At 42.0% G+C, this 144,179-nt stretch overlaps 1 protein-coding gene across 2 annotated transcripts; it reads left to right on the plus strand.

The window, feature by feature from the left end:
• Positions 1-4,021: 4,021 nt before the first annotated feature.
• BPGM (bisphosphoglycerate mutase) lies at positions 4,022-67,990 on the plus strand. 2 transcript variants are annotated; one of them, XM_080665474.1, is made up of 3 exons: positions 4,022-4,142; positions 25,080-25,741; positions 67,885-67,990. In XM_080665474.1, the coding sequence occupies exons 2-3, from the start codon at positions 25,141-25,143 to the stop codon at positions 67,974-67,976; spliced, it is 693 nt and encodes a 230-aa protein (XP_080521600.1). In that variant the 5' UTR covers positions 4,022-4,142; positions 25,080-25,140; the 3' UTR covers positions 67,977-67,990. The 2 variants fall into 2 exon arrangements, with proteins under 2 accessions (XP_080521600.1, XP_080521599.1); XM_080665473.1 differs by lacking the exon at positions 67,885-67,990 and adding an exon at positions 43,144-45,189.
• Positions 67,991-144,179: the final 76,189 nt, after the last annotated feature.

Below are 144,179 nucleotides of genomic sequence, written 5' to 3' on the forward strand. Positions count from 1 at the left end.
CCGTCCCCCAGTTTTCTCTCACCTAACAACCTTTTCTTCAGGTTAAAGAACAGGAAACCCTGAGAAAAGCAAGGCAACCCTCCAGGTGTTTTCAGGCTTTAACTGGGTTTACCTTTCTTAGCTCTGTAATACCAGGGCCCAGAGAAAGGAATTCCTAGTGCTTTATCACCTTCAGCAAAGAAAGGCTGGGGCTCCCCCAGTAGTAGTATCTGTGGTTCAACAGACATTCCCAGAGCACCCTGTCATTCAAGGAAACAAGTAGCCTATTTAAATACCTGAATCTTTTCAAGAAAATGAAACAAACTCAATGCTCAAGAATAGATTGGTTGAACTGTGAGATATAATATCCAAAGGCACACTCACACAATGGAATTATATATATTGAAGAATATTAAATGGCATAGGGAGATGTTCATGAGAAATTAAGTAAATATTGCTGTAAAACAATATATATATATATATGTATTTGTCTTTTATTTTTATTTTTTAAAATATATTTTATTGATTTTAGAGAGGAAGGGAGAGGGAGAGAGAGATAGAAACATCAATGATGAGAATCATTGATTGGCTGCCTCCTGCATGTCCTACACTGGGGATCCAGCCCACAACCCAGGCATGTGCCCTGACCAAGAATTGAACCGTGACCTCCTGATTCATAGGTTTGATGCTCAACCACTGAACCATGCTGGCTGGGCTGAATTCCAGTCTTTTAAAAATAATGTATTTACAGGGACAAAATAGAAAAAAATAAAAATTGTTAATAAATTTTGAGTGGTAAGATTATGGATGTTTTAAATTCTTTTCTAAACTTAATACAATAAATGTAATATTTGTTAATAGAAAGTTATAATAAATATAATATAGCATTTGAAAACTCCACAGGACAGAAATTGTGACTACTTTGTTTACCGTCACAGAAAAAAACAGCATTTAAAGAAATTAGTGTTTTTCCTAAGCAGAATTTGTAAAAGGGGAAAGTGTCTCTTTTGGTTTTCTGCAAGTTTCCTCCTTTTTCAGTCTTGTCCCACACACCGGTTATTTTTTCCCCAGAATTAAGAGTGGAAAAAAGGAAATCAACCTGGCTCCTTTTTTGCCCCCGAATGCTCGCTGTTGAGATTTAGAGTAGGGAAATTTCACATAATGCAGACTTCCCAATACCGGAGGCTCCTGGATCTGCCACTGGTCTGCACCCTCTTGGCCATTCACTTCCTGACAGACGCCTCTGTGGGTAGCAGTGAGGTAACTGAGGAAATTCCTGTCTTATAACCTCTACAGATATCCTGAAAATGGGAGGAAAGCCCAAGGCCCAGAGTTTCTTGAGTTTTTAAAATAAGAGTACTTGTAAGTATTTAAAACACTCTACATTTATTATTACTGTAATGGTTAAGAATCAATACCATTTACTGAATGCTTTCCAAAAGCCAGATATACACTGCATTATCTCATTTGATTTTCACACTGGTCACTTAGGTATTATCCCTATTTCACAGATAAAGACAGGCTGAGGTCAAGCAATGTACCTTCAGAGATTGCAAAATTATTTCAAAATTGCCTCCATTATTCTCCTCTGTGAGATGAGGATTCTGTTTTAACATGTGAAAAGAAAGGACAGGTGGCTTTCAAATCCCTGGTGTGGGTCTCTATGGCTGATCCGTTACAGCAATTCCAGTTTTTTGGTTTCAATAGATGAGTCCTGTACTTAGTAGGGCAATGGAAGCCAAACATGGGCTTATTATACTAGATTATGAGTGGCAGATTTTAACCTGACACCGAAGAAGATAGGGTGTAGTAGGAGACTAGATACTACTGCAAACAACCAGGTCATGATGTGTCTTGACAACTCTTAAGACAAGGAGACAGTCCTGTACATGGGATATAGGGCCAACGAATTCTGGAGTTTACTGGAGGGAGGAAGGGAGAAAAGGAGCCCACGGCTCTGCCGGGGGGAGAACGAGGCAGAATAGCTTAGGTGAGTGGATGGTGTTCTGATGCTTGGTGGACCAGTTCAACCATACCTACAAAGGAATCCTGTGTAAATTTTGGCCAGGTATGTATGCTATCACAAAATAGTATTTTATTGAGTAAGAAAATCTGCTATCTAATCCTTAAAGTACAATACTTGTTAATATTGATTTTCTGATATACACATATAATAGAAAGAAAAAGAGACAACATGGCTATAATAAATTATGGTGTTTTCATTTCTTTTTGGATGAAACTGAAACTTTTTCAAGAGTTGTTTTAAGTAAAATAGGGACTTGAGACACTGAGTTATTTTCATAGTTGCTACACTGCTTGCTATATCAAAATGAAATTCCTCAGGATTGGTCTTAATGCAAGGTAATTTTAAAATTTATAATCTTGATTTTTAAAAATTTATTGTCTTTTTGGTGTGTGTATGTGTGTGTGTGGGGGGGGGGGGGGGGAAGAAGCTCCAGAAAAGGAAGCATTTTCCTAGAATTATGAGTTAGCAACCTTGCAAGGGTCCTTGTCCAAGCTCTGCCCCCAACCAGCTAAATAATTCTGAACAAATCTCTTAAACTTCAGAGTCCTCACCTGTACAACGAGATTCTAAAAGGCAGGTGATGTTTGACATTGTTGATGTTCTATGTGACAAGCTAGCATTCCATGGGTATCCATAACAACAGTAAAACTAAATCCAATGCGCAGGTGCCCTGAAGTGCAGAGTTAAGTCTCCCCACATGTCAAATGCTTAAAGACACTTGTGAATGGCCGTCTGTCCTCCAGAATATGGACAGTGGGCATTCTGAGGTAGAGAGCTTTCTAGAAAAACTTTCCCTTCACTTAGTCCCCCATCCACCCCGGAGAAAAGGAAGAGCAAGTTAGGTAAGAATACACGATTTGGAAGTTGTATTTCTGGGAGTCAGGACTGGAAGCTGCCTCCTCCACTTGCAAGTTAAACTCTGATCTCTGAGATCCGGGGTGGAATTGTTATGCTCTAACAAGGGTACGTGAGATATGGAACTAATTACAAACACTTAGGTCTCAATGAATTCAACACATAGCTTGTCATGGAGTTTTAAAAAACGTGGAAAGGTTATTTTTTCGAATTTTTGTTTAATTATTCTGAGGACCTGCTTGGTAGTCACCAAGCTACTGGACTTGTTATGAGGATGAATTAGGAAATCCTCCAAAGAGGACACTCAGCACCAGGCAGGGCAGCTTCTAGAAATCGAGAAGGGGGATTTCCCATGCGGCCAGGCACACATACTATTCCTTATCTTTCTCGCCTACTCGAAAGTTCTGACATTTATGCTTCAAAGCCTGGTGTGGTGCCTCTTAGAAGCTTCGGGTATTTTTATAGGTTTCTCTTGTTCAGTAATTGTGGCCTCCAAATTTATAATTCTCCTCATTCCACTCCATCCTCCCTTCATCTGTTGTAGAAGCTTTCATGCCTTCCATTGATCACTGTTCTCTCCCAACCAAAACAGTGCCAGGGAACAGCCTAAGGGGAATCCCTATAAAAGCACTAAGAGAAAGCGCGGATCAGCTGCTGCCCATAAATCCGGCACTTTAAAGGCTTTTGTTTTAATCACGATTTAAGACTTAAAACCACGAGGAAAGCAGGCGCTTTCCTCCGCAAGAACTACCCACTTTCATCCCGGGTTGAAGTCTCCCACCTTAAAAAAGGCACCCCCTCATCACCTCCAAGATTCCGCTGACACTTCCGTACATGGGCAGGTACTTGCTTTCTTTACGACGCGAAACTCTTTCTAGCACCTCAGCCGGTTAAGACCGCCCCAGGCCTGAGGCTTTTCTATCGCGGGGTCGACGCTCCGGCTTTACTACTCTTTTTTTCCAGACCCAAGCCCGCCCACTGGAGTCGAAGTCAGCTCTTTATTGGTCCGGACGTGTGCTCGTCTCTGCAGTGAGCCAATCAGAACCTCAGTTTCTACCCCAGGGATTTGGGAAACGGAAAAGACCTCGACCTGTTCCTGGGGAGTAAGGCGGGGCCGTAAATGAGTGACATTTCAACCCCCCAATGGGCAGAGCGCTAGGACCTGCCCCTCTGGCGCCCGGGCTAGAAAAGAGCGTTGATGCCGGCCACAGGGATGAGTCCTAGGCGGCGCTGCCTGCCCAGCGGCTCTGAGGAGCGGGTGCTGCTGGTGGCCTCTTTGCAGGTGAGTAGTTTTGTCTTAGAATGTTGCTGTTGAGAACGTTCCCGTTTTTAAATGATGTGGCGTTTTATCTTGGAGTGCGGGAAGCCAGTTCCTTGACTCTCCCGGTTCTGCCTTTGAATCTGGCGCTCGCTCGTCTGCACTCACGGGCCAACCCTCATGCATGCCCCAGGTCCCTCTCTGCTGTCCCTTTTTCTGAATGAGCCTGTCTGGTAGGCACAGGTCTGTCAGCTGGCGGGAGGACTCGCCTTGGTAGTGGTGTCTTGACGGCAGGAATAAACAGGAATTGAAGGGAGGGAGGATCACCTCTCCTGGGCGCCTGGCAGAGCCCCTTCAATGGTAGGGCTCCAGGAAGGAGGCTCGGTGCCTTCAGGGCCATGCCACTATATTTAGGGCCAAGGCAGACCTGCCCCTGAAAGTCGAAGTAGACAGAAAAAAACCTGAATGCCATGAAAGGAGAAGGGGGTGAATGTCTGGAATGGTTTCATGTGGCGCTCAAATCTGGAGCCAAATCACAGGTTCTTAGAGCCACTCAAAATAAAAAAGTAAGTGTATTTCCCCTCCTTTCAAAGGTGTGGAGGGCTGCATTACTAGAGAAGGGCAATAGAAATGCATAAGGGAAGGGAAGTTCACGGTTAAGTTTTGAAGGGTAATTGGTTGTTAGAGAACTTAACTCCCATTCACCAACCGTCTATCTCCCTTCCAAATTGTGGAGCATTTATAGCTTGTGAGTGGGACCAGAAAGTTAACTGACTGAATGCAGCGTCCGGGTGGGGTGGGGTGGGGTGGGGTGGGGTGGGGGGAGAATCAAATACTATCTTTCAGCAGAAGCTACTAAGATTTTCCATAGTGAAAGCAGAACACATGTCAATTTGCCTTTTATTTTAAAACTGACTCCCCTGAGTCCAGGGACCAGGTTTTATCCATCTCTGTTTTCTTGTAGCACCATAGATGCTCTTCAGTTAGTGTGGACTTTAGAGAAGAAGCATCATTCAAAACAAATGGTGTAGTGGAAGGAGCTCTGAGTTGCAAGTCGAGACACCTGGGTTTTAGTCTTGAAGCTGTTGCTATTTGTGTGATCGTAAACAAATCATTTCAACTCTCTGACTCTTAATTTTTGCATCTTTAAAGAGCAGATGTTGCCTTGGATTATTTCTGAGGTCCACGCCTGTGTTAAAGGTCTGTTTTAAAGTGAAAATGATTAGACATTTTCCACCACAAGTATATAAACACAATCTCATTGCAGTAAGTTCCGTACCAATCTGTTAGCAAATAAAAGTTCCCAACTGCGAGGTTAGTGTTTGTTCTTTTGTGTCTACATTTAAATCATAGGAGAGACTTTGGACATTTTACAGACTGACCATTTTATAGGGGTAAAACGTGGTAGAAAATTTCATTTTTTATTCCATCATCCAGCAGCAACTCACTGTTAATGTTTGGGTAGATCTTTTGGTGTCTCTTCCTCTTTTGCTTCCTACAGTTGGTTGAAATTAAGTGGCACCTTTCATTTTAAGTAATGACTGATACATCTAAATTCAGCCCTGCTTTCATCTTTGTGTGTCTGGTGCCCACAAATGTTTGAATTGATAGATCTATTGAATATTCTTGGAATGAAATCTGGTGTGAGGGAATGTTTATATGGGGAAATACGACTAAAAGAATCACTTAACAAAAAAATCTTTCACTGAAACTTGGCCACAAATATGGAAAAAACATCCTTTATAAAATGTAAATTAAATGTTAGCCACCTCATTAAAGCATTTGGACTGTAGTATTTGGTATACTTCTAGGACTGTATCTTACCATCAACTTTACCACCCCCTCCAACATACACGCACACACACACAATTTGATTTCATTTCTCCTTCCACTACCTAATTTAACTTTTTCTCTTTACCCAGCCTCGTTTTATTTCCAGCTTTTGCTTCTGCTCATGCCATCAGCAAGGTATGATCACCTTCAGGGGCCTGAGGTCTGTGCCAGTCTTCATTTGTTAGCTAAAGTCTGCTCCATTCAACCCAGAATACCTCTCACTTTTTGGTAGAGTGCTTCACCATCATTTCATTTAGTCTTCCTAATAGCCCCCTGAGAACAGTAATTTCATTATCCTCCTCTTTTTGGATAAAAAACCTGAATAGCCTGAAGTTCAGAAAATTTAAATAACTTGGTCAAGGTCACACTGTCAGTAAGTAGCAAAGCTGGGACTGATAATCCAGGTTTCTTGACAAACTTTTGGGGTTTGGTGGAATAGTTTATGTTGACAAAAGCTACTACTCTGGGGAAATAAGGAACCAGAGATAGGAAGGAGGTGTCATGAGTGAGTGCTGTGTATATTGGTGATGCCATGCGGGCTGAAACTAGCAACATGAAGACCAACATACATCTCATCACAAAAATATATCTCTTAGCTGTGAATAGGGGTTCACCTGCTATGGTTTGTTTCCCTTATAACAAGTGATCGGTCACAGCTGTTTGTTAGTAGATGTAAAAGTTGGAGAATGACAGGGTAATAATAGTGCCTAGAAAAATAGTGTAAGTGATAGCATTTGCTCCTGGTAAAGAGGTGCTCTTATAATGCAACTACAAATGGAAAAGTTACTATAAAGCTTTAGGAAAAGTAATAGATGGTGGAACACTAGGTACTTTCAGGTACAGTCATGTTTGGACTTTTAATATTGAGCTTGATTTGGGGGAAGGCATTATTTTGTTAAAACTCCAAGGAACTGAGCTCCAGATTTCATTTCCCTTAAGAACTGTTCCTTTTTCCTTTATCAGAAATATGGTTAATCTCTCTTATTTTTCTATATCCTCAAATATATAGCCAGCCTATCTTCTGTAAGTTAGGGTCTTAATGCAATGGGGGTTGAGTTTCACATTGAAGATTTGTATCAGGGAAAACATCTGAGTGGTCTATGGTGGCATTTGAATAGTTAATAATTAAGGATAAACTTTGGATCATAGCAACTCTTGCTCTTTATCCCTTATTTTCCATTACTTCAATATTATATCATTGATCATATTTCTTACTCAATTTTTGGAAACAAAAAGCAGAAAGTAAACTAAGTTTTCAGGCTGGTCTTTATCTTGTAATTTTATCTACCTGTTTTTTGTCATACTTGAATATTAGACATTACTACTTTTGAACACCTGAGGAAGGGAAGAAGCAATATCCTAGGAGCATTACTTTGGAAGACAGGACAAGCCTCAGTTATGGTGGAGATGGAGGAGGTATGAGAAATTATCTGGTTTAATTATCAGGAGTAGGAGGCAGCAGTAGGGTTTTTATGCTGCATTTGCTGAAACTACCTAGAGCAGGGGTGGGCAAACTTTTTGACTCGAGGGCCACAATGGGTTCTTAAACTGGACCGGAGGGCCGGAACAAAAGCATGGATGGAGTGTTTGTGTGAACTAATATAAATTCAAAGTAAAGGAGCGGAGGGGAGAGCAAGAGAACCGGATAGAACAGCCAGATCCGGCCTGCGGGCCGTAGTTTGCCCAAGGCTGACCTAGAGATTCTGGAGATAGTGTAGAAGTAACTTCAGTAAATGCAATGCCTTGTGTGTGCACCAGTTCCGTGTGAGTGTGTGTGTGTGTGTGTGTGTGTAATAGATTCGTGCAATAGGCCTTCCTTCCCCTGGCTGACAGCACCGGTTTTCCTCTGGCACCTGGGACCCAGGCCTTCGCTCCAGCCGCCGAGGAAAAGCCAAGCCTCGAGGCTAGGCTTCTCCGCTCTGGCCACAGTGAGGCTTGGCTTCTCCACTCCGGCCGCAGCAGAGAAGCCAAGGCTCTTCAGTCTTCAGTCGTTTCATTCGTCTTCAGCCTTCAGTCTTCGCTCGGGCCAGAGCCTTCAGTCTTCGCTCCGCGCCTGCATATGCAAATTAACCCGCCATCTTTGTTGGTGGGCGTCATTGGCTGGTGGGCATCATGGAGGTACAGTCAATTTGCATATTTCTCTTTTATTAGTGTAGATATATATATGTATATATATGTATATATTACCCTCTTCATCCCTGCCTTGTCAAAAGGATACTAATCTTGAAACGTAATTTCAATTTTATGGTGGCATTTATGGAAAAAATATTTTTTACTCTATAGCAAATTTAGATTATATATATATGGTGAAGGGTATTTGAAAATACAAGTCACTTGCAAAGTGTGTTTCCTTTGAATCACCTATTTGTTTCTTTATTGCCAAGGCAATTGCATAGCACCTATTCTTGAGCAAGCATACATTCATTTGAAGTGTGAGTCACTGTGGCAATTTATGAAGATGTCTAATAGAAATAAAGTATGTCAAAATGACAGATTATTTTTTGAAGTTGACTAACAAGGTGAATAATTTTTCCTTCTAGTGTTTTCTTTAACCCATTATTAAATAATTAAATTAAGCAAAAGTAAACTACTCAGACTGATTTAAATGTTCTCAGTATTGTATTCTGTGAAGAATAAATACAATTATGAATGGGATTCCATTACTCAAGGTACTTGATGTTCTGGCCAAGAATAAAATCAGGTGATATAATAATGTTGGGATTATTGTGACCAGATGCTTAAAGTTTCAAAACAGTGATGCAGTTAGTAGATGAGAGAATGGTACCCTGCCAGGCCAGGTATTGGCAAATTAAGGCCTTCTGGCCCACTACCTGCTTTTGTACCTCCCACAAGCAATGAGTGTTTTTTACATTTTTTAACGGTTGAAATAAATAAAAGAATAACAATATTACATGTGCATGAAAATTATATGAAATTCTAATTTCAGTGTTTATACATAAAGTTTTATTGGAACACAGTCTCATATATTCTTCTATGTATTGTCTCGGCTGCTTTCAGCTACAGTGGCAGATTGTAATACCATATAGCACAACAAGCCTAAAAAAATTACTATTTGTCCTTTTACAGAAAAAGTTGCCAACACCTGAGCTAACCTGTAGTGTCTTTCACATTCATCTTCATCACATTTCAACAGCCATTTTCTTGGTGCAGGTCTTCATTGTATGTTACCAGAATGATTGCAAAGTCCTCAAAAGTATTCACATCTTTGGTTTTTCTTATCTCAATTTGTAAATGCTGCCTGATTCTCCTAAAATACACATTCACATTATTAAACTTTTAATGATGTCCCAGTATTTATAGAAGAACCTATATTCTTTGGCACAAGTACCTGCAGGTACTATTCAGTCTTATCTTTCTAGGCTAGTCTCCTCCTACTTCCTCATTGTACCCTATACTTAGGGTGATCATATAATTTTCCAAGTGGGACATTCAAGTGTGAAAATGTCCCTATAATAATTATGTTGGAGAAACAGGCCTAAAGCAAGATTGCTCTAGGCAAACCAGGACATATCATCACCCTGCCTATTTCCAGTAATTTTGAATGAGTCACCATTTTCTATATGCATCTGTTCCCTTGCCTCAACTCACTATCCCCTTAGGCTAGAATGCCTTTTCCTTTTTCTATAAATCTTAATCTTGAACATCATTCCTAAACCAGTTTAAAGAATGCCATGTCCATGAAGTCTTACTTAGAAATAATTTCTTTTTCACCTCCCTTATGAATGGAGTGTTTCTCATGATGTGAATTACTTTCTGCTTTAGCAGTACATACACACGCACACATGTCACCCTTCCCTAACCAGTTCCTTGAAGACATATCCTTGTTGGTTTCTATATTCCTCACAGGCTCAAATGGGGTTTGCAACACATGTTTGAAAAACGAATTAATTAACCAGATTAGGGAGACTGAATATTTGTGATTCATAAATCATCCATTTTAATGTGCTTAAGTATTGAGGAAAGTTGGGTTTCCAAGGACTGAGGACAGAGCCTTGGGTGCCAGTGTGGCAGTGTTGCAGAGTGCTTAAAGGCATAAATGTAAGCTTGATCTGTGTCACCTTGGGCAAGGTAACCTCTCCTCAAAGTTTCTGCATCTGTAAAATGGGACTAATCACAGTACCTCTCCATAGAACAGTGGTTGAAGATTCAAATAGTCTAAGCACATGGTGAACACTCTTTGAATGTTAGCTGCTATGACATCATATGGTTTCTTCATCATCATAATACTATTCTGGTGGGTAGGAAAATACAGAGACCTAAGACCAGGGCATAACAATAGAAGAGCCTGGGAAGTACAGCACTGAAATCCTAAAGAATTTTTTTCCTTGGTGGAAGTAGTCAGCTGCAGAATGTGAGTTCCAAGAGAAGATGGTCTCCACTTACCAAGAAATAACTAATCTGCAGTTTTTTGAGAGACCATTTCAGTAGAGTGGTCAAGGCACAAGTTAGGTGTCAGGGGACTAAAAAAATAATGGCTAGAAGAAAGGAAAAATAGCAAAGAAGGGGCGGGAAGATGAGACACAGTCATATAAAAGTACGTGTTTTTTTTTTTTTTGAGCCATACCAGAAAGGAAGCCTGGGGTATGAATTCACTGACCTGTATGATCCTTTTTTTGTATAAAGTAAATCATCAACTAAAATTAGTTGCTTAATTCAAGTGTCAAGGGATAAATGAGGAACCCTAAGAACCAACTCCAAGGTGGTGAGCTCTACCAAAAATAAAACTTGATTTTGAAAAAGAAGTTTTAAAATTTGAGGGTGGGGAGTATATATTGGGGACTATATATTCTTAGTATGATATCTATAAGTTGGGGTGACTATTGCCCAACTTGACTTTGTGCATTGAGTTTTTTCTCAAGAACAGTCATAAGCTGAGCCCTCCTTTATAGTCACCTTGCTTGTATTCATTTCATAAAATGCTTCCTGGGCTTGGAAAGACAAGTCGTGACTGGATATGTTCCTGTGAAATGAAGCCAAATGAGCCTAGATCCTCAAACCAAGACTCTAAAGTCTTCAGTGGTGAGGTAGGGAAAGCTCAGGGATCAGGAGAAGACCTAAAATTTGCCAGTTAGTACTGTATGTTTTTGAACAAGTTAATCGGCGTCTCTCTCTATGTGGAGATTATGGCCATTCATGAACATACTAAACTGTAAAGGCTACAAAAATATTATGGATGGTTATTCTTGGCACTAGCTTTGCCACTAAATACACTGGGATTCTTGAGTTAAAGCTTTCTAACATCTCAGGCCTGCCAACTGACTGTTTTTACTTTGGCAGTTACCACCAAAACTGTCAAGCCTCCGCCTCATTAGCACAACATAATCATTTTTGTCTAATTTTGAGTCATTCAACACACATACTAAGTTTTGTACCTAGGTATCTGTCAAGTGGCACACTAGCTTCTAGAGTTATGACAGTAAGTCTGACCAGCTGTGAAACGGCTTGCAGTCTATCAGGGCACACAGATGTTGAACAAGTAATAGGTCATAAGTGACCTATCATAATTGCACCCAGTGTTGTAAAGCAGGGTACTATACAAGTATATACCAGGCAGGCCTGACCATTTCCCAGTGGGTGAGAAGGAAGGGCAGAGAAGCCTGCCTAGAGCAGAGGTCCTCAAAACATGGTCCTCAACCCAGCAGTATCATTATCACCTGGGAGCAAATTTCAGGCCTACCCCCAAGACCTACTCAATCAGTTTCTGGAAGTGGGATGTCCAGAAATCTGTTTTAACCAGTTCTGCTGGTGATTCTGATGCACATTAAAGTTTGAGAACCAATGGCCTACAGAAAATAACATTTACTCTAAGCTCTGAAGCTGCATCGTGCAATACAGTAGCCACTGGTCACATGTGGCTATAGAACCCTTGAAATGTGGCTAGTCCAAATTGAGATGTGCTTCAGTATAAAATACACACCAGGTTTCAAATACTTACTGTGAAAAAAAAGAATGTAAAACAGTTCATTAAGAATCTACACTAATAAAAGAGAAATAGGCAAATTGACCGTCACTTTGCGACACCCACCAGCCAATCAGGGGTGAGTATACAAATTAACCCGACAAAGATGGTGGCAGCCCTGCCCCCCAGCTGCTTTGGGCCTCTGGGCAGCACTCATGCAGGCGTGTTGCAGCTGGGCGGGGTGAGATGCCTGCTATGAGGGGTAGGGCGGGGGGCGGAGGGAGCTACAGGAATGGAGCTCCGGCTGGAGCGAATACTAAAGGCTCTGGCCAGAGGGAAGGCCTGGTTCCCAGGTGCCGGAGGAAAATTGGTGCCAGCAGCCAGGGGAAGGCCTATTGTACAAATCTTCGTGCAACCAGCCTGTAGTCTATATATATAAAAAGCCAGCGACCAGAACGCCAGAAGGACTAGTCGCTATGATGCCCACTGCGGCCAGCAAACCAGCTGGATCAGGGGGTGGGACCGGCTGGCCAACCTCCCACAGCCCCTACCCCCAGACAACCTGACCTCTGATTGGCCTATCCCACCTGGATTGAGGGTGGTGCGCCGGCCAACCTCCTGTGGCCCCTCCCCCTGGCCAGCCCTGTCCCCTCATCCCAGTGGTTGGCAAACTGCGGCTCGTGAGCCATATGCAGCTCACGAGGCTGCGGTTTGCCGCTCTGTTGACTAATGAGTTTGCCAACCACTGCCCCATCCCAATAGGGGACAGGGCTGGCCGGCCTCCTGAAGCCCCTCCCCCCTGGCCAGCCCTGCCCCCAATGGGCCCACAGCCTCTCCCCCTGGCTGGCCCCACCCCCAGTGGGCCCCACCACCCTAATCGGCCTGCGGCCCCTCCCCCCAGTCAGCTCTGCCCCCACCCCAGTTGGGGACAGAGCCCATTGGCCAATTGCCCTGGGCCCTTCTCCCCAGCCAGCCCGGCCCTGATTGGCCCTGATCAGAGCAGGCCAGCTGGCCAACCTCCCACCGTCTTCTCCTGACAGGCCCGGCTCCAATCTGCCCCATTTGGGACCCCACCCATGCACAAATTCGTGCCCTGGGTCTCTAGTTTTACATATTTTTATAAGGGTGGCTCAGTTGGAGGATCATCTTGTATACCAAAGGATTGTGGATTCTATTCCCCCTTAGGACATATACCTAGGTTGCAGGTTTGATTCCTGGTCAGGGTGTGTATGGGAGACAACTGATAAATGTTTCTCTCACATTGATGTTTCTCTCAAATCAAACATATTCTCGGGTGAGGATTTAAAAAAATTTTATATAGCTCATATGATGGAATGATAATATTTTGAACCTATAGGGTTAAGTAAAATGTACTATTAAAATTAATTTTACCTATTTTTAACTTTTTTTTTTTTTGGTAGGTTGTTTTTTGTTTGTTTGTTTGTTTCAAATTTTTATTAAGGTATTATATGTGTACATATCTTACCATTGCCCCCCCCACCCCACTCCCATACCTGCCCTCACCCCCCAATGTTTTGCATCCGTTGGTTACTCTTATATGCATGCATACAAGTCCTTCAGTTGATCTCTTATTTCCCCCACCTCTCCCTAACCTTACCGCTGTAATTAGACACTCTGTTTGATGCTTTACTGCCTCTGTAACTATCTTTTGGTTCATCAGTTTATAATGTTTTTCATTATCCCTAAATGAGTGAGATCATGTGGTATTTTTCTTTCATTGACTGGCTTATTTCACTTAGCATAATGTTCTCTAATTCCATCCAGGTGTCTACAAATGGTAGTAATTCCTTCTTTTTTATGGCAGCATAGTATTCCATTGTGTAGATGTACCATAGTTTTCTGATCCAGTCATCTGCTGACGGGCACTTAGGCTGTTTCCAAATCTTAGCTATTGTAAATTGTGCTGCTATGAACATAGGGGTGCATATATCCTTTCTGATTGGTGTTTCTGGTTTCTTAGGATATATTCCTAGGAGTGGGATTACTGGGTCAAATGGGAGTTCCATTTTCAGTTTTTTGAGGAAACTCCATACTGTTCTCCACAGTGGCTGCACCAGTCTGCATTCCCACCAGCAGTGCACGAGGGTTCCTTTTTCTCCGCATCCTCGCCAACACTTGTCGTTTGTTGATTTGTTGATGATAGCCATTCTGACAGGTGTGAGATGGTATCGCATTGTCGTTTTGATTTGCATCTCTCGGATAATAAGTGACTTTGAGCATGTTTTCATGTGTCTCTTGGCCTTCCTTCTGTCTTCTTTCGAAAAGATTCTATTTAAGTCCGTTGCCCATTTTTTTATTGGATCATTTATCTTCCTTTTATTAAGTTGTATAAGCTGCCTGTAGATGTTGGAAATTAAACCTTTGTCAGTGATACCATTTGCAAATATGGTCTCCCATACGGTGGGGTTTCTTGTTGTTTTGTTGATGGTTTCTTTTGCTGTGCAAAAGCTTTTTATTTTGATGTAGTCCCATTTGTTTATTTTCTCTTTGGCTTCCATTGCCCTAGGGGCAGTATCAGTGAAGAAGTTCTTTTGGCATATGTCTGAGATTTTGCTGCCTGTGGATTCCTCTAGTATTTTTATGGTTTCCCGTCTTATATTTAAGTCCTGTATCCATTTTGAGTTTATTTTTGTGTATGGTGTAAGTTGGTGATCTAGTTTCATTTTTTTGCATGTATCTGTCCAATTTTCCCAACACCATTTATTGAAGAGACTGTCTTGACTCCATTGTATGCTCATGCCTCCTTTGTCAAATATTAATTGCGCATATTGGTTTGGGTCGATATCTGGATTCTCTATTCTGTTCCATTGATCTATATGTCTGTTCTTGTGCCAGTACCAGGCTGTTTTGAGGACAGTGGCTTTGTAATACAGCTTGAAATCTGGTATTGAGATCCCTCCTACTTTATTCTTCTTTCTCAGGATTGCTGTGGCTATTTGGGGTCTTTTTTTATTCCAGATGAATTTTTGGAGAGTTCTTTCTAGGTCTGTGAAATACGCCGTTGGTATTTTAATGGGGAGTGCATTGAATCTATAGATTGCTTTGGGTAGTATGGACATTTTGATGATGTTGATTCTACCAATCCATGAACATGGTATGTTCTTCCATCTGTTTACATCTTCCTCTATCTCTTTTTTCAGTGTCCTGTAGTTTTCCGCATATAGGTCTTTTACCTCCTTGGTTAGGTTTATTCCTAAGTATCTTAATTTTTTTGGTGCGATGGAAAATGGGATTGCTTTTTTAGTCTCTCTTTCTGTAAGTTCACTGTTGGTGTATAGAAATGCCATAGATTTCTTGGCGTTAATTTTGTATCCTGCTACCTTGCCGAATTCATTTATTAAGTCTGTTAGTTTTTTGATAGAGTCTTTCGGGTTTTTTATGTACAATATCATGTCATCTGCAAATAAGGACAGCTTTACTTCTTCTTTTCCAATTTGGATGCCTTTTATTTCTTCTTCTTGTCTAATTGCAATGGCTAATACTCCCAGTACTATGTCAAACAGGAGTGGTGAGAGTGGGCATCCTTGTCTTGTTCCTGTTCTTAGGGGAAATGGTTTTAGTTTTTGCCCATTGAGTATGATGTTAGCTGTGGATTTATCATATATAGCTTTTATTATGTTGAGGTATGATCCTTCTATTCCCACCTTGTTGAGAGTTTTTATCAAGAAAGGGTGTTGGATTTTGTCAAATGCTTTTTCTGCATCAATTGATATGACTATGTGATTTTTATCTCTCAATTTGTTTATGTGATGTATCACATTTATTGATTTGCGGATATTGAACCATCCTTGCATTCCTGGGATAAACCCTACTTGGTCATGGTGTATGATCTTTCTGATGTACTGCTGGATCCGATTTGCTAGAATTTTGTTGAGGATTTTGGCATCTACATTCATGAGGGATATTGGCCTGTAATTCTCTTTCATTGTGTTGTCTTTATCTGGTTTTGGTATTAGGGTGATGCTGGCTTCATAGAAGGAGCTTGGAAGTGTTCCTTCCTCTTGAATTTTTTGGAATAGTCTGAGGAGGATAGGTTTTAGTTCTTCCTTGAATGTTTGGTAAAACTCTCCTGTGAAGCCGTCTGGCCCCGGGCTTTTGTTTGCCGGAAGCTCTTTGATGACTGCTTCAATTTCTTCCATAGTTACTGGCATGTTGAGCTGTTTAGATTCTTCCTGATTGAGTTTTGGAAGGTTATATTTTTCTAGGAATATGTCCATTTCCTCCAGGTTGTCCAGTTTGTTGGAATAGAGTTGTTCGTAGTATTTTTTAACAATCCTTTGTATTTTGGCGGGATCTGTTGTTATTTCACCTCTTTCATTTCTGATCTTGTTTATTTGGGTCCTCTCTCTTTGCTTCTTGGTGAGCCTGGCTAGAGGTTCATCAATCTTGTTTATGCTTTCAAAGAACCAGCTCTTGGTTTTGTTGATCTTTTGTATTGTTTCTTTGGTCTCTATGTCGTTTATCTGTGCTCTGATCTTTATTATTTCCTTCCTTCTGCTTACACTGGGCTTTTCTTGTTGCTCTTTTTCTAACTCTTTGAGTTGTTGGGTTAGGTAATTTATTACCCCTGTTTCTTGTTTTTTTGCAGTAGGCTTGTAGAGCTATGAACTTCCCTCTCAAGACTGCTTTCGCTGTGTCCCATAGATTTTGGATTGTAGTGTTTTCATTGTCATTTGTTGTCATGATGTTTTTTATTTCTTCTTTGATCTCTCTGGTAACCCAGTCATGGTTTAATAGCATGCTGTTTAGTCTCCATGTGTTTGATTTCTTTGGGTTGTTTTTATTGTAGTTGATTTCCAGTTTTATGCCACTGTGGTCTGAGAAGATGCTTGATATGATTTCTATCTTCTTGAATTTGAAGAGACTTTGCCTATGTCCCAACATATGGTCTATCTTTGAAAATGACCCATGTGCACTTGAGAAGAATGTATATTCTGTGGCTTTGGGGTGAAATGTTCTGAAGATTTCAATTAATTCCATCTGGTCTAGTGAGTCATTTAGGATTGATGTTTCTTTGCTGATTTTTTGTTTAGAGGATTTGTCCAATGGTGATAGTGGGGTATTGAAGTCTCCTACTATGATTGTATTGCTGTCAATCTCTCCCTTGATATCCTCCAGGAGTTTTTTTATGTATTTGGGTGCTCCTGTATTGGGTGCATATATGTTTACCAGAGTTATTTCTTCTTGTTGGATTACTCCCTTTAGTATTATGAAGTGGCCTTCCTTATCTCTTGTTATGTCCTTCAGTTTGAGATCTAATTTGTCAGATATAAGTATTGCTACCCCAGCTTTTTTTTCAGTTCCATTTGCCTGGAAAACCTTTTTCCATCCCTTCACCCTCAGTCTGTGTGCGTCTTTTTTTCTGAGGTGGGTTTCTTGTAGACAGCAGATATATGGGTCATGTTTTCTTATCCAATCCATTACCCTATGTCTTTTGATTGGGACATTTAATCCATTTACATTTAAAGTTATTATTGATAGGTACTTATTTGTCGCCATTCCTATTCTTTACACCTGTGTTCCTTCTTCGCTTCCTATTTCTTTTTTTTCTTTTACAGCAGACCCTTTAGCATTTCTTGCATTGCTGGTTTGGTGGTAATAAATTCCCTTAGTCCTTTTTTGTCTGTGAAGCTCCTGATTTCACCTTTATTTTGATTGACAGCCTTGCTGGTACATTATTCTTGGATTCAGACCCTTCCTTTGCATGACTTTGTATATTTCATTCCATTCCCTTCTGGCCTGATGAGTTTCTGTTGAGAAATCAGTTGCTAGTCTGATGGGGGTTCCTTTGTATGTAACTTTCTGTCTCTCTCTGGCCGCTTTTAAGATTCTTACTTTGTCGTTGGTGTTTGCCAATTTAATTATAATGTGCCTTGGCGTCGGTCTTTTGGGGTTCATTTTGCTTGGGACTCTGTGAGCTTCTTGGATTTGTGTGGGTTTTTCTTCTCTATATCAGGGAAATTTTCTGTCATTATTTCTTCAAATAGGTTTTCTATTCCTTGCTCAGCTTCCTTTCCTTCTGGAACCCCTATTATGCGGATGTTGTTTTGTTTCGTGTTGTCCCAAAGTTCCCTTAGGCTCTCCTCCTGCCTTTTAATTTTTTTTCTAGAAGTTGTTCTACTTGGGTATTTTTTCCCATCTTGTCTTCTAGCTCACTGATGCGGTCCTCTGCTTCTTCTAGTCTACTCTTGATGCTTTCTATTGAGTTCTTTACAGCAGCGATGTCATTTTTCATTTCTTCTTGGTTCTTCTTCATTTCCTCTTGGTTCTTGCTCATATTGTCGAATTTGTCTTCCATTCTTTTCAGCCACCTTATGACCATTTCTCTGAATTCTTTTTCTGGAAGGTTGCTTGCTTCCATTTCGTTTACTTCCTTTTCTGGTGATGCCTGCTTTTCTTTCATATGCGGGCTGTGTCTTTGTCTCCCCATGGTCTCTCTTCTCTGGGTGTCTGGTTATGTAGTTCTCTCTCTCCTGCGTCGATTTAAAGGCACAAAATACAGCACTACCAGGTACAACACACAAGGCACTGAACAGAAATGTATTCACGATATTAATAACCTCCAATAAAGGTGACCACCAGAGAAAGGCAAATTAGGGGATAGTAGAGAAAGAAGAAGAGGAAAAAGAAAGAAAGAAGAAGAAGAAAAAAAAGGGTGTCAAAATGAAATTGGGAAAAGGGAAAAAAAGAAGAAAAAAAAGTAAGAGAGACAAGAAAGAGACTAAGAGAGAAAGGGAAACAGACTATATATATTGGGGATAAAACTCCAATAGAACAATTACTTATCCCAGCAAATGCCAGCAACAAGTACCTGGGGATTAATACAGACTACAACACCAACTAATATTGAGTGAGGCAAGGGAAAACAGAAGCACTAAACAAACAAAAAAATAAACAAAAGAAGAATAAGCAAAACAATCTCACAAAAAATCATAAAAATTCAATATAATCTACATTCAAACGAACAACAACAAAAGGACAGAGAGAAAAACAATTTTTTGGATAGTTAAGACAGCGAAGAGAGAGGTGTGTATGGACTTGGAGCAGGGGATTGGAGATTAGATATATAAGTAGGGTGAAATTTTAAAAGGGGGTAAACAGAAAGAATAGGGAAAATCTAAAGCAGGAAAGGGGTAAGATAAACAGGACACTGAAAAGGGAAAAGTGAGGAAGAGAGTGATGGCATAAAGGTAGATTTGAGATAGAGTAAAATGATGCTAAAGGAAAGATAAAAATAGAATGTAGAACATTAATCCCAAAACAAAATGAAGAGAAAATAAAATGACACTTAAAAAAAAAAAAGATAAAATTGCAGTAGTAATAATACGGATTGAAAATAAAAATGTAATAATTAAAAAGGTAAAATCAAGTGAGGAAAAAAATTAGTTTCTTGAGTAAAAGATGCAAAAAATGAAAATAAAAAAATAAAAAATAAAAATAAAATGTGGAGTAGTGAAGGTCATTCACTTCCTCTGTTGTTCTGTTTGGCACGCCTGTTTCTCAGTCCGGACAGTATTGCAGTTCCCTGCGTTCCACTGCTCTTCAGTGATGTAAGCCAGTCCTGATTTTAAGCAGGTGGTGTGTCTTAATTCGTATTCCTTTATTTTTGATTACACAAGAGTCAATTTGTGATTCAGCCCCTGGGTGGCAGTGTTTCTGGATTGACTTCCGGGTTTATCTATGGCCTCTCTAGGGAGTGTTAGAGCCTTCTTTCCCTGTGGCACTCACTACCGGTTTGTGGGAGTGGGCTGCCTCAGAGCTGGCTCTCCGATGGTCACTCCCCGCTCCGATCCCCAGGTTCCAGAAAAACAACTTTCCCCTGCAGTCTCCCAGGGTGTCCCCAACTGGGTGAACCTATGAATTGGGCTTAGTAATCAGAAGCAAGAATTTCAAGAGGAAAAAGCCCAAGTGTGCGCACTCCGTGGCTGCGCGTAAGTCTAGCACACCCCTGAAATTCTTAGGGTGTCCCTGCACTTCAGATCAAAATGGGTTGCTTTTTAGAGAGCCCTTCTGTTAGCAGCTTTGAGGACCCCCTTCCACATTCACAGATCACGCCAGCCCCAGTAGCCTCCGATTTTTCTAGGCACAGACTTCCCTGGTCCTCCAGCTCCCGCAAAACGCGCGTTCCTCTCTCGCGCTGGGACCAGAGACCTCACCTTATCCCAGGCGAAATCTGACCTTTCCGTGGTGGAGTGTAGAGCTCCTCTGAACCCGTGTGTTTGCGCCAATTGGGGAGCGTTGTTCTGGGGCTCGCAGCTGTTCCGTGGGTGCTGCAGTTGTGGATTCTCAGGCTTCCGATAAGCTCCACTTTCCGGTTCCAGATGGCGGCGACTCCGCGTCCAAGCCCGCAGCTCCGGGAGGGGACCCAGCCGCAGTGGGAGCTGCCAGGTCAGGGGAACCCCGTCTAGCAGTCTCCCACCTTCTTCTGGAGTTCAGCTGTCCCCCAACTTGCCAACAAACACTCCTAGTGCGACCCTCAGCTGTTCTTTCTTTCTGCTCCGGGACAAGGCTCGGAACACGTCTGTCTATTCTGCCGCCATTTTTCTCCCCCCACCATAAAGCTATTTTTAACTTTTAATATGGCTTTAGAACATATATGGCTTGCATTATATTTTGACTGGACACAGCTGATCTAAAGGATGACTAGACATTACTGAAAGCAGCGTGGGACTGAAGTGAAAGTGAAGGGGAGACAGTGATGGGCTGGGAGAGGGTTCTGTGTAGTATATGCAGAGGTCCTGAGGCAAGAAAGAACATGGCATGTTCAAGGAAATAAAAGAAAACCAAAGCCTTGCGGGTCACAGTAAGGACTTTGAACTTTAGCCTCAGATCAATAGGAAGTAATTGAGGGTTTTAAATGGGGTTCTTAGTTTTCAGGAAGTTTGCAGGTAATAAATGAGGGCAAGAGAGCTACAGCTGAATATAGCAAGATTCTCATAATCATCCCCACCTTCCCCCCCCCCCAAAAAAAGGAAGAAAGATGGGGTGGAGGTATTTGGTTGGGAAATACCATTGAGAGGGAGCAGGACCCTGACCACCCATCACCTGCCCCTGTTTCTGCTCCAGGATATGAGGCACAAACACCCCCAACAAAAGAGAGAAGCAGACAACTGAGAGATAGTTTGCATTCAGTTCACTTTCAGCTTGGTTACAGCTCAGAGCTGGAGGAAGCATTCCAGGAAGAGTACAAAGTTGAGTGGGAGTTTGATTACAGAGTTGGGACTCTGCAGGCTGGTGGCAAAGGGTTTAGTGAAGGAAGGACAGGAACAAGAAACATAGGGGATTAGAAGGTCTGTTCTGAAAGAGTGTGTCGGACAATAACAGGGAAAAGCTTGGATTGGAGCCTGGAGGCTTGGGGTCTGACATCTCCTGCGGTATGATGGCCTCCCCACTCATCTGTGCCAGGAGGACATTTCCATTTAAGTCACAGGTCATACACTAGCAGACCCAATCTAGCATGCAGACATGTTTTGTTTAGCTCACATTTAAAAACTATTCAGATGAGTCGCCAGTATTTGTATCAGGTATCACATGAAAATGTGCATTTCCAGGGTTTTTGACAATTGGAAGATCTAGGAACCCCAGTTCTTCAGTCTCACAGGGAAGTAGGCTGGAGCTAAGTAGTAGCTACTCCTTTTTTTTTTTTTTTCTCTTTAAACTTTTAGGAGCTGAAATTATTATTTTTCTTTTTTTAAAGGCATTTATGCTAAAAATAAAATGGAATCCATAGGCTCTCTGGGGGTAAGTCTTGCATTCTTTCCAGTCTTTGGTTTCAGCAGTCCCATCTTCTTTCAGTTCTTCAGAAAAGTTCTAGGAATGGTACCCTTAGTTCAGTGAGACCAGGTTATACAAAAGCTTCGTCCATTTACACAGAGTGGCATCCATCAGAGAAGCATGTATCTTCCCTGCAGCTCACCACTGTTCCTACCACCCCTGTAACCCAGCATCACTGCTTTTTCACACATTTGTCTGGCCACTGGGACATGTGAGTTTGTAGGCCATGCCTTAAACTTTAATCAAACTGACTAGTGTTTGTTGATGAACACTTGGTATACCAGCTCCACAAGGATTAAAATCTTAAAGATTACTAACTGTAAACCTCAACAGTGCCTCTGTAAATATTTAGCAGTTAATTAAATGGGAAAAGTCAGTTGATAGCATCAAGGAGGAGAAAGGGAAGTGACTTTTAGTTTACCTGAGATAGATACACTAGCTTGGGACCTTACTCTATATTCACTCCCTGTACATGAGTGAGGGAAAGGTATGTATTTGTACAGTCTTTGTGGCTGTAGGACTGTTTCTCTGCTCCAGTGTATATATTTTGAGGGGGGGGGGAGGGCAGAGAAAGTGGTTTATTCCTTAAACAGTAAGCAAATGCAGCAGATTAAAATACTGCAAAGCTTGGTGGTAGGTGTGCCTGAGTGTTCCTGCTATATATATTTTTTTTATTCCTTTGGTAGAGTTCATAACCAAAAGATGAGTGCTTCTGCCTACAAAATTTGCCTATCATATCCCTCTTCATCTGAAGGGAAAATAGCTCATTAGCGTAAGAAGGTTTTTCTTGCTTGACAAGACAAAGTAAGGGCTGAGGCAGAGGGATAGTTTATAGCTTCTTTTCTCTCTCCCCCCCCCGCCTCCCCCACCACCACCAAACAAGACAATATATGTTATGAGAGGTGGATTTAGTTTCTCATGGGCCTAAAGCTTCTACTACTTGGTGGATTAGGGCTCGTAGAAGAAACAATACAAAAATACCTTTCTTTTGTAAATTACATACACACCCATGTGAATTCATTATTTGGTTTCCCAGTGTCTTAGAAGGTGTTTGTTCCAGCTTGAGCTTCATTAGCGTCATAATTATGCTGCTTCTGGACACCAGTAATCACCTAGCTAAATACCGCCCAGATGCCTTCATCCCATTCTCTGTTCTTTTGACACCCTGATGCCCCTCTGGGCTGAGGGTAGAGGCATCACTCTCCCTCTGGAAATTCTCAGTGAGGACCTTCAGCTGAGCGCTGAGCTCAGTATCTTCCAGTGACCTCATGCTTTTCTCCCTGCTCCACATATGCTAAAGCTTCAAACCTGGTGCTTGACAAGAAAGGGAAATCATAAACCTAACTGCTGGAGCCTTTCAACTTGCAAATCACCTCAATCTGCTGCCTTCCTCAGGTGCACCGTTTGCCTTCCACTGAAGCTAATTTTAAAGCCTTTTCCCCACCTTCAGAATCTTTAGGAATCCTATCTAATAAAGAGGGAATATGCTAATTGACCATCACTCCTTCACAAAGTTGGCTGCACCCACAGCTGAGGCCAAGTTCCCATAAGGAGCCTTAACGAGCAATCAGCAGGGACCTGAGGCTACGCCCTCCCCCGACCCTGTGGGGCTTGACAGGGGACCTCAGGCCGCACCCCCGGCCCCAGTACCAGGCCAGGGGACCTGAGGCCACACCCCCTGCCCAGCGGGGCTTGACAGGGGACCTCAAGCCATGCCCCTCACCCAGCGGGGCTTGACAGGGGACCTCAGTCCGTGTCCCCCACCTGACAGGGCTTGATAGAGGAATTCAAGGAATGTCCCCCGCCCTGGTCTGGGCTGGGGGATCTCAGGCCACGCCCCCATCCTGGTGCCAGGCCAGGGGACCTGAGGCTATGCCCCCTGCCCAGCAGGGCTTGACAAGGGTGAGACTGGCCAGGTCTGGATCTAGCCCAATGGGGGGAGCCGGCTGGGTCTGGGTCTCATGTGATTTTGAGGTGCATGTGGGTGAGTGGGGACTTGACCCTGGGTCCTGTGGTGTGCCCCAGACTCTGACAGGAGGAAGGTTTTCATACACATTTTACTAATTTTCTTTCATCTCTGACACTTCTATTATAGAGAAAGGGCAAATAGCAATATTAAATTATTTCCTCTAATTAATCCCCTTTTAATGTGCACGAATTTCATGCACTGCGTCACTAGTTAGTAAAGAAAGGAAGAAACTAGCTTCAGATTTCAATTAACTTTGTCTCTGAGGGTTATATAACTGACTGAATCACAGTTTTAGTGGGACATAAAATCTGCAGTTAATGGAAGTTGCCAAGGGTAGCAGAAGACCATGCCCCAATGTTCATGTAATCTTTGCTCCCCAGTGTGGAAAATGCTGGGGTAGAGGTGGAGAGTACTGGCATGTAAACCAAACAGCATTTGTCAGTGAAGATAGGTCCGCTGCAAGGTGAGTGAAGGCAGGCCGATGCAGCCAGGCAGCAGAGTCCTGGGAGACAGAGTGGCCCAGCAGATCTCTGGGTCAGCAGCTTAACTTAGCAAGTTCAGAACATTTTTTGGTTGCCTGCTCCACTTCACTAGATTCTTCTGCTGAGATGTGGCCGGTGTGTGTAAGATAGTTGAAGGGTTGGGAGGAGGAGGCAGGGCCTCCTTATCACTGAGCTTCTCACTCCTGCAGACCTGCTCCTGTTAATCTGTTTCTACACTCAGCAATTGCTCAGCTGCGTGCATTTGATAACTTGTTTTGCACCCGATTTATTCCTGCCAAAAGCACTATATTCAGGCAGGTGAGAGATTATTTAGGTGAATACCATGTTTGGTGTTAACGTCACTTTAAATCACTTTTAATGTTGTTTGAATGTTGAAACTTAGATTTTCTTATATGTGGTGTAGCCTGTGGCATTAGATGCCACCAATCAGTGATTTATATACCAGATAAATGTGGTGGTTTATTGAATTAACATGTTTAATGACGTCATCAGTGAGGTGAGACTGGTAAATATCCTTTTTTCACCAGAGGAAAAACAAAGTGAGAGGATGCTTTCAATCTAGAGTTAGTTACTAGTCATCTTTGTAGACATCTCCACCTCCTTCTGGTAAATCCTCTCTTCTGTAAATAAACTGCCTTTGATCTGGTGGAAATGCAGCATGCCATTAGAATGAAGTGTTCTCATTATTTTACATCATGCCATTAACATACTATCTAGTCATCAGAAAATTTACGTCAACTAGGTTCCCTGTAATTAATTATCAGTATAATATGCCTTTATGTGCCATAGTATATGAGTTGCCAGATGTCTGATATCAAAACTGTTTAAAGGAATTACCCTATTTATTTTAGAAATTGGCTGTAGTAAGGTTGTGCTTCCTTTCCCAGGTAGTCAGCTGAATGAAGAATATAACTTACGCATTTTGTTTCTTCTCTTTCCAGATGTATTTCTGTCATTGAACATTGGCCCACTTGAACGCACAAGGGAAGCTCAGCCATCAGTATGTCCAAGTACAAACTGATCATGTTAAGACATGGGGAGGGTGCTTGGAACAAAGAGAATCGTTTTTGTAGCTGGGTGGATCAGAAACTTAACGATGAAGGACTGGAGGAAGCTCGAAACTGTGGGAAGCAACTCAAAGCGCTAAACTTTGAGTTTGATCTAGTATTCACATCTGTTCTTAATCGGTCCATCCACACAGCCTGGCTGATCCTGGAAGAGCTAGGGCAGGAGTGGGTTCCTGTGGAAAGCTCCTGGCGTCTGAATGAGCGTCACTATGGAGCCTTGATCGGTCTCAATAGGGAGAAAATGGCTTTGAATCATGGTGAAGAGCAAGTGAGGATCTGGAGGAGAAGCTACAATGTGACCCCGCCACCCATTGAAGAGTCTCATCCTTACTACCAAGAAATCTACAGTGACCGGAGGTATAAAGTGTGCGATGTACCTGTGGATCAACTGCCACGGTGTGAAAGTTTAAAGGATGTTCTGGAGAGACTCCTTCCCTTTTGGAATGAAAGGATTGCTCCTGAAGTGTTAAGTGGCAAAACCATTCTGATATCTGCTCATGGAAATAGCAGTAGGGCACTCCTGAAACATCTGGAAGGTACCATCTTTATGCTATACTTATTCGAGGTTGCTAATGTGATTGTTACACCTTAATCTGGAAGGGACATGCTGTGTTAGTTAATAATGCACAGTTTACATAATAGACTTTCCTTCCCTATTCTCTTCGGTCACTTTAGTCTTTTAAGAATCATTTTGTTCTATAAGTAAAAAAAATTCTCTGCCTTTTCTATTCATATTAGCTGGAGCAGTAGCTATCAAACTTGAGCAAGCATCAGAATCACCAGGAGGGAAAACTTGGTCTACCACAGGTTGCTGGCCTTGCCCTCTGCGTTTCTGAACCTGAAGGCCTGGGATCCCAGCCTAAGAATTTGCATTTCTGAGAAATTTTCAGATGTTGATACTGCTGCTGGGGGTTCTCCATTTTGAGAATCCCGAACTAAAGCGCTATGTAGCTTTGTTATAGAAAGATAAAAGGAGGCTAGGGAGGGAAGAGGTTTCTGTAGAAATGTTATTTAAAGTAAACTTAGGAGTCTTTCAAGATCAGTAAAATTATCTAGACTTCAGTTTTGCTCATGTTCTTCCAACTTAAAACAATTGTTGCTGTGTTTTCAGACCTAGGTGTCTTGAACAATTCTTTTGTTCCAGTCCTCTCCTTCCAGAACAGGCTTAGTCCTTGATCGGGAGAAAGTTGTGGGGGAGAGGAGGATAAAAAGATAGCTTATTGGAGATAATTAATAGCCTCAATAATGCTTGATGTTACATTCTAAATGTATTGTACAATGTACTGTATTGCTACCTGTCTCTTAAGTTAACATGAACTAAGTGAACTCTTTTGAGGACTCAAGCTCACCAGTTTGGGGCATCAGTGATTGCACTGTGAAGTTTTCAGGGCATTTCTCACCCCTCTTTCTCCCTTCACTAAATAACATTATCCGGTTGTGCTTTTTGAGTGATCTGCTCTGTCTGGTGTTTTCTAGTCTATCATCATGTCAGCAGTTAACTTGCTGATGTTAGAGTGCATTTCTCTAACATTTCTTTTCCATTCTGCTTTACTTTTCTAGATGGGGCTGTGAAAAATGAAAGGGTTGACCTCATATGTGAATTAAGTGAAAATAGGTTGTTGGTAACAAAATAAAGTGATCTTTATAAGATTTTACTGTAAACTTTTTAGTGTGTGTGTTTTTTTAGCCCTAATTTTTATAACATGGCCAACAGCCAAATCATTACTCGTATACCTGCATCCATTAGTTTTGCAGAAATTTAAGATCTACAGACTTTATTGGCTGTTAAAAACTTTATTGTCTAGACATGGCGCTCGATCTGTTTGTATGTGTGTGTATATATCTTATTTACTCAACTATATAAAGGGTTCTATTCTTCCTTGTTCAGAACAGATGTTTGGTTAAGTGATAAATAACTTCATCATTATTGGACTATAGTACTTTATTGTTTGAAGAAGAATTGAGGTTCCTCTTAGATGACAACAGACTGAAATTCAGAATTTCAAAGTTTCTTCCAGAAGATGTACTCTTTTTCACATGCCAATTTCTTTTTTCAGAGATGGAACTTAGCTCTCTTTGTGGCCAGGCACCCTTCCCTCAAGAAAATGTTATCATTTAGGGTCCTCTTTGCTTTCTTGTCTTTGCTAGGAAATTCTCCCTTTAAAAACAAAACCCTGCCATTTAGTATCATCTACTCTCTTATCTTCAGGTTTAGATGTCTTTAAGATTATTCTGTAGCTCAACCATAGCTCATTCTAGTGCTCCTCCTATTAGTGCATTGATGATTTAACTATTTGTTACTGTTCTTTTTTTGAAGGAAATAGGATAGTTTAACAAATGGTGCCAAAGAAAACTGTCACCATGGTGGGGAATGAGGGAGAATTACCTGTGGAAGGCAAGGTTACACATAGAAAAGTTTACTTTACATGTTTAAGAAAGGTTTTGAAATCATTAATAATTTATTGAGAAACAATTAAATGGGAAAGCTGTTTTGGAAAACAATCTGGCAGTTCTCTGACAGATTAAATATAGAGTTACCATATGATGCAGCAATTCCACTCCTAGGTATATATCTGTTTTAGTTTCCTAGTGCTAATGTAACAAAACACCAAAAACTGGATTACTTAAAGCAACAGATAGTAATTTTCTCATAGCTTGGGGGGCTAGAAGTCCTAAATAAAGATGTTGGAAGGGTCATGCTCTTTCTAGTGGCTTTAGGAAAGAATCCTTTCATGCCTCTTGTACCTTCTGGGATTGCCAGAAATCTACAAATCTGTTCCTTGGTTTGTAGATCCATCACTGCAAACCCCTGTCTTCACTTGGCTTTCTCTCTGTGTATATCTCTGAGTCTTGTCCACATTTCCCCCTTTTGTCCTTACATCAGTAATATTGGACTAGTGCCTACCCCATTGGCCTCATTTTAACTTGGTTACCTCTATAAAAAACCTATTTGCAAATAAGGTCACTTACTGAGGTACTGGAGGTTGGGACTTCAACATATCTTTTTTTTTGCAGGGTGGAGGGGGGGTAGATACGGTTCAATCCAGAAGAATACCTAAGATAATTAAAAACATATATCCATACCAAAAAATTTAAACAAACCTTTATAGCAGTATTATTCATAGTAGTCAAAATGTGGAAGCAACCTAAATGCCCATTAACTGGTGGTTAGATAAATTAAATGTGGTATGTCTGTACAATAGAAACAACCGAATGGACCACCAAACAAACTGTGTGGGGCAACCAGGCCAGCAGGGGGGTTAGTGAGGGCCGACCAAACAACTGAGCAGCAGGCTGCATGGAGCAACCAGGCCGGCAGGGGGTTAGTGACGAGCGACCAAATGACTGATCAGCAGGCTGCGTGGGACGACCAGGCCAGCAGTGGGGTTAGTGATGAGCGACCAAACAACTGAGCAGCAGGCTGCGTGGGGTAACCAGGCTGGCAGGGGGGTTGGTGTGGGGCAACCAAAACAACCAAACAGCAGGCTGCATAGGGCACCCAGGCCGGCTGGGGGGGGCAGTTGGGGGTGACCAGGCCAGTGGGGGGGAGCAGTGAGAAGCAACCAGGCCGGCGGGGGGGGCAGTTGGTGGCAACCAGGCTGGTGGGGAGGGTCAGTAAGAGGTGATCAGGCCAGTCGGGGAGGCAGTTAGGGGTGACCAGGCCAGCAGGTGGGGCAGTTGGGGGTGACCAGGCCAGCAGGGGCGGCAGTTAGGGGCAATCAGGTGAGCAGTTAGGAGCCAGTGGTCCCGGATTGTGAGAGGGATGTCCGACTGCCGGTTTAGGCCTGATCCTCGGCCGGTAGTTGGACATCCCCCGAGGGGTCCCAGATTGGAGAGGGTGCAGGCTGGGCTGAAGGGACCCCCCTGTGCACCGGGCCTCTAGTCTACATATATAAAAGCCTAAGTGACTGTCTGACCAGTAGCTATGACGCACAATAGCCACCAGGGGCAGTCACTCCAACCGGTAGCAATGACATGCACTGACCACCAGGGGGCAGACACTCAACACAGGAGCTGCCGAGCAACAGCAACTTTGCAGAGTGCCTGCACTCCGGGACCCCTCAGGGGATGTTAGACTGCCAGTTTTGGCCCCATCACCGTAGGCCAGGCTGAGGGACCCCACCTGCCAGAGGGTCCCCACTCACTCCACAGATGCCCTTTGAGCCCCGGAACTGCCCAGGTGCGGCTGGCCAGGGAGGGACCAGGGGAGGTTGGCTCCAGGGCGTGTCTGGCCTGTCTTGCCCAATCCCACCCCGCTGGCCACCTTCTAATTTCCTTTCAATGTGCATGAATTTGTGCACTGGGCCTCTAATTCAGCAATAAAAAAGAATAAAATACTGATACATGCTACAACATGGATGAACCTCAAAATTGCTACAATAGAAGAAACAAGTCACAGAGTATCATCCTATATAATAAAAGGCTAATATGCAAATAGACCGAACGGTGGAACAACCGGAACAACTGAACAACCAGTCGCTATGATATGCACTGACCACCGTTGGCCGTGGTGGGATGGTAGAGTAGGCGAGCGAGGGCACCAGACCGAGGCGGGGCACTGGTTGCTGTCATCAGGGTGAACCTCTGGTGGATACTAAAAATTCTTTGCTGCTGTGTGCCACAGTCCCACCCGGCACTTGCACCTGCTGCCAGTGCCAGCCCTGCTTGCACCTGCTGCCAACACCAGAGCCGCCGCCTGCACCCACTGCCAGTGTCGACCCCGCTCACACCCGTAGCCAGCGCCAGAGCCGCCACTCGCACCCGCTGCCAGTGCTTGGCACTAGTTCTGATCACTCGGTGCCATCAGCAGTTGCGGGTTGCAGCTGCCTGCCCTGTTTGTCCCTGAGGGCTTCTCCACCTCCCCCTGCTCCTGAGGGGTGATCGGGGCAGCAACCACTGCTCGCACCCACTGCTGGCGCCGGCCCCAATCACTCCATGCCATGCCGTCAGTGGGTGTGAGCGGGGCTGGCGCCGTCAGTATGTGGCGTTGTGGCAGTGGGCGTGGGGCTGCCGGCAGACAGGGGACCTGGGGCCGAGGTGGGAGGGGCTGGGCTGGGGCATGGACGATGGGCCGATACCCGCCCCTGTGCCTACTGCAGCCTCGTGGACCACAGTTCCTTTCAAGGTGCACAAATTCGTGCACTGGGCCCCTAGTATATTACAGGATTCTATTTCTATGAAATGTCCAGAATAGGCCAGTCTACAGAGACAGAAAGAAGATTGTTCCTGGGGCTGGGGTAGAGGCGAAGGAGGGCATGGAGTGAAGCGTGACTGCTAAATAGGTGCAGGGTTTCTGGTTGGGGTTGTGGAAATGTTCTGAAATGTATTATGGTGATGGTTACACAAGTCTGAATATATTAAAAGCCATTGAATTGTACACTTTAAATGGGTGAATTGAATGATATGTGAGTTATCATTGAAGCTGCAAAAATAATTACATCAATGGGACTGAAAAATTAAAGGATTTGACATTGGCCTAGAACCGTGGTCGGCAAACTGCGGCTCACGAGCCACATGCGGCTCTTTGGCCCCTTGAGTGTGGCTCTTCCACAAAATACTACGGCCTGGGCGAGTCTATTTTAAAGAAGTGGTGTTAGAAGAAGTTTAAGTTTGAAAAATTTGGCTCTCAAAAGAAATTTCAATCGTTGTACTGTTGATATTTGGCTCTGTTGACTAATGAGTTTGCCAACCACTGGCCTAGAAAAACAGTTTAGGGCAAATATATAAAAGTGATAACAAAGTAGAAATGTGTGGATGTGAAGTATAGAATCAATAAAAAATTAGAACACAGCTTTGACCAATGGGACAGAAATGAATCTACAGGAATTTTTCCTGAGAAATTAGCAGGCTTTAGTACTCAGGCTGCATTTAACCTTTCTTCTGAAGATTTTTTTTTTTTTTTTTTTTTTTAGTTGGAGGTATGGGACTGTATCACATTTCAGAGATTAATTCATTTGAATCAATCTTAAATTGTAATTCCTACCCCTATTACTATAAATAGACTTTATAGAAAATGTTTTATTTGGGAAATAATTGAGTTAAAACATTGGCATTTGTGCTGGAAGAGGTCAATTGTATGAAGATACTTGAGTAGGAAGTATGTGAAAGCAGAAAAAGGTATAGGGCTGGCAGCTGTCTGCAGGGAAGAAAGAAGGTGTATATGAGGGAGACAGGGAATGGAAATGGTAGGGTTGGTGTCCAGGGAGAATGGCAGACATTCAGGGGGAAAAATTCTCAGAAAAGCCAGAATATGCTATTAGGCACAAGCCTGTGGCTGGGGAAACTAATGGAGTCTATGTGAGGATTGAGATTTGTCCATTGGGAGACAGACATAAAGTGGTTTGTAATGATGGCTCCCCATTCTGGGTATAACAACTTTGCTCCTTTTTGGCCTATAGTGCCCCCTGGTGGTACTGTTGGTAATATTCGTGGAGTTCTTCGATGTTGCTATGATTCCCTATATAGGTATTTACTCCCATGCCAAACATGGAAGAAATTATTTCATGTGCATGAAGAAGACTGGAGTATATTTTAGGATCACTTCATAAATTAATTCTCTTATTTTCTACATGCCATTTTCCACTAATAGAATTTCTCTTGTAGAGGATATTGAAGGATAAGATCCAAGCATTCTGCCCTGGCCAGATGGGTCAATTGGGGAAATGATAGAACTATTTTGGACACCAAAAGGGGTGAATTTTACTGTATGTGAATTTACCTCAATTTTATGAGATCCGCCTTTATCTAGTGAAGTGACCATTGCTCTAATTGGGACCTTGCCTTTGTTTCTCAAAATAATAGACTGGATTAGTTTGTCAGTTAGTAGAATTGAATGACAGTTGCCATGTACATCTACTTGTCCCTTTTAACCTGGAGGGCATCATTATGCTTTCTAACAAACACTTCAGGACCTATTGGTGCAGACTTTATTTAACATCTAGCCCATGGTCGGTATATAGAATTCCCTCTTAAAGTCCTTCTTCCTTCTTCTTAAGAAGTCTTGTACACGCTTCTGGACCATGAAATTTTGTACTTGAGGTCTTGAGCTCCGTTAGTAAAGGTTTTCCTGCCCCCAAACTATTTCTTCTCATTTGCCACCAAATTCTAAGTTCTATTTTTAATTGGGCCTTCCATCTATCTTTTTTCCTTTTCACAACCAGCTAGTCTAGGAGTAGGTCACCAAGGACCTCCTGGAGTCAAGGCAGAAGAACAGCACAGTGGAAAGCGAGTGTTACTGATTCAGAGCTGGGTAACACTCTTGTACAGGAACTGCAAACACAGGAACCACATGCCAGTGCCTAGGCCTGATCAGGATGGCCTCTACCCTGTGAAATTACTTTCTTATGTAATATCTCTGCTCTTAAATTATATGTAATTTTGGGGTTTGCTTTACTTTTAACTTGATAGTAGTTCTTAGTACCTTTAGAAGAAAGAAGAGTCAGAGCAGACATGAAATATTATATAGTAAGAAAATTCTTCCTGAAGGGACTGCTTTACTGATTTTTAGCAGCACAATTACCTATGCTATACCGACAAGTTCAGATTGAAGTAGAGCCCACCTCTCACTGGTTCAGACACTCTCCTCCCAAAGCACCACCCTGAAAACTCCTCTACCAGGCTTAGTATCTAAACGCATGCTGTTCTGTAGCATTCCAGACAGGCGTGTGTTTCATTCTCTGTGGTTGGCATAGTCACTTCCTGTTTGTTTCCTGCTGGCCCACAGTGAAGGCAAGGCCAGGTCCTGAACTGAGGCAGTGGATGCAGTCTGCATCTTGCCAGCGGAAGTGGATTGTTTAGTCTGGGTTCAAGCACAGGGCTAGGCAGTTTCAAGTTTGGAATAAGAGTGGCATGCAAGAGACTCATGAAAGACATACTTGATCCCTGAAGAATTGCATGCAGCTGTACACATAACAAGGCACAGAAGTGGTCAGATGAAATTAGAGAATCAGGGAGGAAAGGTCAGCTGGAACTCACTGTGGGACAGGGACAGACAAGTAAGTCACCTTTGGCATTTTAGTGTGATATTTTCAGAAGCAGCAAATTTAGGCCTCTCTTTTATGAAACAAATACTAGCCTAGTGGTATAGTTAAACTTTCTCTTACAAGTATAATTTATTTATAGAAATCTTTAAAAGTTGTAGGCTATTTAACTATAAAATTAAATGTAGAATGGATTCTTCTCTCAGCCTTATTCTAAATTAGAAGCTGTTATCCCATCATCATGTTACAATCTATATGAGTAATAATAAAAGCGTAATTTGCTAATTAGACCAGACATCTTTCCGGCGAAGCTGGGGCTGCGAGGGAAGTTCGGGTCCCGGGTGCCTGCCGGTGGCCAGAGGGAAGCAAGCCTGGGCCCCGGGTGCCAGAGGGAAGTCAGTGCCAGCAGCCGGGGGGAAGGTAGGCCTACTCTTGCACGAATTTCGTGCATCGGGCCTCTAGTATTCAAATAACCCATTCCCAGTTGTTCCCCAGCCATTCTTAAGTTGTACATATATAGCATTCAGATCTTAAAGAATTTTAATTAAAAATAGGTAGATCATCTATAAAATTCAGAATTTCTTTTTTTAGAATTTCTTATGTTAGCTCTTATTTTGGCAATAGAAGAATACAGAACACTTATCATGAATACCCATGTTTGAATTATGACTTGCTTGATTGGGAAAGGGAAGTGAGACATGGGTGGGACCTCATACTTGAATGATTTGGTCAAAACTGTTTTCCTCTTTTTCTAATCCCCCAAAATATGCATGTTAGAAGTAGGGTTTCCTCTTGTCCTGTAACAAATCTGTCTCCCTCAACATCTTTTCTCCTATTTCCTGATACTCAAAGATTTTAAACAAACACTTTGGAGAAAACCAAAGAAAATACATAGAAGACAAATTTAATATGAATTGTTTACTTTATTAGCACTAAATGCGAGCAGTCTTTTGTTCAACTTTTTTTCCTGGTAAGGTAATGAAGAGAATACAATCTCTAATCAAGGCTTCAACAATAAAAGACTAGATTTAATTTGAAAGCCCAAGGAGTTCAGATTCATTCATTTCAGCTATGTGCTGAGGGTCTGTTAAATCAGGCATTGTTCTTGGTGTAAGGGTACGGCACCTATAATTAAACACACAAAGTCCTTACTTTTGAGGAACTATGTCTCCACTTGGATCTCTTTCTAAAACTTAGCCAATATTGTACTCCTGAAAGGCCTCAGAATGCTTTCATGTGTGGGCTTTATGTAATCGAGTTTTTAGTTCATGTTGTTTTTTCATATATTTATATATTAAAGGTAGACATATAATACATACAGTTATATGTATAATTTCTGGATCCTAGCAGCCAACACATAATAGTGGTCCTTACTGTTGAACATTTACTAAATTTTTTCAGTGAGTAAGGTACTGTTCTAAGATCATGGGTGATATAGGGCTGGATAAAACATGGTTCCTCTCCAAGGAGCTTATAATCCTGGTGGGAGAAGTGAGCATATGCACGGCCACTCCCACAAAGCATGAGTGGTGTAGTATATATACAGTGATTGTAACTGTCTGTGGTTCCTGTTTCTGCTGCGGTGACTTGGGGAGGTGGCTTATAGGTATAGACTTGACTTTCTGAAGTCAGTCCTGTATGCAGAAAATGAAGTTTGAATTTATCCTCATATTGGTCTTGAGTTGTTTCCCCTTTGACTTACCTACCACCCGACTTTTATTCTTACTTGAAATATCCCAATCATTTAACTTGATTGCAGTTAACTCCTAAAAACTACTACATGAAGATTTGAGAATTAAAGACAAGGAGACATATGTAATACTTTTAACAATAAAGAATTTTTTTAAAAAAGAATTAAGCTGAAACTGGTTTGGCTCAGTGGATAGAGCATCAGCCTGTGGACTGAAGGGTCCCGGGTTCGATTCCGGTCAAGGGCATGTGCCTTGGTTGCAGGCACATCCCCGGTGGGAGGTGTGCAGGAGGCAGCTGATCAATGTTTCTCTCTCATCGATGTTTCTAACTCTCTATCTCTCTCCCTTCCTCTCTGTAAAAAATCAATAAAATATATTAAAAAAAAAAATAATTAAAGGCAGTTGCGCTGGCCTGTGTTGCTCAGTTGGTTGGACCATTGTCCCATTATACCAGCAGGTGGCAAGTTTGATTCCTGGTTTGATCCCCAGTTGGGACATGTGCGGGAGGCAGGCAATCGATGTTTCTATCCCCTCTCCCCTCTCCTCTCCCCCTCTCTCCTCACTCCTCACCCCTCACCCCTCACCCCTCTCCTTCCCTCTTCCTTTCCTCCCCTCCTTCTCTTTGCCCCCTCCCCGCTCTCCCCTCCCCCTCCCCGTTCTCCCCTCCCCCTCCTCCCTCACCCTTCCTTCTGTAAAATCAATTTAAAAAGAAATCAAGACAATGGTTGGGGGTTCAGAAGGGGTTGGCTACAGAGAGGTGATGGAAAATGGTTGATGCAGGATAAGAACTCTGATGTTTCCTTTTAGAACATGCTTGGATGCTGTATAAAAAAAATTATGCCACTTATCAGATAGAAGATGTGATATGATGTTCCAATTAATGAGTTTGTAGCACGATATTACATAATATAGTATTGATTCAGTTTGGTTTAATCTAGTCCAGATGCATTATTCTAGCCTTAGGAGTTCTGCTTGCTTAACTTTCTTAGGACAAAGAATGTGACTTATGTAAAAATTGAGCAATGAGTAATGGCTTCCCTGTGGTTTTTCCTAATTTGCTATTTAAAATTTGTCTCATTGACTGCTTATTAACTAGTCTAAGTATTTTAAATATTTGCAAGTAATTAGTTTACTTTGTGAATGACTTGAGTAGTTATTAAAGTGGAATGTCAACTTTTTTTTATTGGAAACATTCCTATTTTTGTTGAGCTCTCCTTCCTTTGTAGATGAAAAATTATAGTTCTCATGGCCTTTGTTTAGTTGGTTCTTTGATTTGATCCCACACACCTAAGCCAAAGGCATGAGCTTGAGAGTGGTGCTATTAAAGAGTGGACCTGGAAGCGGAGGATCCAAGATGGCGGCGTAGGTAAACACCTAAACTGCTGCCTCGCACAACAATTTCAAAACTACAACTAAAAGACAAAACGTCTATCACCCAGAACCACGGGAATGCTGGCTGAGTGGAAGTTCTACAACTAGAAGGAAAGAGCAAACAGCACTGAGGGGTGCACAAGCGCTGAAAAGCTGAGGTACGGAGACACGCGAATCGGGCTGGCGACGGGCATCTGGGAGCGCTGCTGTTTTCAACCCGAAGGGAGATAAGCTCCCGATTACTCAGAACTCCAGTTTCTGGGGAGACGCGGGGGACCCAAACTCCTACGGGGAGAAGCTGGACTGTCTGCCGTGGGGTCGGAAAGTGAGGGAGGCTTGCTTGCAGGGCTGCGTGCAGGAATAATAGTTTATTGTGCTGGGGCGCGGGACTCGGGGACACGGTCGGAGACGCAGAGCCGCAGAGCTGGCTTACTGGCAGCCATCGCTGTTTGCCACGCCCTAGCCTAGTCACGCCCTGAGACCCTGCCCTGAGACCCTGCCCTGCACAATCTACAAACGCACCCAAGCTCCAAGCAGCGGCTTTAGCATATGAATGGCCTGCCCTATCGCAGCTTAACCTAGCAAACTTGCAGCCCAGGTCAGACAGCTCCAAAACCTCCAAACCCCAAGCAAAGAGGAGAAAACTGTAGTTCTCGCTGTAGCTCCTGCTGGGTGGCCTCAGACAGTAGCTAACCTGCACCCCATTGGAGATCCAGAAGCCAGTGTACCTAGTGGTCAGTGTGAGACACCAGATTTCAACTCCCCCATCCATAAGTGACACATTCAAGAGGCAGACTCAGTAAGCACCAAAGCCCCACTGAAACAAGTCCTGCACCATAAGCGTGTCTCCAGCACAGCAGCACTTCCATTATAGACACAGCGGGTCCTCACAGCCAATTGGCCTGGAGGTCAATTCCTCCTAGTGTACCAACAGCAATCAAGGCTTAACTACACCAAGACTTTGCACTCAGCCCACAAAGGGGTGTACCAAAGGCATCCACCTCAGGTGATTGGGGAGGCTGAGCTACTGGCCCCTATAGGTCACCTACCACACAAAGCCACTCCATCAACACAAGGAAGCAGCAAAATGCGGAGACAAAGAAACATGTCACGAATGAGAGAAATGGAGGAAAGCAAACTAATGGACGACATAGAGTTCAGAACCACATTTATAAGGTTACTCAAGAATCTTCTAAAAACCGCTGAGGAACTTAGTGAGACCTTTAAGGATCTTAATGAGAATGCCAAAAAAATGGAAAAGGACCAGTCAGAAATTAAGCATACACTGTCTGAAATAAAGAATATACAGAAACTCAACTGTAGATCAAAGGACCCCAAGAATCAAACCAAAAATTTGAAACATGAGGAAACAAAAAACACCCTACCAGAAAAACAAAAAGAAAAAAGAATCCAAAAATATGAAGATAGTATAAGGAGCCTCTGGGACAACTTTAAGCGTACCAACATCTGAATTTTTGGGGTGCCAGAAGAAGAGAGAGAGCAAAATATTGAAAACCTATTAGAAGAAATAATGACAGAAAACTTTCCCTACCTGGTGAAAGAAATAGACTTACAAGTTCAGGAAGCACACAGAACCCCATACAAGAGGAATCCAAAGAGGACCACACCAAGACACATCATAATTAAAATGCCAAGGGCAAAAGACAAAGAGAGAATCTTGAAAGCAGCAAGAGAAAAACGGTTAGTTACCTACAAGGGAGCACCCATACAACTGTCAGCTGATTTCTCGGCAGAAACTATGCAGGCCAGAAGGGAATGGCAAGAAATATTCAAAGTGATGAACAGCAAGAATCTACAACCAAGATTACTCTACCCAGCAAAGCTATCATTCAGAGTTGAAGGTCAGATAAAGAGCTTCACAGACAAGAAAAAGCTAAAGGAGTTCATCACCACCAAACCAGGATTACATGAAATGCTGAAGGATGTTCTTTAAGAAGAGGAAGAAGAAGAAAAAGGTAAAGATAAAAATTATGAACAACAAAATGACATCAAATACATACCTACCAACAAGTGAATCTAAAAATCAAGTGAATAAAAAATCTGAAGAACAGAATGGACTGGTGAATATAATAGAATCAGGGACATAGAAAGGGAGTGGACTGACAATTCTCTAAGGGGTGCGGGAAGAGATTGGACAAAAAGCTTATACCTATGGATGAAGACAGTGGCGGGGGCTAAGGGCATGGGGTGGGGTGGGGAATCAGGTGGAGGGGAGCTAGGGGGAAAAAAGAGGAACACCTGTAATAATCTGAACATTAAAGATTTATTAAAAAAAAAAAAAAAAAAAGAGTGGACCTGCTAGAATGGCTAGATCTGAGGCCACTGTTAAACAAGGACTCTTTTCTAAGGTCACAGACTGTAACCCCCAAACCTCATCATGATGACAGTGTGAGCTATTTCAAGAGGACCAGACAAATGTGTTCACATCCTTTCCTACTATTGAAAATATGAGAACACTGGAGCAAGGGAACATCCCCGGAAGGAGTCCTTCCACGGTGCCAGGTTCATTAGGAGAATAAACCCTGTTACACCCTATTACCTCAGTCTTGCCATAGTACTTGATATAACTGTCATGGCTGTCTGTGACTCCATAGTGGATTGACAAAGATGTCTAAAAAGTCAGCTCTGCTCTGCTCTGTACATTGTTAGTCCTGGGATTTGGGAATTAAAAAAAAAAACACACCACCAGGTCCAGTTGTACTACCATAACAGTTTTGTGACTTGAGCAGTTTTATATAACTTCTCTGTATTTGTTTAGTATTTTTAACAGCCTTATTGAGATATAATTCACATATTATACAGTTCACTCATGTAAAGTATATAGTTCATTGGCTTTCAGTATATTCAGAGAGTTGTCCATCTATCACCACAGTTGATTTTAGAACACTTTATTTGCCCTCCAAAGAAACCCTACACCTAGCTGTCACTTCCCAGTCCCCTCATTCCCTCTAGTCCTAGGCATCCACTAATCTATTTATAAATTTGCCTAATCTGGACATTTCACATTAATAGAATCATACAAAATGTAGTCTTTTGTGACTGGCTTCTTTCACTTAGCATAATATTTTCAAGGTTCCTCAGTATTTAGCACTTATTAGCGCTTTGTTCCTTTTTATTGCCAAATAATTTTCCACTGTATGGATATATTACATTTGATTTATCCATTCATCAGTTGATGGACATTTAAGCTGTTTCCACTTTTTGGCTACCATGAATAATGCTGCTGTGAAGCTTCATATACAAGTTTTTGTGTGGACCTGTTTTCATTTCTCTTGGGTATATACCTAAGAGTGAAATTGCTAGGTCACATGGTAACCCTATGCTTAACTGTTTGAGGAATTGCCAGACTGTTTTCCAAAGTGTCCATACCATTTTATACGCTTAATTTTACAGTGTACTAGGATTCCAGTTTTCTATATCCTCACCAGCACTTATTTGTAATCTGACACTTTTAAAATTATAGTGGATAAGAAGTGGTATCTCATTGTGGTTTTGATTTGCATTTTCCTGATGGCTAATCATATTGAACATGTTTTTATGTGCCTACTAGCCATTTGTATATCTTTTTTAGAGAAATGTCTGTTTAGATCTTTTTTTTTGCCCATTTTTTAATTTGGGCACTTGTCTCTTTATTATTGAAGTGTAATAGTTCTATATATACTCTAGATATGTCTCATCAGATAAATGAGTTGTAAAAATTTTCTTCCATTCTAAATTATCTTTTCACTTTTTTTGATGGTGTGCTTGAAGCACAAACACAATTTTTATATGCCCAGCTTATCTAGTTTTCTTTCATTATGTTTTTAGTGTCATATGTAAGAAACCATTGCCTAATTCAAGGTCATGAAGTTTTGTCAATTTCTGCAAAAAAAAAAAAAAAAAAAGTCAGCTGAAATTTTGATAGGGATTTTGTTGAATCTGTGTGTTTATTTGGGAAAAACAATGTTTTGTAGTGTTCAGAGTATAAGTTTTGTACTTCTTTGGTTACATTTATTCCTATGTATATTATTTGTTTTGTTTCTATTATAAATGGAATTGTTTTTATTTCATTTTTTATTTGCTCATCACTACTACATAGAAATACAATTTTTATATATTCATCTTATCTCTTGCGACATAGCTGAATTCATTTATTGATTCAGTTAGTTTTTAGTGGGATTGTGTCATCTGAAAATAGAGATAGTTTACCTCTTTCTTTTCAATCTGGATGCTTTTTATTTCCTTTTCTTGCGTAGTTGCCCTGGCTAAAACCTCCAGTACAATGTTGAATAAAAGTGGGAGCTTAGTCATCCAATATAATAAAAGGGTAATATGCAAATTGACCGAGCAACAGAACGACCGGTCACTATGACACGCACTGACCACCAGGGGGCAGACGCTCATTGCAGGAGCTGCCCCCTGGTGGTCAGTGTGTGCATTCCCACAGGAGGAGCGCCACTCAGCCACAAGCTGGGCTGACAGCTGGCGAGCTCAGTGGCCCAACTCCACAGCAGCGCTAAGGCTGTCTGACTGCGGGCCTAAGCCATCAGTCGGACATTCCCTGAGGGCTCCCAGACTGCGAAAGGGTGCAGGCCAGGCTGAGGGAGCCTCCCCCACCCCCCCCCCCCCCAGTGCACAAATGTCATGCACCAGGCCTCTAGTTTTAAAATAAAGTCTTAGATCCAAAAATCACTTGTAAAGGTTAATGGTCGGTAATGTTGTCAAGGCCCACAAATTATAAGCAGTGAATCTGAGATGCTGATACAGATGTGTATGCTCATAATTTCTATTTCTCCTGGAAAACATTAGTCAAACATGATCATTTTTACTGAACTGTTGTCTCCTAACAAATTTTTTGCAGTGAAAATTTACATTAATTGAAGAAATCTTTAAAATCCATCTTTCTTCCCAATTCAATGAGCAATATGCTTACATACTCTGGGTACAGATAAAACATGGTCTTGCATGATAGATGAATGTAAACACTAATCAGTGTCCCGATGTTTCTCATGCCTCCCTCTAAAGTGCCTTTGCTTTTCTTAGCCATTAAGAATAAAATAGAAGAACTTTGGTGCTAGAAGAGGCTATCCTCCCTCCTTTTATAAATGAAGAAATAGTTCAGTAGAGGTCAAATCCTGGGCAAGGTCACATGTACTATGCATATATACTGGTATAGTAGGCCTTCAGTTACTGGCTGTTGAGTGAGTTAGGCCTAGGGACCTTCAGAGCTTCCCGTTGATTGGGGTGAGAACTTCTGGGTTCTAAAGCCTCAGTGGTCACCTGGCTCTAAACCTCGTGCTGGTGAATTCTGCTCTGCTGTCTCCAGGCAATGCCTGTAGCAGCTGTTGTGCATCCAGCTGACAGATCTGACCTGACAGAACTAGAGGGCTCTCAGAATCCTCCCACTAAGCAGCTGGCTCTCTGGTCTGAACTGATTTGTTCCTCGCAGCTTTAGTTTGGCATAGTAATCTTTTGTAGGGTTATATACCGTGTGGGGATAGGGACTTGGCAGGGCAAAGGAGTGTCTTAGTAGTCTACGCTTTAAATCTTCCCCCTAGAAGAGAATTCCTAATAGGGATGAAGAAACACTGTGCTATACTTTTTCATGTTCTCCTAAATCCATTTCTACTACCCCACATCCTTGGTAATGGCAAAGGAAGAGTGTGTGTTTCTTTTTTAACTTGACAGAGGGAATGGAGGCCCAGAAAATTCACTTGCCTAGAATTACAGAGTTTAGTATATTGAGGGGGACTGGCAGAAGAGGAGATAGGCAGTATGCTAGTATACTGTCCATGGTTTCATAGCTGTTTGAGTATGTACAGTTTGTGTATTAGAGTTCTTAGGTAGCTCTTCAGGGCCTAGAAATGAAATTCTAATAAAGAACTACCCTAGTAGTTGAGATCCAGTGCTATTTCTCTGACTTTTGGCTGGTGCTATTGTTACCACCATTGGTTAATTAAAATGACAAAATACTTTGAGAACTAACTGATAGTAACTTTTTTCTGCCATCATCACCTCCCAAATAAAGACAACCCTTCACACTCTTCCTCGGAACTTGCTCCACCTCAGTACTTTTCTGTTAATATAGAACAGAAGCATTTGGTTAAAATGTAGACGTCTATGTAACAAAAGTATGTTTTTAAAATAGATAATTTGAATAGTTTGTTTTCTTTTAATTTGCTTAACTCTGTCTCTTTTCTCCTTCCTTCTCTTTGCCCACTTTGAACTCAGAAAAACTTGAAGGCATTCCTTGGTACAGTAATTACAGATGCCTGGGTTTGAATCAGGCTCTACTACTACTGTCTGTATGATCGTCAGTTGTTTGCTTAACCTCTCTTTGCCAAAACTTGTTACATGGAAAAATAATAACTTATAACCTCATAGGATTGCAGCAATGGTTAAATGAGTTAATACATATAAAGTGTTTAGAAGAGTGGGTACTTGGCATGTAGAATGTACATCATACATGTTAGCGTTTTTGTTAAAAGTAGTCATAATAATAAAAATACTATCACTACCACTGCTACTACTGTAGTCTTAATCCAACTCCAACTCTTCTGGTCAAAGTTGAAGTACTTGTAATTTAGCTTATTTAAAAACTAATTGAAGGCAATTTGTCCATCACACATACCTTCCTCTCCTATCAGTTGGGATGATAAGGGACAGTTGGAGAATGAGGCTGATTTACAAGGCATGATTTATAATCCTTTCCTGATTCCTCCTCATTGGGCTTCCCAAGTAGTTAGAAAGTGTTTCTCTTGACTGGATTTAGCTCGAGCATTCCAGGTTCACTCGGTGTTGGAAAACCAACCACTTTCTAATCTGTTGAACTAGATTTAAACAGAACCACCACCAGGGTCGCTTTAATGCCTTGTTCCTTCCTCTCTTAATCTGCAGGTATCTCAGATGAAGACATTATCAACATTACTCTTCCCACTGGCGTCCCCATTCTACTGGAACTGGATGAGAACCTGCATGCTGTTGGGCCTCACCAGTTCCTGGGTGACCAAGAGGCTATCCAAGCAGCCATTAAGAAAGTAGATGATCAAGGAAAAGTGAAAAAAGCTGCAAAATAAAGTTTTTCCCAAGTGTTGGCTAGGAATAGCTACAAAAAGGAGTGGCATGCAGTGTGTTATAGGTGCTGATCTCTCCCTCTCCTCTCTCTTTTCCTGATTTTTCCAGAGCTAGGCTGTGGGGTAAAGTTTGTATCGCTAACTAGGTAACTTATGTTGGCCCAGATAAAGACTTTAGGGTGCCTGAGTGCATATGTCATAAGTCTTATGGGTTAGCTCTCCTGCTAGCCCTGTTTGAGTTAAACTACTCAGCAGTGGGGCTTAATGTCATAAGTTTCTTAGATGGTAGAGTGAGGTAGAGTTTAAGGTATTTCATCATTCAACAAATCATTGTGAAGTTACCACTGACAGGTACTAATTATTGTAATAAGTAGTTCACTTTTATATTTACTAAGACTTTCTGGGATGATAGGAGAGGATATTAGATAATATACTATACTTAAAGTATTTATTATTAGTCTTTTCCTCTAGGAAAAGGGATGTTTTGATAGGTAAGATGAGAGGCCCATTAAATGGGAAAGCCACAGATGGGTTCCTCCACAACAGCCAGCAATAAACAGCAAGGCCCTTTGCCCTGTCTCTAGTCCAGAGACTCCTTTGTTTGACATTTGGTGGAATTCCTCGGTATTTAGAATTAGCAGCGCATAGACAACTATAGCTGTTTGTGTTCTCTTATTTTTGTTTCTTGAGCTTTAATCCTTGGGTACTTAAAATTGGTTTAAGAATAAAGTTCTGTGATCAAAAATGAATTCCCCAAGTATCTCCATGTGATTCATAAATATTAGATAAAGGCCTCTGAACTGAAGTCTTCTGCTTATATCTTCCTGTAACACTCAAAGAGTTGCACCTTTTTTCAACACATAGACACTCTAATTCTCTATAAATTGAAGGTTGGTGTCAGGAAGTATAACACAGTTGATGTAATTTTATTCACATGAGCAAGGGAAATGATATATTGGAGTTTGTCACATACATTTATTGTTTATCTGCTGAGGGCTAAGAGTAGCCAGGGTAGGCCATGGACAGAATTGATTGCTTATCAATCTTAATGATACTGTTTTCCATAGTATATTTTTAAATACTATAGGTATATAAGTCATTTCTTTAAGGAACATATATTTCAATGATAAATTCATGTAAAAATTTATAGCTGTAATAGTTGTTACAGATATTTACCATTTTTTATGGCTTTCCATTGGTGAATTAACTCATTGTATCCATGTTATAATAAAACTGGCATTAGAAGAAAACTAATTCTAAAACCCTTGCCACTGCCTGGTCTCTCTTTAATCCTTAAATCAAGACTCACAGAGCATTGGCTGATGAAGGTGGCTGAAAAAAAGAGATGAACCTGGTTTGTTCACAGCTGGCCACATCTGTGATGCATAAAAATGTAGAATGTGGATGTTTTACATTTCTGACCAACCACTGGCTTCTCTACTGTAATCATTCTTTTTAGTCCAATTGCTTAACCAAATGACACGCTTTAGAATTTAGAGATCAGACTCAACCACCAACTACCAGATATTCCTACAATTACAAAATCTGTGTTTAGGCTGCAGCTCAGACCATTTTGAACAGCTTCATCTCTGGAATTGACCTCTGAATTTTCCAGCCTAAGGGGTGACCATGTCTTAATGCAGCTCATGATCCTAGAGTTGGATTCTTGCCTTGTCCTGAATCTAGGTATCGACTTCCAGGGGCCCCACCCGCAATATGATATGCTTCTGCATACAAAGCTATACTCACGCCCAGTCACTTTGGAATCTTGCAGACTTCCTCAGGTATGGATCATTTTTGGATACTTTCTGATACAATTTGGTTTTATTGTCTTTAAGATGTTGGCTGAAATAAATGAAGAAGCATTCATGAAAACATGTAAAATTATTTTTAACAACTTCAACCTTAGATAACCAGAGAGCCTGTTTTCTTTACATGCTTACAAAGTATAGTTTTTGATGTAGGAATCCTTTTTATAATTAAGTTTTTTATTATCTTTATTGTTTAAAGTATTACAGATGTCCTTTCTCCCTCCTCCATTGACCCCCTCTGATGTAGAAATTTTGAAGGTTGCCTAACCTACATCCTAATTTGGCATCCTTCTGTTCTATGTCAAGCTGGGACCAAAATATGGGGATTTTTTATTTTATTTTAAACTAGAGGTCAGGTGCACAAAATTCATGCATAGGTCGGATTCCTAGGCCTGGCCAGCGATCAGGGGCAATTGGGGCCTTCTGGCTGCCTGCTGGGGCCTTCCTTCGTTCCATGCTGCCCCCTGGTGGTCAGCACACATCATGGCGAGCGATCGAACTCCTGGTTAGTTGACAATTTGTATATTAGCCTTTTATTATCCTATCTAATAAAAGAGAAATATGCAAATTGACCATACCTCTGCTACACCCACAAGCCACACCCACCAGCCAATCAGGAGCGAATATGCAAATAAACCAAACCAAGATGGCTGCAGCAGGAGGAAGGCTTGGGTTTCCCCAGCAATGGAGGAAGCCAAGCTTTCCGCCTGCCCTTGCCGGCCCAGGCCTCCACTCCAGGCTACAAAGTTTCAATTATAGAAGATAAATAAATCCCAACAGAAATGGCGGCAGCCATGGAGCTGGAGAGAGCAGGAGGCTAGGATTGCCCCCGGTGATGGAGGAGGCCGAGCTTCTGCAGCCCTGGCCTGCTTTGGCCTCAGCTTAAGGCTACAAAGTTTCAATTGTAGAAGATAAGTAAATCCCAGATACCAGGGCCTCCGCTTGGGTTGCCGGGGGGCATGGCCGGCCTGCAAACCACCACAGGCTCCTTGCCCAGGCCGCCCCATGCCCCAAGGGAACCCCCACCCTGATCCAGGACACACTTCAGGGCAAACCAGCTGGCCCCCACCCATGCACCAGACCTCTATCCTATCTAATAAGAGAGTAATATGCAGATTGACCATCACTCCAGCACACAAGATGGCTGCCCCCATGTGGACACAAGATGGCCACCACAAGATGGCCATCAGGGGAGGGCAGTTGGGAGGGACCAGGCCTGCAAGGGAGGGCAGTTGTGGGCAATCAGGCCAGCAGGGGAGGGCAGTTGGGAGGGACCAGGCCTGCAAGGGAGGGCAATTGTGGGCGATCAAGCCTGCAGGGGAGGGCAGTTAGGGGTGACCAGACCGGCAGAGGAGGGAAGTTGGGGGTGACCGGGCCTGCAGGGAAGGGCAGTTGCGGGGGACCCAGGCCTGCAGGGGAGAGCAGTTGGGGGGGACCAGGCCTGCAGGGGAGGGCAGTTAGGGGCAAACAGGCTGGCAGGGGAGCAGTTAGGCATCAATCAGGCTGGCAGGGGAGTGGTTAGGGGGTGATCAGGCTGGCAGGCAGAAGCGGTTAGAGGCAATCAGGAAGGCGGGCAGGTGAGCAGTTGGGAGCCAGCGGTCTTGGATTGTGAGGGGGATGTCCGACTGCCCGTTTAGGCCCGATCCTACTGGGATCGGGCCTAAACGGGCAGTCGGACATCCCTCGAGGGGTCCCAGATTGGAGAGGGTGCAGGCTGGGTTGAGGGACACCCCCCTCTCACGAATTTCGTGCACCGGGCCTCTAGTATAGAATAAATGGCAGACGGCTTGCCTAGAAATTTGGTCCTTGGAGAGGGCAGCCCATTCTATCTATACTGTTTTCCACAGGTTGGTCTTGCCCTGTTACCAGGTATAGGTGACTCCTCTGCCCAGGCTGGAATGATTGTCCCAGTATGGTAAGATGAATGCAGTAAGTAGCAAGATGCTACTCCTAGAGTTCTAACTTGTACATATCTCAGCTGAATACCGTATCCCACCCAGTACACTGATAATTTTTCTACAAGAGAAGAAGTGCTGCTTCAGACAGTGGAGGTTCTTGCATCATTTAACTTGAGCATGGAATTAGCAAAGCATCCTTGTCATTATGTCACATATTTTTCCTTGATAAGATGTGCAAGGAAGATTTCTTCATGTGATCTGGCTATTGCCAAACTCAACCAGATTCTCTTTATTTTACTTATTCTTTATTAATTAAAGTATTACAGATGTCTCCTTTTTCCCCCATTGACCTCTCCCTGGCCACTCCCACCACTCAGCACATGCCCTCACCACCCTAGTGTCTGTGTCCATTGGTTATGCTTATATGCATGCATACAAGTCCTTTGGTTGATCTCTTACCCCATTCTCTCCCCTGCCTTCCCTCTGAGGTTTGACAGTCTGTTTGATGCTTCTCTGTCTATGAATCTATTTTAGTTCATCAGTTTATGTTATTCATTATATTCCACAAATGAATGAGATTATGTGATATTTATCTTTCTCCAACTGGCTTATTTTGCTTAACATAATGCTCTCCAGGACCATCCATGCTGTTGCAAATGGTAAGAGTTCCTTCTTTACAGCAGCATAGTATTCCATTGTGTAGATGTACCACAGTTTTTTAATCCACTTATCTGCTGATGGGCACTTAGGCTGTTTCCAAATCTTGGCTATTGTAAATTGTGCTGCTATGAATATAGGGGTGCACATATCCTTTCTGATTGGTGTTTCTGATTTTTTGGGATATATTCCTAGAAGTGGGATTACTGGGTCAAACGGGAGTTCCATTTCTAATTTTTTGAGGAAACTCCATCTGTTTTTCACAGTCCTGCACCAGTCTGCATTTCCACCAGCAGTGCATGAGGGTTTCTTTTTCTCCACACCCTCACCAGCACTTGTCATTTGTTGATTTGTTGATGATAGCCTTCTGACAGCTGTGAGATGGTACCTCACTGTTGTTTTGATTTGCATCTCTCAGATGATTAGTGACTCTGAGCATGTTTTAATAGATCTTTTGGCCTTCTGTATGTCCTCTTTTGAAAGTGTCTATTTAGGTCCTTTGCCCACTTTTTGATTGGATTGTTTACCTTCCTTTTGTTAAGTTGTATGAGTTCCCTGTAAATTTTGTAGATTAAACCCTTATTGGAGATAACATTGGCAAATATGTTCTCCCATGCAGTGGGCTTTCTTGTTTTGTTGATGGTTTCTTTTGCTGTGCAGAAGCTTTTTATTTTTATGTAGTCCCATTTGTTTATTTTCTCCTTAATTTCCATTGTCCTAGGAGCTGTATCGATAAAGATATTGCTATGACATATGTGTGATATTTTGCTGCCTATGGATTCCTCTAAGATTTTTATGGTTTCCATCTTATGTTTAAGTCCTTATCCATTTTGAGTTTATTTTTGTGTATGGTATAAGTTGGTGGTCTAGTTTCATTTTTTTGCATGTATCTGTCTAATTTTCCCAACACAATTTATTGAAGAGACTGTTTTGACTCCATTGTATGCGCTTGCCTCCTTTGTCAAGTATTAATTGAGCATAATGGCTGGGGTCGATTTCTGGGTTCTCTGTTCTGTTTCATTGGTCTATATTATATGTCTGTTCTTGTGCAATACCTGGCAGTTTTGAGTACAGTGGCTTTGTAATATAGGTTGATATCTGTCAACTAGATTCTTTTGCAGATTATTACCTTGGATTATGACAAATTTATGAAAATGCAATTCTTACTCATGCACATCAATGGCAATGTTTGTCTTCTAGACATTTTTAATTTATTCTTATGCTTTAAAAGTGATGTCTGTTTTCAAAGTTCAACTTCCCTCTTACCTAGAAAACCTTTCATATGTTCTTCCCTCAGAAATACACCGAAATTGTTGCAGATCTTGATCATGTTTCCCGTTTTTGTGTTTTGCATAATTGGATTTTGCAAGTTTTTGGCTCCATTTTGTAACACCATTTGTTGTATTAAATCAGGCCTTGCCTCAGCAGATCTGGCTGTGGCAGATGCCACATTATGCTGTGGCCTGAGGGTTTTCACATTGGACTATGATGGGAATTTAAACCACTCATCCCAAGGGGAATGGGAAACATACAAAATATTAGAATATTTTAATTATTCAATCTCCCTGTAATGACAAAGTTATTTGGCAAAATGATAGGCAGGACTAAAGTCACTCTTTTTCCATTCCACAGTTGGTAAAATCTTTTATTTATTGCAGGGTAATCTAGCTATTACAGTTTAGTTTTTAAGACACTAGGACCTTAAATTGTAAGTTCCTTTGACAATATTATAAAGATATGCTGTCTCCTCACTCTTCCTCCCACCCTACTGGATTATTTTGAAACAACTGCCAAACATCAAACAGGATAGATTTTGGAAAGGAAAAATGGGTCACATAATCTTTGACAAGTGAAAATGGAAGCCTTCAGTCATCTGTTCTGAACTCTGTCCTTTTTGATACAGAAACCAAATGGCAACCCTTGCTTAGTTGTCCAGTTTGAGTCTTGACTTTGTGTATAGTTTATTATCTCTGTTTGCTGTTAGTCTATTATGTGTGACTTTGGCAGAATATTGTGGGATGATTTGGTGACTGATGTTAAATTCATCTTTAAAGATGAAAATGTTTCGGAGACTGATTTAAATAAGTAACCCTGAAATAATTTTGTAGGTTTAAAAATGAGCACATTTGTTGATGTTATTGTAAATCGGGTTACTCACTATGGGGGAAAGGAGATACAAAACGAAAGAAGTTAAAGAAGAACGCTTTTTTATTGGTTTTGAACTGGAGATATTTGTATGAATGTGTGTGTAGGTATATGTATTTTCCTCTTCACAATATTACCTCTCCCTTTCCCTCTCCCAGATCTGGCTTCATCTTCTAGTCCTAGAAGCGATAACTTATAATAAAGAGCACACCTAATTCCCTTGGTCTTGCTTTCTAAATTCTATGCCACAGAACCAGAAATGTTGGTTGATTCCAGGTTTAAGGTAAGTAAAGTATAAGGTGCATTTGGAACATCTTGAGTCAGAAAAGAGAATGCACTAACCGGTTTGGCTCAGTGGATAGAGTGTCGGCCTGTGGACTGAAGGGTCCCAGGTTCTATTCCGGTCAAGGGCATGTACCTTGATTGTGGGCACATCCCCAGTAGGGGGTGTGCAGGAGGCAGCTCATCGATGTTTCTCTCTCATCGATGTTTCTAACTCTCTATCCCTCTCCCTTCCTCTCTGTAAAAAAATCAATAAAAAATATATTAAAAAAATAAAATAAAATAAAGGTAAATTCCTTAAAAAAAATAGAGAGAAGAGAATGCCCAAAGACTATTGAGATACAAAAATTGATTTCAAGTGCCAAATTTAGGAGAATTTGAGACTAAAGAAAAAAATTCTGATAATGGATTATAGAATATTTGTCTTCGTCTGCTCAGGCAGCTATAAAAAATACCACAGACTAGGTGGTATTCAACATTTATTTCTCACAGTTCTGGAGACTGGCAAGTTCAAGATCAAGGTGCTGGCATATTTGGTGCCTATGAGGATCCTCTTCATGGTTTTCAGGTCGATTTATTGCTGTATCCTCACATGGTGGAGAAAGAGGGGACTCTGGTCTTTCTCTTATAAGAGCACTATTCTCATCATAAGGGATCCAACCTCACTGGATTCATCTAAACCTAATTACCTCCCAAAGACCCCACCTCCGAATTCCATCACATTGGGGATTTGTGCTTCAACATTTGAACCTTAATTAGGTATTTATTGTACTATTCTTCCAGCTTTTCTGTGGGTTTGAAAGTTTTAAAAACAAAATCAAGGAAAATAATGACAGGAAGAAAAAAAATGACTAAAACAAACTAAGTACAGTCACTAAAACTTGTTTTGTATGCAATGTCTGGATAAAGGTGACTGTTTTCTGTACTTTTTATTCTTTTTTAAATCTCAGGCCTTGTCAGGTTAGGAAAAATATTTATTTTTTGTTAATTCTCACCGGAGGATATTTTTCCATTGATATTTTAGAGAGAATAGAAGGAAGGTAAGGAGTGGGGGAGAGAAGGAGAGAAACATTAATGTGAGAGAGACACATCAATTGGTTGCCTCCCACAAGTACCCCAGAGCCAGGGCCGGGGATCGAACCTGCAACCCAGGTATGTGCCCTTGACCAGGAATTGAACCCACAACCCTTTGGTGTGTGGGCTGACACTCTAACCACTTGGCAACACTGGCCAGGGCCAAAAAACCTTTTAAATCTGTATTGTCAAGAGATAAGTTGTATACTCTTTTTATTTCTACTATGTTTGGGGCTACAGACAACAATAAGCTTATCTGTGGGTACAACAAATCAGGAACAAGATTGTGATTGCCATTGCCTTATGGTTGAACAAACAGTGTTGTAGGGTCATATCCCTTCTTAATGCCACCATTTGGCTCCTAAACTCTATTTAATCTCTGGGCCCCTGTTTCCTTGAATTTCAGGTCCCTGCAGCAACCACCTCAGAAGCATCCCTTGTGTCACTCTGCTCTGTGTCATAGCACAACTTTCTACTGCTCCTCCATGCATCCTTGTACTAAGAATGCTGAGGGTTAATTGCCTGAAAGGAGCGCTTCTCATTGCCCAAAACAAGTCAAATGAATTCTGATGGCATTAAAGATTTGCCTTTTATGTTGTGCTTGGCCACTAAGTCTCTTCTCACTTTAAAAACAAGGTTCATGAAAAAGATGCTGTTTTCATGAAGTAAGCTCTATCCTTTCAAGACAACTTCATTGTTCATCCTGTACTTTACTTCTCTGCAAAGCCACGTTTGTTTGTTTTTTAAACTTTAGCATAGAATGGGACAGAAGCATGTCTCCAAAGAGCCAGCACCTACTTTCCCATCTGCAGAAAATAGATGCCACCTGACAGCAACTGCAGCGACTGTTGGCCAAGATGTGAGATGGTTACTTTCTCACGATGAAGCAACTCCAGTTGAAGGAGTTATTATGCTGCAGAGAATTTACAAGAATTTCTCATGAACTTGCTCTAGGCACACAGCTATTTAAAAGGGAATATCCGCCAACCACACTGCCTGGAATCTACTGGAGAGGAAACTTTATCTAATGTAATGTTGACTTAGGTGGAATCAGACAGAGCTGGAATTTGTATTAGTTAAATTTATTGCAATAAATCTACCCTTACTTCATTTCTTTGGAGCAGTTGAACCTGGAACTTAGAACAGAGAGGGCAAAGGCCATCACATAGCTATGGGCCCATGATTGAGGCCACTTAATCCATTCTGACATGTGTTCTATAGAATATTCATTAAGAGTTGTCCAGGCAGCCATAGGCCAACAGTTAGCCAGACAGTATTTTTATTGCTGAAGCACCCCAGGGTTCTGAATTGAAGTGTAGGGAATGTTATTTGTAATTGGAATTCCAAGTACTCTCCCAGGAGTGTTGGTATTTTATAATCTTTATTTCTGCACCCAAACACTGGAGGTCACTATTTATTCATAAATGTCCCTGGATTTGACTGCAAACTTAAGTCTATATACAAAAGGTCATATCTAAAAGGGCCTGGAATTGATCGTGGGATTTTTTCCTTTAATTATGTAACTACAGAGATCTGCTTATATAAACATAAAATATAAATATAAATTACCATGATCCCCATGGGATTGTAACCTAGGAATAAAGGAGACAATATTAAATCTAAAATATAAAGTATAGAGACTTGTCTGGCAGGGTTGGTCCTACTTAGACACTCAGATGCCCAGCCACCATCCTGGCTGTTAGCTTTGACTTCTGATGGGTCCTGTTGATTTTCTCTCCTCAGACCTTTTTAAATTCATTTTTATCTTCACCACTCAGGCCCTAAGTCACACCCTCATCTTTTCCCTGTTTAAAGATTTCAACAGTCTTCTAGTTGATCTTCCTGCCTCCACTTTTGCTCTCTAAGATTTGTCAGGGGGACCACACAGAACTTCATACAGACTTTCAAAGACACTAGCACCCTGTCAAGGCTCTGCCTTAGCACTCGTCCTCCCCTCCATCACCCGCCCTACCTTGCCCTCTTTTCATTGTCTACCAAATATCTGCTCACCTCTTGAGACTCAGGCTCCCCCAGAGCCCTGTGACTTACCGATGCTGGATCTCACTTGTTCCCTTGTCTCCTCTTCAGTGGCAGGAGAATTGAATTCATGAAGCTGGCAATGTCATGCAGAGCTACTCTACAGAATTTCACAAATTTACCTCTCTGTAGTGCTAAACTCCATTTTTACAGATTTATTTTTTAAAATATTTTATTTGATTTTAATCTGTACTGTGCTCTGTGGCTATCCTCCCACTATGAAGCAGAGAAGGAAACCCTGTTGCTGGTGGACAGGAAGGCCAAGGAGGTTGACTCGCCTGTCAGAGCATTTCTCCATTAGCAGCGACTATAATGGTGTGTAAATAGGTACTTAATGAGTTGTATTCTTGCTTTTTATTCAAATCATAGAGCTAAATGTAGCAGTATAAATATTTTGAAATTTGAAAATGAGTAGAGAAGATTCTTTAATCCTACCATCCTGAGGACTATTTCATTTATTTCTATGTGCATTTTTCACATAGATATATTCTAAATTTTCATTCCATTTTGTATTCTTTTCTTCATCATAAGTATTTCTCCATGTTTCATAGGCTTCAAACAATCTTGGATAAATACTGTTCCATAATTTGTATAGAACATAATGTTCCAAAGAGAAAAAATAGATGCTTTCAATGTTCTGCTATAATAATTCTGTTCTTATAACTTCCCTCCAGGCCCATCTTGAACATCTGTGAGGCCCAGTATAAGATTACAATGGAGACACACATACTGTTTGTCCAAATATTGTAATATATCAATCAGGCTAACCAACTTATATAAGATGTTTTATATTTGTTGACCAATATACTTTCCTAACAAAAAATATTTTAAAGTCTGTAAATCCATTTTATATGATGAAAAGCCACCAAAGATCAGGAAGATTATGGAAATCTTTGAAAATTTTTCATATATACTTAACCTTGATTTATATAGTTTGTGTCTGTGTGTACATGCATGCACATGCATGTGTAAACATGTGTGTGCTGAGGCAGAAAAGGGAGGTTAAGAATCATAACAGCTACAGCCAGGTAGCTTGAGCACAGTAATGAGCTGTGAAGCATTATGAAATAGGATTGGAGGACTGCATAGAAGCCACACTGGGTCATGACAAGAGGTATGGAAGACAGGGAAGCCCTTGTAAGCAGTAGAGTGGTCCAGTGGCCCAAGCCCTCATTGCCACTGAAGATCTTCAGCCATTTGAGCATACAATCTCCCTGAGGCAATATTTACATTCCACTGTTGTGAAACATAACCCCCATGAGAATTGCAAATCCTATCATATTTAAAAAGAGATTAGCTCCCAAATATATGAATTATGAGAACTAAAGAGAGAAATGGACAGCCACACAGATTAGGAGACTTTAGCCCTGGCCCATGTGGCTCAGTTGAGCACCGTCCTTTTCACCAAAAGGTCACTGGTTCAATTCCCGGTTGGGGCACATGCCCGAGTTGCAGGCTTGATGCCCTCTCTCACATGGATGTTTCTCTCTAAAATCAATAAAAACATTTCTTTAAAAGAGTAGGAAACTTTAATAGCTCCCCTTCAATTATGGATAGAAAAGCCAGAAGATCAATAAGAAAACAGGACTTGAACAACACAATTGGACCAACTGGACCTAACAGCATGAATACACATTCTTCTCAACTGCACATGGGACATTCTCCAAAATATGTTAAGCTACAAACCAAATCTTAATGATCTTAAGGTTAAAATCATATAAAATACTTCTTTGACCATGTGAAATAAAACTAGAAATAAAAGAAAACAGGGAAATCCACTAAAATGTGGAAGTAAATAATTCACTCTTAAACAATGATCCAAAGATGAAATCACAAGGGAATGCACAAAATATTTGGAGATAAAATGAAAACACAATGTACCAAAACATATAGGATATAGTGAAAGCAGTACTAAGAAGAACGTTTATAGTATCAAATGCTTATGTTTAAAAATATCTCATATCAACCTAACAACATCTCAAGAAACTAGGAAAGAACAACTAAACGAAAAGGTTGGCAGAGAAGGAAATAATAAAGATTAAGGTAGAGATAAATGAAATAGAAAAATGGAAAATAGACAAAAACAAAATTGTTTTTATTAAAAGAAAAAAAATTGGCAATCACTTAGCTAGACTAAGAAAAAGAAAAGGGATGAGACTCATATCTAGAAAGAGGGAACATTACTACTGATGCCACAGAAATAAACATAATTGTAAGACTACTATTAATAATTATATGCCAACAAATCGGATAACCTAGAAGAAATAGATACGTTTCTAAAAACATACTACTTATCAACACTGAATCATAAGAAGTAAACAAATCCAAACAGGCCTATAACTAGTAAGGAGAATAACACAGTAATCAAAAGCCTCCCAGTAAAAGTATAAGACCAGATGGCTTCGCTGGAGAATTCTACCAAGCATTTAAGGCAGAATTAATACCAATCCTTCTTAAATTCTTCCAAAAATTGAAGATGACGGAATACTTCCAAACTCCTTCTATGAGGCCAGCATTACTCTGATACCAAAAAAGAAATAAAAGTCATCCAAATTAGAAAGGAATTAGTAATATTATTTTTGATCACAAATTGCATGATCTTATATGTAGAAAATCCTAAAGATTCCACAAAAACTCTTAAAATTAAGAGATGATTTCAACAAAGTTTCAGGATACAAAATTAACACACAAAAATCAAATGTGTTTCTATACACTGAAAACAAAAATGAAAAGGAAATTATTCTAATTTACTATAACATAAAAAAGAATAAAATACTGCATTCTTTGCAAATAGAAAAAAAAAAATCCTAAAAGTGAATCTCAAGTGACCCTGAATAGCCAAAACAATCTTGAAAAAGTATAGCAAAGTTGAGGGCCTCACAGGTCTTGAATTCAAAATATACTACAAAGCAACAGTGATCATGATCATGTGTGACTGGCATAAAAACAGATACTAGTATATAGGCAAATGGAACAGAATAGAGAGCTCAGAAATAAACCCTTGCATATATGGCCAAATGAATGACAAGGGTGCCAAGACTATACAATGGGAAAGGGCAGTCTCTTCAACAAATGGTGCTGGGAAAACTGGATATCCACATATAAAAGAAGTTGGACCCTTACTTTATAGCATATATAAAAATTAACTCAAAATGGATTAGAAATCTAACAATAAGATGTAAAAGTACATAAAACTCCTAGAAGAAAACATAGGGGGAAAGCTTCAGGGCATTGGATTTGGCAATGATTTCTTAGATATGACACAGAAGACACAGGTGACAAAAGCAAAAACAGACAAATGGAACTATATCAAACTTCTGTGCATTAGAGGAAACAGCAAAATGAAAAGGCAGCCAACTTATGGAGTGGGAGAAAGTATTTGCAAATAATAAAAAAGGTAAGAAGTTATATCCAAAATATATAAGGAACTTTTACAACTCAACAACAACAAACAACCCAATTAAAAATGGGCAAAGGTCTTGAATAGACAATTCTCCAAAGAAGATACACAAATGTCTAACAAGCACATAAAAAGATACTCAACATCACTGATTATAATACACATGTAAGTCAAAAGTACAATGAGATACCTTGTCAACACACACCCATTAGAATGGCACTATCAAGAGAATGTAAAATAACAAGTGTTGACAAGGATACAGAGAAATTAGAACCCTTGTGACTATTGGTGGGGATGTAAAATGGTGTTGCCATTAATGTAAAGAGTATATAGAGATTCCTCAAAAAATTAAAAATAAAATTACTGTATGATCCAGCCATCCAACTTCTAGGTATATATTCAAAAGGAATTCAAATCAGGGTCTTAACGAGATGATTACTCACCCATCTATTGCAGCATTATTCACAATAGTCACAGATGGAAGCAACTGAAATGTTCACTGACAGATGGAAAAAGAAAATGTGGCATATCCATACAATGGAATATTATTCAGCCTTAAAAATAGAAGGAAATCCTCGCACCTACTACAACATGGATTAACCTCAAGGACATTTCACTAAGTGAAATAAGCCAGTCGCAAAAGGACAAATACTGCATGATTCCACTTATATGAAGTCTCTAAATTAGTCATAATCATAAAAGCAGAAATTAGGAAGATGGTTGTCAAAGGCTGGGGGAAGGGAGAATTATTGTTTAATGGGTATAGAATTTCCGTTTTGCAAGATGAGAAGGTTCCAGAGATCAATTGCACGACAATGTGAATATACTTAACACTACTAAACTGTACACTTAAAAATGGTTAAGATGATAAATTTAATGTATGTTTTCCACCACAATAAAAAAAAAGAGAGAGAGAGATTTAGAGGAAGACTTCTATATTTCTAAATACTCCACTTCTGGAAATAATGTGACTAGCATCACAAAGAAGGAAAATGACGATGGCTATTTTTATTACTGCGGATGTCAGGCAAAAGTACTAAAAATCTTGATTTAAAATTTTATCATCAGGTTTAATAACTTACTCCCACGGGTCATTCTCTAATGGCAAATGAAGCCAGGTCTTCATTTTTGTTAAATCCTCACAGTATGACTATGAGATGAACACTTTTATTATTCTCATCTTACACAGGAGGCTCTGAAAAGCTGAGTAACAACCCCAGAGTCACAGAGGTAGTATATAGCTGAAGCACGATTCAAATTCAGGCCTATCTAACTCCACAGCCCATATTCTTGGTCACTATTCCCTACTGTTTTTAGTTTGAAAATATTTTTTAAATTGAGATATCCATTGAAAATCGGCCAAAGAGTAAGGTTGTACAGTGAAGCTACAGTGAGCAACTTTCATTTTCATTCTCTTACTAGTACAAATAAATATGGTGCCACATAAGTTCAATAGGACACTGAGTGGAGCTAGAGAGCTTAGATTTTTCACACAAAATTTAAGTGCTTGTTTTCCTAAGTGGAAAGAAATGGAGTTTGCTTTCCTTCTTTTCTGAAACCTCCTGCTTTGATAGTTGGAGAGTCCAAAGTTTATGTATTAAAACCTAACTGGATTATATGAATACGTACATAGGAGTAGGTGAACTAAACATTTATTTGCAAAAAAACAAACCCCAAAAATAAAATTAAAAACCACAACAACAAAAAAACAAAACAGCGTGCCTTCTTCAGCATGGGTATTTAAAGCGACAGAGCTCCAACCTTAGAAAACTCTCAGTGTCAGGATTCTGAGGTTGGAAGAGTAGAAGTCATCCTAGCTAGTCTAAACAAACAAACAAAGAATTTATTAAAGGATATGGGATGCCTCACAGACTCTTTGGGAAGGCCAGACAGTGAAGTTTCAAAGACTACTCAGCTGAGAATAACACCCAGAACAGAGTGTGGGATGGTTCCAGCAAGGACTCTACTGCCCTGCCATTGGGCACAGACACTGCAGCTCCCACCTTGATGTTGGCCACTGAATGCTAGAACCCCTGCCACTGCTACCCCGATTGGCTATGATCTGATAGATTGCAAAAATAGCCACACATTCTCCTCCTCCCCTGGATCCATTCTTCTGTGCTTCCTTACCATGAAACTTTGACTGCCCTACCACCTGATTCTGGGCTCAGCCAATGGCATGTCAGGAATTGTGGCACAAGCAGGGACTTGAAAAGCATGTGTACAGTGGAGCTTGTCTTCTCTTGGAACCCTGAGACTACCACATGAAGAAGCCCAAGCTGGCCTCCTGGATGATTAGATACATATGACACAGTCATTCCTGTTATCCAGACCTACTAGTAAGGCTTGATAAGTGGTTGAGGCCATCCTACATCACCCATTCACTACCCAACTTGCCAGTTCATGGATGCATGAGTGAACCAAGCAATGATCAACTAAGCTAGCCCAGACCACATAGTTTGGCCAACTCACAAAGTCATAAGCAAAATAATTGGTTGTTATAATAAGACACTGTATTTTAGGGTATCAGCAGCAACAGCTACCTGCTATTAGTTCACTGAATTCTTTCACATAACTTATCTCACTTTACTCACAACCACCCTGTAAGACAGGAGGAGCAGGTATATTATTCTCACGTTCCAAAAGGGAGGAAATGGAGCCACACAGAAGAATAATGAATTGCCAGATGTCAAACTGCTAATAAATTAAAAAGTTGGGTTTAGAATAGAGGTTACCTTGACCCTCTATCAAAATGTACACATCAACTATATTGTTTGGTTTAGAGCAAAGCTGAGCCATGATTCCTACCTTGTGGAGTCTTGAGAAAGTTAAATAGGATAATATATCTAAATGTCTAGCATAGTGCTTGGCAACAGAAGAAAATTTAAATTAGCATTCAATTCCTAGAAGAAAGAGTTTCCTAACCCCACTTCTTTCTTCTCCCTTGGTGATGGGAGTGCCTAACTTTGGGTGTTTCGGATCATCTTAGACCATCTGAAAGACCTTTCCTGAGTACCTATCACCAAGAATAGTTTGTGAACCTCACTCCAGAGAAGGGCTTGGCCAACTTTTCCTATGAAGAGGTCTAGCTAGTAAATATTGTCATCCTTGTGGGCCATACAAACTGTTAAAATTACTAAATTCTGCTGTAGTGCAAGAGCGGCCATAGGCTATATGAAAAGAATTGGGTGTGGCTGTGTTCCAACAAAACTTTATTTACAAATATAGGCAATGGGCTTGATTTGTTCCATAGGCAGGAATATGCCAGTCCCCACTTTAGAGCGATGTCATTGGTGGCCTTATTAGAATGTGAATGTCCATAGACATTAATACCATTTTAAAAGATGAGAGACTTGCATATCTAAGACACTCTAGTTTGAGGAACCAATCACACTTAGGCCCCATTATTTAATCATTCCATGAGTAGGAAACAACTTATTAGACCAGCCTTTTGAGTGCATAGACTGCCTTGTTGAAGAGGATTATCTCCTCCTACTAGCACTATGCCTAGCACATAACAGGAGTTTCAAAGGCTTCTAGATGCTCACTAAGACCATTCTCTCCTTTTGTAATAAACCATTGTAGATAGGTACATAGAATGCCAGTCTCCTTGGCAGCTAGAGTGGGCATGTGTCTAAGTTCTCACTAATTGAATGTGAGCAAAAGTGAAGAGTTCAACTTCCCACCTCACATCCTTAAAAGGAATTGCTGTCCTGGATTTACTTTCTCATCTTTCATCCTTATAGTTGGCACAAAAACATACCAGAGACCTAGCTTTGATCATATAAATGAAGACAGTGCTTGAGACCAAGGCTTCTCAAGCCTAAGTATGAAGTTGGACCCTTACCTAAGCACCATATAGAAAAATAAACTCAATATGGATCAAAGATCTAATGTGAGACCTAAAAGTCTTAGGGAAAAGCTTCATGACATTGGATTTGAGAATGATTTCTTAATATGACACCAAAGGCATAGGCAACAACAGAAAAATATAGGCAAATTAGACTATAAAAATTAATTTTTTATATGAAAAGACAATATCAACAAATTAAAAGGACTGCACACATAGTGGGAAATATTATTTATAAATCATACATCTGATAAGGGATTAATATCCAAATATTATAGAGAACTCCTAACTCTACAATGTATCAAATATGGACATCGCTTCTCGGCCTTTTGGCTAAGATCAAGTGTAGTATCTGTTCTTATCAGTTTAAAAATGGACAAAGGACTTGAATAAACATTGCTCCAAAGAAGATATACAAATGACCAATAAGCACATGAAAATATGATCAATATCATTGATCATTAGGAAAATGCAAATTAAAGCTACAATAATTCACCACCTCATACCCTTTATGGTGGTTACTATTAGAAACAAACAACAACTACAAAAAAACAGCAACAGAAAACAAGTGTTGGTAAGGATGTGAAGAAATTGGAACTCTTATGAACTTTTGGTAGGAATGTAAAATGACACAGCAGCTGTGGAAATAGTATGATGATTTTTAAAAATTTAAAAGCAGGATTACCATATGATTCAGCAATTCTATTTCTTGGTATGTAGCTAAAATAATTGAAAGTAGGGTCTTGAAATGATACTAGTACAGCCATGTTCATAGCAGCATTATTCAAAACTAGGGGCCCACCGAAACCGGTTTGGCTCAGTGGATAGAGCGTCGGCCTGCGGACTCAAGGGTCCCGGGTTCGATTCCGGTCAAGGGCATGTACTGTGGTTGCGGGCACATCCCCAGTGGGGGGTGTGCAGGAGGCAGCTGATCGATGTTTCTCTCTCATCGATGTTTCTAGCTCTCTATCCCTCTCCCTTCCTCTCTGTAAAATATCAATAAAATATATTTAAAAAAAAAGAAAGAAAAATGGCACCTCATTTAAAAAAAAAAAAAGAAAAAAAAAAAAGAAAACTAGGGGCCCAGTGCACAAATTTGTGCACCTTGAAAGGAACTGTGGGCCGTGAGGCTGCAGTGGGCACAGGGGCAGATCTCAGCCCATTCTTTGCACTCCTGCCTGGCCCCTCCCACTGCAGCCCCCAGTTCTCTGCCAGCAGCCCCACTCCTGCCGCCGCTGCTCCCATGCGCTGATGGCACCAGGCGCCACTCACACCTGCTGACGGCGTGGAGTGATTGGTGCTGGCGCCAGCAGTGGGTGTGAGCAGGGCTGGCACCAGCAGTGAGTATGAGGGGCAGCTACTGCCCTAATTGCCTCTCAGGAGCAGGGGGAGGTGGAGAAGCCCTAAGGGGAGATCAGGGCCGGCAGCCGCCACTCACACCTACTGACTGTGCCTAGCAATCCGGCTGGTGCTGGGCACTGGCAGTGGGTGCAAGCGGGGCTGGTGCTAGCAGCAGGTGTGAGCACCAGGTGGGACCGCGGTGTGCAGCAGCAAAGAATTTTCAGTAATCTCCAGGGGCTTGCCCCGATGACAGTGACTGGTGCCCTGCCTTGGTCTGGCACCCCTGCTCACCTGCTCCACCATCCCGCCGCGGGTGATGCCTGCCATGTTCCGCGTGCACTCCCTAGTAGTGGTAGTCAGTGCATGTCATAGTGACCGGTTATTCAGTTGTTCTGCCGTTTGGTCTATTTGCATATTAGCCTTTTATTATATAGGATAGCTAAAACATAGAAGCACTTTAAGTGTTCACTGACAGATGAATAGATAAGCAAAATGTGTAGTATACATACAATATTATTCATCTTTAAAAGGGAAGGAAATTCTGACAGATGCTACAACATGGTTAAACTTTGAAGATATGCTAAGTGAAATAAGCTAGTCACAAAAAGACAGATACTGTGTGAGGCCACTTAAACAAGATATTTAGAGTAGTGAGAATCAGACAGAAAGTAGAATGGTGGTGGTTTCTAGAGGCTGGGAGAAGAGGGGAGTCGGAGTTAATGTTTAATGGGTACAGAATTTCAGTTTGGCAAAATGAAAAGAGTTCTGGGATGGATGGTGGTGATGGAGCATAACATTATAAATGTATACCTCTGAACTGTACACTTTAAAATGGTTATGATGGTAAATTTATGTTATGTGTATTTTACCATAAGAAAAACTGAAAGAGAAAAAAAAGAACCACCTGAAGAGTTTGGTAAAACACTGATTCTTGGGCCCACCACCAGAGTTACTGGCCTAAGAATTCAAATTTCTAACAAGCTCCCAGGTGCCCCTGGTGCTGCCCATCCCTGGACCATAGTGCTGCCCTATGGGAAAACAGATTAACAATAGGAAAGGAATCTGGGTCACCAAATGATCTTCTGTAACAGGGAAGAGAGATTAAGCCTGTGCCGGTGTAATGTATGCCTTTTGTCAGAGCAGCTTAGCTCCCATCCTAATTCAGTTGGTGCTCAAGGATTGCTTGTTGGGTGACTGAATACATAAACCATTGTGTGTTTATGGGCCAAAAGCACAGATTGGTCTGGACTGCTTGGTTCTCCTGGGTCTACTTCCCTCTCTTCCTACATGCCAGTCCAAGATGGATGATCCTAGTTACTGGAAGGACTGAAATCAATAGCTGGGGTGTGGGCAAGGGCAGTGCAGTTCACGTTTTGCCAACTATCCCCAGATAGAATTCAAGGACAGATGATCTCGCAGGGAACGACGGGTGCATGGGCTTGCTGAGAGAGCTTGAGATGAAGAGACAAATGGGCATTACTAGACCAGGGAGGCGCTGCTGTAGTGGGAAAGAATGCTGGTCGTGACCACTTCCTCCTCTTTATTCTGCATTGGAGTTAAATGCTGGCCTTGCCCGAATATCATGCTGAGACCTGGACCTCAGTAACTCTAAAACACACACCCTTTTCAGAAATTTGTAATTTCATCATTTCTTGACCAAATGACTCCAACCACAGAAAGGCACAAATTTTCCATTGGGATTTGTTCTGCCGCTCCCTTTTGGTGGGTATACTCTTTCTTGCTTGCGTTTGAAACCCCATTCATTATATGAAGTATAGGTTTTTCATAACTGATTTTAAAGTAAGCTTGTTATTAAATATGCATATCTTGTCTTTCTCACTCCACGTTATAGATTTGAGACCTGAGATACAGAGCAGTGTATGACTTAGAAAAGCTAAATTCATTTTTTATTTGGCCTGTAGACCATCATCTGGGCTTTGAAGTCTAAAGATCTAGAATTACCCACCCTCTCCCCGACTCTCAGCATGGCCAGACCCTGATGCAGAAAAGCAATCCAAGACTTCCAGTTTCTGGTTGCAATTGAAGGCTAGTAAATTGGAAGAACAGGATGGAACTGTTTCTTGTCCAGGCAAACAATTTGTAATCATTAAGAAGTCTGAAGCTAATGAAAAGCAATTAATCCAATGGCAAGTGTTGCCATAAATTTTATTCCCAAAGTGAACACATGATACAGGCATGATTCTTGATTTCCGATTACAAAAAGAAAATGTGGAGCTATTATTAAATACAAAGTAAAACAACATGAAAAAAAAAATGCCAGAAGATAGAAGGAATGTAAGTAGGAGCCCTGGGCAGAGGGAGGGAAGAGCTCGGGGAAGGGGGTGGAGTGAGGAAGAAGAGGGGAAGGGGCGCTCTGCTGCGGAGCTGTGCCAAGTTGAGTCCATTTCCAGGATGGCTACACTAAGGGGCAAGGGACAGAGGTGGCTCCTCCCTCAGGAATCCTGAGCCAGGGCCTCAGCAGGCTCCCCACCTCACTACTCCCTTCCACAGGGAGTCACATGGCGCCCTCCCCTTATGAAGCAAGAAATAAAGAATGACTCCTCATTTCCTGGAATACTTGAGACCACAGGGGAGTTGGCAGAGGGAGGGGAAAGTTAAGATTTTCTGTGGACTAGGAGAAGAGAGGCGGGGGGGGGGGGGGGGGGGCGGGGGGCAGAGGGCCCCACAGCTACCTATGTATCGCTCCCTACCAGGCAGAATTCTGGCAAATGCAGGCGAGGGCTTTTGAGATAGCGTGCGTTTGAAAAGTCAACCAGGGATGCTTCAAGTTCTGCTCACAGACCCTGATTATTACATGGAGATTTCTGCCTGTGAGAGATCAAAATACAGTTTGCTCTTTGGCCATCTTCAGGATACTTTGAATGAATACCTAATATGATCATACCATCTTCCCAACCACTAAGAAGAAGTGTTTTCCCCTTCTTCCATCACAGATGCCTGAAATTCCTTTAATAAGGGATATAAATTTTTGTGAAATCATTAGAGATAAAATTTTAAAAGCAAATACCACTAAGGAACAGAGTATACTGAAGACACTCATTGGCAATGAAAAAGTGGTCAGTAAATTGAACCACAGATAAAAATTATTGGTGGCAGATTCCCCCTTGTTTTGACAGAGGAAAGGAGTGCTAAAGCTGAGGAGGGATCTCTGTTGAAAAAGAAACAAGGGCAGTGAATGGGTGATTGTACTAAGGGTTGTTCTGAGGGTTGAAGGAGAGAGAACAGGACATTTTCAAGCTGGGTATGGAGGTATCTTTGCCTCATTGGAGTAGTGGTGATAGATAATCTTGTCTGCATTTTATGGAGATTTGGGTGCTTTCTTTCTTAATTCTTTTTTAAAACATCATTTGAGCATTCTGTAGAGTTATTATTTGAGACATATATGTATATGAGACAAGTAGTAGCACAGCACGGTGAGATATGAAGGACCTGAGCACTGGGAGACCAAGATTTGGGCTCTGGCACCAACGAGCTGAATGACCTGGGGCCAGTCACTTCATCTCTGAGACTTAATTGCTCAGACAGTGCTCTAGCTCATGGTTTTCTTCTTTCTAAATGGGAACATTTTCTTTGAAAGTGGAGTTTCCCCATTGGAACTAGAGGAGGGGATCCCAGAACCCTGCCCATTCGGCTCCCCGCTTCCTCCCCCAGCCCATTTGGTGCTCATCAGAACCTTGGAATGGTTGGAACTGCGCTGGCTCAGATGATGGCTCAAGTCTCCGTGAGTTCATCAAAAAGTGGCTTTGCTGGAGGAGCGTCATAGTCTTTGAGAATCTGGCCATCTTGAAAGTGTCATTCTTATTTTATAGCAGCACACATCAGCTTTATTCTGCTCCAGATTGTGCATGGGAGTGAGGAGGCTGCTGCTAGTGGGCCTGCAGGTTCCTCCAAAAGGTGTGTAATCTCTTAGCTGCATAGGCTTCCAGAAGATATGGAGGTTCTAGGAACTTTCATTAATAATTCTTTCATTAAGGACAGCTTCTACTCCTCACATCTTCTATTCACAATCACATAATCTCCTGACTTCCAATTCAGTTCCTTCTAGTCTTCTTGTCCTTTTCCATCTCTGCCATCCCATTGGTTCTTGATAATAAATTTTGCCTTTGGTGTTTCTACCACATGTCATGGGTGACTTACTTGGTCGGAATAGCATACCTTCTGTAACACCTGAGGGGAGGTGTTATCCATTCATACCCCACTCCCATTAGATATAGACAAAACAAACAAGAGGTCTGTGCTCTTGTCCTAAACCTACTACTAACTCACCATGTAGCCTTGGAGAGATACAGATACAGATACATATACAGATACAGATATAGATGTAGACATAGATGTAGGCATAGACAGATATAGATATAGATATAGATATAGATATAGATATAGATATAGATATAGATATAGATATAGATAAATACAGATATAGATGTAGACATACTTTAACGTAGACATAGACATAAATATAGATATAGATACGGATACAGATATAGCTATAGATATAGATATAGATGTAAACATATACATAGATGTAGACATAGACATAGACATTGACATAGATATAGATATACACATCAAGGAATCTTTTCAGGGCCTCAATGTTCCATTTGTTGACAATAAGCATTTATTGCTTACCTTTTGGGAAAGCAAATTATTAAGCACTGGAGAGAAGAAGTGGCATTAAAAGAAGAGTAGTAATGATACTGATTCTCTTAGTTCCATAAAAATCAGAGGCATGTCCAAAGCCACATCACTTCCAGAAGAGAAGCCCAGCACATCCTTAAACATTGAAGCAGGACAAGAGAAATTTGTATTTAAAGCAAAACTATTCTAGCAAAGAGATGTAAAGGGAATCAGAGCAGGGAGAAGAAACAGGGAGATCAATTCCCCGAGTGTGTGGGAATGTGGGAATGCAGACCTAGGTGCGATGAGGACCTGTGCCAGGAATGACATCTCTCCCCTATGAGATCAGCATCGGGCAATGGGAAGAACTTGGTCTGGGGACGAGAGACTGAGAGACCCAGTTTTGCCCTCAACTTGTCAACAAGAGGCTCTAAGATGAGGGTGGGGCCTGACCGTCTATGTGGCCCTCCTTGATCCATGTCATCTGTGACTCTCCTTCATCCTTTGTGACCAGAGGGGCCACAGTCACTAGGCATGTTTCCGTTCTTTGCAAGCAGTTTAACTTGTCCCCAGATCTTCCTAGACATTTTCCATATTGATGGTTGAAGGTCATTAGAGCAGTCCCCGATGGAAGAAAGCCCTACCTAGGAAAACTGTGTAATAGTAACTAGCACTTGTGTGGACCTTCTGTGCAAGCCATACTTACCTGCCTTATCTATGTTAGTGTATGAAGTAGACACTATTGTCATTCTTATTTTATAGAAAGGAAACTGAGGCACAGATAGGTTAAGCAAGTTGCTCAAGGTCATGCAGCGACAAGTGGTAGAGCTGAGCTTCAAACCTAGGCAGTTTAGTTCTGGACCCCATGTGTTAAACCCCAAATTTCATTACCTCTCTATTATAAAACAAGTAATAATGGCAATGGCACAGTAACATATATGGGAAGCACTTGGCCTTTTGGAACCAGAGGAGTTTTGAGCTCATACAAGGAGGTGTCAGGTTATCTCTGAGTGTGCTCAGGGGCTTTGGAGGATGTCACAGCTACTGTATACATGCGCTGCTGCCACAATATCTATTTCTCTCTAAAAATTAACAGCAACAAAGAGACATGATCATTTGCAACTTTAAAAAGAAGCTAGCAGCTATGGGAATCTGGAAATAATATCCCCTTAACTCAAAGGGCTGATGCATTGGTTTAAAAGGGGCTGACTTTAAAGCTGGTATGTGAGTTTACTGGGGCCACTAGCAGGGATGCTAACAATTTGTGGAATGCATTTTTGGAAAGGATTAGGGGGAAAAACATGTTGTGTCTTACAAACTCAGAGTTAGGAATATAGCTCTAAGGGGTGAGCATTAAATATCAAGCTTTCAATATGCATAGTTTTTCAGGGAATCGGTTTGCCTTCTTTCTTCTCCTTCTTTTCTTTTTCAGATCTTATCCAAAGGATCAAATTCAGGCCATACCGGATGTGCCCAAATCATTTCCATCTGATGCCCAGGTCAGCCCAGGAGGCCTGGCCTTGAGGAGCGGCTCCCAGTGAGTACGAGTTGTGAAGGGATCAAGATGGAACCATGTTGGTTGTCTCTGTTCAGCCCGGTCCAGGGCCCTGCTGGCATCATCTCACTGGGTTTCCTCTGCCAGCTGAGTTTTAGAAATGGGCTGCTGTTGACATGCTGGCCATCGATTAAAATAAGGAAAAAGAAGCTCTTCATTTGTATTCCATTTTCCTCCCATCTCTTCCTCCTCATTGCATAAATGACGTGGTTCCCACAGAGTAAAGTTTATAACAAATGGGTAAATGGAGGCAGAGAGAGGTTGACTGAGGTGTGCTGGCTCTGCTAAATTGTTGAGTAACAAGGAAAGGGGAATACATAGATCTCTCTGTCGAGAACAAAAGCCCTGGTAGCTAAGAGTGTTAAAGCAAAAGGAAAACAACAGGCTTTTTAAAGAATCCCTTTGTTGCTATTTCTGGGAATGCTGCTTGGAGACCACCTGCCTGGCCCCAGATTTTCACAGCTCCCCAAAACACAGAGAGCCTTTTAGTTCTGTGTTTCCCTCCACGTTGACTGAGCGTGATCAGACAAAATATACCTGGCAGAAAGGAGCCCAGCTGCTCCTGGAGGCAGCAGTGGTTGCATCAAGGGTGGAAGTGTAACAGGGAGGCAGCTTCTAAGCTGAAACGAGACAGGGAGATGTGACTGGCAGCAGGCACTGGGCCAGGCGTGCACAGAACCCCTGCCTTTGCTGGGAGAGACTACCGGGAGAGGCTTGTTTCACTGAGCCAAACCTGCTAGGGCAGGGAGAGGCTTGTTTCATTGCAGACAGTGGTCCTGCCCTGGGAAGGGCCCTGCGACATCCTGCATTCAGCTAGCTCTCTAGGCTGTTTTTCTTTTTAAATACTTTCTTTTTCTTAAGCAGTATTAAGTTCACAACAAAATTGAAAGAAATGTACAGAAAGTTTCCATTTATATGCCCCCTGCTCCAGCAATGCATAGTCTTCCCCATTATCAACATCACTCAACAGAATGGTACATTTGTTACCAAGGATGAACCTACACTGACATATCATAATCACCCAAAGTCCATAGTTTACCTTAGGGTTCATTCTTGGTGCTGTGCATTCTATGGATTTGGACAAATGTATAATGACATATGTGTATCAGTATAGTAGTCATGTCACGCAGAGTATTTTCATTGCCCTAAAAATTCTCTGTGCTCTGCCTGTTCGTCTCTCCCCCGCTGCTCCCCAACCCTTGGCAACCACTGATCTTTTTATAGTCTCCATAGTTTTGCTTTTCTCAGAATGTCATAGAATTGGAACATACAGTATGTAGCCTTCTCAGATTGGTTTTTTCTTTCACTTAATACTATTCATTTAAGTTTCTTCCATGTTGTTTCATGACTTGATAGCTCATTTCTTTTTAGTGCTGCATAATATTACATCGTCCGGGTATGCAGCAGTTTATTTACCTATTTACCTACTGAAGAACATCTTGGTTGCTTCCGAGTTTTGGCAATTATGAATAAAGCTGCTATAAACATGTGTGTGCAGGTTTCTGTGTGGACATAAGTCTTCAACTCCTTTGGGTAAATATCAAGGAGCACAATTGCCAGATCATATGGTAAGAGTATGTTTAGTTTTAACCACCAAACTGTCTTCCAAAGTAGCTCTGCCATTTTGCATTCCCAACAGCAATGCATGAGAGTTCCTGTGGCTTTGCATGCTCACCAGCATTTGCTATCTAACTGGTAATGTCTTGTTTTAATTTGCATATCCCTGAGGACATATGATGTGGAGCATATTTTTTTTTATTAAGGTATCACATATTTGTCCTCATCCCCCCATTCCCATCCCAAACCCCTCCCCACGCATGCCCCCACCCCCCGGTTGTCCGTGACCACTGGTTAGGCTTATATGCATGCACACAAGTCCTTTGGTTGATCTCTCTCCTTACCCCCACCCTCCCCTACCTTCCCTCTGAGGTTTGACAGTCTGATCGATGCTTCCCTGTCTCCGGGTCTGTTTTTGTTCATCAGTTTATGTTGTTCATTATTTCCCCTAGATGAGTGAGATCATGTGATACTAGAAATACACTTATAAGAACCGAAAATGAGACAAGCAATAATGGTTATGCTGAGAGGCAAATGAATCAGTCTGTAGTGAGTTTCTTTCTGGGCCAACTGTTCTTTTGAGTCCCAATTTCAATGTCAAACAGTTCCTTATGTGTACATGTCAGCAATGATATTTCAGTTCTGGATGGTGGACAAATGGTGGTAACGCAGGTCCAACCCTCTCTGGTTTGGTCCTGGGCAACCTGCAGCGACGCACAGCTGCTGACTGCTAGTATGGCAAGGCATCGTCAGCGTCTTCCATCTCTGGACTGTTTCTCTTCTGTCTTCATGGCTGGAGCAGTCCTGTCAATTCCTCTCTGTTGCAGGAATCCACATGGTCTTGGAGGTGTTTTCTGAAAATATACAAACATATTCTCGACCAAAAGTCAATAAAGGAATCTTTTCTATAAATTTAACTTGGGATCCTTTTTCATTTTTTGCCCAAACTATTTTCTTTTGGCTTGTTTTGACACCATGTGTGTTTTTCATAGGTGTCTTGCTGTTAGCATTACAAATGAAAGTTAATTTTCTAGATGTAATTTACTTACAGGATATTTTTCCTTACATGATATTCTTCTACTATCCCCCCTTTTTTGATTTAAATATTAGGAGGCTTTTGGAAATTTTATAATGTAGTCTTGATAGCTTTTAAATTTTAATTTTTTTGCACTAAAATATGACTGCTTTAGGTTCATTACATGTTATGCAATTTTACCATGAGATGAACTACCAATAAAAATTTTAGTTAACACTTTAGGAACAGCTTTTTGTCCGGTACCATTAATTTTTCTAGAATATTCGCTTATTTCACTTAGCCAATTTAAATTAGTCTGAGAACTTGACTACTATTTTACTGTCAAATTTAATACTCTAATAACAATCTTATTTTACCATGTAAATATTAGTGGAAAGGATTATTTGCCTTCTTTGGAGCATATTTTCATATGCTACTTGTCATCTGCATATCTTTTTTGATGAGGTGTCTGTTAGGATTTTTGGACCACTTTTAAATCAGGTTGGGTTTTTTTCTTATTGTTGATTTTTAAGAGTACTTTGTATATTTTATTTTATTTTATTTTATTTTATTTTATTTTATTTTTTTAAATATATATTTTATTGATTTTTTACAGAGAGGAAGGGAGAGGGATAGAGAGCTAGAAACATCGATGAAAGAGAAACATCGATCAGCTGCCTCCTGCACACCTCCCACTGGGGATGTGCCCGCAACCAAGGTACATGCCCTTGACCGGAATCGAACCCGGGACCCTTCAGTCCGCAGGCCGACGCTCTATCCACTGAGCCAAACCAGTCAGGGCTACTTTGTATATTTTAGATAACAAAGATTTTATCAGATGTTTTTTATGAATATTTTCTTTTAATCTGCAGATTGTCTTCTAATTCTCTTGACATTGTCTTTCACAGAGAAGGAGATTTAAATTTTAATAAAGTTTAGCTTATCAATGATCTCTTTCAGGGATTGTGCCTTTGATGTGTCTAAAAAGGCATACATACCCAAGGTCATTAGGTTTTCTCCTGTTGTCTAGGAGTTTTATAGTTTTGTGTTTTATATCACAGGGGATCTAGGTCTATGATCCATGTTGAGTTAATTTTTGCAAAGACTATAAGGCCTGTGTATAGGTTCATATTTTGACATGTGGATGTTCAGTTGTCCCAGCAGCATTTATTTTTTTAATTTAAATTCTTTATTGTTAAAAGTATTACCTGAGTCTCCTTTTCCCCCCATTGACCTCCAGCAGCATTTATTGAAGAGACTGTCTTCGCTTCTTTGTTCTGCCTTTGCTCCTTTGTCAAAGATCAGTTGATTTTTGGGGGTCTATTTCTGGGCTTTCTATTCTGTTCCATATATCTATTCATCTATTCTTTTGTTCATACAACCCTGTATGAATTACTGTAGCTTTATAGGTTAAGCATCAGTCCTCCAACTTGGTTCTTCCCCTTCAGTATCGTAGGCTATTCTGGTTGTTTGTCTCGCCATATAAACTTTAAATCAGTTTGCTGATACCATAAAATAACTGCTGGGATTTTGATTGGGGCTGCATTGGATCTATAGACTGAGTTTGGAAGAATGAATATCTTGATAATATTGAGTATTTCTATCTATGAACATGGAATACCTCTCCATTTATTCAGGATATTTGAAAAGGAGTGATGACAGGGGACATTTCTGCTTTGTACCTGATCTTAGTGGGAAAGCTTTGAGTTTGTCACTATTAAGTATAATGTAAGTGGTACAATTTTTGCAGATAGTCTTTAGCAAGTTGAAAAAGTTCCCATCTATTCCCAGTTTACTGAAGTTTTTATTTTGAATGGGTGTTGGATTTTGCCAAATTCTTTTTTTGCATCTATTGATATGATCATGTGATTTTTCTTTTTTACTCTGTTGCTATGAGGGCTTTTTTAATATAAAAATTTAATATCATGAACATGTACTTTAAAAAATGATATGTTTCTATCGTCCACATTATATACTTTTGCTATTTAAATTGAGAGACTTTGTAAAAAGAGATTTGTTTTTCATGTCACATGGAGCAATCTGCTCAGTACTGGTCACATTTCACTTTCTAGAAATCAAATAAATCACATCAAGAAGCATTTATTGAGCACCTCATGTGCAAAACATATAATGCCTGACACCTAGAAAAATGCCAAGTAGCATATCCCTGCAGTAGTGTTTGAACTTTCTACTTTGAAATCATTTTAGAAGCTTCAAGGGAGTTGCAAAATTAGTGCAGAGGGTTGATGGGTACCCCTCACCCTACTTTTTTCAATGATAACATCATATATTACCACAATATATGATCAAAATTGGGACATGCCCCTCTAGTTTTACATATTAAAAAATGGAAGCTTGGAAAGGCTGGGTGACTTGCTCAAAGGCGCAGAGTGAGTGAGGCAAGTTGGTGTCCCCAACAGGCACACCCTTCACCCCACTGAGGCAGGCAATGGCATTTGGCAATATCAAGGCTTTGTCTGAGTCCAGCTTCAGCCGCTGATGAGCTGGGTGATTTTGGACAAGTTCCTTAACCTCTCTAAGCATCAGTTTTCTCATCTGTAAAATGGAGATAATAATAGTACCTACCTTGAGTGATTGTTCTAGGGACTAGGAGAAAGTCTACACAAATGCTTGACAAAATGCCTGGCATAAAACAAGAACATACTTTCCTTGGAGGCTTCTCTGTACCTGGTACTGTTCTAGGTACTTTCCACGTGAAATTATTTGATCCTTATAACAAGTCTAGAACACATCATCATCATTATCTTACAAGTGAGGAAACTGAGGCACAAACCGTTCACAGACCTAGTGAGGGACAGAGCTGGGATTCAGGGCTTAGGGTTGCTTCCAACCTCCCGCAGTTAAGACTAAGGAGCAGAACTGCTGCCATTGCTGTCCCAGCATGTGGCCTCCCACTTGGACTCTCTGGCGTGTGCAGGTGTCTTCTCTGAGCCATCGCCCTAGTGCTGCCTGGGTGTGAACTCAAGTCCAGGCAAAGAAACAGTCCCAAGGCACTTATCATTTGGCCACCATAAGCCCAGTAGTTAATGAACTACTGGGCTGACTTCACCAAGCTCTTGGGCCTTGGCGGAGCTCAGCAATCATCCAAACTGAGGATCCCTACCTTTTCATTACCAGGAACTCCTTTCATTACCTCCTCTCTTTTCTCTACCTCTTGGACCCCCTTTGTCTCAAAAGATTTTGCAAATAAATCTTATATTGGTTAATCAGTTGAGCTATATTTCCATTTTTTAAAAATTAATCAAAAATATGTGCAATTACCAAATAGAGTCATTGAGCAGCAAAGGATAACCAATGTCATTGCACAGGGTTAATAGAATTCTAGCTCAAAGCAAACAAAATTTGACAGTTTAATGAGCCTGTGCAGGCTTAGCAGGCAGGGGTAGGACTTCAATGCAACTTTTAAAAATACTGAAAATAGTTTGAGGGCTCCTAAGGATTTAGGAATCCCAGGGACTTAACCCAGTCCCATAAGATTCTAAAGATTCCAGAAAATCCCCTATAAAATATAAATACACTTTATTATATGTGCTTTATGTTGGCCTAAATCCTTTTTTTGATATCTTAATCCCATTCTACTTTAAAGTTTGATATTTACATGAGAATCTCTAAAATTTAAGGATATCCAATTACATTAAAATATTTCTACGCACATATGGTACCCAGGTGCATAATAAATGTAGAAATCATTATTTTTAAAATAGTGGCATGTAGTTCCCTTCCTAGTCATTCAATCTCTGTCTACCAGCCACATATTTTCAGCCATTTTCCTGTTCCTCTCCAGCCTTTAGCCCCATATTCCTTTTCTTGTTCATAAGTCTGTAGTTCAATAAACTCTTAACAAATACATACTGCAGTAGTCAGGATTCTCCAGAGAAAGAGAACCAATATAGAGACAAACACAGAGGGATTTATTTTAAGGAGCATGACTGTGGAGGAAGGCATGTCTAAAATTTTTCAGGTAGTTCTGGGAAACTGGAAGTTCCAAGAGCTGATGTTGTAAGCCTTCAAGTGAGGAACCCGAGGCACAAAGAGTTCATAGACCTTCCTCTTCCAAGGGTGGAAATCAGCAAAAAATGAGCTAACTTCATTTATATTTTCTGTTGGCTGTTTTGGTGGAATGCATAAACAATTCACCACCAGACAACACTGCATAGTCTGAAAGGAATAAGGAATTAAAGAGATTTTGTGCTCAACCTGTCGGGAAAGGCGAGCACTGTGACAGCCTGACACCAAAGTGTTGAGTTGTTTGGGGCTTTAGGTAAGTTATGGGATCTGGGGTGTGAAAAGAGATAAATTACAAAGAACTGCTGCTTTCTGGAGACGAAGAAAGCCCTAAGTCAGACACAACTGAACTGAACTCTGATCTACTTTCTTCTTATCGGTAAACACTGGTTACTTTTGTGAGAACGAAAAATGTTCTATCTAAAAGAGGAACATAATTAGTTTGTTGAAATAAATGATTCTTGTTATATACTAAATGTTTGTGTCTCCCACCCCCGCCCCCACGCCCAAATTCATATGTTAAATCCTATTGCCGGTGTGATGGTATTTGGATGTGAGGCCTTTGGGAAGCGATTAGGTCATGAGAGTGGAGCCTCATGAATGGGATTAGTGCCTCAAAGAACTTGTTACACCGTCCACCAAATGAGGACACAGAAAAACAACAGCCATTTGTAAACCAAAAGGTGAGCTCTCACCAGACACCAAATCTGCTGGCATATTGATTTTGGACTTCCAAGTACTGCAAGAAATATACTTCTGTGCTTATAAGCCACCCAGTCTATGGTATTTTTTTTTTATAGCAGCCTGAATGGACTAAGGCAACTCTTTGTGAAGGCATGTCACAACAAGTCAACAAAGAACCGCTGCCCATGAGATATGAAACAGAAAACTTGCATATTTACAATGGTGTTTGTTGAAGCAGAATTTTACCTGGACATCACCTAAATGACAGCACAGAAGAAGTAGGAACTGTTCTTTCCTTTGGAACAAACGGTTTATTGAGTTTTATATAGTCTTAGCCTTTGACACCGATCTTCATAATTCAGCCTTCCTACATCTCATTACAGAATCTATGTTAGCATTTCAAATTGCCTCGGGGTAGTACAATAGCTTGACAAAAGTGGAGGCACAACCTCTCTTTTTGTGTTGTTTTCCTTTTTAATAATTACACAAAATTCACCAAGTATAGAGTTAGTGGTTGGGTTTGGGCAACTAAATTAAGCCAAGCTCACTGGCCCATCCATGGATCAAAGCATTTAGCCCAGTTTTGAACCATTGAATTAGACACCAGAGGTCCAAAGTTCCTGAGCCTCTAGGTGGCACAGCCCCCAGAACATTCCAGGGGGATGAATGTTTGGCAGTCACAAGCCTGACTGTTATGTCATCCACTGGGAAGATGAAATGTGTGACCAGAAATATCTCCTATGTGGCAGTTTATGTCCATTTCCTCTGACATGGCCATCACCAGACATCACTGTAGAGACCATTTGGCAGCTTTCTGAAACCAACATGAAAACCTAGAAGGTTAGGAGATATCCACATTGGAGAAGAGCTGGAATTGATTAACTATTGGTGATGAAGTCACTTTTTTGTGTGTCAAGGGTAGAGACAGGAAGATATTTTTAAGAGACTGAACACTTTTTGTTTTATCAAGGAAACCCTGAGGCAGCCCAGACAGCCCAAGCCAGGATCAAGATGACCAATACTACCAGCCAGATATCTGCCCAGGCTGGGAGGAGCAGTCTCACAAGGGTCAGGGAGATAGGCTGTCTTCTTGTCTAGTCACTGTGAGATGACAGGGTCACAGGGTCACTCAGATCTGTCTGTTAATCCTTGTGCCCCCTAAACTGCAGGGTGACTTAGATAGAATAGTGAGAGGAGCTCTACAGAGGGGCAGCCTTATCAAGACTCCAGGGTCCCAGCTGGCTCTGGCCCTGTGCACAGACACTCTGCAATATTTACTAATACCTTTCATTAGAAAAATACTGCTCTAAACTCTGAGGGGAGTTACAAGGGATGTAAAGGTTCTCACTAGGCATGAGATTGGAGATATGACTCTATACAAAACCAATCAGTAGAAATGCAAGTGACCATCAACTTACCATCAACCTCAGCCACACAGAGATCTACACAAATACCCCACCAGCTCATCAGTGGGACACACAGCCAATCTTAGGACTAGAAGCAGACAGCAATCACCTGGAATAAACCTCTGTCCAATTTGCAGATGAGGAAATGGGGCCCAGAGAAGGGAAGCTCTGTGCCCAATACAGCTAGGAGGAGGCAGAATCAGAAGTAGAACCCTAGGCTGTGGAGCCGTCCAGGGTCCCCAGTCCTGCCCTTGTTGCCTGTCTCCTCTTGTGAGTTATGGGAAAGAATGAAGTGATAGAAGTCAAATAATCCAACAATCTGGGTTTTAACCCCAAAGTGCTTCTCAATAGTCAAGACAGCATGTGGCTTTGCCTCTTTTTCACCTATAAACTGACAGAAGAATAAAATGACAAATTACAAAAATAGCATGAGGATAGTCTTGCCCCTGAACTCTACTTGTATCTTCTTAACATAGTTATGTCAGTATATCTTCCACTCTTAGCACCGCTTTCTCATTAAATCTATGCAAGCATGCTAGTTAAAGTATAAGTGCTGGAGCCAGGGCCCTTGTCCTTGCTGGCTGCATGTGTGTAACCTTGAGCAAGTCCCTTAAAGGGCAAGTTTCTCCCATACTTTCCTATTTGGAGAGTAAGGAGGTTGGACCAGATTCTCTCAAGATTCTGTTTAGCTCCAATTTGATGGTGCTTCTATTTACTGAAGAATGTTAAAAAGGAAAATGTGCCAGTTAGAGGAGGAGGTGGGTCGGGGAGCAGGCAGTGGTGGGAGAAAGATGGATCAAAGATCCTTTTCCCTCAGCTTGAAAACCGGCTTCTCATTTCTCCTCACCTTGCTTTTGCAATGCTTATGACGACAGAGAAAGAACATAGGAACTTTGAGTTGCCACTGAGGAAGACTGTGTGGTCAGGAATATGACCAGGAAGCCCCGGTTACATCACACAGCAAGTGACTAGCTAAGGGTTTGATGAAGGTTGGCTATTTAGGCCCAGGCCAGACATGGAGGGTATCAATGAAATATAAAACTTGGGGATGTATCAGCTGGGGTGGACTAAGTGATCACCAGGGTTACCCCCCTAACTAGCTTGGATGCTGTCTGCAGGGGAATTGGAACTAATGAACGAGAATGCCTGGAAATGGGGCCCAGGGATCTGCAATTTCACCAGCACCTCCGATGATTTTTAGACTTAGGTTTCAAAACCACTGATGTGGTCCATCCCCTCGCTTACAAATGAGACTCAGCTAGTTCTTTTTTCTCTTCTTCCTTCTAGTGGTTGTTCAATGTAGAGAAGTAGAGTTTAATGCCAACATTGCTCCCTCTTCTAAGTCATAGTGTGCAGGGGGCTAGCGAGTAAGTATAAGAAGAATGTGGGTGAGAAATAGCTAGCAAATTCTCCAGGCCTTGGGCAAAGGTGTATTTTCTTTCCTTTTGCCTATTGCCCAACCCCAGCTCCGAAATGAATTAATGCTGGTGTTCACATGGTCTCAGGTGTTACCAGGGTAAGAGAAAAGCTTCCTGAGAAAGGAGACCCTCATCCTTCACAGAACTCATGGAGCAGGTGAAAAGGGGCTGTGGAGGGGTTTGTTTCAAAAGCAACTGTCCCCTCTCCACTCCTACCTCTAGCAGAGTCCTGACCTCTCACTAAAGCCATTTCTCTGAGGTCAAGGACTGAGAACAAGCTGCATGGAGATAAAAACATCAGTCTTTTTTGTAGCTGACTCACTTGAGGTCACCCCAGGGAGCAGCAAGCCTCTCTGTAAAAGGCAGGAGCAGCTTGATTTGGGGCATGTATAAATTAGGAAATGTGTAGTTCTGAATGGAAAAATAATAGGTAGTTTTATTTGCAGAACCAGCAGACAAATTTGGCACTCTATGTGCTAAGACTTTTAAATATTTACAACCAAGAAGCTACAGGAGTAATTAATATTTCTACAGAAACCTTTCAGATGGAGGATTGCAAACTTCCAAGGGCCCTTTGCTGCATCTTTCTATGGATCTATTCAACACCTTTTCTTTTGTAATTAATGGCTAAATTTTCCTGGGTCACCTTAGCAAATACTATATGGTAACATTTGGAATGCTTCCAAGGGTCCAGGGCCTAGGATATGACCACAATGCAGAGGTAACAGCTATCCAGCAAAGAGGTCCCTTTGCTAAAAAGTAGGTAGAGATGCTAAACCCATTGCAATATAACATTGAGGGTTCATGAAACCTTCTTGCCCTGGGATTCATTCTGGAAAGTATTTCAGAAAGCCTGAGAAGTTCATGATCTCTTAGAACTCAAGCTACTCATAGGAAGTCATGACCAAACCCCAGCTCCCAGGAAGAGGGTTCTTGGGGATAGTGAGACTGGGGAGTTTGTGAACTTGACCTTCCCAGAGTACTCTGGAGAGGGGAGGAGCTGACCCAGAATTACACACTCCATGATGGCACCTTTCTTCTGCTCTCCATAGTGACCAATGAGAATGCCTGGCCCCCACTGGCATATCCCACACCCCAGGGAAACAGTCCTAGGAGAGTGTCAGCAACTTGTCCCAAGCCCCACCAACGTGAGTGGCAGGGCTAGGATTCCAATTCACATTTACCTAACCTCAAAGCCACACTGCAGGATATAAGTGCCTATGGGGCCATTTTCAAGTGATTATGAAAGTAAGATTATGCTTTTAATTATTGAGGAGTGCTTCGCTGACCCTCAGGTGCCTTATCTATAAATTGGAGCTAATAACACCCACCCACAGAGTTGCAGTGAATATTGAAACAGATAACATGTATGTGTCAAGCATCCAACATTTTTTTCTGGAACACAGAAGACTCATAAAACCAGAGAGCTATTATTTTTATTGTATTTGGGGAGTAGAAAGAAATGAATGGGTTAGTTGAAATGTGCACATTTTTTTTCTATGATCCAATGCAGAGATAAATCAATGATCTTTGGGAATTGAAAAGAAGTATTACAAATTGTCAATTTGAACTTGACAAATCTTTAAACCAACTGACCAACAAAAGAGTGATTTTTAGGGTCAGTTGTAAGATATTGGATGGAAATGTACTCAAGGCTGTTTTGAATAGAAAAGCAACTTACAGAGTTATAAATAGTAAAGGGATGGCAAACACACACACACACACACACACACACACACACACACACACACACAGTCGCATAATAGTCAACTTGCCAGACCATAAAAAGAAGATGACCATCCTTCTTTCCACATGTAATGAGCACCCACTACATGCTGAAAACTGTGCAACACATTTCTTAAATGACAGGTGAAGACCATCCCAGAGGAACCACTTTAGCAGAGGATAGTAACATGACTAACAAGTTTGCATCAGTAACAGCTGCTTCTACTGAAGCAATAATACTTATCAGGAAGGCTTTTGCAAATATGATGTTCCTGAATTTGTGACATTTGATTGTTTGAATGGAAAATGCTATAAAGATGTGTTTATCCCTACCAATCAAAAAATGGGGGAAAAAGAGTAGGGTTTTTTATTTGTTTATATGTATTTTTGTTGGTCTTCCTGCACTAATGTAGCTGTTGGGGTTTGTAGGAGGAATGTCAGAAAAATGTATTGCAATTTCAAAGAGTATATATATTAGGTAAGTACCCATATTAATAACATATGTAAAAATTCACTCAAAATGGACCAAAGACCTAAATGTAAGACCTAAACTATAAAACTGTTAGAAGAAAACATAGGGCAAAAACTTCATGACCGGATTTGGCAGTGAATTCTTGGATATGACACCAATGACACAGGCAGGAAAATAAAAAATATACAGATTGGGCTGCATGAAAATTTTAAAAATTTGTACCACAAAAGACCCTATCAACAGAGTGAAAAGGTGATCCACAGAATGGGAAAATATTTGCAAGTCAAAAATCTGATAAGGGGCCCTAACAGGTTTGGCTCTGGATAAAGCATCAGCCTGCGGACTCAAAGGTCCCAGGTTCGATTCCGGTCAAGGGCACGTACCTTGGTTGCGGGCACATCCCCAGTAGGAGGTGTGCAGGAGGCAGCTGATTGATGTTTCTCTCTCATCAATGTTTCTAACTTTCTCTCCCTATCCCTTCCTCTCTGTAAAAAATCAATAAAATATATTTTTAAAAACATCTGATAAGAGTTTAATATCCAGAATATATAGAGAACTCCTAAAACACAACAAAACCAACTTTAAAAATGGGCAAAGGACTTGAATAGACATTTCTCCAAAGGAGATATATAAATGGCCCACGAGCACATAAAAAGATGCTCAACATCACTAATCATCAGGGAAATACAAATCAAAACTACAATCACTTAGCTGTTGTGGTTCAGTGGTTGAGCATCAACCTATGAACCAGAAGGTGACAGCTTGATTCTAGGTCAGGGCACATGCCCAGGTTGTGGGCTCCATCCCCACTGGGGAGCATGCAGGAGGCAGCCGATCCATGATTCTATCTCATCATTGATGTTTCTATCTCTCTCCCTCTCCCTTCCTCTCTGAAATAAATAAATCAATAAAAATATATTTTAAAAATCTACAATGATATACTGCCTTACACTCTTTCATATGGCTGTTATTTTAAAAACACACAGAAAATCGTAAGTGTTGACAAGGATGTGGAAAATTGAAACTCTTAGGCACTGTTGGTGGGAATGTAAAATGGCATAGCAGCTGTGGAAAAAGGTACAGTGGTTTTAAAAAACTTAAAAATACAACTATCATTTGATCTAGCAATTCCACCCCAAATCATTGAAGGCAAAGTCTTGAAGAGATATTTGATAACCCATGTTCAGAGCAGCCTTACTCATAATAGCTAAAATATGAAAGCAACCCTAGTGTCAATTGATGAATGAATAGATAAGCAAAACAGTATATGCATACAATACAGTAGTATTCAGCCTTGAAAAGGAAAGAAATTCTGACATATGGTACAACATTGATGAAACTTGAGACATTATTCTAAGTGAAATATGCTAGTCACAAAAAGACAAATATGTTCTGATTCTACTTATATGAAGTATGAGGTACTTAGAATAGTAAAAATCAGACAGGCAGTACAATGGCGGTTGCCAGGAGCTCAGGGGAAAGAGGGAAAGAGAAAATTAATGTTTAATGAGTACAGAGTGTCAGCTTTACAAGATGAAAAGAGTTCTGGAGATGGATGGTGGTGATGGTAGTGCAACATTATGAGCATATTTAATACCACTGAAGTGTACTCTCAAAAATGGTTAAGATGATAACTTTTATGTTACAGTATTTTACAACAATAAAAGGAATTTAAAAACAAGAACAAAAACTAAAAACTAAAGGTACTTGTGGCCAACTGCTCTCTGAGTCAAAGACAGAAGTAGTTTTATGAAGTGAGATGTTAGATCCGGGAAAAGCTTCTTGGTATTTGAATATTCTATAAGCCAGTGGTCCAAAGCTTTGGGAATCCATGAGCCAGGATTTTTTTTTTCAATTAGGGAGTGTGGAGCCAATGAAAGGTTGACAATGTTTGATTTTGCCAAATAAGAGCATTAAAAAAAACAACACCCCTATCATCTATTATCAGTTTTCTACAAAATAAAGGACTTTTTACATCTTAAAAAGGGTAAGAAAATAAACTAAGAATGAGAGAGACTTCTTTCCAGGAAAGGTTAATAGATATCCTCAACCTGTGGCCTACATTTCTGGCCAATATCTGTTCTTCCCTTCCATGATATGCTGCAGGACTGTGTTTTTCAGCCCCCACACATTAGGCGGGATGTTGGGACTAGTTCTCACCAATGGATGTGCACAGGGATGCATGCCACCTGTGGGCCAGGGGCTAAGAGCAGGTGTGCCCTTTCCACCCTTCCTTCCCAAGTCCTGGAAGATGGCAGAGTCCCTGAATGGAAGGAGTTCAAGTCCCAGAATGACCAATAGAACAGTTGTCACCTTCATGGACTGTGATAGGACTAGAAATAAACCTCTTTTTTATTAAACTACTAATACTGGGGGCTGTTTGTTAGAGATACATTATTATTTACCTTAACTAATACAAACCAATTCATAGTAAATATATCTGTACATTTATTTATAATATGATTTTATTATATTACTAGAAGCCCAGCGCATGAAACCATGCGGCCTCATCCATGCCCTCCCTGAGCTGCTGCCGCTGTGGGCCTTGCGAGCTCATTTGTGCCTGGCTGGTCCCCATTCCTCTCTCGCCAGTGTTGAGTGTCTGAGCTGTTGGCTGCGCTGAACTGTTTGGCTCTTTTCCTTAGTAACAGCTTTTATCTTCTACCTCAATTCCTCTCCCAGCTCGCATCCTTCCCCCGCATACCGCCTTCCCCCTGCCGCAGGCCGCCTGCACCCCCACCCCTCCCCCCATGGCGGGAGCACCTTTGCTCGCCACCTAGGGACCCGCGCTGCGCTCCCCACCCCTCCCCACCCTGCGCCCATCCCCTGAGCCCTCTTCGCCGCACAGCCCCTGGAGATCCGGCTCCACGAGACTCCCCCATGCACCTCCTGGTCAAGTCCCCGCCCACCCGCATACGCCTGCCATGCACGCAGCCTCCTGCTGATCATTCGTTACAGCATGATGACATGACGACACAGGCTTTTTATAATATAGGATATGCATTAATTTTTCTCATTGTTCTGTAAACTAGTGAAAACTTTATCACAGGGCTGCTTTGGGAACCACTGCTATACTGCCTGGATTTAGAAGTTTAGAAGCTACAAGAGTAGTAGTTAATGAATTCAACTAGTAAGAATCATGACACTTTTTTATAACCTTTGGATTTTTAAGTACTCCAGTGTAAAATTTACTAGTTACTTTAAATTTAAATGTATTTCTAAGAAATAATAAGGAATTATATACAAGGTGTCCCCCCAAAATGTATACACACTCTAACAGCTGATAGCTCAATTTTGAAAATGAAATGTATTTTAATAAACACTGCCTTTATAATTATTCAAAGTGTGTGTATACATTTTTAGGGAACACCTTATTTCATGATGGGTGCATAGGAATCATTTCTCCTTGGTCTATATCCATCTACTTTGATACTACTTAGCCTGTAAGAATCCTGCTGTTTTATACAAGGTCTGCTGAATTTTCTGACTTAGCTCTATTACTTAGAACAAAATTGTCCAAGGGGCCCTATGAAAAGCCACTCCAAATATAAGTGATTATAAGTCAGAATGTAATAATATGAAGATATGCCCAGGAAGGAACCACAGCTCATATCAATGCTTTGTTAAATAGTTCCTAAGCAATATATTTATGGCAAAACCAATAAAAAAAAAAGAAAACTCTCTTCAAGCTAAAGGTAATATATTTTATTTTTTAAAATATATTTTATTGATTTTTTTACAGAGAGGAAGGGAGAGGGAGAGAGAGTTAAAAACATCAATGAGAGAGAAACATCAATCAGCTGCCTTCTGCACCCCCCCTCCTGGGGATGTGCCCGCAACCAAGGTACATGCCCTCGACCGGAATTGAACCTGGGACCCTTGAGTCCAAAAGCCGACGCTCTATCCACTAAGCCAAAGTGGTTAGGGCAAGGTAATATATATTAAAGGGAGATAAAGGTCAAATGGAATATAGGACTTATGGTATCTGAATGTCAATCCTCAGTTTGACTCTGAAGATGTTAATGAGAGGCAACAGTAAGGTTTGATAGTCATGTGTCCTGACAAGCAGGTTCATGCATCAACACACAACAGCATCATTTTAGTGTTTCAGATTACTTTTTCAGTGTTATCACTATAAATGCTTTGTAAAATCAATCTGAAATCAATCTTTTGTCTGTATGTAATCATACATTGTCTAACTCCAAAAAGTCCCTGGTACCTCAAGAAGATGGATATAGAGGAGAAACCAAGATGGCGGCATAGGTAAACACTTAAACTGCTGCCTCGCACAACAATTTCAAAACTACAACTAAAAGACAAAACGGACATCATCCAGAACCACAGGAAGGCTGGCTGAGTGGAAATTCTACAACTAGAAGGAAAGAGAAAAGCACACTGAGACTCAGAGGAGCTGCAGGAGGCAGAGGTACTGAGATGCGCGTGGAGAGGACTGACAACTGAGTGCGCAGCTGGCTTTCTCAAGCGGGAGGGAGACAAAAGCTCCAGACTGCACTGAACTCCAGTTCTGGGTGAGACTTTGGGGACCCAGACTCATTCGGGGAGAAACTGCACTGTCTGGTGGCAGGCGGAACTCGAGGGTGGCTTTCTCTCAGAGGTGCTTGTAGCGATTACCACGGGACACTGAGACACAGGGGCCTATTAGGGCAGGGCTGACGGGAAACCGGTGCTGTCTGCTCCACCCTGAGACTCCACCCCATCCAAGCTGAGCACAGAGGCTTTTGCAAGTCTTGTCTCATAAGGGTGTCTCCAGCACAGAAGTTCTCCCAGCGTAGACACAGCTGATCCTCACAGCCAATTGGCCTAGAGGTCAGTTCCTCCCAATGATACCAACAACAATCAAGGCTTAACTACAACAAGACTGTGCACACAGCCCACAAAGGGGTGCACCAAGAGTGTCCACCTCAGGTAACTGGGGAGGCTGAGCCACTGGGCCCTATAGGACACGTAGCACACAAAGCCACTCTATCAACTCAGGGAAGCAGCCAAAATGCAGAAACAAAGAAACAGGTCAGAAATGAAAGAAATGAAGGATTTCAAAACCACGGTTCTAAGGTTTTTCAAGAATTTTCTAGAAAAGGCCAATAAATTTAGTGAGACCCTCAAGGATATGAAAAAGGACCAACTAGAAATTAAACATACACTGACTGAAATAAAAAATATTATTCAGAGATCTAACAGCAGACTATAGGATCACAAGAATCAAGTCAAAGATTTGAAATACAAAGAAGCAAAAAACACTCAACTGGAAAAGCAAAAAGAAAAAAAAATCCTAAAATATGAAGATAGTGTAAGGAGCCTCTGGGATAACTTCAAGCGTACCAACATCCGAATTATGGGGGTGCCAGAAGAAGAGAGAGAGCAAGATACTGAAAACCTATTTGAAGAAATAATGACCGAAAACTTCCCCCACCTGGTGAAAGAAATAGACTTACAAGTCCAGGAAGTGCAGAGAACCCCAAACAAAAGGAATCCAAAGAGGACCACACCAAGATACATCATAATTAAAATGCCAAGAGCAAAAGACAAAGAGAGAATCTTAAAAGCAGCAAGAGAAAAACAATTAGTTACCTACAAGGGAGCACCCATACGACTGTCAGCTGATTTCTCAACAGAAACTCTGCAGGCCAGACGGGAGTAGCAAGAAATATTATTCAAAGTGATGAATAGCAAGAACCTACAACCAAGATTACTCTACCCAGCAAAGCTATCATTCAGAATTGAAGGGCAGATAAAGAGCTTCACAGATAAGAAAAAGCTAAAGGAGTTCATCACCACCAAACCAGTATTATATGAAATGCTTAAAGGTATTCTTTAAGAAGAGGAAGAAGAAGAAAAAGGTAAAGATAAAAATTATGAACGAAAAATACATATCTATCAACAAGTGAATCTAAAAATCAAGTGAATAAAAAATCTGATGAACAGAATAAATTGGTGAATATAATAGAATCAGGGGCATAGAAAGGGAGTGGACTGACAATTCTTGGGGGGAAAAGGGTGTGGGGGGTGCGGGAAGAGATTGGACAAAAATCGTACACCTATAGATGAGGACAGTTGCGGGGGACGGTAAGGGCAGAGGGAGGGGTGGGAACCGGGTGGAGGGGAGCTATGGGGGAAAAAAGAGGAACAATTGTAATAATCTGAACAATAAAGATTTATTAACTTTTTTTAAAAAGATGGATATAATGGAGACCTTCAGAGCAATTTAATACACATACACACACACACACACACACACACACACACACACACACACACACACAGAGTCAGTCTTGTTGCATAAAGTGACAGCTCAGTTTTCGCCCAAAGATTAGCGTTAGCCAATTTGATGACAGCAGGAACCACTAGTTGCACTAGTTGTTCATCTGATAATCTCCTCAAATGGTACATACATGGACCAGTCTACGTACAATGCACATGCAACATCTCTTTATTAGTCATTGATTGAAGATCTCCTTAATTCACAAGACTTTGGTCTAAATGACTTATAGCTCTTTCCAAAAACTGAAGCCGTTTTCAAAGACATAAAGAACATGTTGTGAGGTGGAAGGAGCCCTTTACTTGGAGCCAGAAGTTCTGTTTTTTGTGGGGTTTTTTAATTATTATTATTTGCCAACTATGTGTTCTTGGCAAAGAACTTTATAGCTCAGGGCCTTGGTTTCTTCATGCCATGGAAGTAATGCAAAGTATTGGGGATGTTTTCAGGACAAATGGGACAATACAAGGTATGATTATTCCTTAGGTGTCATTCGAGGGATATCGATAGCCTCTAAAAGTAACTTCACACAAAGATTTCCCAAAATATTTAGATTCATGGAAGTTAATTGAATGAGGTTTTTTTTCCTCACAAAGGAGAGAGTTCTCATTTGTTGCCCCAGTCCTGAAATGTTGGTTAAAAACTCTGTCACAGTATTACAATCTGAGGGCTTAAACGGGTGACAATTTGACGACTTTTACCACCCCCCCCCCCCCAGCCTTTTCTTTACTGTTTGCAAAGCAAAGGAATGCTATGGAGACTAAAATGAGAGGGAGACAGAGATTTAAAATGGAAAGCACCATGACAGGCATCTGAAGTTCCTCTGCATTAGGCTCTGATTAAAGAATGGAAAATATTTTGCAATAAAAATTCTTGTCATTAGGCCAAACACCTTTGTTAGATTAGGTTCCTCCTGGGAGCGCTGGAGCTCACTCCTGGGCAGGCACCTTATCTCTTTAGGGGCTGACTTCCCATCTGTGACCAATAATCTCAATACAGAGCTGTCTGAGCCCAGGATTTGTAGGATTTAATTTTTAAAATAGATTGATATAGGATTAAATTGCCCAGAAAGAGTTAATATCCTAATGCCTTCATAATTTGCCCTGTTTTAAATAACAGAAGCACAATGTTTTGTACATTTCTATAAAATGTCTATATGTTTAGGTATAAAATAGTTTTATGTGTTTATGTCTCATTATAAAAGTACAATATTTTGTACACTTCTACAATATATGTTTGTTTATGGGACATTTTTAAATTGCAGAAAAACAAAGAATAAAATAAAAATCACCCATTATCATACTTTATTTCTGAGCCTATGTATTTTTTCTATGTATGTACATATAGGGTGGGGCAAAAGTAAGTTTACAGTTGTTCATGTGGAAAATAATGCAGTAATTAATAAATGATAATACAAGAATCAACTGCTTCGCGTACTCACAACTGTAAACCTACTTTTGCCCACCCTGTATTTATGTTATCTATGTGTAAATATGTTACACACTTCTAATGCACACATATTTACACACTGTTAGGAACTGGCTTTACGATTTAGTATATTATGAACATTTGCTCATGTCATTAAACATTCTCCTACTGAATGATAGTAAATGGCTGCCACATAGCTCATTGCAGTGTGGTCTGGCCACAGGGTTCAGGGAGCCCCTCACAGGCCTGGCTGGGTCAGCACTTCCCTGCCCCTCTGTGCTCCAGAGGAATGTGCTCTGGTGAAGACACCCCATGGAGGCGCTCGCTGGCATTCTCTGCTGTGCCCACCCGATGTTCCCTGTGCTGTCCCATGGGGTTCAGCAGAACCGGCAGCCAAGCCTCTCATGTCTGAGGACTTTGACAATGTGGAACTGGCCCTTGGGGATGGGAGGAGGATGGGGTGCCTTTGGCTATTCCATCCTGCACATTAAAGGAGGCAGCCTCGCCAGGAGTTAATACCATAGGCTCTGGTGTCGGGCAGACTGGGTTTAAATCCCTGTCCTATTATGCATCAGCTATTGGACCTCAGGTAAGGTGCCTAACCAATCTGGGTGAGAGAAGATGATAATAATAATACCTATTTTATAGAGCTGTTGTGACTATTTAGTAAGAAATTTGTGCAAAGTCAGAAGGTGGGATGAGTTACAGAGAAGAATCACAACAAGAATATAGGGAAGATCCTGGTGATGGTTTGATGATTAATTTTATGTGTCAGTTAGCTAAGACCATGGTACCCAGACTGTTGTCAAAAAACAGTCCAGATGTCACCATGAAGGTATTTTTTAGATGTGATTAACACATCAGTAGACTTTGTGTAAAGCAGATTATTCTCCATAATATAGGTGGGCCCCACTGAGTCAGTTGAAAGCCTTAAGAGAAAAAACACTGACCTCCTCAAGGAAGAGGAAATTCTGCCTCCAGACAGCCTTTGGACTTGAACTACAACATCAACTATTCCCGGGGTCTCCAGCTTGAAAGCCTGCTCTGAAGATTTTGGACTTACCAGCTCCCACAATCATGTGAATCAATTCCTAAAAATCTCTCTCTCACTAAAAAAAAAAAAAAAAAAAAAAAAAGATAGAGGTATACTAGTAGATATAGATATAGACATGCACATACACATCCTTTTGGCTCTGTTTCTCTGGAGAACCCTAGGAAATGCAGGCTGTTAGATAAAGTGTCAGAAAAGTAGAGAAGGGTAAAATGGAGGAGGATGCTCAGGTAAGGTCAGTGCGAAGGGAAGAGAAAGGGGATTATTGGATACTAGAGGCCTGGTGCACGAAATTCCTGCACTCGGGGAGGGGGGATTGTTTCTCAGCCCAGCCTGCACCTTCTCGCAGTCCGGGAGCCCTCGGGGAATGTCCAACTGCGAGGGACAGGCCTAAGTCAGCCTAACCCATCAGTTGGACATCCTTAGCACTGCCACAGAGGCTGGAGAGGCTCCCGCCACCACTGCTGCGCTTGCCAGCCATGAGCCTGGCTTCTGGCTGAGCGGCGCTCCCCCTGTGGGAGTGCACTGACCACCAGGGGGACACTCCTGCATTGAGTGTCTGCCCCCTGGTAGTCACTGTGTGTCATAACGACCAGTCGTTCCACTGTTTGGTCAATTTGCATATTAGCCTTTTATTATATAGGATATTCAGAGCAGGAACCATGTCCTATTTATCTTTGTAACCTTAACACTGTCCTGGTGTACAAGTATCAAATTAAAAAAAAGGCGAAAGAAAGAGGGAGAGAGGGAAGGGGGTGGGAAGAAGGGAAAGAGGGATGGGAAGAGGGAGAGGGAAAGGGAGAGGGAGGGAGGGTAAAAATGAAGTCTCAAGGAGACTGGAGGCACAGTTCTGCTCTAGTTGTCCTTTTCTCTTTTTAACCTTTTAAACAATGCCTGGAGTATTCCTTCTCTGCATACTTTAAAGTCAAGCAACAAGCACAAATCTCTTACCATTTCCCCCCAAACCTTTTACTTCATCAGACACCTCTCTCATCTATATCACTTGGAGGTCTAGCCAACAATGTCTTCTTTTTAAATGAAAGCACTTAGTCTGGAATCTGTCTTGGCACAGCCATAATGCTGTGCTTTGATTATGTATCGGCTGGGGAGACGGGACCTGGAAGATGAATGCTCGGATTGCTGGGTAATTACATCCTGACCACCAGAATTCCCCCCTGTGGTTTCAATTGGATACATGCACTGCTTTCTGTCCCTGGCATGTGCTGGAGTCACCCACAAAGCAGCCACATTCCTGCCCAGGACACAGGGGCTGTGTCCCGTCTGGGACAATCCTGGAGGGTCTTCTGGAATGAAAGTAGAAGCAAAGGCGATGGGTTATGGAATTTTTATGTTAGTTTTGTATATTCTCAGGGCTGGGTTAAGGCTGGGTTTTCTCTTTTAGGGTGAAATTGCAGCAGTCTGGGAAGACTTGGATGCCCAGAGATCCTGCCCACCGTACAGTTAGTGCCAGCTCGTCAGTGAAGATTTGTATTAGATGACTACCCACCCCCGAAAAAAGAGCTCTCTAAGGTGGAATCAGACATGTCTTCATGTAAAGTTTTCATAATAGAAAGAAGAGGAGAAACCATACCTGAAATAAATGTTGTGTATTTGTTTTATAATCTGTCCTAGGACCATTCTCATTCACCCACTCACTCATTCAGACAATTCATCCCAGTCTTAACGAGAGTCTATCACACATAAGGTGCATGGGTATGGATCAACAAGGGGTACCGGGTAAAGGTACAAAAATGTGAGAGGAACTTGAAAACCACCCTTGACGTTGATAAAGGACGTTCTGGAGTGTTCTCAGTATTACTTCCAAGCAGGTCAGCCTGTGGAAGTGACATTGTGTTCACATTTTCCTCTCTCACTTTTTATTCTTCGTTGCCTAGGCAACCAGTGGACATACCTCTCTGATAGTTTGATTTAATGCCTGCCTAGAACCTCCACTGAATCGTTCATTTCCACTCCAATGCAAACTTACCTGACACAGGTCCTGTTCCTCTCTCCTGGAAAATAGCCATAGTAAACAATTTCCTTTTGAGGGGTTTAGTTGACCATGTGATTGGCTTCCCAACATCCAATCCCTCTCCCCATCTGTGAAGAGAATTGTGAATGACAAGCGGCTACATGTGACTGGGAGCAAAGGCCTCTAGGAGATGCAGTGTGTCTCAGACCCTATTCTGTGAGACATGAGTTTGGGGAGATATTCACACATACTCCATAAATAATTTTTAAAATGGAATGAACGTGGGAAACGTAACATTCTATCCTCCCTTGGAAATTCTCAAGAAAGGTTAGCATAGGCTTAATATCCTGCAGTAAGGGGAAAAAAGCACTAATTTAATTTAGTTTATCTTAGGAGTAATCCCAGGTGGCAAAAATGCTTTCCTATGGAATGATGGCCCACAGAACACAAGTTTGGAAAATACACACCCAAGCTTACGAAGTGAAGAAAGAACGTGGCAATGGAAGGATTTCAGATGACTCCCTCCAAACAGCAGAAGGTAGAAATGTCTAGAATCCTGCATCTTCTGGCCAAGTTGCCCCTCCTCTGCAGGATCTTTTAGTCCTTGGGGTCCCTCCTCCTATGGTCTCTGCTTCCCACGCAGAGAAGATTCTGCAGAGAGGGCCTCGCCCTGCTCCTGCTGCTCCTCTTCTCAGACCGTTCCTCTCTGCACCTCCGCATGCTGGTACCAGGTGCAGTTTCACAGTTGCCTCGTGGGGGTGGGGGCTTCATTTTGCTGCTTATTTGTCTCCATTCCCTTCCTGCATTATCACATGTTATCAGTGGAGCAAGGCTGTGCCTTGTGGCAAAGACCCCACAAGCACAGAACCCTCGCTTCATTTTAAAGTATATATACTTCACTGTTTTAAAAGGAACTGTAATAAACATGCTCTCCACCTTGCCCTGCACCCAATTTTCCTATCTAATAAAAGAGTAATATGCAAATTGGCCATACCTCCACCACACCCACCAGCCATGCCCACCAGCCAATCAGGGGCGAGTATGCAAATTAACCCAACCAAGATGGCGGTTAATTTGCATATCCAGGAGTAGAGCGAAGACTGAAGACAGCTTAGAAGGAAGCCAAGCATTGCAGAAGGGAGCGAAGCTGCGGAGAAGCAAGCAAGTGGGGCTGCGGAGAAGGGAGGGAAGCAGGTGGAGAAGGAAGGGAAGCAGACTGCTGCAGGAAACCCTATTGCAGGAATCTTCCTGCAACGGGCCTCTAGTAACTTATAAGAGACCATCGCTACAGTGACTTGTGCTGCCCGTGAGCTTGGTTAGTTCAGTCGTGGAAATAGCATTTCTCTTGATGTCTGCATGTCTATATTTGAATGTCTTATAAATGTGCCTTTGAATGAAACTTGTAGCTCTGCCCCATTCTGCTCCTGAGTTCAGGCCTGTGCACATCCCCTAGGGCAAATTATTCCAAGTGTGTCCCCTTCATTAACATGGGAGTAAGTGTACTTCGTAAGATGCAAGGTAAGTCTTGGGGTGCATATGTTCAGCATGTGCTCTCCTGATGGGTAGAAATAGATTCTACAATAACAAGTGAAAATGTAATGCTTTGCATTATGATAGTATCACATTATAGCAGTTTTAGTGAATTAAGTTTCTGTGCTCTGACCTTTCTATTTACAAATGTTATACATATATATGTATACACTAGTATATATGTGTGTGCGTGTGTGTGTGTGTGTGACAGTTTGTGTTTATATTTATCTCTCTCCCAAGTGGGATGAAATAATTATCTTTATAACAAGAAAAACACCTGTCTGGAAAACGGAGGCCATGCGTGCAGCACTGTCTCATAAAGTCAGGCAGCGACAAGAAGAGTGGCAATCATTATCTGTCATTGGGGTTCACCTTTTATGGTGCTAAAAGTTACTGGATGTACTCATGCAGTAAAAATTTGCAGGATAGTCTATGATGCCTGCCAAGTTATGATGGTATTTTGAAACAGAATATGGTGAGAGTAAAAATCAGGCTACTGACATCTTACCTCTTAGTCTTGAGATTACTGTTCCTAGAAAAGTGAAAATGAACTAAAATTAAATCTGACAATGGCCCTGGCTGGTGTGGCTCAGTTGGCTGAGCACCCAACATCCCATGGACCTACTAGTATAGGTCACCAGTTCCATTCCCAGTCAGGGCACATGGCCAGGTTGCAGGCTCAGTCCCCAGAAGGGGGTGCACTGAAGGCAGCTGATGGATGTTTCTCTCCTCCTCTCTCTCTCTTTCTCTCTCTCTCCCTATCCCTTCCTCTCTTTCTTTCTAAAATCAATAAAGACATATATATTTTTAAAAATCTGACAATGAAAATTCACATGCAGCATCATTCAAAGTAGACACACTCTGTGAGGGAGAAGGGAATGCTCCATCAGGAGAAAACATTGGTAAACTTTCTAATACTGACCATACAACTGGCTACTATAACAATTTAACCACTGCCACTGACTGACAAGAGTATGGTGTGGAATGCATGCCGGAAACCGATCATTGTCCCACTAATAGAAAGATGTGGACAGGAAACTGGGAAGGCTGGTCAACAACCTTAAATGTTTTAATCGCTCACTGTTTAGTAAAAACATTGTTAGCTGAAGCAGCCTCCGCCTCTGTTTGTTTCATGTAAATTTCTGTTATTGGAATTTCCTGCCTAAAGGTTATGGGCGTATCCCATAGTCTCAATAAAAGGGATTGCAAGGCCAGAGCAAGGGGTAGTCCTTCCACTAGAGTTGGGCTCCCGCCTGGCCCCCAATATTCCCAAATTAATACTTTTCCAAGTCTCTTTTCATTTGTGTGCGGCCTTCTCCAGAACCCGAACCCTGAACAGGAACCCTGAACCACGCGGGATGTGAAAGGGGTTCCCACAAATGCAGGCATCATCACTCACTATGCTTGATGAATTAACTCAGAGGCTGCGATTTTGTGAAATCTTTATTTATTTATTTTTTTAAATAAATCTTTATTCAGATTATTACAATTATTTCTCCTTTTTTCCCCCATAGCTCCCCTCCAGCCATTTCCCACCCCACCTTCTGCCCTTATCTACCCCCCACTGTCCTCATCCATAGGTGTATGATTTTTGTCCAGTCTCTTCATGAACCCCCCCATACCCCTTTCCCCCTGAGAATTATCAGTCCACTCCCCTTCTATGCCCCCGATTCTACTGTATTCACCAGATTATTCTGTTCCTCAGGTTTTTAATTCACTTGATTTTTAGGTTCACTTGTTGATAGATATGTATTTGTTGTTCACAATTTTTATCTTTCCTTTTTTCTTCTTCCTCTTCTTTAAGAATACCTTTCAGCATTTCATATAATACTGGTTTGGTGGTGATGAACTCCTTTAGCTTTTTCTTGTCTGTGAAACTCTTTATCTGCCCTTCAATTCTGAATGATAGCTTTGCTGGGTAGAGTAATCTTGGTTGTAGGTTCTTGCTATTCATCACATTGAAAATTTCTTGCCACTCCCGTCTGGCCTGCATAGTTTCTGTTGAAAAGTCAGCTGACAGTCGTATGGGTGCTCCCTTGTAGGTAACTAACTGTTTTTCTCTTGCTGCTTTTAATATTCTCTCTTTGTCTTTTGCTCTTGGCATTTTAATTATGATGTGTCTTGGTGTAGTCCTCTTTGGATTCCTTTTGTTTGGGGTTCTGTGGGCTTCCTGGACTTGTAAGTCCATTTCTTTCACCAGGTGGGGGAAGTTTTCGGTCATTATTTCTTCAAATAGGTTTTCAGTATTTTGCTCTCTCTCTTCTTCTGGCACCCCCATAATTCTGATGTTGGTATGCTTGAAGTTGTCCCAGAGTCTTCTTACATTATCTTCAACTTTTTGGATTTTTTTTTTTGCTTTTTGCTTTTTCGGTTGAGTGTTTTTTGCTTCTTTGTATTTCAATTCTTTGACTTGATTTTTGTGTTCTTCTTGTCTGTTTTTGGGTCTCTGTATAATATTTTTTATTTCAGTCAGTGTATGTTTAATTTCTAGTTGGTCCTTTTTCATCTCTTCGAGGGTCTCGTTATATTTATCGGCCTTTTCTAGGATATTCTTAAAAAGCCTTATAACCGTGGTTTTGAATTCTATATCCAGTCGTTTGTTTTCCTCCATTTCTTTCGTTTGTGATCTGATTCTTAGACGCCGCATTTTCACTGCTTCCCTGAGTTGGTAGATTTGTGTGCTAGGTTTCCAATTTGGCCCAGTGGGTCTGCCTCCCCAGTTAACCTGAGGTGGACACTCTTGGTTCACACCTTTGTGGACTGTGTGTACAGCCTTGTTGTAATTAAGTCTTTATTGTTGTTGGTATCACTGGGAAGAATTGACCTCCAGGCCAGTTGGCTGTAAGGATCAGCTGTGTCTATGCTGGGAGAAGTCCGGTGCTGGAGACAGCCTTATAGGATTAGACTTGCCAAATTGCAATAGCCTCTGTGCTCAGCTTGGATGGGGTGGAGTCTCAGTCTTGGCTTCCCATCAGCCTTGCCCTTGCTAGCACGTGTGTGCCTTCAGTCCTCTGCCTTCCCGGCTCCCGATTCTCCGCCCGAGAGTCCAGACTCCCCCCACAAGAGCGTGGGTCTCCGGGGGCTCGCCTGGAACTGGGGTTCACTGCAGTCAGAACTGGGGCTCACTTCAGTCAGAACTGGTGTTCAGTGCCGTCAGAAGCCTCTGACTCCCTTCTGTTAGGGAAAGCCTGTGGCAGCCCCCGCAGCCTTTGTGCGCACTGGCGCGAGCGGACTTTCAGTCTTCCGCCTTCCCCGGCTCCCGAGTCTCCGCCCGAGAGTCCAGACTCCCCCCACAAGAGCGTGGGTCCCCGGGGGCTCGCCTGGAACTGGGGTTCACTGCAGTCAGAACTGGGGTTCAATGCGGTCGGGGGCTCCCTTCCCCCTTCCGCCAGAGAAAGCCAGCCAGGCACTCCGCCGCCCTTCCTCTCTGCGCGCACAAAGACCCTTTGCCGTACCTCCAATTCTCTGTGAGCTTTTCTCCTTCCTTCTAGTTGTAGAATTTTCACTCAGTCAGCTTTCCTGCGGTTCTGGATGGTGTCCGTTCTGTCTTTTAGTTGTAGTTTTGAAATTGTTGTGCGAGGCAGCAGTTTAGGTGTTTACCTATGCCGCCATCTTGGTTTCTCGTGAAATCTTTATAGATCTAGTGGATGAGGCTTTGCTTTGCTTGCCTTTGCATTTTAAGTCCATGCAGAAAATACGTGAGAAAAATGTACTACTGTCTAAAACTTTTGACATGTGCACAACAGAAGAAGAGAATTTTGGGTGTTTAGATCAGTTTTTATCACACCATCAAATAAACTGGCAAAAATATAAGCTAGCTGAACAGACAACAGGGAAACAATGGCAGGGAAGAAAGTCAGAAGGAACAGTCCATTTCAGAACCATTTAAGTTGATTTGTCCTAGCTATTGATAACATGGCAGCTTCTTTCAGAACTACATTGTATAGTGTCATACCAATGGTCAATTTTATTAATCAACAGTATTTACATTGTACATTTTCATGTTTGAAATGAACAATATGAATAATGACCTCTAAAATCTACTTTTTCATGCCAAATATTAATGCCACATGAGATTAAAAAAACTCACTGGTATTTTCTTGTGGTTATTGTTGTTGGTAAAGAAATTCCATTACCACATTATCTCTCACATATAGCAAGGTTAGACCACTGTAGTTTTTTTAAATATATATAATAGATTTTAATTTTTAGAACATTTTTAGGTTCACAGAGAAAAACTGAGTAGAAAGTACAGATTTCCCACATACCCTTACCCCCAACATACACGCACAGTTTCCCCCCGTTTAGTTCACTTCTTAGAATTGTTGGACTGATATGGGATACACTATTATTAACTGAAGTTCATAGCTTACATTTGGGTTCACTATGTGTGTTTTACAGTTCTGTGGGTTTTGACAAATGTGTAATCTCAAGTATTCGTCATTACAGTGTCACACAGAATAGTGTCACTCCTAAGGACCACTTTAGTTTTAATAACCTGAAAGAGCCCACTTGGGAAGTCAGAGTAACATTGTTACGTTGCTCACAACCTCAGATAAAGCACCAGCAACTAAAATGAAACACATTCATTTCCATTTAACTCATTTCCATTCAACACATTTCATACAATACCAACTAAATGTACCTGCTTTGATCCTGTTGTGAAGGAACAGGAGGGGAGAGAAAGTGATGAGGCAGGAGGAAAGGAAGGTGTGATGCAGCGCATCAGACAGTGCTGAGCCCAGCTCCCAGCTCCACCACTCACTGGCGGGGATTCTCCTGCCTCAGCCAGCTCAGGTTCCCTGTCCCCAAAGCAAGGGGGTTTGATGCATGACTGCAAAGGCCTTTTCCTTGAGCCCCAGGATTTCTTGTGCTGGTTGCCTTTGGAGAATTCAAGATTTTTTTTTTTTTTAAGACTCAGAAAACATAAATATAGAGATTTCTATTTTAAATTTTACCAATTTAATCAATAAATAACATGGTTGAGCTACAGCTAAAACAAACAACAAAAAAGATACTAATTCAGGTTATCTTTATATATAAAAGGCTAGGTGCCCATCCATCCAACCGGTAGCTATGACGCACACTGACCACCAGGGAGCAGATGCTCAATGCAGGAGCTGCCATGATGAGTACTGGTTAATTAAAAGTAAATGGCACCACGGACCTGGCACCAACAAACCAGCATTCGGCTTCCCCGAAGTGGGACACAGGACCCGCCACCACCCCAGAGTGACACTCCACCAATGCTGCCAAGACTCCATGGTGCAAAATGGGACCCACAGCCCAGCCCAGGCCGGAAACTGTCACTGTGGGTACCGGGTAATGATGTCAAGTAGCAACACCCAGCTTCATCTCCCTAGCAACTAACCTCCTTAGAGTTTCTTCAGCCAGGAACACAACTTGCTTTATAGCCAGGTGCAAACATTTTACAGTTTAACCAAATGTTTGTGAAGCGTTTTCCCATGCCTCAGCTCATTTGATCCTCACAGAAGTCCTGGAGTAGGTAGGTACACAGGAGACTCAGTAGAATCCTATTTCTTTTCATTAGCAAGATGTGAATAGTGATATTAAAATATTTCTTCTAATTAATTTCCTTTCAATGTGCACAAATCCATGCACTGGGACACTAGTTTTTAGTTAAGAACCCATAAGTACATTTCTCTTCATCTCTCTTCTGTGCATGAACAAAGTTTATAAAAGAACACTCTTAGGGAAATGGAAAGAAAACCTGATATTAATGTGCAGATGTTCATAGAATGTGGACCCTTCATTTGATACCAGAACCATACTAAAGTCAGTTAGTGCCTCCCAGCACAGAAGTGGGAGGGCAGTTTGGTTGTAAGTGCCCATGGATTTATTCTGAAACCTTGGTTTCTAGATTGAATACATTGTTTAAAGCCCTCCACTTGGGGAAGAACAGAGTCTCCTAGAAAGAGTGAGATAGAAAAGGGGACCAATGGCCTGGCCGGTGTGGTTTAGTGGTTGAGCCTTGACCCATGAACCAGGAGGTCAAGGTTTGATTCCTGGTCAGAGCACACGCTGGAGTTGAGGGCTCCATCCCCAGTAAGGGGTGTGCAGGAAGCAGCCAATCAATGATTTTCTCTCATCATTGATGTTTCTATCCTTCTCTCCCTCTCCATTCCTCTCTCTGAAATCAAAACATATTTAAAAGAAAAAAAGGGGGGGGGGGACCAAAAGAAAGAACTTGGTAGTTGGAGAGCATAACTACCAAACATCAACTCAGACTTTTTAAAGAAACCTGAGAAGAGATTTCTCAAAGCACTGAAATGTTGCTGTGGGGGCAGTCTTTTGTCATCAATGGGTGTGACTCTGCTTTGTTTTGTTTATACATCAACTAGAGGCCTGGTACATGGATGGGATCCGTCTGCCCCGATTGGCTGGACTGGTGGGGGGGCGCGGTTAGGGGCCTCTGGCTGCCCTACCCCTGATGGGGGTGGTGATTGGGGGCGGGCCAGCGGGGGGGTGGGAGGGGCCTGGGGATGACCCACTGAACTGGAGCTGAGCATGAGCCCCAGGCTTCTTAGGGAGGACTGCCTCAGCAAGGAGACAGAAACCACCAGAAGGCTCTGCAAACAGGCCCTGAGCTCCCTTTGGCCAGGCAGACTCAGAGCTGGTGTCTCTGTGTGTACATTAGTCACAGCCCAGCACTCGCCTTTGTCTGTTGGTCAAACCCATTGCATAGGAAAACGTGTTCCTCTTCTTTTCTTTGGGCCCTTACAACAAATACAGGCCAATTGGAAGACGTGGGCCCCAGTGGCAGAGCCAGGCCCCACAATCACTGGGAATTTAGGCCTAAGACAACTGGGTAGCAATCTCCACAGAACAGAACACACTGTTTTAGTGTCTTCATTCTCCCCTAAAATGTGTCCAACTGCTCCTCTTTAGCCAGGATAGACTGAACTAAGGAACCAAAGACTGAGTTTCCTTTGAGGTGGGATCCACTGGGAGCCGACTGGTGGCAAGGCCTCTCACAGGTGGCTTCCTTCCCCCACAAGCTCAATGTGCTCTGAACTGGTCCGTTTCTGGTGGTGCCGGGTCCTGTGCTGCTGGTCAGGCGGCAGGTCCACAGGGTTTCTCTCCACCGCCTTCCTGGCCTCCTGAGCAGTACCCTCCAGCCAACACACCAGGCAGCTGTCGCTAGAGCTGGGACTCGGAGAGTGAAGGAGCTGGACCTGCAGGTGGCCAGGCTGAGACCCCCACCCCACTTCTCAGTCTCGCTTGAGTGGATTGGGCCAAAGCCCGCTGGCGCCATGTGGGGAGGATCATAGTGGGGAGAGGGACGCCTTGACCTGCCAGCCTTGGTGACGATCATCTCGGTACCCAGCTGATTGAATTCATCCCATAGAGCCTGCATCTCAAGCTGCATGCTCACGCTGGCTACCTTCGCATTCTTCTTTACCTGAGACTTGGCGGCAGCCACACAACTGGCTCCAGGGTTCTCTGGCTCTGCAGCAGAGCTGGTGGTGGCCCCTGCAGCCAGCACATCATAGTGACGGGTCATTCTGGTTGTTCCACCATAATGGTCGCTGGGCTTTTATTATATAGACTAGAGCCGTGGTCGGCAAACTGTGGCTCATGAGCCACATGCGGCTCTTTGGCCCCTTGAGTGTGGCTCTTCCACAAAATACCATGGCCTGGGTGAGCCTATTTTGGAGAAGTGGTGTTAGAAGAAGTTTAAGTTTAAAAAATTTGGCTCTCAAAAGAAATTTCAATCGTTGTACTGTTGATATTTGGCTCTGTTGACTAATGAGTTTGCCGAGCACTGGACTAGAGGCCCGGTGCGTGAAATTAATGCACTGGGTGGGGGGGAAGGTTTTCCCTCAGCCCAGCCTGCACCCTCTCCAATCTGGGACCCCTGGTTCTGATTGGTCAGTTTCTATGCCAGTCAGTGTCAAAAGCTCCGCCTCCTAGGCAGCCATTGGCTCCTCACACTTGACCCAGATTTGGTTCTGATTGGTCAGTTTCTATGCCAGTCAGTGTCTCTGGGCCTATCAACGGGGCCTGATCAGAAAGGCAGGGCTGATCAGCAGCCCCGGTGGAGGCCTGGAGAGAAATGGAAGCGCGGCTGCTGGCCAGACCCAGAGAAAAAGAGAGAGGCAAGTGCTGATCAACAACTGCCACAGAGGCTACAGATCAGACCCTGCTTCTCTCTTCAGGCTTCTCTCCGGGCCTGATTCGCAGCCCTCTCAGCAGTCAGTGCTGGGTTGCCATGGCAACCCAGCGCTGACTGCAGGACTGACTTCTGGTTGGTTGAGCCTCTGGTCGTGAGGGACCCAGGGTTTTTATATATTAGGATGGCCCTGCAAGTGTGCAGAAGGGAACTGTTAAGATCCTCAAGCCGGTTGGATAAAGTGATAGGAGCCCCCAGTTCCTTGGCTGACCCTTCAGGGAGTGAATTCTATAAGGTATTTGCTCAATAGCCAAAATGTTCAGAATCCACCACAAAAGAGACCTTCAGTGGGTGTTTGCTTTCTTGTTTTTATCTTTGTTCCAATTCAGTTGTACTTTGAACAGCACAGAACCTTAAAACGGTAAAGTTTTTTTTATAGCCTCTGCTCTGGGTGGTAACTAAACAGTATGATTTTAGTGCGTAGCCCTAGTATTGTGCCCATATTTCATTCTGTGCAGCCTCACGCTTCGTTCACTGGTATCCTGCAAACATTCACCGGGGATGATTGTGGCATCCAGGTGAGCCCCAGGCTCTTTGCTTCCTTGCAGAGCATGGCTGAAATAATTTGGAAGAGTGTCTCTTCTTCAGGGGGCTGGGAAAGAATGATGAATGGGTGCCTTGTTCTGAGGCACCATTCTGTTTCCTACAAGGGAAAGAACTGACGGACAGCTGTTAATCTCTGTGTTTTCATGAGCCCCACCTTGCTCTCCAATAAGATCACTCACCGCATGGAAAACATGTGCCGTGGAGGTGGAGCGGAGTTTCACCTTATTCATTAGGCTTGAGTCCTCGTTAGTGACTTCTGTATGAGATAAACACAGGGCTGTGCAGACACAGCGGACAAGAGCCCGCTTCATACCAAGCACAATGATAAATGTCTCCTATGGCCCTCGGTTTCAACTCTTAACATCTGTGATCTTCCCATCTCCACGGCAACAAAAGTGAATAATAAGAATAGTTCAAATTCAGGAAAAGCACAGCGGGGATGGCTGTCCTGAAAGAAAACAAGGGCTTCACAGGCACTCACATACCAGCAAGAGGGCCCATGTGAAATTTAACAGTTGATCGATAGAATCAACTGTGAGTGGATAAGGCAGAGTGTGGAAGCAAGCAGATGCAAAACGTCAGATTGCTTGAAGAAGTGTCGTCTGCTTTCAATAGGAGGCCTGAAGGGAACATCGCTCCTTATATTCATGGGCTTGTACGGTACGCATTTCACATGTGTACCAATGTGTTTTGAATTATAAGCCTGTTCCGTTACACTATATTTAAAGGGAACGGTGGATTATAAAAGTAATGGTATCAAGCAAAGAGTTGGGAACTGCTGATTTAGTTTCTGCCACATAGCTTCTTAGCAAAGCTGTGGTCTGCCAAATAGACCTCCTGGGTCTCCTCCGTACCTGCACCCCAACAACCCGGGGGTTCCTCCTGTGCCCCCGCCCACCACTGGAGGGAGACGAGATGGTGCATTTGGGAGACTCCTAGCCCCCACAGTTGGTGTGAGAGCAACAAAGTGGCCTCTGGGAGAGAGGAATGTGCCCTCAGGGATAGGATATTTTCAAGAATGGGGATTTTGAGTTAAATTAATTTTCTAGTTAACTGTAGTGACTGACACTGTGACTCTGACCTTTCAATTCACTGAGCCTGGTTTAGCATATCTTGAAAAAAGAAAAGGGGACTTCATGACCCTGGAGTGCTACCGGTCTATGAATTGGACACAAAGCATGATTTTGTTTCAGTCTTTGTGGATAAAAACTTAGAATGTCTGGGTTTACGATACCACCGTAGCAAAAAAATGTGCATGGGCTACAACCAGATGGCAGTGTGTGTGTGTGTGTGTGTGTGTGTGTGCGCGCTGAGGGGTGGGAGCGGCTTAGGGGAAAGACTGAGGGCGCCAGAGTCCATCTCTGGGACTTACTGTGTGACTTGGGGGAAGTTATTCAATCTTTCTTGGCCGTAGTGTCTCCATCCCTGCCTATGGGAAGAACAGTCCTCACCTTACAGCATTGCAGTAGGAGTAATTGTAAAGGATCAATAAATGGTAACTGTCGTATTTTAAGGTTTTTGGGTCAGTTGCTCAAAGAATATTTTTGATCATGTAGGTAAGATTTTCTAGTAGTGGGACCCCTTGTGCAGTGTGGTTTTTGATAGCAATCTCAGTGCTTCATGATGCTGATTCCATTTGGCACTAAGTATGTGTGAATCTACACTGAAGATCTACCATGTAGGTTTGTGCTGGGGTTTGTTTGTTTGTTTTGTTTTTTAATTTCTTTTTAGTCTGATTGTTTCCATCTTTCTCCTAAAAATAAAGTCTAGCTAAAGTATTCTGGCTAATGTAATGGTCTAGAATAGTTGGGTTCTAATAAGTGGAGGTTTTATTACATGAATTGTGTACAGGCATCTTGCCATTTATTCACAGGTAAGTGTTTGAATTAAAAGCTAACCAAAAGCCAGCCTTAACCGGTTTGGCTCAGTGGATAGAGCGTCGGCCTGCGGACTGAAGGGTCCCAGGTTCGATTCCGGTCAAGGGCATGTACCTTGGTTGTGGGCACATCCCCAGTAGGAGGTGTGCAAGAGGCAGCTGATCGATGTTTCTCTCCCATCGATGTTTCTAACTCTCTATCCCTCTTCCTTCCTCTCTGTAACAAATCAATAAAATATATTTTAAAAATAATAATAATTAAAAAAAAAATAAAAGCTAACCAGAAGCCAATAGCCACGAAGATGGCTCTGGAGCAGGCTCTCTCTATATTGTTCCTTTCTTCCAGCTAAGTTTCTCTTCATCTCTCTCTTTCTTATCTTTCCACGATTCTCTTTCTTTTTGTGTTCCTTCTCCTTATCTTCTGATTACAGTGCTCTCTTCGTTCCAACCCTGCACTGTGTATTTGGCGGTATTTTGCTACTTCTTTACCACTTCTTATTCCACCCCTGCCTTCCTTTCCTTTTTATTTTCTATATGTTTACTTCACTGATCCACAGGACCGTTATGGAGGGGTCCCTTTTTCTTTAGGATAAATGCTGGAGGGGCGGGTGGACTTCCCTCTGAGTGTAGAGAATGGACTTGCAGCTAACCACTGGGTGGGTTTCCGGAGGACAGCTGACGTCAGAGATTCCAGCCACTCAGGATTTAGACACATCAGGCTGAGCACTAGCAACTGTCCAAGGTCACAGTGACTCTAACCAGCCCAGGGAAGAGGGAGCCAGAGTGCCTGTGGTTAAAAGAGTAGCATTTGTATTTGATTGAAAGGACAAATACGGCATCTGGGCTGCCTGACCTGAAAGGATTTAAAAAAAAAAAAAAGGCTAAATTGACCTCTGTCCCAGTTTTATCATCTACAAACCCAAAAAATAGGATTAAAATGATTGATGTATGCAAGTCCTTGGCCAAACACAAACACCAGCTGACCTCTGATATTAACTCTGACCCCCATCCAAATCTGAGTGCTAAGCCCATCTCTACCAGTTATCAGCTGCTAACCTTGGATAAATTACTTAATGTTTTCATATTTCAATTCCCTCTGTAAAAAGATGTGACACCTATATCTTTTTTAAAAATATTTTTAATTGTTAACACTTTACAGATGTCTCCCATTTCCCCCTCTTTACCCGCCTCCATCCAGCCCCCGCCCCCGCCCCTCGGTCATCATCACACTGCTGTCTGTGTCCACGGGCTTTGCATATACGTCCTGTGGCTAATCTCGTCACCTTCTTCTACTCAGTCCCCCCACATGCCTCCCCTCTGAGAAATGTCAGTCTCTTCCATGCTTCTATGTCTCTTCTATTTTGTTCGTCAGTTTATTTTGTTCATTAGATCCCACATAGGAGTGAGATCATGTGGTATTTATTTTCTCTGACTTATTTCACTTAGCATAATACTCTCCAGATCCCTCCATGTTGTTGTAAAGGACAAGAATTCCTTCTTTTTTACAACCTCATAATATTCCACTGGCGACACCTATATCTTGTATAATTGTAACCGCGATTAAATCAGATCACATGTAAAGTGCATCCAGGGTAATTGGAGGTTTCTGTGCAGTTTCTGCCGCTTGGCCTGGGGTTTTAATATTTCAGAAAAACTTTGTTCATGTTAAGAGTAGTTTGGCTCCATGCCCTACCCTAGTCCTCATGCCTTTACATTAACTGATAAGATAGTGAGCCTCTCAATATTGTGCTATGCACCACTGCTCTCCGCACCCATAAATCCACACATACTTGGCACCCCCAAATTACTATTTGGCTCACTGATGACTTGAGTTGTCCCCTATGAAAGAAAAAGTTAAAAACTGCAGGCTCAAAACCCATTTTCATACTAGGTCTGTTAAGAGCAGTGGGTGGCAATTTTGCCTCCCAGGTCATTTGAAAATGTCCTGAGAGATTTTTTGATAGTCACAACTTGGGGTGGGGTGGGGTGGGGTGGCGTTTGGTGTGCTACCCTCCACAATTGCAATCGTGCTGAGGTTTAGGAACCCTCGCTTAAAGGTAGCTGGTCAGACAAATCATTTTGTGAATAGGGGATCCCTTTTGGCTTTAGTATCTCACTACTTATTAACCCTGAAAAACGTCTGGCTAGCGAAGGCATTCAAAGGCATGAAAACATTTTTAAACTGAGCTGCTGTGATGCATTGAGAGAAGCATGCTTGCCTCTGGGACAAAAAGCTCTGTAGCCTTTTGCACGCCAAAAAAAAAAAAAAAGTGCTCAGGGCTTGCTATTCAGCAGCAAGAGAATCTGTCCATAAAAGGGATGGACTTCGCTGCCCGGAGGGATTCCCTGCAAGGGTTTCCCTTGTGAGCTCAAAAGTCACTGGAAAATGGCAAGGTTGGCCAACCTTCACCAAAGAGTGTTTATGCTCCCCTGGAAGTGAGAGCAGAGAGGCCGCGGGGAAGGGAAAGGACTCTCGCCCTAAAAAGGGGTTGTTTGGGAACCATCGCGGACAGAACCATTAGACAGCTTAACTGGGAAAGGCCCTTGAAGAAACGGCCTGAGTTTTTTTTCTCAGCGGAAGCCGCGAGGAAGGGATCCTGAGGGGAGGGCGCCTGGGGTTCTACACTAAGAAGACAAGGGTTGGGACCCCAGCTCCTCCAGCTGCCTGCTCTTCGGGGATCCTGGACAAAGAACGGAAAATAACTAAACTTACTGCCCGCCTGCCGCCGGCCAGACTGACTGCTGGTTTGGCATATATAGTACAAATTCACTTTACTTTTCCAATAGCACTTTGAAGTAGCTTGGCTAAGTCAGACAGTCAGTAGCTGGCTAAGCCACGCGAGGTTTGCTTGACTCCAAAGCCATGATTTTCCCCCTATACCACACCGTTTCCCCCAATCCTCAGCCTCTTTGAGCCTCTTTGAGCCTCAGTTTCCTTGCTTGTTAAATGGACGAAATCCGATCACCTCAAAGGGCTGTTAAGAAGGTAAATTTGGCCCTAACTGGTTAGGCTCAGTGGATAGAGCATCCGCCTGCGGATTGACATGTCCCAGGTTCGATTCCGGTCAAGGGCATGTACCTTGGTTGCGGGCACATCCCCAGTAAGGGGGTGTGCAGGAGGCAGCTGATTGATGCTTCTCTCTCATCGATGTTTCTAACTCTCTATCCCCCTCCCTTCCTCTCTGTCAAAAATCAATAAAATATATTTTTTTAAAAAAAGAAGGTAAATTTGGGGCAATCTTTGGTCTGTAGTAGCCCTGGCCTCCAGGGGGCGCTCAACCTCCTCCTGTCTACCTCCCTTCACTCCTCTGCCTGGTTGGTCAGCTTCAAGGACGTTTGTCAACCACGGCACCCCTGGGGCACAGCAGTGTGCTGAGCCAAAGGCCCTGCGCCCTTCCAGGAGCTGGATTCTGTCTCCTCCTCTTTCTCTCTGCGAAGCCACAGTCAACTCCCTTTGACTAGGAAGTCGCAAAGGCGGGTGATGTCAACTCCCTCTCCAGGTGGCCTCCCTTTCCCCTTCCACTTCTGAGGACAGTGAGATGAAGTGGCCCAGGGCTTGCTCCTTAGAACTGGAAAGACCTGCTACTCCTCCCCATTGTTCTCCAGGGCCGCTGGCCTGGCCTGGGCCCCTGTGGCAGCCCAGGCAGCTCATTGGGAGGCCTCAAAGCAAGTCTTTTTCCTTACCCAGTATTTTTGGACAATGGTGTAGAAATGGACAGTGACAGACCTCCGCAGGCCTCTCTCCCATGGAACAAAAGGAACCCTTCCTGAGCTCAGCTGGCTCCCCAAATAAACTCCGCATTGGATGTGGAATCCAAATCTGCTGAGAACAGTCTTACTTTGACCAGGTTTCATAATTTGTACACTTATCTCTCTCAGGGAGGCTTTCCAAAGTGGGTGATCTAGGGCAGGGTTCAGCTATTCCTCAGTTTCCAGACCACATATGATATCAGCACCACCCCTTGGTCTGCGGGACCCCCATTCCTAACAGTTGGTGCTTGACAAATGTTACTCCTCCCTAAAACATAAACAGAGCCTGCGAGATCAGACAGTTTTAGGGAGGTTTCAACTTAGGGTCCCGCTAAGATCAGTACTAAGGGGAGTTTTCCCTCTCTCATTGGGCAAGTTCTCTGAAAGTTTTGGCCAGTGGACTAAGGCCTGAGACAGAAGCAAGATACTTCTGTGTGGAACAGAGAGGCACATTTATCATTATAGTTTGGTTTCATTCTTAGTTTGAATTATGTGGATTTGAAATATTCCAATACATTATCTATAAACAACATTTTTAAAAAATGTAAATTGCCCCATTTTTTTTTCCTGGAGGTGGAGGTGAGGGGAAACCTCTAGAATAGTCCAGTCCAGATCTGAGGGGCTAAGTGAGTCTAAAACCTTAGCTAGGCTGTGTGCTCTGTGGTGGCCCAAAGAGCTGGGAACGGCCCAGCCCAAAGCTGTTGACTGTGCTGTGTGAACATTCTATTGTCTACATGTTCCAGAGCTTTGCCAGTGAATGTGGTGCCTATGGCCCTGTTTTTGCTTGTTTGTTTGTTTTTATCATTTGCTGTTGCTATAAGAGAAGATTCTCTTTATGTCATACAACCATTTCATACAAATGTCTGTTAAATTGTGGAGCTAAAGCTTAAAAAATCTTCTTAAAGCCCTGGACTTTAAGAAGGGTGGCTCAGTTGGTTGGGAATCCTCCATGCACCAAAAGGTTGCCAATTTGATTTCAGGTCAGGGCACATGCCTGGGTTGCAGGCTCCATCCCCGGTAGGGTAATGCAGGAGGCAGCTGATTGATGTTTCATTTTTACGTTGATGTTTCTCTCTCCCTCTCCCTTTCTCTAAAAATAAATACAAAGTCATTAAAAATGTTCTTAGAACTGAAAGAGGAGTTGGCATACTTTTTTCTGCAAGAGCTTCATAGTGCGTATGTTAGGATTTGCATGCCATATGGTCTCTGTCACAGTTATTCAACTCAGCCTCTAGCGCGTGGAAACAGCCACAGACAACACATAAATGAATAAGTGTGACTGTGATCCAATAAAATTGTGTATTTGGATACTAAAATTTAAATGTTGTATAATTTTCACTTGTCAGAAAAAGTCTTTCACTTTTTTCTTACTGTTTAAAAATGTCAAAACCATTTTTACCTTGTGGGCTGTACAAAAACAGGTGATGGTCCAGATTTAGGCCCCTGGAGTAGCAGTTAGATGACATAAAATGCTACTAAACAAATGTTATTTATGTGTTTAAAAACTTTTAGAAGTAAAAATAAGTTACAATGTTTATTGATTTATGCAATGCACACACAGGCATATACAGGCGTGTGCGTGCACCCCCCCACACACACATACATATGTACATATCTCCATGGAAAATTATTTTTAAATTGTTGAGAATGATGTACTTATAGACACCATTCAATGTGAAACTAGATAATTTTTCAAGTCTCTGTGTCATAAGGGAAAAAATAGATGGCATTGTGATGTCTTATAAATAATAGTTGGTTCTATAGCTTAATTGGGTACCAGTTAAGCTATAGAACCAAAGAGATCTAAAGATACTATCACTTGTATCAGTGTATCTCTTTTTATGTTAGAGTCTGGGTTGGCACCCAGATCCCTCCTATATTAGTCTTCTGTCAACCTCAACACTCACCTCTTACCTCATAGTCCATAATGGCTGCTTCACCTCCCACATCACATCTACATTCCTGTCAGTAAGAGAGGACAGAAGTGGAGGGCAAGTTGATAATAATATTTATTTTTTAAAAACACTGCTTTCACCTTCCAGCCAAGATGGAATAACGAGAACCGGATTTATCTTCTCACTTCAAACAACAACAAAAAGGCATAACATGAAACAATGGTTTTCAAAATATTGAACATTAGGGAACAAAGGACAGTGATTATGAAAGACAGGCAACAAATGAGGTGAGCCCTACAGTTCTCCCAGGCCTGGTGCAGGACAGGAAATCCAGAGGTGAGGACGTGGGGCTGGGAGTCCTGGGAAGGGTTCGAGGGGCAGAGCGCAAGAGAAGGTTGCTTGCTGCAAGGCGAGCCGGCCTGGAGACCTGCAGAGGTTTCCCTCACCCCCAGGTCTCACGTGCGCACTGGTTACTGTAGGTGTGTGAAGAAACTCGCCAAGGCCTGGGAAAGAATCACCTGAAATTATTAGTAGAAAATTTCTCTAAAGCTCACACAGAATCAGGAAGTGTTCCCCTTCCCACCAGCCAGAGTAGAAAACCCTCTAATTCATGAGCATCAGGGAGAATTCTCAGAGGGCTCTGCCTCAGTAGTAGCAGTGGTCCCTCCTAACAAAGTTAAAACAGGACCTAAAAGGATCCGATTGTTTCCAAGTGCGATGGGACGAATGGTGGCCATAGATATCCATTCCTGATTTCTGGAACCAATAAATGTTACCTTATTTGGAAAAAGGATCCTTACAGATGTGATTACATTAGGATCTCGAGATGAAGAGGACATCTGGTTACCCAGGTGAGCCCTAAGTGCCATCACAGGTGTCCTTATAAAAGGGAGGTAGAGGGACATTAGACACACACGGAGGAGACGGTGACAGGAAGACAGAGGCAGAGACTGGAGTGATGGCCAACGGATACTGGCACCACAGAAGCTGGAAGAGGCAAGAAAAGGCTCCTCCCTGCAGCCCCTGGACATGCCATGCTGACACCTTGGTTTCAGACTTCTGGCCCCAGAATTGTGAAAGAAAAGAATTCTTATTTGTTTTAAGCTACTGAGTTTGAGATAATTTGTTGCAGCAGAGCAGCCTCAGGAAACCAATACACCAACTAATTTAACTGCATCCCATAACAAAAACTCAACAATATTTAAAGGAATGCAAAATTATTCAGCACCTAACAAGATACAAGTCCTAGAGTCTAACATCCAACCAAAAATCATCGGGCATGTAACATACAACAAAACGAGGAGAAAGAGCAATCAGTTGAACTGACCCAGAGAAGACCCAGAGGATGGAATTAGCATACACTCTTTCTCTGTAAGACCAGGACCTGATGTTGCTGTGGATACAGCTAAAATCCGGAGCTCTATCACCAAACGATGACACGGAGAACATTGGCAGACAGCTGGCCGTCTCAGCCATGACGGCAAAAAAAACCCTTGTCTCACCAGTTGTCTTAGTCAGGATTTTATAGTTGCAAACAACTGAAACAGATGTGATTGATTTAAGCAGAAAAAAGCATTTCATAAAAGGATATTGTGTATTTCACAGACTTTAGAATCAGGCTTAGAAATGAGCAGGAACAAATGAGGCCTGGCAGCAGCCAGGACCACAGCCAAAATCTTGCTCCAGAGCCCAGCTAGTGAGGATAATGCCGGGCGCCACAGCCTGCCCACCGCTTGTCACATGTGCAGCTGCTGCTCCTCAGCCACTGTTTCCACCAGAAACGTCCTATTGTTGACACCGCTGCTGTCAACCTTCAGGAAGGGTCCTCCTTGTCTCTGTTTCTTTGCACCATCAGCTAAAGGCTGTACTGGATGCATCCGGCAGACAGAGCCTCAGTCATAGTCTGAGCCTCAGGGAGTCTGGGAGGGTGTGTCTCAGCTTCTGCAATGTGAAGCAAGTTTGCCTTGAATAAAGATGTATAATAGCCCTGGACAGCATTGCTCAGTGGTTAGAGCATCAGCCTATGTACTCGAAGGTCCAGGTTTGATTCCCAGTCAAGGGCATGTACCTCAGTTTCAGGTTCAATCCCCACCCTGGTCAGGGTGTGTTGGGGAGGCAGCCAATTAATGTGTCTCTCTCACATCAATGTTACTCTTTTGCTATCCTCTCTCTCCTCTCTCTCTCTCTCTCTCTCTCTCTCTCTCTCTCTCTCTCTCTCTCTCAAAATCAATGGAAAAAGTATCCTTAGGTGAGGATTAACAACAACAAGAAAATATGTCTATGAAAAGAAATCTTCTCAAAACTGGAAGAGGGTACAGAACCTGAACAGCCAAATAATAATAGTAACAGTGATGATTGACAAAGGTCCATTCGATGAGTTCGGATTCTGCTGATGTTAGTGAGCTGTGAGTGCAGGGCAAAAGGGAGATCTTAGCATTGGTGACTCGGCTCCTACTCCTTAGGACCCAAGGCTGTCGCTCAGCTAAGTCTGCCTTTACTTTTTATTCCTGATGAATAAATTTAGTCAGACATATTTGAGATTTATGAATGATCACTAGGGAGTAAGTCACCTAAGTCTGTGTTATTACCTGCCTATTTTTGGTGAGTTTTTTTTTTTTTTTACTAACGTTAGTTAACTTATTAGTTATTCATTGGCTACTAACCTTTGTATCCAGGATAGGGAAGAATAAAATCTGAAAAGAGAACGGCAGCCTGGCAGGCGTGGCTCAGTGGATGAGCATCAACCTATGAACCAGGAGGTCACGGTTCAATTTCTGGTCAAGACACACTCCCGGACTTGATCCCCAGTAGGAGGCGTGCAGGAGGCAGGCAATCAATGATTCTCATCATTGATGTTTCTCTCCCTCTCACTTTCTCTCTGAAACCAATAAAACAATTTTACAAAAAAGAGAGAGAGAGAGAATGGCAGATAGTTAAACGGACAGTTGAGAATGACTTTGGCTGTTTTCGTCCTGACTACTAGCTTCCTGGATTAATTCTTTGACCTGATGAATCTTAAGCAGTCACCCATTCTCCTTTACTGAAAGGAAGTGTTAGATTAGGGATGGCTGACTGAAGGACAGTGTTTTAGACAGCTACATTAGTGTGTTTTAAGAGTAATGGGGAGAGTCCTATGCTGTCCCAGTAGCTCTGTCCTTTGAAGTTAATTCCTTGGACCCTTTCCATACGGCTCTCATTAAAATACAAAATCACAGGAGTTTTTCAGGTGATAACTAACATGCATTGGGCACTACAGAGTGCTTCAGGCACAATTTAACTCATTATTCCTCACAATAGCCCTATCATAAGGGTATTATTATTACTCCTTTCCTATAAATGAGGGAAGTGAAGGACAGAGAAGTCAAGTAAGCTGCCCGAGGCCACACAGCTAGTAAATGGTATAGCTGGGATTCAGACCCCCAGAGTCTGCCTCCAACATCCACCTGTTTAGCCTCTGTCCTTTGCTGTCTCTCACCTAGGAGAGAGGTGACAGGTACTGGACACAGGGCAGGTAAGTGCGGATGAAAGGAAGAAAGGAGCCCAGGTCCGGTCACAGCACACAGCCCACAGAGGACTGGCTTGTGTCCAGGTGGGGACTCATAGGAAAGATGCACAGCCCCAAGCATCCCTTATTCCTGGTGAGTGAACCTCAGCTGTCTTGTGCACACTGGCCCTGACTCCAGGGCTCTGCTTTCTGAAGGAGCCCACAATTAATTCCATACCTAATGAAACCGGCCAGCGCTACCTGCCTCCTTGAGGTGCAAGGACAGCAGTGGGAAAGAGGGGCCTGTGAGTGGTGCTTAAAGTGATATGGAAGATTATTTGCTGTCTATTGGGAACAAAGTCAGCAACATGCGTACCAGAGAGGCAAGCTCCCGATGGAGAGAGAATGAAAATTGTGGGTGCCATTGCTAAATCTACCCAAACAAACAGATGTCTGGATTGCCACAGAGGGATGTAACCCCTGGATGCAGGCTCTGTGGACTCTAAGCCCCAGAGTCTTTTCACTAGAGAGAGGAATTCACAAAGCACCACATAAACAGAAGTAGTTACAGACATGGAGCCATGGAGTGGCTGTTGCTGCCGCTGCCGAGAAATTTACTAGCCCTCAAGTGAATTATGAGTTTGAGTTCTGGGGCGCTGCCCCTTTCACAGAAAAGGCCAGAATCCACACCAGGATTCACATTCTGGCCTGAATCTCTCTCTTGTCTCTCTATTGGTCCCTCCTCCCCTCCTTCCCTCTCTCGTTCTCACAGCATCCACAGGGTCTGACTGTAAATATAAGTCAGACAACCAGGAACATTAGAAGATAAAGAGAACTAAAACCAAACAGCACCGAGCAATCCTCCAGTTTTCCCACCCACACCAGGCGATGGTGGAGAAAAACAGGAAGGCATCTGCCAAATCCATCATGCAGGGACTCCGACTTCCAATTTTTTCATCATCAAAAGAGAGTCAGGTACTATCAGCAGAAACAGGCTTCACAAATAGTCATGCCAGCACCGCACTGTGATTTAAGCTTTTTAAAAAACCCAGACTTACGGCACTTAGACTGATAACAGATTATATCTCAGAAATGTCTTCTCTCTGGCATCCTGTCTTATGAAGAAACACAGAAACTAGCCATGTGGATTAGTCTATAATTTGGGGGCCTTATTCATCTTTTAGAATTAAAAAAAATTAAAACATTGGTTAATACCATAATTAGGAACAACACAAGTTACAAAATAGCAATATAGAAGGTAATTTTAGGATTAAAATAGGCTTGGCTTTCATGATTCATAAGCTTTTATGTCAGACAAGCTGGCATTTGTGTGTGTGGTGGGGGGGCGTTTTGGGGAGGAAGGGAAGGGGGTGGAGTGGGGAGACCCGCAGATTTAGCTTGCTGCACCCAAAGGAAAGCTGCTCTTACCCAGCCCCCACCAGCCGGCTTATCCCACCAGTCCTACCCCACTGCTTGTCACAGTCAGTTCCACCTTCTGGTCTACCTCCTGTGTCTTCCCCTCACCTGTGCTGCCCACCCTAGACTTCTTTGGTTCTAATTCTACCTCTCCATCTTCTACCCGCCCCTTTGACCACCTCCTCTACCACCACTAACCTGCCATTCTGGTCTCTGGACTGGAGCTCCTCCTACCTGCCCCGAAGCTTTGCTCTATCAGTTTCACACACTTCTCTTACTCCCTCCCTTCAGCTTCACCACTGGATCGTACTCTCTGCCTGTAATCATATACTCAGGTCTCTCCTATCCAAAGCAGCCAACCAACCAAGGAAAACCAAATCCACAGGCACACACACGAAACCATTTCCCTCCAGGCAGCCCACTCCTGAAGCAAATGTCCCTCTCCCTTTCTCTACATCACAAACTTCTTTAAAAAGTCATCTTTGTCAACTGCTTCCATTCTGATACCACCCACTCCCTTCCTAATCCTTGCAATCTGGCTTCAGCTTCTGTCATTTCGTAATAGTTTTTAAAGGTCAGTAGCCAGCCTGTTACCAAATGCAGTGTTTTGTTTTATTCCAATTTTTCCTTAATCACTTTATGTGACAGACCCTCTTCTCCCTCCCTAACCATGCCCCTCTCCTGAGAAGTTCTCCCACCTTTGTCTTCCCTGGTAATACACTCTTCCTGTTCCCCCTTTTATTCCTACGTCTCCTCCATTTCTTCTTCTTCCAGCTCCAAATATAAGTTTTTCCTAAGAATCTGCCCTTGACCCTCTTCTCCATCCTCTCTTCCACATATTCTGGTAAACTCATTCAGTCTCATGGCGTTCTTTCTTCCTTCTCTGGGACATGTCTGCATCCTCTTCTCTATCCCTGACAACTCTCTTGGCTCCCATTTGGCTTTACCACCTCCTTGCTGGATGTTTCCACCCATACGGCCTACCAGTGTGTTAATCTTAATAGGTTCAAATCTAAATTCATCCTTTTCCCTCTTGAACATTTATTTCTTCAAAATCCTGTTCATCAAGATCTTTCTAATCACATCAGTTCAAGTCATTCATAGTATCTTTAATTCTTCCCTCTTTTTTGTTCCACATCTGCTTAGTAGTCAAGACCTGTTGAGTTTGTTGACAACATATATCTTTTGTGCTTGTTCTTGTGTTTTATTTCCACTGATACCCTCTAGTTCAAGATCTGACTTCCGAATAATCTTATTTAATGCTGTGATCTCCTAATAGCTCTCAGTCCTTTTAGTCCAGGGGTGGGCAAACTTTTTGACTCGAGGGCCACAATGCGTTCTTAAACTGGACCGGAGGGCCGGAACAAAAGCATGGATGGAGTGTTTGTGTGAACTAATATAAATTCAAAGTAAAGGAGCAGAGGGGAGAGCAAGAGAACCCTCCGCTCTTTCGGCTCCGCAGGCCGGATAGAACAGCCGAACAGGCCGGATCCGGCCCGCGGGCCATAGTTTGCCCACGGCTGTCTCACCCTCCAGAGCTGCACCTATATTCTGACACACTGCTACCATATTAATCTTCCCGAAGCACACATCTGTTTATTTTTCTATGCAAACATTTTCAATGGCCATCCTATGCCTAAAGCATAAAGACCCAAATTCACACAATACACTGATCCTCTCTACCTCTGGCCCCAAACTACCTCTCAAATTTTTTTCCTATGAGGTTTTTTTTTGTCCCCATTAGTTCTTTGACCACAAACGCACAACACATGCTATATTTTCACATCCAACAGCAAGTAACAAAAAACTCAAAATCACTTAATAACTCCATGTATTATTTATAGCTATTGATAACTAAAAGTATTGATTAAATTATATGCTACATATAGATTATGTACTCTCCCTATATAATTATAACAAGAAGTTCAAAAGCAGGATGGGCCTGGGCCTGGAGGTCCCCACTGGGATTCTACTTCTTCACAATTCTCTTGACAGTGGGGAGCTCTCCTTTGCTAATGATCCCCACTTTGGAACTCACACCACACTGATCACAGTGTGCTTTGTATTATAATTACCTGTTACCCGTCTTATCCCTTTGGGGTTGGAGGAGGACCCAATAAATTACACCCTTCTCTCCACCTGAGTTCTGAACCAAAAGAGTGAGAGGAAGGAGTGGCAGATAAGATCAAAACCACATTTTATTATTGACAAAACTTGTTCTGAAGAAAGGTGCTTTGTTGTGCTGCAACGATAGGCTTACTAACACATGAAACCCCAGAATCTGACAGACTCCGCTGCTGTCCCAGCAGAGTTGGACAACACACCTGTCCGGAGAGGGTGAGGCTAAGCGGTCCTTCCCAGTCAGCTGTCTGTTGGTTACATCCAAGTAACTCACTTCTCCACTGGACAAAAAAATGTCCCCTAGAAACCAGAGAACTAAAAATCCTCTTGGATAAAACTGTAGTCTTGATTGCGAGTGTCCCACGTTGGGCTGCCAGTTGCGAGTGTCCCCCCAACGTCGCGCGTGGTTCAGGGTTCAGTTTCAGGGTTTGGGCTCTGGAGGAGGCCGCACACAAATGAAAGAGACTAGAAAAGAAAATATTAATTTGGGAATTGGGGGCCAGGTGGAAGCCAAGAGAGAACTCCGCTTTGCTCTGGCCTTGCCATCCTTTTTATTCAGGTCTGGGGTACATCCATAGCCCTTAGGCAGGCAATTCCAATAATAGCTCGATGATAGCCCATCAGCAAGGATTTACATAAGACTAAAAGGTGGAAGTTGCTTCAGCTTCCTTTGTCTCCACCAGACAGTGGGTGAGTGGCTCTGACCCTTGCCAGAGCCTCAAGGTTGACCAGCCTTCCGGGTTCCTTGTCCACCTCTTTCTGCTAGTGAAGGCAATGGGCAGCTTCCAACACTTGATGAAGTTAAGGACTGCATTCTGTACATGTTTTTATCTTTTGTACATCTGTTAATGTGATACACACATTGGGTGCTTAATAATGTCTGCTAAATTATAGTAAATGAAATATCATAATTATTACATCTAAGTTAAATAATAATTACATGACATGTAATTGCTATTATTCAATGTGTATATTTTAAGTTTGATGTATTATAATAATATGAATGACCATACATAAAACACATTATATAAAATTATTTATATTAACAAATTATATTAAAATTAAAAGGCTACTAATATGCAGCAGTGACATTACCAGAGACTTACAGAGGCTAGGTTGGTCATTACACCAAAAAACAAGCTATTCTTGATCCTGCATAGTATGAAGAAAGGCTCATAGAGAAAGTGGACACGTTTCTAGTTCCTCTTGGCATCCAGAGGTAATCACCAATAAAACAATGCTTCCTATAAAGATTTATTTGTTAAAATCATACTGAAGCTGCTAGATTTTTCTTTCATTCCAAAATTGATGAGGAAACTTATTTTGTTTTTCAAGAGTGAATCATTGTGTACCACCCAGACATTTTATTTAATGCCAACCATCTGGATATGCAGAAAATTAGTGTTTGAGAGTCACTGCCTTCAATTTTTATTAAGATATTTGGTGTCAAGTAGATGCAGCACAAGTGTCTCTCTTTGAAGTGCCTGAATATTGACACGTCACCTCGTCATAGCACATGATTCAAAATTTAGACACACTACTCTATTTGGAGGGGTCTTAATGGAAAAACTCACTGCACTTTAACAAACACCATTCAGTATATTTTAATAACTACATTCAGATGGGTGAAGAATTGAAGTAAACCTTGGAACTTACACTTGGGTGGTAATACCATATATGCACGTAATCTGGTGAGTGTGTGTGTATCGTGCAGCACACTTATTTGGATAGCAGTCAAACACCTCTAAAGGAATGGTATTTCTCTTCTCCTTCACCTCCTCTTCCTCTTCTCTCTCTCTTTCTGTGTGTGTGTGTGTGTGTGTGTGTGTGTGTGTGTGTGTGTGTATGTGCGCGCGCACACCTAGCTCTAGATGGAACTTAGTGCTCTTAGCAGAAATGAATTTATATACTTATTTCAAGTGCTATTGCTTCCCTACAATTGCTCCTGGGGCTTGAGTTAAACTTCATTTTATGACCATAAGGGACTTTAAGTTGATTTTGGAACTTCTTGTAAAATTTCATGGCTATCCCAGGTTAAACACTGCAGGGAGGTAGAGCTATATAATAAGCCCCTCAGAGGAAACCATTGACTAATAAGGGAATACCCTCTAAGACAGGACAGTGTTCCTGGGCTTGTTGCTGCTTCCCTTGTCAGACAGTGTGGCATTTAGGGGAGGGTAAGCTTCCAGGCGAGGGGAGTGCTGCCTGCAAGCCCAGAAGCTCTCTTCAGTCCCTGTAAGAGCTATTGACACCTGTGGCTCCTAGGAAGACCCCTAGGGTTCTGTTATGAGGGGCTTGATAGTACCCATGGAGAAATATCTTGAGGACACTGCTGAGCACCCACTGGGAAACTGATGACATTATTACTAAAAGGAAAAAACTCACCAAGACACTGAACAGACATCTACAAGAGCTACTCTTACCAAAACCCCAGAGTGGAGAGGAGTGACCAGATATGGTACAGTACGTCTTTTTCAGGGTTTTAGCCCTTGAGGCTTCCTGCACATGGTATCTTCCATGGGAAATGGGAATGTAGGTCCTTCTCTTTTATGTGCCTATTAGAATAAAAAGAATGAAGGCAGAGGTCACTTTCTGCTTTAAAAACCATCACCACCAAAAAACAAAAAAACAAAAAACAAACAAACATCTCCTTTAAATGGAGAGAATAAATGTATTATATCTTAACAGACAGCATGAAGTCCAGAAATCTTTTAATGGAGGTGTAAGAGCAGTGAAAGCCTATAAAGAGAGTCTCAAATTCCATTTCAGGATGTGACCCAGCAAAGAGGATAGCCCATGTATATATTTAAAACTCTTTGTACACTTACACATGTATGTGAGTATGTAGAGCTACAGAAAAATGCACACTCATTGATGCACACCCCCAGCTCCCTTTCCTCCCCTCATGCTAATCCACATTCTACATACTCCCAGACCAATCCTTGCAAAGTGGCGATTCTGAGCAACAGGACCCCTCCCTTGCCTTTCCTGATCAGTTACTTCAAACAGAAGTCACATATATGCCTACAGATACACAAGAGGAGTGGCCCTCTCCGTCCTTTAAAGAACAAAGTTAAACAATATGTCATTCGCCCAATGACATTTGATTCAGCTAATGCACACTACCATGTCAAGATGACCTTAAATCCCCAGAGAACTAGCCTGCTGGTGCTTGATGATCAGGCACATCACAAAGAAGATTGCTACATATGCTGCTCTAGACTCATTGTGCTGCTCCATCGTGAAGATTCATGTTTTTTAAATCAGAGGACCTTACCATTCCCTTTCCCAAGTTGCCTCAGCTCCATTCTCTTTCCTTCATTTCTAGAAATCCTTTGACTTAATGAAACCTTCTCATGCTGCCTTTTTAAAATCTTAACTTCCCTCCCAAATTTCCCATCTCATTATTTCTCTGAGCCGCATTCAGGTATGTTGCTTTAGCTTCATTTTCTTGTTCACAAATTCCTCTTCATATATGTCTAACCTACTGCTTCATCCATCCATTGTGATTTTAATATCAATAACTATGTATTTTATTTCTAGACTTCACACTTTTTTAAATCTTCCTTTCTTTTCCTTCCTTTCTTCTTTCCTTCCTTCCTTCCTTCCTTCCTTCCTTCCTTCCTTCCTTCCTTCTGATGGCATCCTGTGTTTTTCTTGTGGATTTCTTTCCTTCTGTAATGTCTTTAATCATTCTAAACATGTTTATTTTGTATGCTCTTTCAGATTGTTCTAATAGCTCCATTCCTTGGTGGGTGAGAGGTGATGGTGGTGCATTCCGTTAACTGTAATCTCTCTTGACTCTTGCTCATGATAGATTTGTCCCTCCAGTGCTTTGTAATTTCTTTTATTGTGAGTTTATTTTGGGTGGGGTTTGCTGATTTTTGTGAAACTACCTGTATTCTGGATTGTAAAATGTCTCTCCAGCGTGTTTTTGTAATTGCTTCTTCCAGGCACTCCCACAATATGACTCGCCAGGGACCCGTTTTTACATTAATTTCTTGGCTTGGAAGTGGCTGGCCCATTCCAGTAGGGCAATTTTTAAAACTGAATTCATGTGTACAACAGGTGCAGGGTTTCAAATTCTCAGGACAGACTTTTTCCACACAGAGAGACAAATGAGTTTCTGTGTCATTTTGCTGAGGTGGTTGGGGAATTTTAGCTTTTTCATTTTGATTTTTTTGGTCAATATTCTCCTTGATGACCCAGGCCTTAGCTTTGTGTGTGAGTCTCATTTCCACCCCCATCTTGTTCAGGCTCAAGGCCTTATCTACTGTGGTCATTAAAACCCAAGTTCCAAGGGTTATGAAGATCCAGTTCTGAAGGCAAATAGAGCATCAGTTCACATGCTAACTTATTTTTGTTTTATTCTTTCTTCCTCTGTGATTTTCCCTGTTTCCTGATATCTTAAGTTTGCTTTAAAAATATTTTTGTTATATTTTATCCCACAATCCTAGGCATACCTGAAGGAAGAGTGTTCAGGTCATGTTAGTCTGCATAGTCTCAGAATTAGAAGTCCTTTTATTTATGCTTTATATTTTCTTCCCATATTCTTTTTCAATAAATATATTTTATTGATTTCAGAGAGGAAGAGAGAAGGAGAGAAAGATAGAAACATCAATGATGAGAGAGAATCATTGATTGGCTGCCTCCTGCACGTCCCCTACTTGGGATGGAGTCCGCAATCCAGGCATGTGCCCTTGGCTGGAATCGAACTCAGGACCCTTCAGTCCACAGAACGATGCTCTATCCACTGTGCAAAACCAGCTAGGGTTTTCTTCCCATATTCTAAAATCAAGACCTCATCACTTTCTGCTAAGACTGATGCAATAGCCATCTAATATATTTTCCTCCAAGTTGTCTAAGATACCATCTTTCAGATGTTTCTTTCTACAATACCACTTTGTTCTTTTGATTTCCTAGCTTAACAACAGTTAATGGCCCCCAAGTCGCCTCTAAAATAAAGTTTAAATTTCTTGTCCTTGCATTTAAGGTCATCTATAATCTGTCATCTAATTAAATATATTGAGTGAAGATTTTGATTTTTTTCTGTTGAATATTTCCATTAACAAATTAAGAAACTACTATCTGTCATATAAAATTGTCAAATGGATTCCCATCTATAGGACCAGTGGTGGTTGTTTTTTGAAGCTATTTTAATATGGGTTGTATTAGTCCTTGTGTTACCCCAAATCTTAGCACATATCCTAACCTCAACAGGCCTTCAAAGCCTCTTTCTTAAATTTACCTAGGGAGAGGACATTGATGATTAGACTTCAAGTCATAAAAGAAATGTAAGTCGGGCAGAGCTTTACCATTAATGGTTTGAGGGGCTAGTCTGTTTTCTACTATGTTCAATAAGAGAAAACTATGCAGAGGAGGTCAGTCCATAGAATGTGAGACAAGTGGCACAAATCCAGTCTTAATACTCTATGCATTTTACAATGACTTTTAGTTTTCAAAGCATTTATAATCATAGTTCATTTGATCTTTATAGAAACCTTTAAAGTCAGTAGAGGTAGAGCAAGTTTAGAAATAAAGAAATAAGTCCAGAAAGGTTATTCATTTATTCACTCAACAGTTGAACAAATATTTATCACACCAACTCTGTCCCAGGGACTAGGCTATGGCTGGGGATTTAGCAATGAATGAAATGGGCCAAGGCAGTTGGCTAATGGACCTAGCAATCTTACAGTTCCAAGTAATGGTGAACTTGGAATTAGAACCCAGCTCTTATAATTTCTGCTGCATCAAATACCCTACTGGCAGGTTTAGCCTCATACTTGACCTGAAATAACATGTAGGTCCTACCTAAATTATGCTTGCTGTCTGTTTTAGAGCCAGGCTTGCTGCTCATTACACTCATTTCCTCTTTCTGCTGAGCACAGTAGACTGCATTTCCCAGCCTCCTGTGCAGGTAGGGGTAGTCATGTGACTGAATTCAAGCCAGTGAAATATTCAGCGGTGATATGTGCTATTTCCAGGCTGGACCACAGAAACACTCCATGTGTAATAGTCTCTACTTTTTCTTCTTTTGCTGCTGATCTTTTGCAGAGAAATCTAAGGACCGAGCCACAAGAGTGAAACCACCAGGTGGAAGAAACTAGATTTCCTGAATGACACATGGAAGGGAACCTGTCAATCAGGGATACTTCGTGTGAGTAAGAAATACATTTCTATTGTCTTTATCTTACAGCAGATAGCATACCCTAACAAACTCACCCTTCAAATTAAAGCCTAAAATATACCTACAAGAGTGGTAATCAAATGGCATAACTTTATTCTTAAGGAATCTATTAAATGATATCTCCTATGTTCTTTATTGATAACCTGGATGTAGACATCAATGTTTTCATCAAATTTAAAAGAGATACTAGCACTCCAGGAAAAGTTAAAATAGTAAATGATATTAACGTAAGGTATCTTGATATTAGCAAGGCATTTGACAAGGCGTTTACAATAAAATAGTGAATTAGGGACACCCTTCAATGAATTCAAAGCTGCTTAAACAATCATACCCCAAATGATTAATGGACACATTTAAGTCTGCAGGGGGTTCTGCAATTGAAATAGTGGGCTAGTCTCTTAGTCTTGTTTTAGTCAACATTTTTACCAATGTCTTGCTTGAAGATAGAGTAGGTATGCTGATCAAGTGTGCTAGTGACACAAATCTGGAGGGGATAGAAATAAGATATAACAGAGCTGACAGAATCAAGATTCAAAATTATCTTGACATGCTGCAATGCTGGGCCAAAACTAACAACATGAAATGTAATAAGGATAAATGCAGGGTCTTGTTTTTAGGTTCAAACATGAATTATAGGAATAGAGGATGGAGAACATGTAACTTGGCAGCCGTTGATGTAAAAAGGCCCTGGGGGTCTTATTTGAGCAAAGGCTCACTTTGTGCCAGCAGTGTGATGTGGCTGCACAACCTGAGCTGCGCTCGCACTCCTCGATGAAATCTGGGTTCTTTATTTTAAAGTTCTGTGTATGTTGGAAGAGTGACAAACTAGAGGCTACACAGAAGAGGTGATGAGGATGGTGAATCAAGATGTCCCTGTCTCTGCACCCATCGCACACTGCTAGTGACCTTTTGGGTGTTGCATCATTCTTCCAGCTTTGCACTATAGTCTGTCTTCTCCACTGGATTACAAGCTCCAGTAACAAAAGAATAATAATAATAATAATAATAATAATAATAATAATAGCAACAACAATGGTTAGAGGCAACACTGACTGAGTTCTTCCCTTGTGCCAGGCACTTCTCTAAATACTTTACATGTATGTCTTATTCCACCTTCCTGGTAGCCTGTGAAGTGGATTATACCAATGTCCCCATTTTACAGATGAACTAAGGCATGGTGGGGTTAAGTCCCTCAGTAAATGGTGCAATCATGGAACAAAGTCAGGCAATTCGACTCCAGGTCTGGTGCTCTTAACCCACACGCTATCTGCCTGATCCAGCTGTGAAACTCCCCTACCTCAAGCACGCAGTTAATGCTCATTTTAACAGGGGAGCAGAGAACAGCACATAGAAACCAAGTTATGGAAAGAGCCGTGGAGGGGTAGCACTCCTCCCTGAGTAGAGCTGGGGACTTGTCTACAGTTCATTGCATATAAGGAGGGAAATACACTCAGGAGGTTGGGCGCCTGTACTAAGTCACATGAATAATAATGTTCTATTTTACAGCTAGTTTTTGGCTTTCAAAAACATTTTATTTTTTATTCAGGCACCATTGACATGTAGCATGATGTTAGTTCCAGGTGTCAAAAGCCTTTTATTTATTCTTATTTTTAATATACTTTTTATTGTTGATAGTATTACACTTTTAAACAACCTTAATGTCCTTTAGTCCTCTGAATCATCTTGTGAATTAAACATGGCAAACTTAGAATGAGCAAGCAAGCCCAGAAAAGTTACATTTGTTCAACCATCTATGTATTTATTCAACAAACATTTATTAAGTGCCTATTATGTTCCAGGCACTACAGCACGCTCACAAGAACCTTGTAAAGTAGGTGTTATCTCCATTCCACAGATAAGGAAATGGAGGTCCTGAAGACTGCATTAGCACTAGCACTGACACACACACACACACACACACACACACACACACACACACACGGTTTATGTATAAGATATGTCTGGGCCCCCATTATGTATCTTTCAAAGGATCGGATTGGAACAGTCATTTCCTCACTGCCTCATTGTCAAATTTCACAGTCCTGTGTGCTAGAAAGGAGTTTCCATGATATCTAATTAGTAGTTGAGTAACTAGTAGTTGAGCTCTTGGTGCCCAATATGGTGTTCTTACCATGAGACATGTGAAAAAAATCAAAGTGACATTTGTGCAAAAGAGAGTCATTACTAGCAGTAGGGGTGAGAATAGAAATAAACACCTCTTAAAAAATGAGATCACCCTTGGAGAATGCTTTAAGATCTTTGGGAAAATGTGATTGGGGGTGGGTGGAGCGTGCTGGGACACCTTCCTTCTGTGGGTTCCAGACATTCCAGGCTCCTAGCCTCCCAGCTGTGGAATGTCCTGGAATGTGCTTGAATCAGTGTGGGATGTGGGGCCTGGGTGCAATGAGGCTTGGCTAGCAGGGGCTGGTCTAGACCCACCTGAGACCTCTGGTGTGTTCAGCAGCGCCCAGAACTGGGAGGTGCAGAAACTAATAGGAAATGCAGAACTTGTCCCTGCAGGGCTCCCTATGAGCAGAGGTCAGCTTGGAGCTTAAAGAACACAGTGGTTCATCTGTCTGTTCTTACAAGTATCCACCATGTCAGCATCCACCAGGCAGTGAAGGGTAAGGAGTGTTGGTAGTGGAACGAGAGGCAGAGTGTTTGGTCTCAGGTCCTGGACATTCTTGGAAACTCTCCAGCTTGCCTCTCTGCCCTGTGCAGCAGCCTTTAAAGTTGTGTCAATAAAAGATCTTTCAGGGAGGTTTGGTATGCTTATCGGGAGAAAGATTTCTGTTTCTCTCCAGGGGAGGTGTTTGAGACCCCTATAATTCCGGCACTTCCCAGAAGAGAGTGCAGGGGAAGGAAAATTACTGCCTGGGGATCAGCCCCTTTGGCCCTGGCTTGGTGCCTCTATGGAGAAGCATCTTAACTTTCATTGCCAGAGGGTGTTTTGCTTCTAGTGAGGGGAGAGGAGATCAGAAAGGAAATAAAAGCACAAAAATGAAAAACAAAGAATTCCTGAAGGTCTGATAAGCAGTCCAACTATGCACCAAAACATAAATTTTTGGCCAAATTAGTTACTACAAACGCTTCTTATTTCTCAAATTGAACCATACTTTTATTATACTTTGAAGTTTTTCAGCTCTTGACAATCCTGTGCAAATCTAAGGGAGTGGGGATTTGAGTTCATTTCTCTCCCTGAAATCCCAGAAAATACTTACCTTCTTCTCTTTGATGCCTGGTAAAATGATTTTGCACTTTTGCTGGCCTTCTCTGTACAATCACTCAGGTAGCATTTTATTAATGAACACAAGCAGCATGTACTGGAAAACATTACCTTGGAACTGATCTAAAAATCCCTAATGGCTCTGGCCAGTGTGTTCAGTGGTTAGAGCACCAGCCCCAAAATGGAAGGGTTACTGGTTCGATTCCCAGTCAAGGGCACACACTTGGGTGGGGGGGTTTGCTCCCTTCCTCCTTTCAGGGCATGTGGGGGAGGCAACCAGTTGATGTGTCTCTCTCATATCGCTGTTTATCTCTCTCCCCCTCCCTCCCACCCTCCCTTCCACTATTTCTTAAAAGAAATGGAAAAAATATCCTCTGGTGAGGATTAACAACAACAACAACAACAAATAAATAAATAAATAAATAAATAAATAAATAAATAAATAACTCCAATGGTTATTAAAATATCTGCATCCTAATATATAATCTATGACAGTGCTGTAGACTAATTTCTGTTCATCTTGTGTTGAAATACCTTTTGAGATTTGCATAAATTTATTGGTAGAGTTTCTCACAAATATAGGACTCAAATCTAATTTATTTATGCAATAGCATGGTAGAAATCACTTGTTCCCTTGGGCAGAAGAATTAACATCCATAAAATTGAATATTTTGCATCATTTTCATGCAGTTGGTTAGTTCCTCAACACAGTCCTCTAATAAATTCAACAGAAAATGGCCAATCAGATCAGTTGTTTACTATCATTTTAAAAATAAGTGGGATGTGCTAAGGTCTATCCAACACCAGACCCCTCTTTTCCTGCAGCACTCATTTGAAGGAATTAAATTAATTAAACAATGAGCCCATTAGACTGAGGTGGCTTTAAAGCCTTGGTAGCCTATATAAGCTACCCAAAACCTAAGCCTGCAATTCCTCAAGGTTAAGAAATCAAAACCTAAGCACAACCAATCACAGTCAACTAGGCTTTCCCAGATCAGGCAACCTCTTATGCTACAGCCAATCAGATAATTTCCTTGCTTTGCTTCTACATTTTATCTATAGTCTTTCCCCAGTTCCTGCTGGTGGAACATTCTTAGCTACTTCTGGTTTGAATGTTGCTGCCTGATTTTCGATTTTTGCTCAAAAATCTAAAAATTTAATAAGCTTCAGTTTACCTTTTAACAAGTGGGAGGTCAAGGAGGGAAGATGAAGGAACAAAGCTCCATGGTTAAGCTCTTGGCCAATGGGAAACTTATTCTCTAGTAGCAGTTCAGCATGCTTCATAGTAATGAGAAATATTTTATTAAAGCTTGCAGTGGGTGGTGTTATGCAAAGCTGTCACTTTTTAGGCAAAGGAAAGTGGCTGAAGAAGTATTTTTCAAGCCTGCTCTCAGGCCTGAAGTCTTTGACCTCATTCCCAGGAAGCAAGACCAGGGACCAAATCCATATGTTTCTGATGGAGTCAGTGAGTAGCTCAGAGTTTAATGCAGAAAATCAGAGGCCCTGCCTTTTTAGAGTTGGCTTTAAATATTTATTCTGTTCTCTTCTATCACCAAATGTGTGTGTGTGTGTGTGTGTGTGTGTGTGTGTGTGTGAGAGAGAGAGAGAGAGAGAGAGAGAGAGAGAGAGAGAGAGAGAGAGAGAGAGAGGCAGAATGAGAGAGAGCAAGCAAGATTGATTACTGAATTTTATGTAAGAAATATTGAGCATATTGAAAGCACAGGATCTTCACCTATTATGCAGACATTACCTGAATTACTCTGAAAGTAAAATCGAAGAACACTAATCCAAGTAAACTCACTAGAATAAGATTCTTCAGTAAATATTACCTCTGAGTCTTCCTGGTCACTATAACCATCTGCAAGTCTCCTCAAAGGACCCTTTCCCTTCCCTTGACTCACACACCCCATTGTTCCTGTCCTTCCTAAGCTTCTGAAGGCGGTCTCTTTTTGCTCTTTATAGGGCTGTTGAAATGCTTATTCCTCCAGGAAGCCTTTCTTGGAGAAAAAAAATGACGATCCTTCCCCCCCGCCCCCCCCACACACTTTCTCTGGACTCGCATAGAACTTGTACTTCTTTATGGCACTGATTTCATTATGCCACATATCAGAGCAATTTATGTTCATGTCTTATCCCGTCTTCTTATCGCATCTGACTTGTAAGCTCCTGGAAGGCAAGATCTCTGATATATCTGACTGTGTGCCTTCACGTTATTGAGCACAGCACCTTGTAGGCACTGTGCTAAAAGGCACACAAAAGCATAGGTTTATTAATGCAATGAATGCATGCAAAGCCAGACCTCCTGCACAGCAGTAGCCTGCAACCTACATGTTCTATAGGGCATAAAAGAACATTTCAACTCCTCTAAATGTCAGATAAAGCCATCCCTTCTTTTCTCCATCACAACTCAATCCCATGCATCTTAAATTTGGCCAGAATGGACTGAACAGTTTAGAGCGTCATAGTTTAAGTAAACATTTTTCTTTTTCTTTTTTCTTAGGAACACATGACACTTTGCTGGACAAAAAGGAAAAATATCTGGGTGGGAGAAATAGGGTGGGGCCAGTGAAGCCTACATTCCGCTAGCTACTGGATTTAGTTGAAAATAGCAAGCTGTTCTCAAGAACTCTGAATCAAAGTGCCTCCCTCACACTGTACTCAGGGGTGCCTTTCTTGAAGAATTGAAAGCAGAAAGATGTGGGAGCTAAGAGCTAAGCTGAACAAAAGGTAACTATTTTAAATCAAAACATATGCAAGGGGCAGTTGCCACTCAGCTCTCACTCCTTGGACCTATCTTCTCTGATAAATTTCCCTTGGCTACATTTTTTAAAAGGGGGGATTGTTGTTTTTTTGCCATTCCTTAGAATGGTGATTTAAAATATACATTGTCTCCTTTTAGTGTCCTAGATAGTATGCCTTTCATCTCCTGGTTGTTCAATATAATACCTGGTATGTTGTGGTCTGACTCTTAAGTAATGAGAAGATGAAGAGTAAATAGTAGAAAATGAGAAGAAGAAGAAAAAAGAAAGTTGGAAAAGAAGGAATTCAATGCCTGTCTCTTTTGCTCAGTGTCCAAAAGTTTTGGAAGACTTTGGAAAACTTTTTTTGTTGTGGTGATGGTTGAATTTATTTCTCAGTTTGTGGTGGATAGTGTTATGTCATGATTGTGTGGGTCGGATGAAGCAACTGCTATTAGTTCAGGATGACTGGAGAAAACCTATGGGGCAGTCAGTGGGAAGAGCTTAGTTGGGCTGGAATTTCCAGCAATGGAACCTTCAGGGCTCAGAGCTTATATTCTGTCATTTGGATATTCTCTTATTTGGACTTTTGGGAAAGGAGGAAGCTGGTGAGAAATAATGGCTGACTGAAAAAAAAAAAGTCAATTAGTCTAGTGAGGCTAGAGAAATAAAAAGAGAAAAGTGACTTTATTTTTCTTCACAAATACAAAGAAATACCTGTCATGCCTGCAACTAACAATGGAGGTGAGGCAAGGAGGTGGAGCAAGAAATGGTACTTTTAAGGGACAAGGCCAGAAGATTGAGATAGAGGGCAGATGTTAGAATGAATCTAACCTTGGAGAATTTCTGGATGCAGAAGGTCAAGATGCACTGCAGCCTGGGACCCAGCTGTTTATTCTAACATTGTGAAGGAAATCTGTTTAGCCAATCCTAGAGGGGGCGCTTTTCAAAGTTCCACAGACAGCAGGAAGGTTCAGTGGTACCAAGGAAACACATGGATTTCTGAGGTACCGGACGTGCCAGGGTAGACTACATTTCTGTAATGTAATTTAATTTAAAGAACAGACATAGGTTTCTTTCTAGAGCTCAGGGTCAGACCAAGAGGTTCTTGATCTCACAGAAAGAGCAGATTCTCAGGCCTCTGTAGGGAATGGTAAAACTCCAGAGGAAACTAGTAGGTAGACGTCTCTGGAACTAGAGAAGTATGAAGAAGAGACAGAAGCTTGAGGAAGAACCCTTCAGAAATCCTAAGGCAAGTGTCCGGATAACATGAGAGCACTGGGAGCTATGGGGTGGTGCTGGGTGCTCTCCCTCAGAATCTGTAACCCCACAAGCATCTAAGTCAACCCCCCTCCAATCTACAACTTCTTCTGCCACGTTTCTGCCCATTGGCGTTCCATCCTGGGTTCAAAATCCTCCAATGAAAGGACACTTAGCACTTTACCATCTTCTCCAAACATCCAGCCTTTCTTTGGTCTCCTTCTTAATCAGGAAATTCCTTTTACAAACCCCACTGATTGCCTTGGACTTTTTCTTTTCTTTTTTTCTATTCATTCAGGGCTTTAGCATTCATTCCCTGTGCTTTTTCTGTCAATTAGGGTCCTTCCCGGAGACAAAAAAACCTCTACTAGTTATTTGAACAAAGAGAATTTAATGTATAAAAACTGTTAATAAATTATAAAACTGTTAACAAGGTCAGCGAAAGGGTACCAAGAGAACTCTAAGATATCATGGAGGAAGTAACAACTGGAGCAGCTATCACTCCTTGGACTGAAAGAACAAAAGGAAGAACTGAGGTTATTAAAATGTAGGAACTTAAAGGAGGGCTCCCACAGAGCTGGAATTCAGATTTCTGAGAAGAGGCTGCTTGGCTGGTGTTGGTGTCTCTGCACTTGGAAGAGTGACCTCAGGAGACCTGGATTTCTGAGGAGGGAGCACAGATCAGCTGTCTTTGGGGATTGGGTGGAGGGCTGATGTGGCAAGTGTTGGAAAAACTGCAAACTAGATTCAGCTGCTGCTTCTAGAATAAACTGCTATTGCTCCCATGACTTCAAGACCTGCTAGCATACAGGAACAACCCCTGTACCTTCCTCTATTCAGCTCAGCGGCCTCCCTCTGGCGCCCCCTATTGGCTCATCAAAGAGGGGACCCTGAGATCAAAGCAGAAATGTGCTTGCTGTGCAGAGCCAAATAGAGAAGGGTAGATCTGGAATTGAGAGGTAACACCTTAATAACTGGCACACCCTCCTTAAAGTTCCTAGGGATATAGTTCCTGGTTCTTTTCCATTATAATCATGTATTTTTTGAGTACAGCTAGAATTGTATCTGTGGCCTTTCTAGGCACATTTCTTGGAGGAAGAACTATGCCTTTCTTTCCTAGACTTTAAACAATTCTGCCTTCCTAAAGTCTAAGGCACATGTGTGATTATGCTTATCCTTCATTCCTAGTTATTGAAATAAAGAAACCTACTTCCACTTTATTAAAGTGAAGACAAGGCAAGAACAGCCTACCACTATATAGTCAATGGTCAATCCTAGATCTTCTATACTAGTTTTATCTGTCAGAAATATGTAATTAATTTTCTTTTTCTGACCAGGTGGCCCATAGCAAAGTTCCAAAACAAGTCGTTTGTGTTCTTCTCTAACTCACTCATTCACCACAGTATTTCCATTGGCAGGTTGCTTCGGTGAATACCTTCTTGACATGTAGTACTACCCAGTCTCCCTTTTTAAAAATTTGATGAGAGAGAGAGAGAGAGCGAGCGAGGGAGAGAGAAACATCAATCAGTTGACTCCTGTATGCACCACCCGGGGATCAAACTCACAACCTGGGTATGTGCCCTGACTGGGAATGGAACCTGCCACCCCTTGGTTTACAGAATGACTCTCCAACCAACTGAACCACACCAGCCAGGGTGTCCAGTCTCCTGTTATTATAGGCCTGTTTTTTGAGAATAGGACATGCTTTTCCACCACTGTACCACTGTACTTTGACCTGGATTCCCTTCCCACCATGTCTCAAAAATTACATTATAGTATCATCTCAAGCTTACTTTGTTTACAACACACACTGGGCTTGTTTGTGTGGCCTCTGGATTGGATTGCTCATGTCCAAATTCTTGTTTTTCTACCAGCTATGTGTGTCCTTGTTCAAGTTACTCAACTTCTATAGGCCTCATTTGTTCCATCTGTAATATGAAAGTAATTAGTACCTACTTTATAAGGTTGTCCTTAAGTTTAAAAGTGATATGTACATAGTAAATAGTCAACAACAGCTATCCTATCTAATAAAAAAGTAATATGCAAATTGACCGTCACACCAAAGACACAAGATGGCTGCCCCCATGTGGTCAAAGATGGCTGCACCCATGTGGACACAAGATGGCCACCACAAGATGGCTTGCAGGGGAGGGCAGTTGTGGGAAGTTAGGGGTGATCAGGCCAGCAGAGGAGGGCAGTTGGGCGAGATCAGGCCAGCAAGGGAGGGCAGTTGGGGGAGACCAGGCCTGCAGGGGAGGGCAGTTGTGGGCGATCAGGACTGCAGGGGAAGGCAGTTGGGGGGGAGGGGGGAGGCAGGCCTGCAGGGGAGAGCAGTTGGGGGGAACCAGGCCTGCAGGGGAGGGCAGTTGGGGCGGGGGGGGGGGGGGGAACCAGGCCTGCAGTGGAGGGCAGTTGCGGGGAACCAGGCCTACAGGGGAGGGCAGTTGGGAGCCAACAGTCCTGGATTGTGAGAGGGATGTCCGACCGCCCGTTTAGGCCCGATCCCAGTGGGATGCCTAAACAGGTGGTCGGACATCCTTCAAGGGGTCCCAGATTGGAGAGGGTGCAGGCTGGGCTGAGGGAAAACCCCCCCCCCCGCCCCCCATGCATGAATTTTCAGCCTCTAGTTATTAGTATAAAGACTTTGAGGCTGCATTACTTCCATCTCCCATTTCCCCTCCAATATTTTGGGGGTATAAAACACTAGGCACCTCGCATATTCTTATTCATTTTCTCATCTTATATTGTTGTCCTCTACAGGAACCACTTTCATAGGTTTATCAAGGCGATTGTCTCCCTCTCCTTCTTTATTTAATTTTAAGTTTTTCAATCATTTCATCTAGTTTCTGGTCAATATCCTTCCTAGCCAAGAACCCATCATTCATTCCAATACCTAAAACCATAGTTTTTTCTTTTAAATCTTGTTTCTCATTAGAGAGATTTTCAAATCTCTATTGGGACATTCAACTCCAGATCTTTCTTTCTCTTCAAAAGCCTTTTTTTTTTTTTTTTTTTTTTGTAGAGTAAATTATAAGCCCATCATCTAAGCTATGGAGTGCCATTCCTTGCCCATGGCCTCATAGTTTCTTTCTGGGTAATGTCATTCATGAAGCATTTTAGACTCCAGATTTCCAGAAGCAAGTTAATAGAGATCTTTAGGTGGCAGAGGAATCAGGAGAGCAGACCTGAGAACTTAAGGGAATAACTTTTAAGAGCTTTGTGATCCATCTTGGGTATGCAACATGGACAGAATGCTTATTTCATGTACATTAAGTTGGGCATCTTGATACTGTCAGAAAATGGAACCATCTGCAGGATGCCAAAGAATTGTTATATAGCTACAGTAATCAGTCAAATAATTTCCAAGCTAATTTATTTTTTATTTTGTGTTTGTATTTGCACATAAAGCCCAATGCTTTCAAAGGAATAAATTATTATTTCAGCATGTAAAGGTTTAGCTTCTTCTATTGGCTACCCCAAACTATCCAAATTATAAAAGTAACACTATATATTGTATTATAACACCTTCATAAATCAACCCCTGAGAGCCAGAGAAGAGGCATCCAGAGTGGGGAATTTCATACGTGTCCATGCATGTACAGAGTTCAGGTTCTAGCCAATAAACATATCAAGAATGCCTAACCACTACCGAGTAATTATGCAACTTACATTTCTGCCAATAAATTTTGAGGCTAATTTATGCCAGATAGGACTATAAATCCAGTCTTTGCCCCAATTATAAAAAATGTGCTCTACAATCTTGATATATTATTTTCAGAGAGAAAATAAACAGTGGAATGTCAGGTTGGGTCTATATTGCAAAATCTTTTGGAGGTTGGGATGGGATGGAGAGTCTGTCTGAAGAAGGCTTAGCTCTGAAGAAAATGTTCAGTAAGACCCAGAAGCTGTGATGACTTTATGAACCTGGAGCCTGAGCTCTCCTGTGAGAAAATAATGAGAGAAGGCATCTTAATCCTTCCAGAAAACATTATTAATGTCTGTCTCTACCTGAGAAATGTTAGTTTAATTGGAATGTGGTGCAGCCTGGGCATCGCTAGATTTTTTAAAAGCACACCAGATAAGAAGTGGCTAGGGTTCACTGCCTTGGGAGTGGCTCCTACCTCAAGAGTACTGTGGCAAAGTCCATTGGCAGGGATGCGACCAGGGCCACAATGTGGGTTCTTCCCCCCTGTTGTTGCCTCCACATTCTTTATGCTCCCACCTTGTAGCATTGGTCCTTGATTATAAATTATCATCTATTGCCTGCAGTTTCATGCTTCTGATTCCCAGGTACCTACTGGTCCCTCTCCAGCCTGCTCTGACTCCCAAAGTTTATATTTTCCTTCTGAGTGTTTGGTGCTTGTCCACTCTTGCAAACTCTGGCCTCCTGATTTCCCAACTGCCTTTACAAGCTCTTGTAGCTGCATTGACTTGAGGCAGGTATCTGGCTCAGCTTTCTCAGCCAGGGCAGAAGGCTGGGGATCTTTCATAGATAGCCCCTGAATGTATTTATTAAGCATGAGACTTCTGTAGGATGGGGTGAGGTCCAGGCCTGTTCATCTAGATAGCAGTCGTCTTTTCTGCAGGAAACGTTAGCAGAGCAATTCTGGATCAGACCAGCCTGGGTTTGAATCCTGAGTAGGGAAATCATAACAGAGGGAGAGAGAAGAGGCCAAGGTGAGCAGGCGCTAGGTTCCCAAGCAGGGGCCTGAGTTAAGGAAGAGAGGAACATCATAAAGGGAAGGGTGTGTGAGTGTGTGTGTGTGGGGGGGGGGGGGTGGGGGGGCGTGTTGGGGGGAAATGATGACAAGTAATGCAATCTTCTTTAGGTAAACTTTAGGTGTTCAGTAAAATATTAGTCTTGGCTACTGTAGCTTGTACAACTGCCATTGTCATTTTTAAAATTCTACAATATATCCTCTTTGTGACTTTTTATTACTACCCTGTCTTAAGGTGCAAGCACAGAATGGAAGTGCATATTATTCAATGGAAGTACATATATTCAATTTGCATTCATTTGATTACAAACAAGATTGAACATCCTTGTATATGCTTACTGTTACTTGGATTTCCTCCTCCATGATTTCACTTTTCACATCCTTTGCCTCCTTTTCCGTTGAATGGCTTTTTGATCTTTTCTTCTTGTTGATGTAGAGGTGCTTTATATATACTGACTTTGATCAGGGCACTTCAGGGCACCACTCACCTTGTAGTCTACTTGAATGACTCCCCTGGTGTGCAGAGCACAACCTATGCAGCCATACCTGACAATTCTTAATTTTTGTTTGTAATGGCTTATGTAGATATCTTAATCCTTAATCTGGTTTCTTGTCTTTTAACTCTGCTTGGGTTATTTTTCATAGTGATGAAGTCATTTTTAAAAAGAAATTATATCTATTGGTCTTTTTCTTTGTGTTGTTTGCCTTCTTAGTCTTTTTTTTCCAATGGTCTTCCCTACCCAAGGTATTAAAACATTTTTTACTTCCTCTGATTGTTTTTATAGTTTTTCCATGCTTATATCTTTAATGTATGTGAAAATTATTAGTGAATGATGTTATAAAGGGATCTAAACATTTTTTTCTCTGGTGGATGACCAATAGTCCCAACAAATTATTGGATAGACATTCTTTTTTCTTATCTAAAATACTACCTTTACTATATACTTGTTTTCTATATTCAGGAGTCCATTTTGGGGCTCTGCATTCAATTCTTCTGATTAAAATAATATTTGGAGAAATTATTCATTTAACTACAGTACTCAAGTGTTACCACTATCTATAATAATAAAAGAGAAACATGCAAATTAACTATCACTCTGCTACACCAAGCCACACCCACCAGCCAATCAGGAGTGAATATGCAAATTAACCCAACCAAGATGGCAACCCGCCATGGAGCTGGAGCAAGAAGGAGGCTTGGGTTGCCCCGGCAATGGAGGAAGCCAAGCTTCCTGCCCGCCCTGGCCGGCCCTGGCCTCTGATCAAGGCTACAAAGTTTCAATTATAGAAGATAAATAAATCCCAACAAAAATGGAGGCGGCCATGGAGCTAGAGCAAGCAGGAGGCTTGGGTTGTCCCTGGCAATGGAGGAAGCCAAGCTTCCCGCCCGCCCTGGCCGGTTCTGGCCTCCGTTCAAGGCTACAAAGTTTCAATTATAGAAGATAAATAAATCCTAGATACTTGCTTCCAGCCAGCCTTGGCCTCCACTCAAGGAGGTGCTGAAAAAAAAAAAGAAAAAAATGAGGGGCTGGGACCTTGGGTCGCCAGGGGGTGATCAGGCCAGGATCGGATGGCAGGGGCCATTGGGGGTAAGCAGACCAGCAGGGGGGGCAGTTGGGGGTGATCAGGCTGGTGGGAAGGCATTTGGGGGCAAGCAGGCCGGTGGCGAGGGGCAGTTGGGGGCGAGCAGGCCGGCAGGCAGAGTGGTTAAGGGCAATCAGGCAGGCAGGAAGGCAGGTGAGTGGCTGGAGCCAGCAGTCCCGGATTGTGAGAGGGATGTCCGACTGCCGGTTTAGGCCTGATCCCTGTAAACCAGCAGTAGGACATCCTTTGAGGGGTCCCAGGTTGGAGAGGGTGCAGGCCAGGCTGAGGAACAACCCCCGCCCCCCATGCACGAATTTCGTGCACCGGGCCACTAGTCTATTAATAAGTGAGAGGTTGATGTTAAAAGAAAAATCTAGTGTACATTGATTTTAATCCATAGTATACAACTTGATGTTTGAAAAACTATGTATTATAAATGATATAGAGTTCTTACTTCTAAAAGGAGGCTTCATCATTCTCAATAATCTGTTTGTCATCTTTATAAAGACCCTACACTGAAGACCCCTCCTTAGATACTGTTATAAACGTAAGTGTTAGAACTGGTAGATCTTACATGATTCTTAGACACAAGATCCTGGTGCTCAGTTAAATAGCCAACTTGTTTTATTTGTTCCTGAAAATTACGCTTGACTTGAAAGCTCTTAATCTGATTTAACTACATACATAGTAAATCAATAAAAATTAATGAACATGTCTTTTAACTTTAAATGAATTGATTGCTTGCAACAAGAGTCCAAAGATATTGTAATCATGTGTTTTTTCATGAGGCTGTAAGAACCTAAAATGTAGAACGCATTGGAATATCACAGTCTGACGAATAGCAGGCATTGAATAAATATTTGAACGATGAATGAAGCTAGTACTAGGCTAAACATTAAAAGCATCATTTATGCTTTTTTCCTTTCACTTTACTAATTTGCTTCATCCAGAGCAGCTATTTTGCTCTCTTTGCTTTAAGATATAAGATATTAGAACTTGGCATGAATCTGACTTTCTTAGCCAGAAAACTTGAGTCAATTTAATTGCCTTTCTTTGGGACTCATTTAAACTCAAGACTTAGTTATTTGGTTACTGGTTATAAAAACACAACTAGCTGAAGTATTGTGCATATTTGCTTTCCATATGGACCAATGGAATGAAAACTACACTTGCGTTGCTCTCCCTTCTCTCCAGGAAGGGCTGTCTATATAGAGTAGAATGTGAATGACTCCCTGGACTTGTGCAGTGCACACTACTGTTCTCCTTCCACCCCAGTACCCTTCTTTTATCAATATACACTGAGTGGCCAGATTATTATGATCTCTGAATGCATAATAATCTGGCCACTCAGAGTGTTTGTGTGTGTGTGTGTGTGTGTGTGTGTATACACACATACTAGAGGCCTGGTGCATGAATTTGTGCATGGGTGGGGTCCGGCCAGCCTGGCCAGTGGGAGGGGACATGGGCGGTTGGCTGGCCTGCCTGCTGGTCGAACTCCTGGTTGAGGGGACAATTTGCATATTAGCCTTTTATTATATAGGATATACACTGAGTGGCCAGATTATTATGCATTCAGAGATCATAATAATCTGGCCACTCAGTGTATTTTTTAACTAGAAAGAGCTACCTATTTTAGAATGTCTACTTAGGATGATAGCTTGCTCACTCGCACAAGACATAGTACTGTTGACAATGCAGGAGCATCTATTGATGACAATGGAAGGTTTGCATCTGGAATCAAGCTTGTGGTGCAAGAATTCTGTTCAGTGTAGCAAGCACAGTCTACATCTACCACCCAGAAACTTTCAGTGAGTATATTCCACATGCCAGTACTTTTGAGTAATACTGGCTTATTCAAACTGTCATGTGCAGCTCTGTTCTTCTTTATCAAAGATGTGTGAGAGAATGCCAACTCAAAGTCAAAACTCATTGATTCTTAGAACTGAAAATTCATTAGAGATCTTCTAGTCTAACCATCTCATTTTAGAACTTGGATGACTGCCTTGTTAACTTGACTTGGTTATATGTATAATCATATTAATTATATGAATAGTGAATAAATGAATATTAATATACATGTAAACTTTAAATGATCATTTGTGATAAGAATCCAAATATGTTTATAAACACATGAAGTTAGTCCTCCTGTCTGTAAAATTTTCATAGCACTTATTGTGTGTGTGTGTGTGTGTGTGTGTGTGTGTACAATTACAAGAATGTGAGGGTGAAGAGGTTACTGACTACCACCTATTAGACGGATAGGAATGGTTATAATGTGGAACAATTTTCAGCTACATGAACAATTCTGGCTGGCTGCTTTTTACTTCAAAGTTTGTTTTATTTTGTGAAGCATTTTCTTATCACATTTATTTATTATTCTTCAAAGGAATGCTGGGAAGGAGACTGTCTTTACTGCTGTTCTCATGTTGACATGTGAGAAAACTAAGTTCACATAGAGCTTGACATTCTCTTCCTGGAAATACATACTTAAAATAACCCACAAGATCCAGTTAACTATCTGGCACTGAGCTCAGTACCCTCTTCTATTCCCTTCTCTCCCAGCCCCAGGGTCTTTCACACAGATGAGACTGATGTCACGTGGAAATCCCCCAAATCAATCCCCATGGGACACTGGATTAGGCACATCCCCATGTGGCTCTTTCAAATGTAAAATAATATCTCAAGATTCTGTAGCTCTTTTTAGCGAGTGCATTATGACTCCCTATGTAGGCTTCAGTGCCAGGTACATCCCCATTATTGTTATTAAGAGACACTCGAATTCAGTTAAATCTATAGACTACGCCCTCCAGCAACTTAGAGCCTATAAATGTACTGGTGAGAGACAAATCATTCCATAATATTTATTGAGGCACTGACCTGGAATTATAGAGATAATGATAAAAAGATAGATCTGTCCCTGTCTTCAAGAAGCTCAAAGTGCATGGTAGGTACTGATAAGTAAAGAGGCAATTGCAATACAGGAGAATAAGTGCAATTATATTGGAAGTTCACTGCGTTGTGGGCTAGGAGGAGTATAAAACTCAGACGTGGACAGTCAGAATGGCTTCCTAGAGGAAGGAAGGCCTGGGAGAGCTAGCTGGACACAGATGTGGGGGAACAATGTTCAATGAAGAGAGAACAGTATGTGTGAACAACTGAGGACAAGAGGGAGCAAAGCACATTGAAGAAAATGAAAAACATTCAATCTTTGGAGCATAGAGTGAGAGTATTAGAATGTGTGTGCAGAGAGGGAGGCGAGATGACTAAGATGCTACTGGAAAGATAGGAGCTAGATTATTCCGTGATGGCCTTGTTAGTCCTTTTTAGATGAGTAAACTTTATCCATGAATCATTCATTCACTCAACACATTTTGTTGAATATTTACCATGTACCAAGAAAGAGTGCTGGGGATAAAGCAACAAATAAAACAAAGAACATTTCCTCAACGAAATTCCATTCTAGCAAAGGGTGGAAGTCAATGAACCAGCAGCCAGTGAGGCCCTTTGATATGGTGGCATTCCAAGGAGATCTAAAGTGCAAGATGGAATCATGCAAATCTTTACAGGGCAGAGGGAGCCACACATGTGAAGGGCTGGGACAGCCATGTGCTTGTTATGTTGTAGGAATAACCCGGAGGCCATTCTGGCTAGAGCAGGGGGAGAGAGGATTGGAGTGGTAGGAAATGAAATCTGAGAGGTGGAGGGGGAAGATGACAGAGGGACTTGTCAGATTTTATTCTCAGTGTGATGGGGAATCAAAGGAGAGTTTTCAACAGGAAGGTGGTATGGCCCTGTTGGTATAGTTCTAGCTGCAGAAGAAGAATGGATTGAGGAAGAGGTTGGGAATGAGGAGTCAGAGTAGGCAGGAAGACCAATTTTATTGCAGAAAACCAGATGCGCAATGTTGACGACCTCAACAAGGCAATGGCAGTGGGACATGCTACAGGTTAGAGGCAGAAGAGAGAGGAAATGGAAGGATACTAAGGGGCACTCTGCCTTGGTTCCCAAATACTTTCCCACAACTTGCACATTGTTGGAAGTTTTCCCGATTATAGTATCTCTTTTGAGTTTGAAGAATTGACAATCTTGTTAAAGTGATGCTATTTTGATCTTAAAAATATAGCATTTAATGGGAAGCATAAGCAACAGATTATATATTTAACACAATGTAATTTATATTAAAATTATATTATATTAAATTAAAAAGAATGCACACAAAACAATACTCATGAACTTGGGGAAAAGACATACAAAACAAAATATGCAAAATAAACAGAGAAAACAGTGGCCTACAGTGCAGAGAAGTGAAATTAGAGGATGTTATAAAAACAGCATCAACAAATTTTATTTTTGCTTCTCCCCAGCCCCACTCCCTGCTCCAACCCAGTTTTCCAAAAGATATCTTATCCCATCATTTAAGAAAAACTTTGGTGTTTTCCTTTCTGTGCACAGTGGAATTTCACCAATTTCTTTGGAATGACAAGAATCAGAAAAAGTTCTGTGGCTGCTAAAACCACTGTTCCATAATCTATGGAGATGCAAGGTCTCATAGACAGAAAATTTGCAGTAGATTAATTTAAAGTTAAAGAAATAAAGCTGGCAGTCAGGAGGCTACTTGGGCTTTATCTCGGTTCTATGTTGATAGTGGTAATCACTCATAGCTAAGTACCTCTTAACAGTTTATAAAGCATGTTTACATTTATTAATCTATTTGAACTTCATATCAACTCTTCAAGGCAGCTATTTTACAAATGAGGAAACTAAAACTCAGGGAGATTGAATGACTCATTACTGTTGCTTAACTTGTAGTCTGTACTCTTTCTGTGTTCTGAGGGAAGATTCTTAAACTGTCCCTGCTTTCTTCTCATAAGTGAACATTATAACATTTACCAATTAACTTTATGGGCATGTATCAGAGGAAAGTGGTGATAATATGGATGGCATGGTTATTTGGAGTAAAAGTGCTAAATAAATAAATATATAATAATAAAGTTGTTGATTTTAAAAGGCAATATATTTAATGAATCAAATTATGTCTTTAATTAATTATAATTATTAAAACATTAAATACATTAACACATAATAGATGTATTAAATTAATAAAGTATATATTACTGTATAAATAATGTATGAAAATTAATATATGCTTTATGTGAAAATAAATTAATATCTATACTAATAAAAGGGTAATATGCTAATTAGACCAGTCATCTTCCAGACATCCTTCTGGACAAAGCCATGGTGGCAGGGGCCAAGGCAGAGGAGGTTAGGGGCGAACAGGCCAGCAGGGGAGGGCAGTTAGGGGACGATCAGGCTGGCAGGGGAGGGCAGTTAGGGGGCCATCAGGATGTTAGGGGAGGGCAGTTAGGTGGTGATCATGCCAGCAGGGGAGCAGTTAGGGGGCAATCAGGCCAGCCAGAGAGCAGTTAGGAGTGATCAGGCTGGCAGGCAGAGGGGTTAGGGGCAATCAGGCAGGCAGGCAGAGTGGTTAGAGGTGATCAGGCAGGCAGGGGAGCAGTTAGGGGCATCAGGCCAGCAGGCAGAGGTGGTTAGGGGTGATCAGGCAGACAGGCAGGTGAGCAGTTAGGAGCCAGCAGTCTTGGATTGCAAGAGGGATGTCTGACTGCCGGTTTAGGCCCAATCCCTGTGGCAGTCGGACATCCCCCAAGGGGACTTGAATTGGAGAGGGTGCAGGCTAGGCTGAGCACCGCCCCCTCTCATGCACAAATTTCATGCACCAGGCCTCTAGTATAATATATGTATGTCTATAGATAGATACCATTATTTATATATTTATTATTATTTTTTAAATATTTGCAGTCAGGTCTTTAGCAGGTATCTGGGAACTCCCAAACTGGACCCCCACCATTAGGCAGCATTATCCATGGCTTTCCCAAGGAAAATAAAGACAGAATCCAGTGTTGGATGAAAGATCATTTCACCTTTTAGCTGAAGCCTTGGCTCCAAATCCAGGGTATCCCCCAAGTGAGTTTGGCTTGCCTACAATGGAATCTACACATGCACCTTCCATCTTAAAGCAAGGCTAGTCCAAACTCCATCAGCCAGAAAAATTAAGAGGAAGTATGTGAAGAAGGGAGTGGAAGAGAACAGCTAAGAACTCTCCTAAGTGCATATGACCCCAGCTCTTCTTAATACTCCAGCTTGGTCACAGTAGAGCATCTGACCCCAAATAGACCTGCCCTAAGGCTTTAGCCCAGGGGTGGGCAAACTCTTTGAATCCAGGGCCACAATGGGTTCTTAAGCTGGACCGGAGGGCCAGAACAAAAGCATGGATGGAGTGTTTGTGTGAACTAATATAAATTCAAAGTAAAGGAGCAGAGGGGAGAGCAAGAGAACCAGATAGAACAGCCGGATCCGGCCTGCGGGCCGTAGTTTGCCCAAGGCTGCTTAGCCCCTAGTTTCTAGAAGGTGTTGCCCAGTCATCCTCCTTGAACTTGACCAATATCTAGCATGGGTTTTGAAGGAAGAGAGGAGTGTTAGAGTGCTGTATTGGGGTAGTTGCTGAAAGATCTCCTAGCCAACAGTTCCCACACTAAGAACCTCTAAAATTTATTCATTCATTCCATGACATTTTGTGTTAGGCATTATGCCAGGTGCTGGAATATAGATATGAGTACTTGATTACATAAACATAGATGGGGAGGCTGTGAATAATCAGTTTGAATGAAAATTTCCCAGAAATTAGCCATTCAACAGAGTAAGTAACAGATATAGAAGTGGTCTAAGGAGATAAATTCTAAGAACATAGATTCATATAGAATATGAAGAGATATTCAATTAAAAATAATGCATAGACTTGAGACCTATACCTTGAAAGAAGGCAAGATAGATGGCATAATAGTCAAAGAGAAATCTGGTATTTTAGAGCTTTAGAAAGAAGAATATACCAGTATTTCTCCAGTGTTAGTTCTACCAACAATAAGGTTTAATTCTTTAGGCAGAAATATTCCTAAAGAGGAACAATTTATCAGCCACCACAGACTGCTGGCATCATCCCTCCACAGTGGGCATTGGACAGGAACCTTGGTTCAAATGACTACCTCAGTTTTCTGTATCAGGATATATTTCCCACTTTAAGATAGTAAATTGGCACTCTAGCTTCTATATCAACTCTGGCCATACCTGTTTGTTTCTTATTTTTATTATGGCTATTCTTCTCTACCTTCCAGAAATATTACGTGAACCAAGCATCCCCAGAAGTCCATACATGGATAGTTCTCTTTGAAGTATGCCTGGTATTCATGAGCACCTGGGAGGACTGCAGTCCTTGATTCCCCTCCCTCAGCCACCTGCACCTCTTAATTAGGGTAGCAGCAAGGAGACTCCAGGGTTTATGGCCCTGACCCAAATCCACACTCATCGTTCCCCAAACACTGACTTGAATGCTCAGTTTCGGTACTGATTGTGTGAATAGTTGAACAGAAATTGTGTTCATCAAAATATCTTAATATTTTGTTTGTGTTTTTTAATTTGGACCCAAAAGAGAAGATAAAAGGGCAAGAGAGAAATGGGTGTAATATATGGCTGGTGATTTTAAGATATGGCCCCTATTTTTAAAAATTCTGTCTTGTTATTATTATGTCACTAGGACATAATAGAATTGAACAATGCGTAGCAAGCACTCAAGAGGTATTTGTTAATTATAACTAATTAACGTTTAATTAAATAACTGTTGTCTAGTTATTAATTAGAGAAATCGTATGTATATATCTAAATTAAATAATTCAAGTAAGTAATTGATAAATAGAAAGTGAGCAGGTCTGACAGCAGTTTCCGTAGATAGTTTGAGAAGGATTATTGATTGAGGTCTGAGATTTAAGGGATGGTTTTCAGGTGGATCTGGAGCTGGAGCTGACTGGAGAGGCCTCAGGTAAGTGTGAAGTGGGAAAAGCCATGGCTGAAGTCACTGAGGCAGAAGGTGCATTCCACAATCAGAGAGGAGGGAGAGCAGGGTTGTGTCGGGAACCAGAAGCGAGGCAAGAAGAGGGGTGATTGTAGATCATTTTAAAAGGCTAAAGTCTGGACCTCATGGAAAAAGGAGGGAGAGGCCCAGCATAAATTAATCATTTGGAGAAATCTGACAGGAAATGAAAAGAGAAGAGTGAAGTTAAAAGAAACAAGAGTTTGTCAAAGGACTACCCCTCGCCCCCTCAAGCCTGGGCGTGATTATCCACAGAGGGCGGTGACCAGTGGTAGAAGAGGAGCGTGTGAGGCAGCGTCAGGTGAGATGAGCCTGACACCCAAGTGAAGGCTCCGGAAGAGGAGACATGGAGCTGCAAAGCTATCTCAGGTCTTTCTCACTCACGCTCCCCGTGACACGCAGTGCTCAGACCTCCGGCATAGCTTGGTCAGTGGTTCGCTGAATCTACCTTACACAGTTACTTTGCTTGTTCCAAACAGCCATCTTTCCCCATATATTACCAGACTCAGCTATCTCTCTGCAAATACTTTTTCTTTTCTTTTCTTTTTTTGGATCTAAAGTAGTCTGCCCCCCAAGAGAAATCACTGCCTCTCAGATGACATTCTTTTAGACCAAAGCTACAGAACCTCACCCAAAATAGATCAAATATTTTAAATGTTTTCTTTATTTGCTCCCCT

The sequence above is a fragment of the Plecotus auritus genome (assembly GCF_963455305.1).
Source record: "Plecotus auritus genome assembly, chromosome: 4".
Classification (NCBI taxonomy): domain Eukaryota; kingdom Metazoa; phylum Chordata; class Mammalia; order Chiroptera; family Vespertilionidae; genus Plecotus; species Plecotus auritus.

What these genes read in the sequence shown, in the direction of transcription:
- BPGM (XM_080665473.1), top strand. Translation starts at nt 25,141, where the DNA reads ATGTCCAAGTACAAACTGATCATGTTAAGACATGGGGAGGGTGCTTGG. An exon ending in ACTCCTGAAACATCTGGAAG is followed by an intron (nt 25,742 to 43,143) that starts GTACCATCTTTA and finishes CTTAATCTGCAG; the next exon opens with GTATCTCAGATGAAGACATT.